Raw genomic sequence first — 125941 nt, forward strand, 5'->3', positions numbered from 1 at the left:
CAGTGTTCTTCTGTAAAAATTCACATATACCGTATTTTCCACACTATAAGGCACACTTAAAATCCTTTAATTTTCTCAAATTAACCATGGACCCGATGGTTTTTGACAAATGCAATCGCGTGGAAAGATGCTGTAAACGGACCGAACTTCAGTCAGGAGAAAAACTGCAATAATCCATCCACAATACGAGGTTAGTCATTAATATAAGATAACCTTTATTAGTCCCATACGTGGGAAATTTGTTTTGTTACAGCAGAAAGCGGACAGTGCAAAGTTACATATCAAAAATTATAAGGTGTTTAATGCGCCTTATAATCCGGTGCGCCTTTTGGTCCGAAAAACACGGTATGTGTTAGCTGTTGTACCATTTCTAATGTGCATTTAGCTGCTGCATACATACAAATATCTACGGTGGCTGGGAAGTGCAAAGCGCAACAAATTAAAATCTGCAACAAATTAAAAATCCTTGACGGAAAGGGATTGTCTGAAATACCGGAAGTGACACAACGATTAGCCTAATAGGGCTTTTGGAGAGTGATGTCACGAGAGGGGGCGTGGCCAGGATTTTTGGTTGAGGCGCCATGTTTCTGGGCCGAATAAAGCGCTAGCGAAAGAGGAGCGAAAGTACATGCATAATGTAGCCACTAAGACTGGTGGACCTAAATCTTCACCTCCAAGTCCGTTTACATACAAGAGGAAGGGGAGTGAGTGGGTCAGCGCGGAGGGCACAGAAACTAAGCTGGCTTTGAACACACACCATTTATTTTCCTTAAAAAACACAGCCAGAATCACAAATACAAGTTAAAATCCCCCGAATACAATAAAAAGAGTGTTCACAACCCGCTAAAAACCCTGCCGGCAGAAATAACTATACACTAAAAAAAAAAACCAAACTAAATGAATGTTTTTTTCATATGCTAAAAACCTCCCCCCATAGTCCTATATTCCCACAGTCCAGCCACACGCGGGCAAATGTTGTTTAGCTAAAAGCGGAGAGGAATTTCTCTTCTGGGATGGAAACCACGCCAGCCAGAAGAACAAGGAGGGGGCTCCTGTCGCAGACCTGTCTCCTCCTGACAGTGCGTCGCTGCACAGTCCCGCCCCACTCCACACCTGAACACGGCCTCCCTCGCAGCACCGTCAGATGCAGGCAGAGGGGCACCCCTGCCCTGCTGTGAATTGCGGCCATCGCCACCCACTGCTGCTGTTGCTGTTCCTGGCGTTGGGACTGGATTGCAGAACGACTCATGGCACCCCACAGTCAGGCAGCAGTTCCTCCAACACCTGAGCGGGCTTACACGCGTTCTTTTTTCCTCTCACCTTTCCTATCCCCTTTAACAGGTCAGCCTGGAGGCTGATAGGCCACCTCGGGGTACGCCCACACCTCACAGGTGCCTACAATTTTCTGATTAGTCCACAGTGGATTAGAAGAATATTGTGCAACAACACCAAAATACACAAAATATGAGGACAAAACCATGAAATATAAATATCAATAAACAAACATGCAATATAAATATCACAATAGAATCATGCAAATAAAATCAACACAATGTACCGATACACATATTGATAAAACATGAAAACACAAATTTCCACTGTGTGACAATAACACCAGCTATGGTTCTTACTTGCTGTGCGGTCGGTTGTAAAGTTAGATCGCACGACCGGTAAGGGAATAAGGTTGAAAATCGTTTATCTTTTCATTCTTTCCCCACTTGGAAGCAACATGAGGCAGCTCATGTATCGGATGTTACCAAAAGAAGGCGTCTAGTCTGGATAGCAGCTGTGAGACGAGCTGCTATCCAGTTCTCTTCCATCTCCAAATATCTGTTGGTGTGCTCCAGACATTTTCATTCCGGTAAGTTATAGATATGTTCATATCACTCTTTATCCGGTCTTTAAGTCTGACATCACTAGCCGTGTCTGGGCTCAAACTCCGCTGCAGTTCCATAAATCACACGATCACTGTGGCATCACTGAGAGTTGAAAAACTATCTAAAGTCTTTCATCTGTAATAAAATTATCAGCGTTCTGCTCTACCATGTGTAACAATTGAGTTTATCATCCAGGCATCCATGAAAACCAAATTGGCAGGAAGTTAGCTCGGTAGATTCCATCTAAATACAATATAGCATGTCCTAACTGAGGGATTTTGGAAACAAATTCAAACGTACAGCTCTGCTATCACTTCCAACATAAATGTAGACGGAAAACTAAACAGCAGTGACGTTTGTAGGGTACTGTGAGTAAAATGCGTTTGATTTTCCCCCGAACATTCAAATTAGTGCAATCATAAATTCATTCATGAGGGACAAATTACAGTGATAACATGTGGAGGCTCTGGCTACGTTCACACTGCACGCGAAAGCGCATCAAATCGGACTTTTTTGACCGTATGCGACCCGTATCCAATCATGGTATGACAGTGTAAAAACAGCACAAATCCGATATTTTCAAATCCGATTTGGGTCACTTTCGTATGTGGTACTAAATCCGATACATATCTGATGTTTTAGAAAGCAACTGCTGTTTGAATGGTCATGTCGCATTAAATCCGTCTTTTATGTCACTGACACAAAACATGTGCCTATTATCAGCGCTGGAGAAGCGTCGGAGAAGACATTGAGAACACATGAGCGCTTCGTGTCCATCCCGTGTAGATGTTAGTGAAACTGTCTGGAAGACAACGTGAACATTTTATTTATACTGTATAATCTGCAGATTCTGACAGACATCTGCAACTATCCTTTGAAGCACCGCTCCTCTCTAAAACGGCAATAAAGATAATTATTAGGCCATATGTAAATAACAAAATAACTTAAAGCAAAGTCTGAAACAAGTCTTTATATTAAGGGCCATCAGTCAAACAATACTGTTTGGTCTGGGTCTGAACAGAGCGTGTTGTGTGTGACGTCTGCTTTTGCGTATGCGGGCCACTTTGAGGGTTCACAAAGGAGCGCGTTTGCTGTCACATTTTATTTGTAGTGTGAACAAGCAGACAAAAAATCAGATTTAAATTTAAAAAAATCGGAATTGAGCATTAAGACCTGCAGTGTGAACGTAGCCATAGTGAGTTCAGTGCATTGATGTGACATTGTCCTGAAGGATTTAGTTATTCTCAGTGGTTAAAGAAATTGCAATTATTTATTCATATTTATTAGAAATAATCCTAATTACATATCTTGCTTCCATGTCTGTGTCCTGTCACAAAAAATACATTTTTTACTCTAATACATTGATTAATGACCTGCAGAATCTCCTTATCATATTAGGTGTCCATAATTGTCACCCAAAGTCAAACTTTATGCTTTCTCCATCTTGAAAGGATTACATACTTTAGTTTCATTTTCTGAAGGCAGGTTTCTGAAAGAGAACAGGCAGATTTGGAATATAACATGCAGCGTTCTATAGATGGATACATAAAAAAATGGAAAATTACATGTATGTGCTAACTTTCTAAACACTTTGTTACATTTATGATAAATGGATTTGAAAGTAGGTAAAACACATTTATGTTGGCCTTGGCTCATTAGAGTCCTTGTCTTTAAATTAACTTTGTATGTTTCAGGTACTGCACTCTCAAAGACTGAATGAACCAGCATTGCAGCCATGGGTCATTGTGAGCATCACAGGGAAGGTTGAAGCTGCCCACTGCACCTGTATGGCCGGAGTCGTGGAGACCTGCAGCCATGTCGCTGCTCTTCTTTTTAAAGTAGAAGCAACAGTGCGGATCTGTGTCACAAGGGCTGTTACAGATGAACCTGCATACTGGGTTTTGCTTGGTAATATGACCAAGATACAGCCAGAGGTTGGCCATAAGATAGACTTCTCCTCTTCAGCTGCCCAAAAATGGCTCTGGATCAAAACATAAACAGACCATCCATATAGAAAGGTAAAAGGAGCCGTCCTCAAAAAAGAAAAATCTCACCTGCTACTGTGGAGGAGTTGTCACTGCTATTGGATACTTTGCTGGAGCACAGTAAAGCTGTGGGTTGTGGGAATGACCCATAATGTTTTATATAGGGGTCTAGATTTATTCCTGAAGTGCACTGCCATGTAAATAATTTGCATTTACTGAATATGTACTGACTGAGTACTGTTCAAAAGTTCAATAAAGAAAAAAACAAATTTTTGCCTCTTTTTTTATTAAAACCACTTTATAGAACATCACATCAGTTACAATGTAGAATCAATGTCATTTATAGTTTATAAAAGACAAAATGTTTACACAAAATCATGACAGCATTTACACGATATCACCCACTACTAACACTACTTAATTTACTATCAATTACTTCAATTTATCTTCTGAAAAATTACTGCTATTTATACAGCACAAGACTTAAGAATATTTAACAGGAGCAAGTTTCATTTTTCCCTGGTTTTACTACCACACTGTTCACCAAAACGGCAGCAAACCTTCACTGTCTTATCCAGAAGGGTCACCTCTTCACCCTCACATGGAAGAAGTAATCTGATTGGCATGGTGGTATGTTGGAAGTGATAGCAGAGCCGTACGTTTGAAGCAGGTCCCTTGTGTAGCGCTGGAACCCAGTCACGGTGTTTCATCCATTTCATTGGCTGGTTTGCCTGCAATAATGCCAAATAATTAGCAAGTCTATAAATAGAACATAGTTCTGCAAAATCACTCATTAGGATGTTTTTTTTTTCTAATTTGCTATGACCTTAGAGTGTCTGTGAAGGTTCTCAGTCATCCAGGTCATCGTAGTCAAAGGAGTTTGCAAAGAAAAGCGTCTGGACTTCTTTGAGTTGCTTGAAGACGTTTCACCTCTCATCCGAGAAGCTTCTTCAGTTCTAAGGTCAAATGGCCGAGAGTCCCAGATTTAAACCCAGTGGGAGTATCCCCCCAAGGAGGGACAAAGGACCCCCTGGTGATCCTCTAATCACATGCGCCAAGGTGTGAAAGCGGGTGAGGGACCTAATCAGCCAGGGTTTCGGGTGAGCTCATTGTGAAACCTGGCCCCACCCTATCATGTGATTTCCTGAGGTCAGATGGCCCAGGATGTGAGTGGGCGTTAAGGCGTCTGGGGAGGGAACTCAAAACTGGATTATAGATGGCAGACAGTTGGTGTCGTAAACCACCGCCTCTGTTCAAAGATGGTCGCTCACAGTGGACATAGATGGCCTCTTTCACTCCTCTTTCAAACCATCTGTCCTCTCTGTCCAATATGTGAACATTGGCATCCTCGAAAGAGTGACCTTTATCCTTAAGATGCAGGTGGACTGCTGAGTCTTGTCCTGTGGAGGTGGCTCTTCTATGTTGTGCCATGCGCTTGTGAAGTGGCTGTGTTTGGTCTCTCCAATGTAGAGGTCTGGGCATTCCTCACTGCACTGTACAGCATATACCACGTTGTTCAGTCTGTGTTTTGGAGTTTTGTCTTTCGGTGAACCAGTTTGTGTCTGAGTGTGTTGCTGGGTCTGAAGTACACTGGGATGTCGTGCTTGGAGAAAACTCTCCTGAGTTTCTCTGATACACCGCTACATAGGGGATGACAATGTTGTTGCGTCTGTCTTTCTTATCCTCCCTCGCTGGTGTCTGATCTTCTTTTCTGTGCCTCTTTGCTGACTTTATGAACGCCCAGTTAGGATAACCACATGTTTTCAGTGCTCCCTTTACATGTGTGTGTTCCTTCTTTTCCTTCAGGCTTAGAGGAACAAGTTCTGCCTGGTGGTGTAGGGTCCTAATACCCCAAGTTTGTGTTCCAGAGGGTGATGGGAGTCAAAGAGGAGGTACTGGTCCGTGTGTGTGGGCTTCCGTAAACTTCAATGTTGAGGTTGCCATTCTCTTCAATGTGCACAGCGCAGTCCAGGAAAGGCAAACAGTTATCCTTTGTGTCTTCCCTGGTGAACTTGATGTTTTTATCCACAGCATTAATGTGCGTAGTGAAGGATTCCACTTCTTGTGTCTTGATTTTGACCCAGGTGTCGCTCTACATATCTGTACCAGTGGCTGGGTACTCTCCCTTTAAAAGAGCCAAGAGCCTTTCTTTCCACTTCCTCCATGTAAAGGTTGGCTACAATAGGTGACACAGGGGAGCCCATGGCACAGCCATGTTTTTGTCTGTAGAAGCCTTCGTTGTATTTGAAGTATGTTGTGGTAAGGCAGAGGTCTAACAGTGTGCAGATCTGATCGGGTGTGAAGTTGGTCCTGTCTTCCAAGGAGCTGTCTTCTTGTAGTCGTTTTCTGACAGTCTCCACTGCTTGCGTGGTGGGTATGCAAGTGAAGAGAGAGACTACATCAAAGGACACCATGGTTTCATCTGGATCCAGGGTAAGTTTCTGGACCTTGTCGGTGAAGTCGGTGGAGTTCTTGATGTGGTGTGTTCCCCACGAGAGGTGCCAGGATGGTAGCAAGGTGTTTCGCAATGTTATAAGTGGCTGAGTTTATGCTACTGACTATGGGTCTGAGTGGGACCCCTTCCTTGTGGATCTTAGGAAGTCCATAAATGCAGGGTATGGCATCCCCTGGATAAAGGCGGTGATATTTGAGGCGGTCAATGATTTTGTCCTTTTCAAGGTCTTGAAGGCAAGCTATAACTTTCTTTTGTAGCTGCTTGTGGGGTCTCGCTTTTAAAGCTTCAGTAGGTGTTGTTGTCACTGAGGAGAGTAGTGATCTTTGTGTGGTAATCTGTTGTGTTTAGGACCACGGTGCACCTTCCCTTATCCGCTGGTAATATAGTGATGTTGTGGTCTTTGCTCAGGGAAGCGACGGCTTTCACACCTTGGCGCATGTGATTAGAGGATCACCAGGGGGTCCTTTGTCCCTCCTTGGGGGGATACTCCCACTGGGTTTAAATCTGGGACTCTCGGCCATTTGACCTTAGAACTGAAGAAGCTTCTCGGATGAGAGGTGAAACATCTTCAAGCAACTCAAAGAAGTCCAGACGCTTTTCTTTGCAAACTCCTTTGACTATGACCTTAGAGTGCATCGAAAAGAAAACTAATAGGCTATCTGGTCTTTAAGTGATGGCGTGACAAATCCTGCTTCCGGGCATAAAGTAGTTTGCGTTTAATATGGGTTTTGTGTTGTTAACATGTTTAATGTTTTGTATTGTCTTCTATTTAATCTCAAAAAGCTCCTAAAAACAGTCATTGATCACTGTTGGCCTCCCTCGGCTTTTATCACCACTAATCATTTGAAAGCTCAGTTTTTAAAACCTTACGATGTAGCTACAGCCCAGCCCATGCAGCAGTATATGAATGACTAATCCTATTCATCCTTGTGGATGGATTATCTCAGTTGTTCTCCTGGCTGAAGTTTGGTCCGTTTACAGCATCCTGCCATGAGATTACATTTGTTCCTGACCGACGAGAATCCGCATGATAACTTTTATCAAGTGGAAAAAGTTAAGAGTGTTTATATTATGCTCACATAGCTGTGTCGCTAGCGGTCACGTAGCACATCGTTATACACCAGCTAGCCAAACTTCAGTAACCCTACAAACGTCACTGCTGTTTAGTTTTCTGTCTTCATTTATGTTGGAAGTGATAGCAGAGCTGTACGTTTGAATTTGTTTCCAAAATCCCTCAGTCAGGACATGCTATATTGTATTTAGATGGAATCTAGCGAGCTAACTTCCTGCCAATTTGGTTTTCATGGATGCCTGGATGATAAACTCAATTGTTACACCTATAGAGCAGAACGCTGATAATTTTATTACAGATGAAAGACTTTAGATAGTTTTTCAACTCTCAGTGATGCCACAGTGATCGTGTGATTTATGGAACTGCAGTGGAGTTTGAGCCCAGACACGGCTAATGATGTCAGACTTAAAGACCGGATAAAGAGTGATATGAACATACCGGAATGAAAATGTCTGGAGCACACCAACAGATATTTGGAGATGGAAGAGAACTGGATAGCAGCTCGTCTCACAGCTGCTATCCAGACTAGACGCCTTCTTTTGGTAACATCCGATACACGAGCTGCCTCATGTTGCTTCCAAGTGGGGAAAGAATGAAAAGATAAACGATTTTCAACCTTTTTCCCTTGCCGGTCGTGCGATCTAACTTTACAACTGAACACACCTCACGTACGAACCATAGCTGGTGTTATCCGTGTACTTTTGCTCCTCTTTCGCTAGCGTTTTGTTCGGCCCAGAAACATGGCGCCTCAACCAAAAATTTCTGGTCACGCCCCCTCTCGTGACATCACTCTCCAAAAGCCCTATTAGGCTAATCGTTGTGTCACTTCCGGTATTTCAGACAATCCCTTTCCGTCAAGGATTTTTAATTTGTTGTGGATTTTTAATTTGTTGCGGTTTTTTAATTTGTTGCGGTTTTTTAATTTGTTGCGCTTTGCACTTCCCAGCCACCGTAAATATCAAAGTTGAGATTTTGTCAAAGTACAGGCACCATGAAAAATGTTAGTTGATTTTTTAAACATATCCTAAAAAAAACATACACATTTACATATAAACATATATACAGTCAAAGCGCTCTGGAATGATTCTGTTTAATTAAAAAAAAATCATATTCAGTAAATATCCCATGAATCCATCTTCAGTCTCATTTCCACTTTCTGCTTTGAGCTCTGTGCGAATCTGTCTGTACAGTCACATGATCAAGAGTGTGTCAGCAGGAGCACCGCAGGTTTCAGTGTGAGTGCAGTGATATGATGATCCAGACGTTTGATTTCTGACAACATCCAGCTACATCACAACAGCACATGTTTATGTCTGTAGCTCAGGGGGTCTACTAATTGGAAGGTTGGTGGTTTGATGCCCGCCTGCTGCAGTGTGCATGCCTAAGAGTATGTGGGTAAGATACTGAACCCCAAGCTGCTCTGTGGGGCATGAATGTTAGATAGAAAACGTTTAGAAGAAAAAGTGGTTGTGTGAATGAGGCATATTGTATAAGCAATCAGTGTTTAGGTAGAAAAGCACTATGTAAGGACCAGTCCATTTACCATTTAGTCTTATTCTAGGGGAGAAGACCATTTGTTGGCTGTTCTCCTTCATGATGGTCCACACTGAGGAGAGAAGCACATTAGATTAAAGCTAAAGGCTCTGACACATCTGTAGAGACATCAGTGAAGCTCACTCGCTCAGCAAGTCCCTGTCTTACCTTTCATTCTGATAACGTGCTGCTTGTCCTGTTTTTCCTCCTACAGAAAGAAGACAGCATTAGTTTTTAGATAAAGCAGTGTTATAATCATCTGATACAGTGAAAACTGACAAAGAGACACAAACATGGATCCTGTGTTTTTCTCTGTGATTAAACAAAATCAGTAAAATAAAATTGGTGTCACAAAATATGATGTTGCAGTGAATAAAAAAAAACATTTCATCATCCTCACCTCTCCTTTTTTAAGTACCAAAATAATAATCCTCCTCCAATAATTAAAATTATAACAGCTACAGCTCCACCAACAGCTGTTCCCACATTAACACTGCCTTCTCCACACTGAGCATCAGCTGCAGATGTTCCTGCTGTTATCAGCTGAAGGTTGAGTGAGTAACATCTGGAAGGACAGAGGGACACTGTTAGGGGACATGTACAGATGTTGCACATGTGTCTCTGAAGCTTCACTTACCGTGTGTGTGGCTGACAGGAGTGAAATGTTCCATCTGAAAATGTTCCACTGCTGCAGTCAGAGCACTCAGTGTCTGTGGATGCTGTTCCTGATGACAACATGACAACAACAACATGTGTGAATCAGTGTGGACTGACACTCTGACACCTTAAACTTAATCTGCCCTCACTAATGCTGAACACCACCTCTCTGCCAGTATCCATCTGTCTGCACTCTCACTGAACCTCCAACATTAAAAGTCTGGGTTTCTGGTCGATTGATAAGCTACAGTGAAGGATTGCTACAACTCCTCTTCTTCAGCCTGTGCTTTGAGGATTCTGACAGTAGCGACTCGGGGGAGTTGACTCATTTAAACTAACATAATCATCCTGTTGTAATCAGGTTTCTGTAATCAAGTCTGTTTAATCCAAACTTCTGGCTCATAACTACAACTTCACTGCGTATAAAATGCTTTAACAGTGGACATAGCGTTTTTCACCTGCATGTATATGTGTCCGCTCGAATCCCCAGCCTCTAAAACATCACCAAACTTACTCCAGAATACCTCTCTCTCTTCTCACTGACCTCCGACATGTGGGCTGTACACAGAGACAACATTCAACATCCCTCCTTTGAGTTTCAGGTTCAGACTCATGATCCTGTCTGAGCCTCCCTCCACCTCCACAACACTGTTTACATACTATTATTTTAATGTTACCCCTACTCCATTCCCCTTTCTATCTACACCATGGTGCAGTTTGAATCCCCCTCCAGTGACCCTGGCCTTGCCTCCCTTCCACCTGCTCTCTTGTACACACACTATTATCTACGTTCCTTCTCTCCATCATAAAAGCAGCTCTCTTTCTTTACCATCACAGTCCCTACTCTCCCTTTCCTTTACTTCTCTCTCACTGCCTCCTAACATACCTTCCTCTGTTGGCCAACAGCTCCAACCTCCAAACCTCATTCTCGATGAGTCAGAATATTGATTTGGCAAAGATTTTATGCCAGATGCCCTTCCTGTACCATCCACCCAGCTTTTTTTTTTTTTTTTTTTTTTTTTTTATATAGACAAGACTAGCAAACTTAAATGTACACAAACCAACCATTGTGACTGATGTACTGTCCTGGTTTACAGTGTTTGTGTTCCTGTGCTCTCTCACAGCTGTGTCCTGTAGGCTGGACACAGTAGAATCCCTCCAGTGGTTCACAGAGTGTATCTGATGTTACTGTACACGGTGTCTTTATTCTGAGACCAGAACCTGCCAACAGAAAAAGAACATACTCAACATGTTTCATCATGTATCTGTGAAAAAAATCTTCAGCTCCGTGTTCATGATATCTGACTGAAAGACACTGATGTACATCTTTCCTGATGTTACATCAAGAAAGATGTACATCATCTTGATGAATATTTGGATTCATGGACAAAGATATCCCTTAATGTCTTGATTTGATGTAAAATTAACAATGCATAACTGTGTTGAGATCTGATTCAGTGTCAGGGAATGAAGATGTGAACGTAAATGTACCCGAGTCACAGTTTGTACAGTGATGACATCGTTCCAGTCCATTAGGTTTATCAGTGTAGGTTCCAGTCATGCAGGGCAGACAGGATGTGCTTGAATCCACAGTGCAGTGAGTTTTCACTCGACGTCCTGATGAAAAGAAAAGCAAGAAATCAAAGCTAGCCTTTTTTCACTGTGTATCCAACTTGTGTGCATAGAAAACACATGCATTCATCATTCAGTTGGTTTTTACCTGCAAGACACTTCGGACAGCATTCATTTCCTATCTGATACTCTCCTTGATGGCACGAGAGGCCGAGACCACTGAAGACTGTCATCAGAATTATCTGAGGAAAAACAAAAGGTTTTAAGTTTTTGACCATCCACTGCTTACAAACTAACAATAAGCTTAAGTAAAACAAAGAGCACACCAGAAATGCTGCGGCATTCACAGGTTTCCTTCTTGAAGACATCTGATCTGACACGCTGAAAGTTTCCTTGGTCCAAAAGAAGAAGAAGAAACATGTCTTTGAGATTTTAGATGATGGAGTTCTAACCAGAAGAACAGCTGGACAATACCTTGAAACACAAAGAAATTACAAGTTAGAGATTAGCCAGCAGCAGGCCTTAAAGAGTTCCAGTGGATGATGAACCAATGAAGCTAGATCAGGATTACTGACACATAATGAAGCTGATGCTGTTTACACAAGACTTCACACACAGGTGAGAGTGAAACAGCATCAGGGGAGGCAGGGGAAAGATTTTAGCAGCCACATTTGTGTTGGGAGGAAATTATTTAACCTGTCAGCACAGCCTCCATGGTCACAGTATGAGCTTACGTGATAGAGACGCAGTCTAATGGTCAACTAAACATGAAACCGCTGGATTGTACCAGGTAAACTTGTAACATGAAGTGAACTATTAAACCATCAATTATTAACCACAATTATTATTCTAACATTTTAATGCATTTAAAAGCTATTTTAATTCAGTGATTCATATTCATTTATATAACCACAGAGATAGACAGCAGCCTCAATAAGGCCACACTGTTCACAAAATAATTAAAGGAGCACAGAAAACAGATCCAATTTGTAACTCTGACAGGGCTCTTCCTGTTCCTTCTTGGATAAAGGTGCAGATACTGGCCCTGCTGATGGATTAAGGCCTTCTATAACCCTGTCCAGCTCTCTTCCATCTTCTTCAGACTGTACTGGGACACTCCACAAACCTTCTGATAATGCCACAGGCTGAGGTTGGCCCCTCAAGTACACCTGTTGTTAATTTCCTGCACACCAAAGCAGCTGAAACTGAGTAACAAAGCCCTCTGTTACTCAACTGAGCAGATAAATCCCTTTAGTTTGACTTAATGTTATACTCTGATTAAAAAGTGTTCCTGTAATTTTGAGCAGTTGAATATAATTATAATTAGCCAGGAGTGTATATTACAGTTACATTAGGACTTACACAAGCACTTACAAGAGCTAGCCCGGTAAAATGACAGAGCACAGTAGACACATGTGCAAGCAAATGAAGTTGTTGATGATGGTAGCATATTCTTCCCCAAAAAACAATTAGAGAGGGATTTAAGTGTTAAAATTCAGGAAGGAGAATGAGGGGGTGGCAATTTCAGTTTTCTGCAAAAAAACAAAACAAGTTTGGAGAAGTGCAACTAGCCCACACTCTCAGAAACAGATAACTGCCAATAGCTCTTAAAACATAAGAGCAGAAAAATAAAGTGTTAAACATTGAGCATGTCTGTAAGAAATCTGTGCGACAGAAAGAGATATTAGGAGACTAAATTATTCCATTGGTTGAAGATCTGGTGAAAACTGAAAACCTGTAGTGAGGTCAGTGGGATAAAAAAAAAGAAAATAAGTGTTAAATCTGTTCTTCCAGATTGAATTGACATAGGATAGGCTTCCCATGGTGGTGATGGGAAGACGGGAATTTAACTGATTCATCAAAGATCTCAGAAAGAAACAAGAAGACATTAACAACAAGATTTTCCTAAACCTTCTTGTGAAGAAAATAAAATATAAATAAAGAGCTGTGAGTCTTGATCTGGATCAGGCCAACACCAAAAGGTGCAATTACCAACAATACTGCCATGGATACTTCCTGATATAGCTGTATTTCAAGTAGCTCATAAAGTACAGTGATCACTATTATAATACCATAATTAAAGAAAAAGCTCAAATGAAAATGAACTGGACCATAATTTATTTGAAAAGGAGTCAAGAAGTTAAAGTTATCAGCCCATATTCCATTTTAAATTCCGAATGCGCTTTATGTCACACAAGTCCAGTCAGAGGCTTCTTTATGGTTTGAATTTATAGCAAACATTTGAACTTTGCATATTTTGCATTTCGTATCCAAAGATAAATTTGGACATGAAAGGTGATATGTCAAATACTGACATGTATTTGCATGAACTGGAGGTAGAAACCTCCAAAGGTTGATTCTGTTCATCTGGACGTAGCGTTTTGTGGGGGAACGTTTCGTCACTCATCCAACTAACTTCTTCAGTCTCAGCTGACTGCAGGTTTCCCCAATCTTATAACCAGTACATTGCATAATGACTGAAACCAGCCCACTGAAGGAACAATGGACTGGGAGTTCAGTTCCTTAATCTTAATATAAAGCTTTTCACAGTGGGTACATTCATATAACAGCAGTCAGCACTGTCACGTGGATATATTTGTCCAGCACCTGCATGTTACAGTCCGTAATAACTGAATAAGTATGTCAATACAGCTGTTTACCAGCTCATCACAAAATAAATTATTCAGTACATAAGTCCAGGCTGTACTGCAGTCTTATCAGATGACTTCACATTGAGAGAATGTCAGCTATGAACGGAACATTAGAGTACGTAAAGGTCGCTATGAATAATAGGACAGCGTTTTCTCCTGTATCTTCTCCAGTCACCTCTCCGTCCTTAAACCCGATCACGTTTCAATCCAGGCCAAGGAAAGGAGGGTAGTAAAAGGAGGTAGGAAGAACACTTGAACGCTCCCATTTTGTGTTTTAAATAACAAAAATCACGGACACGTAGCTACTTCCGCACGTCTACTTCCTGGAACAGAAAATCTGTCGTACTCGCAGCGGATCAATAAAGCTGATGGTGCTGCTGTATAAGCGCCATCACTAATGCCCGGTCAGTGACGGGCGCTCACGGATTACCTTAGCGGTGTCGTTCTGTCTGAAAGCCAACTCAAAATAGCATTTAGCCGGAAACGAGAAGTTTACCCTCTCCGCCATTACACGAAATCTTTTTTATACGGATGACGTCACCGCGAGGCGACAAACTCACGTCCACGTCCCACGAATCTGCCCGTCCTCCACAGTCCAGGTAGGACAGAGGGGAAGGGGGTGCGACAGGGGGTATATGGCAGTTTCCCCCACCGAGATGCGCTCCCGTGCCTTCACCCACAAGCCTGAGTACTTGTACTGGAAGCGACTGCTGAATGCTGATTGGTTGATTCGTGGGCCGGTGTTGTGCCAAAGTAGTTACCCCCGGCAAAAATTGTTTCCCCATCCACGAGAGCGCGCAAAGTAGGAGGAGCCACTTGCCCAGCTCCGTTCTGTACGCTACTTGTCACTGATCTGCAGTCGACGCAATAAAGAGTAAAAGCTGGAAAACAGCAGACTCGATTAATTTAATATTAGTTTCGTGACATTGTAATGTGCAATATGTGGAAGACAATTTACCTTAAACTGTACACTGAAATAACCTGCTGGGAATACTTTGTCTAGAAAAATACTTTGATAACATAATACTCTAAAACCAGACGCGATCATGGCAACACGTCGCTCTCCGGTGAATTTACACTCGGTTTACACTTTGTGGCGAAGCTATCACTAAGGAGTTTATTTGCAAAATAAGTCACAGTATAACCAATAACTACAGTAACTTTGGAGACGATGTCTTATTCACAGCAAAAGTTATGGAGGGATACAGATTTTATCAGGCTGTGTGGCATCGGCTGCCAAAATGTGTGTCCCCCCATCTGTAATCCATATTGGCTTTGCTATCACAAAGGGTATATTTGCCAAATAAGTCACAGTATAACCAATAAGTACAGTAACTTTGGTGACGATGTCTTATTCACAGCAAAAGTTATGGAGGGATACAGATTTTATCAGGCTGTGTGGCATCGGCTGCCAAAATGTGTGCCCCCCCCCCATCTGTAATCCATATTGGCTTTGCTATCACAAAGGGTATATTTGCCAAATAAGTCACAGTATAACCAATAAGTACAGTAACTTTGGTGACGATTTCTTCTTCACAGCAAAAGTTATGGAGGGATACAGATTTTATCAGGCTGTGTGGCATCGGCTGCCAAAATGTGTGCCCCCCCACCCCCCCAATCTATAATGATGCACATTGGCAGGGTTTTTCTTTGTAAATAAATAAAATTTAAAACAACGTTTAAATATATATATTTATCGTCTTTGTAAGTAACAGGGCTTTTCAAAATTTTGCAAGTTAGTTTTGGCCAACCTTTCGTAGGCCTACTCGACTCCGACATTGTCAAATTTTTCCAAAATCTCAGGTCACGTGGGTTTTCCTCATCAATTATGCAAATTAGCTCACATTGTGCGCACGAACCGAAAACCAGAGTGCCTCTGAGCTAACTAGAAGATTACTTTACAATTTGTTTTCGAAAATAACAAACACCACAAGAGGATGGAACCAGACGAGTACAAGATTTTGGTTGCATATAAACTGAAAGGCGAGTATCCAGCGCTTTTCACGAAGAAAGAGAAGTTTCTTCTCCGAAGAAAAGCTGCTATTTACGACATTGAAGGTAATAACAGCAACTTCGTAACTTTTATAAATGTCATCAATACATATATATTAACACATATACAAAGGCATAATGTGTAGTCTTAATTTGCACTAACCGATTTAATTAGCTTGACCTTTCTTTGACCTAGTTAACCCCGGTTAATAGGCACATGGGCGTTTATTAAAGTAAAAGTTTTAAGGTTTGCTATTAAGAAGACAGCGTTAACTAAGAACTGTTTTTGTCCTTTTATAGCTTAACTACAATATATTACGTCGTAATTACTTTTGGAGTGGTATGTGCCACACCCTTTTACGCAGGTGTACCCACTGTTATGTCTTTATGTCTTTAAATTACATATGTGGAAAATTACGGACAGCAGGAAATTTGGAATTAAACTACTTTGAATTGATATTTGTACAAAAGATAACTCCATGATATCTGAAGGCCATTAGTTATAATGACTTTACACATCCATCACTTTGTTTAGTATCACTAATACAGTCTTGTGAGTGGCATAATCTTTTTGGCTTCTGAAGTAGTCATACTGTCATAAATATAGAGAACCAGTCCAATAGTCACCCCCAAGTTATATCACATACATAATTGATTCATTACATTGAAGATGTATTGTCATGACTTTTACCACATATAGACCTGTCGTGGTTTAAACAACTATAATAAACTTTTCTATTTTCTTGTTTATGTTTAGGGGAGCAGTTGTTTTACTGGCGCTACAAAGGCACAGACAAAACCATAAAGACAACGGTAGTCTGTGGGGCTGATGAGGCAAACACAATTTTTTCAGATTTTCATGCCAGTCCTACTGGGGCCCATTATGGCAAAACAAAAACAAGAGAAGCCATTTCAAAGCGGTTCTACTGGCCAGGGATGTCAGTGGACATCAATAATTGGGTGGGTACTCCAAAACAAACTCTATGTAATTTGACTACAGCTAATTTATTTTAAGAGGAACACAGCAATGTTTCTGTATCTCTCATAATAAGTTATGTAAACCTTGATCATCAACTCTTGTGTTTCTTATTGAATTGCTTTTATTTTTGATTAGGTTTCCCAGTGTGCACTTTGCCAGGCAAGTGCTGCAACAATTAAAAAACCAGCGGAATACATTCCGATAAAGGTTAGTCATCGACCATAGCAAATAATCACATTTAATCACACAATGTTTTCATTGCTTAGAAACCTACTGATTATATACTTGAAAAAATTATAACAGTAGACTAGCATTCTGTGTAATTTCAGTATTATTAACTTAACTATGATTTTCTTTTTAAGGTCTCTCAGCCATTTGAACTGGTTGGGATGGACCTTATTGGAAAACTTACTGAAACCAACAATGGACATCAATACATGTGTTTTTATTGATTATTTTACAAAATGGCCACAAGCATACCCTTTAAAGTCAAAATCAGCCGGGGAAGTGACAAACTGTCTCATAAAATTTGTCCACCAGTTCGAAGCCCCCAAAAGGATTCTTACTGACCAAGGCAAAGAATTTGTCAATTCTGTAAGTACTTTAGTCTTTGGCAAAAATATGTGAACTCATATTTGAATAATTTTTTGAAAATGGTTAATTTTCTGGTCTTTATAAATCTGTTTTTGAGATATTAGTATGACAGCTGTTTATTTAAATTCTTATTGTAATGTGCTTATAGTCAGTGTATGTTAGAGTGAATTGTTAAATGTTTGTCATTTTTATGCTTGCCATCCATTTCTACATTTTTTAACTGTAGGATGAAAGGAATTCCACAGTCCCCTCCCCAGATTCTCGAGGTTCTGGGTGAGGGGCTGTGGTCTTTTGTTGCGGATACATCCTGTCTGGAGGATCTGCTTCTTTTGATGTAGACTTCCTGCGTTTACGACCCTTTGGTCAGCAGGAGGTAACACACACACACACACACACACACACACACACATTCTTACCTACATACAGAAGTTCACACATATACATATAATGCCTTAGAACCATGTGGGCGTTGCTTTGCTGTGTTTTGTGTGAACTGTCTCTCGGTGGAAGGCAGCGAGAGGAGGCCGGATTTGGGGTCATTTTCGTGCTGGACACAGAGGAGGCCTCCCTTGCGCAAGTAATCGATCGCTGACTGTCTTGTTTTCATTCATGATGAATAAGTCTCTAGAATTAGCGGGGTTTGTGGGAACAGACCCAACAGTGTATATAACTTTCTTTTGTAGCTCAACAAAAGGGTTTGCGGATTGTTAAAAATTAAAAGAAGCCTCTGCTCCCCCTATCACCCACAAACAAATGGGCTGGTGGAGAAAATGAATGGCACCATCCAGAGGTAAATTCTTGGAGTACATGTTATACATTTATGGGGGTTCCCTTCAACAAAAACATGAATGAATGACATTAAACTATTAAAAAATGTAAATGATCTTTCATATGAATGTCTTCTATGTGCTTTCATTGTCAGAGCCCTGTGTAAAGTCGTTGGCGACCAACCAGAAATGTGGGATGAGTATCTGGATGTTGTAATGTTTGGACTCAGAACTAAAAAACAAGTGACCACCAAATACTCACCTTATTACCTAATGTTTGGCAGAGAGGCTCGCTATCCTTCCGAAATCCCAGAAGAGTTCATGGTATGTCTTTCTGTCTGTGACAAACTACACGGAAATCCCACACAACGAAACTTTTTTTAGTTTTTGAGGCGCAGGCAGATCAGTTTCAATGGATGCTACGTCACCGCCATAAAAGCACTACACCACTGAATATTTTTATGGATTGTTCAAACCCTCAATAACAGTTTTCTTCATGTCCAATCAATCCCAAGATACACTGAAGCTTTGCCAGAAATACATTGTGTCTTAAAACCTTACCAAAGACACTTAATGTAAATTTTCACTGTATTTCTCAGTTCTTTTATGTATTATCTGTGTATCTTACACAAATTATAGTAATGATAGACATGTCTTTTGATTCAAAGGTTGATGAGAGTGTGGAAGACATTGTGGGGCAGGAGGAGCTGTCGGAAGACATTCAAAAGCATCAAAAGCTGTTGGAACTGGTGAAGGACAATGTGGTCAAAGCTCAGGAAAAAACAAAGGGCAAAATAAAAATGATGAAGAGAGATGTCGTCTTCAAAGTTGGTGACAAAGTTTTAAGAGCTAACATAAGAAGCCAGCAGAGGAAAGGGGGAAACTTGAAGCAAACTTTTAGGCCCTTACATTATTACAGCAATCCAAGGTAAAAGTGCAGATCTTCAGGATTCCAATGGGACAATCATTCCAAAAGTAAATATTGACCAACTAAAGTTAAGCAAAGACAGCATGCCAAGAGTACCACACCGGGGTTCAAAGAAAACAGCAGCCACATTACCAACAGCACAACCAGGTCCAGCAGCACCACAAGCTGCAGCAGCACCAGCATCTGCTCTAGCTTCACAGGCTACAGCAGCACCAGTGGCGGTAGCACCACCACCACCTCCTCCTAGAGCTACACAGCCTACAGCACCAATGGCATCACTTACATCACTATCAGTTCAAACACAACATCCATCTCCAGTTCCACAAGGTATAGCAATAACGGTATCAGATCCAGAGTCAGGAGCAACAGCACAGAAAGAGAACGAACCAGCCACAAGTGCTACAGCACCAGAATATGCTACAGCTGTACAAACCGAATCCCAAACAGCAGCAGACCCAGCCTCAAAGACCATAACAGCAGACCAGGCCTCACAAACCACAACGGCAGACCAGGCCTCACAAACCACAACGGCAGCAGACCCAGCATCACAGACCACAACAGCAGCAGACCCATCCTCACAGACCACAGCTCCAAATGCTACAACCACACAAGCCTCAGCTCCACAGATTACAGCCCAGCAATCTACAGCACAAACCATGGAAGCAACAGTTCCACTTGTGACACCAGCCCCAGCAACAGCCACACAAGCTAGCCCTGCACCACCTCCAGCATCACCATCTCAGAGATACACTGAACCTGTTGCAGAGAAATGTAAATAAATATAATATTTTTTTATTTTTTAAAAAAGGACTTTTGTTCCTATGACAGTGTTTGTTTCAGTACTCTGTAGATCATGGCATAGCAAATTTTATACCTTTAAAAAGATTTTTTTTAGGTATATTTCCTAACAGAATATTTAAATTTAACAATATGTTAATGCTTTAAAAAAAAAAAACCTTCATGGGGCAAAACATTATAGAAAACTTGTAAAAGGATGTAAGCCACATGTGTAAAATTACACAAATGAAAAAGTGAGTCCTTCAAAACTGTGAATCTTTCTTTTGTTGTTGTGGAACCCAGAATGTTCATGATTGATATTGTACATCTGATGTACACTAAGAGTGAAAAGTTTGGACACACCTCCATTTTAATGTTGCTTCTTAATTTCCTTGTCTATTTTGTAGATTCATTGTTGATTAGAACTCGAGGCATCAAAACTATGAATGGACACATATGGAGCACTAACCCTAACACAAATGATGTAGTAAACCAAAAAATATGAACGAACCAAAAATATTTTTTATATCTTATATTCTTCAAGTTAGCCACCCTTTGCTTTGATCACTGCTTTGCACACTCTAGGCCTTCTGTCAGTGAGCTTCATGGGGTAGTCACATAAGATGATTGTCACTGCATGAAAAGCATGAACACACAGAAAAACACTGAATGGGAAGTGTGTCCCTAATTTTGACTAGTAGTGTATGTTCTTCATTTTCTTCTTTTCTGAAATTGCTGTCATATATGCTGTTAGTGACATAGAATGCCCACTACAAGCAGTATATTAATGTTGTGATGATGACTGCCTGCCAGCAATAGTTCGAAAAGATCAAATACTCTTTAAGAAGCTGCTTTTAACAGCCCAGAAATTGACACTCTATTTTAAAGACAATAAAACTAGTTTTGGAGGAGAAAAATAACATTTTTCCAGAAATGGTTATGTAATAGTAAAGGCCACAGGTGCAAGCCTTGAGCCTGAGTATTTTAAAACATATTCATGTAGCTTCAACTAAACATAATTTTTAAAATTGTTTTAATAGGTGTTTCTGCTGGAAAAAAAAAATTTGATAGGGGCAAGAGCATTTCTATTGCTATGTATTTAAATTCCTTTTCTTTTATTAATATGAATTTATTTAAATTTCTTTAGAGGACATTGTAAGTGTAACTTTACCCCCAAATAAAAGCAAATTTAAGTGCTCTTTTTTTTCTACAAAATACAATGTTAAACCATGTGCCCATTTTATCAGCGTCTTAAAAGTATTTACCCTGAAACACGCCTTTTGTCAGACAACTACATAAGAAATTATGCATTTTAAATTTTGATTTACATTTAGTCCTGATGACTTATCTCTTTTTCTCATTACTTTTGTAGATATAATGGATGCCTGGGCTGGAAAGAGTCCTCACGTTCTACTCTCCAAAATTGGTGCTTACAAATTATTCTACTGGGATATCCAACAAATTGGTCCGGACATGGAGTTGGAAAGTGAGGTACAGTGATCTTTACTGACAACAATGCAACTATCAGTGTTTTATTACTTGACAACAGTTAAAAATGTTTACATTTTGTATTCGCAGTCTATTAATGCATATCTTGCGATCATGGTGAGACAATGCAATCGCCATAATTCAGCCAAAGCAGCATTCATTGATTCATTTTCAATGACTGCCATTTAGAAGAGAAAAGCTCCAAGACTCAAGGTAGGTATCTCTAGAAAGAATCTTGTGTGTATTGTTTAAGTACCTCGGATCATATCCACATCCAGATTTAGATTGGATAACAGCTTATGGAGAAAGAACGAATTGAGACTGGGGTTAGTAGATGTGGATAGTTTATTAGACTTGCCAGTTCTCTTTTGTTCTCTGCTTGTCTGGTTTCCTCCTTTTTTGTACACACTCAATCAATGCTTGATTTGAGATTTGCAAACATTTGGGCTAATATCTCTTTTGAAATCATCAACACTGCTTCATCTCTTTAATAGGTACCTTTTTATTCTCAAGTGATTCATACGTCACTGTTAAAGAGGTTTAATAAAGCATTACACATTATTTTGCAGATGGCACAATGATCGCATTGAAAATGAGTGAAAATGAACTCCATGTCCAAAGAAAATCCTTAGAAAGACCTTTATTAGTCTTGGAGGAAGTAATGTGCAAAACCACTTATAAAAATATAAGATAGTCCAGCTTCTTGCACAGTTTAAAGAAATGAGGGTGAATCATGGCTGTCACAGAGTACTTTATAAGTGGATGATATATAATATATCATAAATTGCTTTAATAAAAAGGACTCTAAACAACATGTTATTGCATTTCTTTTTTATGTCTGAAGTTAGTATTTTATTCTTTTGTTTCAATTTAAGATCAAACCCATGGAGCATGAAGTGATTCTGGGAATTGTAAATGAACATCATCACTGGACATTAGTGGTAAAAAAAAATAATTGCATTTACAATATTCATCAAATCAGTTTTATAAGAAAAATGCATGGCATGCAGATAATCTTAAGTCTTGAATTATTACATGTAATTCTCCACATAATTTTACTGTAGGTCATTTACCCACAAGAAAAGAAGTCGCTGTATCTTGATCCACTCGGAGAAACTAAACAAAGTATCCAAAATTGTTTGGAATCAACAAGGTAAGGATAACTGCTCAAATTTATTTTGACCCTTTATTAAACTCTTTGTTGCTGTTGTTATTTTTGTGTTTATTATGACAATTACAAGTATGATGTCAATCAAAAAATAAATGGTACTCAGAATTAAAAAACTAGCAGCAACAGGTTTAAATTTTTGTGTTCGCCTTCTGATATTGTGGTGTTATGGGTTAATTTTGCCTTTAAAGAGAAGTCTCCCCATGTTTCAATGTTTATTTGAGGACCTGATGTCTGTATGAGATGATGTTTTTACATTAGAAAATATAGCACGGGGATATTAATGTTTAGTAGTTGCATAAAGTGTTGCGGAGGTTTAGCACTAAAACATCAGACAAATGTCTAAAATAATTTCACATAGGTTATACATGTGTGAATTCATCTTTGCTTCTCCTCCACATCTCTTCAAAGTGTACTGTGTAAGTGATTGATTTCTATATCATGGGAGGAAACAGGAAAATAAAAACACAAGTAATTGTCCACGAAAATGCGTTGTAGACTTTTAAAAAGTAATGATTTTAACAAAACAGTGTGGTCAGTGTTCTTAACTTGATGTTCAACAGACACTTAAGCTCTCCATACTGTTCACCTTTTTGTGTCACCAAAATTTTAAAACATGTTATTTGTTTTTATTGTACTTGTCTTTCAGGGCATTCATGCGAAAAAAAGGATGCAACGTCTCAAGATGGACTTGTGACACAGTCAAACACCCAAAACAATTGGACGCTACCTCATGTGGAGTCTTTGCATTGAAAGTACGAGTCTTAACCGTAATACATACATACATATATATATACGAGAATATTGGAAATGTTGTGTTGTAATAAATGTTAATGACAGGAAAAGGAATATAAGATAATTACACAATAAAAGAAAGAAATTGATTCACAGCAAACAAATTTCTATAAAATAACATTTACGATATTAGCCTATTTAGTCATCTTAGAATCTCTTTTTCAGTTTGCTGAAAAGATCTTGCGAAAAGAGTCAATAGACTTTCCGTCTACAAAAAAGGCCATAAACACACACAGGCTGCAAATTGCCACCACTCTCCTCCTAGAGACAGGTAACTCATTTTCCACCATTCAGTGTTCTGACATCATGAATATTTTCATCATGATAGCTGTAGAAACAAACCATATAGTTGTTTGAATGAAGTAATAAGTGCAGTAGGTAGTATACTCTATGTGCTATTTTTTCACTTTTTAAAACAGATGACTTGACAAACATCTGTCTTTTCTGCGGAGAAGAAGAGCATGAAACTGACAACAAATGGGTAATGTCATCATGAAAGACGGCTAAATGTTATGATCAATTCCCGTAAATGAAATTTTAACATTGGGAGTTATAATTATTTATTTTTTTTACAGATTCAGTGTGAGATGTGTTTGCGGTGGTTCCACCAGCTCTGCGTGAAAAGCCCACCACCAGAAGACGTGTTTATTTGTTTCGCTTGTACATAGTTGACACTAAAGGTGCACAGCTAGTGTTCTTATGGCACACATTGTTGAGAACACACATATCGACATATATATATGTATATGTTAAATTAAGAAGTCTAAAAAAAGAAAATGGTCTCCAAAGTTACTGTAGTTATTAGTTATACTGTGATTTATTTTGCAAATAAACTCTTTCGTGATAGCAACGCCAATGTGCATTATTGATTGGGGGGGGGGGGGCACACATTTTGGCAGCCGATGCCACACAGCCTGATAAAATCTGTATCCCTCCATAACTTTTGCTGTGAAGAAGAAATCGTCTCCAAAGTTACTGTACTTATTGGTTATAGTGTGACTTATTTGGCAAATATACCCTTTGTGATAGCAAAGCCAATATGGATTACAGATGGGGGGGGGGCACACATTTTGGCAGCCGATGCCACACAGCCTGATAAAATCTGTATCCCTCCATAACTTTTGCTGTGAATAAGACATCGTCTCCAAAGTTACTGTAGTTATTGGTTATAGTGTGACTTATTTTGCAAATAAACTCCTTAGTGATAGCTTCGCCACAAAGTGTAAACCGAGTGTAAATTCACCGGAGAGCGACGTGTTGCCATGATCGCGTCTGGTTTTAGAGTATTATAGTATCAAAGTATTTTTCTAGACAAAGTATTCCCAGCAGGTTATTTCAGTGTACAGTTTAAGGTAAATTGTCTTCCACATATTGCACATTACAATGTCACGAAACTAATATTAAATTAATCGAGTCTACTGTTTTCCAGCTTTTACTCTTTATTGCGTCGACTGCAGATCAGTGACAAGTAGCGTACAGAACGGAGCTGGGCAAGTGGCTCCTCCTACTTTGCGCGCTCTCGTGGATGGGGAAACAATTTTTGCCGGGGGTAACTACTTTGGCACAACACCGGATTGGGAGTTAAGAGGAAACGGATGATAGGGACAGTTTTTAGTGTTGAACACTCCTCTGTCCGGATGGGAATGCTGTGTGTAACACGTGGACAGGTTGGCAGTCTGTCACAGGGATAACATGCACAGACAGGCATTCACACTCACAGCATTACAAACATTAACTCTTCATTGACCTTGTTCAAGCTTGTGCTTCATTCAGTTCTGTGCTGCAGACGGTGGATTGAACACCTTCACTGTGACTGCAGGACGATCCAGACTGTAGGAAGCAGGAAACACAGCTGGATTCATTCCTGTCCACTGTGTCTGTTCCACACTGAGGAGAGAAACACTTGCACAAACTGTGACTGTTCAATAAACCCAAGTATGTAATCCAAATGAATCCTTTCCATCCTGACATGTAAGACTGGACCTTTGTCAGCTCAGACACATCCAAAGCACACGAAGGATGGAAGTGAAGTCAAAGCTAACACTAACCTAACACATAACCAGTTTGTTCATGCAACAAAAGCAAAAACATTGGATTGGTAAGAAAAAACAGAAATCAGTTATTTATAAATCACATCCAGGCTGCTTTTAGTGTTCTACATACATTAATATGTTGATGTATAAAAAATAAATAGGGAGACACAAGAAGGAACAATATAATTAGAGAACTTGTATTGGAGAGGTTGGTCATCATTTCATCATACAATGACAATAATGCTAATGAACACTTTGAGCACTCACAGGTGAATGTGTCAGCTGTGCTGGCATTGACATGACTCTTACTGATAAATGTAAAACATTTGTAAGTGGGACACTGAGGCCTCTGGAAACAATCAGATGGAGGGTGTGACCCGTTGTTTGGCTGGGTTCCATCACATGCTGCTTAAAATTAAAACATTTTAGTAAAGTGGTGAACTGTCCACTGTCAGAGCTGCTGCTGCTGCTGTCAGTGTGAATGTTAAAATCACCTGAAATTATCACACAGTCAAATGTTATCATTTTGGAAAAAAGTTCAGCAATTATTTACAGGAAGCCACATCTCTGGGAGGAGGATTTATAGTGAGGAGTAATACAGGAAGAGATACAGAAATATTTATTAAACCTAAATATTTACAAGTCACAAAGTTGTCAAGTAGCAAAGTTTTACAATTATAAATGTTTTCATATTTCACACAGTCCCCAGCACTCCTGTTGGTACGGGGCTACATTCAACTCTGATCAAGTCTCTGTAATGAAGTCAGGCTTTCAGGTTTAAAAGTGTTTTTTGGTAAAGGTGTCAGTAAGAAGTGCAGGATCTGAACTGCAGGGAATGATGAAGCTATCAGTGGATCCAGTTTTGTGTTTTTCTTCCACATATGATGCAAAGTTTAACCTTTCAGTCAGGTTGGTTTCAGAATGATATAAACAGGTAATTTTCTGCTGGAGATTCCACCGTCTGCAGGATTCTTTAGACTCCGACGATATGAAGAGTTGGTCCCGGTCTAAGAGGATGTAAGCTGGTATAACCCAGCAGGAGAGTATTGCTCTGGTTAGGATGTGAGCTGTGGTTTTTCCTCTCCAGCCTGTACAGCAGTCTACAAAGAATATTAAATCCAGATCTCCACTGACAGTGTAGGTAAAGGGTCCCATGAGGTCTTCTCCCAGGACCTCTGCAGGCCTGCTGACCAAAGTTTGTTGGAACTTTCCAGGTAGTGTCTCCAGTTTGTACAACTGACACACCCTGCAGTATTGTACATAATCCCTCACATCCAGACCAGTACATGAGTTCTGGTAATTATTTATGTGTTTTATATCTTTTAAGATGGCCCCATGAAAGATGATCATGGTATTGGTGGACTGGTGGTGGAGGGAGGATGTGACACAAGTCTGGTACAGTGTGTCATGAGGTAACTGGATCACTTTGCTCTCCACAACAACTGGAGCAGCACAGGAAGAAGCAGATGGGTCACTGAGGGATTCCTTCATTATGGTCTCCATTTGCTCTTTTATCACCTGCACATTTGTGGGAGACACATGAAAAGGCTTCTGTTTAATAAACACACTCTGTTACATCTGTAGAGACATCAGTGCAGCTCAGTCAGTGAACAGCTCACTGTCCTACCTCCTGGTTATGCCATCGGTAAATGTTCCTCATCTCGGCCTTTTTAAATGAAATTTAAAAACAGAAAAACCTCATTACATAAATCAATGTGATCATGTGATGCAGTGAACACTGAGAAAGAGAAACAAACATACCTTCTTCTTTGATTGGTGGTCTGTAACCAAAGCAGTGAAAATTATGTCAGTGTCAGAAAATATGATGATGCAGTAAATTAAACATTTCCATTGTTTTATCATCCTCACCTGTTAGACGGAGCCCTCTTTTTTAAGTGCCAATATAATAATCCTCCTCCTCCAATAATTACAATTAAAATTATAACAGCTGCACCAACAGCTGCTGGGACATTAACACTGCCTTCTCCACACTGAGCATCAGCTGCAGATGTTCCTGCTGTTATCTGCTGAAGGTTGAGTGAGTAACATCTGGAAGGACAGAGGGACACTGTTATAGGACAGCGTACAGATGTTGCACATGTGTCTCTGAAGCTTCACTTACTGTGTGTGTGGCTGACAGGAGTGAAATGTTCCATCTGAAAATGTTCCACTGCTGCAGTCAGAGCACTCGGTGTCTGTGGAGGCTGTTCCTGATGATGACAACAACAACAACAACAACAACATGTGTGGATCAGTGTGGACTTCTGTCCTCAAACACACCAAGAAGCTTTGCTGTGCAAACTAACAGCAACACAAAGACTCGATCAAGAAATTCTGGATTTGCTGGTATTTTCATGTTTTATCTGAACTTCACTCTCTGTGATATCTCTCACACTGAGTCCAAACGTGGCTCTGTCGTACCACAGGTCCTCGTCCAGCAGACCTCTGGGCTGCTCAGTGTATTAAATGTCATAATTCATATACAATAAACAGACTGATGAAATACTTGCAAAGAAAAGCGTCTGGACTTTTTTTAAGTTGCTTCAAGACATTTCATCTCTTATCCAAGAAGCTTCTTCAGTTCTAAGGCCAAATGGTGGAGAGTCCCAGATTTAAACCTAGTGGGAGTATCCCCCCAAAGAGGGACAAAAGGACCCCCTGATGATCGTCTAATCGCCTGAGGCAAGGTGTGAAAATGGGTGTGGGTCCCAATAAGCCAGGGTTTCGGGTGAGCTCATTGTGAAACCTGGACCCACCTTATCATGCGAATTCCTGAGGTCAGATGGCCCAGCGTGTGAGTGGGCGTTAAGGCGTCTGGGGAGGGAACTCAAAACTGGATTATAGATGGCAGACAGTTGGTGTCGTAAACCACCGCCTCTGTTCAAAGATGGTCGCTCACAGTGGACATAGATGCCTTCTTTCACTCATCTTTCAAACCATAGCAAAGACCACAACATCACTGTTTTACCAGCTGATAAGGGAAGATGCACTGTGGTCCTAAACACTAAAGATTACAACACAAAGATCACTACTCTCCTCAGTGACAACAATACCTACCAAGCCTTAAAGCGAGACCCCACAAGCAGCTACAAAAAGAAAGTTATAGCTTGCCTTCAGGACCTTGAAAAGGACAAAATCATTGACCGCCTTACATATCACCGCCTTTATCCAGGGGATGCCATACCCTGCATTTACGGACTTCCTAAAATCCACAAGGAAGATGTCCCACTCAGACCTATAATCAGTAGCATAAACTCAGCCACTTATAACTAGAGATGGCACGATACCACTTTTTTATGTCCGATACCGATATCATAAATTTGGATATCTGCCGATACAGATATTAATCCGATATAGTGTTTTTTAATCAATGAAACTGTTTTTTTTAATATCTTGCTGCATTTTGTATAAGTTCATACTCAAGTTTAAATAAACAACAACACTAAAGCTGTTCTGTTACACCTGTATGTTAAAAAATACACTGCACCCAAAAATATTTCATAGTTCAGCAATACTGATACTTTGCAAACTCCCAGGAAAAAAAAAATAGGGAACCACCCCCCACCCTCCACCTCATGATGCTTAATCGACGTAATCAACTTTAATTTGATGCAGTGTGAAATAAAATGCACAGAAATAAATTATTTTTCAAGAATAATTAAATAGATTCAACATCTTTCTTCTACAGAACTGCAGACTGCACAGACGGTACCTTCCCAAAGGAAAAAGTAGTATAGCTTACTAGGGTATATTAGAATTAAAAGTTACTATATACAGTAATGGACTTCTATATATTTTACATCAGATTAAAACTTTGGGTGTAAGATTCAGATAATTATTTATTAAAAGCTGGACATTTTAAATGAGAATAAGAAAGAAAAGTATATCTTTGTGCCCCCTTTTCCCTGTTAATGCCCTATCAGCCCCCCTGGCTAAACTTTGCTAGATCCGCCCCTGCACAGTTACCAGCCGTCAGCTACGTAGAAAAGGATCCTGGTGTAGAAAGTAATATTAAATAAATTCTAACGACAGCTTATCAAGGTTAAACGTGCTGCTGTTGTTCAGCCGATGGTTTCCTCTTTCTGGTGCAAAGTGGGCCAAAAACAAAGAAGAGAGACAGACTGGCGACAGAAAAGCCGATCAGCTGATCATTAAGCAGTTTCATGAAGTAGCGGCAGGAGAGGGAGGGAGAGAGAAGAGGCAGACGCTCCATATATCGGTGGTTAAGCTTAACGTGGGAACGCTTTACAAACATTCAGAGATGAACTTGCACACTTGCTTTACTTCTCTCTGGGATAACTTCCTCGGAGATGAAATGCTGGTTTGCTAGCTAGGCTACAAATACACACAGCCGCTCTATCACGTGATGCACACTGCTCCGACGTGCTACGGTTATGAGCTGAGTTACACCGTGTCGCAAGTTTTGTGAGGTGCTTTTTTGATATTTAATGGATCGGATTACATTTTTTATTTCTCGCCGATATCCGATCCAGTAATTTACATCAGTATCGGACCGATACCGATACATAATATCGGATCGGTCCATCTCTACTTATAACATTGCAGAACACCTTGCTACCATCCTTGCACCTCTCGTGGGGAACACCCCACACCACATCAAGAACTCCACCGACTTCACCAACGAGGTCCAGAAACTTACCCTGGATCCAGATGAAACCATGGTGTCTTTTTATGTAGTCTCCCTCTTCACTTGCATACCCACCACAGAGGCCGTGGAGATTGTCAGAAAACGACTACAAGAAGACAGCTCCTTGGAAGACAGAACCAACTTCACACCCGATCAGATTTGCACACTGTTAGACCTCTGCCTCACCACAACATACTTCAAATACAACGAAGGCTTCTACAGACAAAAACATGGCTGTGCCATGGGCTCCCCCGTGTCACCTATTGTAGCCAACATTTAAATGGAGGAAGTAGAAAGGAAGGCTCTTGGCTGTTTCAAAGGAAGAGTACCCAGCCACTGGTACAGATATGTAGACGACACCTGGGTCAAAATCAAGACACAAGAAGTGGAATCCTTCAGTGCGCACATTAACACTGTGGATAAAAACATCAAGTTCATCAGGGAAGACTCAAAGGATAACTGTTTGCCTTTCCTGGACTGCGCTGTGTACTTTGAAGAGAATGGCAACCTCAACATCGAAGTTTACCGGAAGCCCACACACACGGACCAGTACCTCCTCTTTGACTCCCATCACCCTCTGGAACACAAACTTGGAGTAATTAGGACCCTAAACCACCGGGCAGAAAATGTTCCCTCTAAGTCTAATATGCGGTTATCCTAATTGGGCGTTCATAAAGTCAGCAAAGATGCACAGAAAAGAAAATCAGACACCAGGCAAGGGAGGATAAGAAAGACAGACGCAACAACATTGTCATCCCCTATGTAGCCGGTGTATCAGAGAAACTCAGGAGAGTTTTCTCGAAGCATTACATCCCAGTGTACTTCAGACCCAGCAACACACTCAGACACAAACTGGTTCACCCGAAAGACAAAACTCCAAAACACAAACTTAACAATGGAATGCGAGGAATGCCCAGACCTCTACATTGGAGAGACCAAACAGCCACTTCACAAGCGTATGGCACAACATAGAAGAGCCACCTCCATGGGACAAGACTCAGCAGTTCATCTGCATCTAAAGGACAAAGGTCACTCTTTCGAGGATGCCAATGTTCACATTTTGGACAGAGAGGACAGATGGTTTGAAAGACGAGTGAAAGAAGGCATCTATGTCCACTGTGAGCGACCATCTTTGAACAGAGGCGGTGGTTTACGACACCAACTGTCTGCCATCTATAATCCAGTTTGGAGTTCCCTCCCCAGATGCCTTAACGCCCACTCACACGCTGGGCCATCTGATCTCAGGAATTCGCATGATAAGGTGGGGCCAGGTTTCACAATGAGCTCACCCAAAACCCTGGCTGATTGGGACCTACACCCACTTTCACACCTTGGCTCAGGTGATTAGAGGATCATCAGGGGGTCCTTTTTGGGGGGGATACTCCCACTAGGTTTAATCTGGGATTCTCCACCATTTGACCTTAGAGTTGAAGAAGCTTCTTGGATGAGAGGGGAAACGTCTTCAAGCAACTTAAAAAAGTCCAGACACTTTTCTTTGCAAGCTCCTTTGACTACGATGACCTGGATGACTGAGAACCTTCACAGACACTAATGAAATACCTTAATCTTAATCTGTAAGATTTTTTCATTTTATTTTTTAAGAATCTACAAATTTTAGGGAACCATACAGAAGTAAAACTTGAAAAGTTGAACTTCAATCCAACTGTGATGTGTGTTTAAGGAATCACAGCTGTATATCATTTATAATAAACACATTTATAATAAACACTAAATATATAATCATGTTCTGTCATGTAATTGTCTTATTACCAAAACGATGCAATGTTTTCATTCAAGTATTAAATGTTTTCTTAACTGTTTAATATGTTGAGTCCTGCACTCACCTCCACTCTCCTACCTTTCCTTCTCTCTCACTGCCTCCTAACATGTCTTACCCTTTTTCTTACCTGGGCCCAGCCCCTCTAATAAAATGGATGAACTGAGGTTACAGGCAACAATGGTTGACATTGTCAAGACAGCTGCATGCTCCTCATTACAGAGACTTGGCTGCATTCATCTATTCCAGACTGTGCCATTGAGTTAGCAGGCTACACCACACAGTGACAGAACTAGTGACTCTGGTAAGAGCAGGGGAGGAAGACTGTATTTGTCATTAACAACCACAGGAGTGAACACAGTGGACTAGGGCTACTCGAACATCAAGCTGGGCTATTGGGCTAGACCACTTGGGCCCGTCTGGCCACGTCCCTGTTTACACCATCTGAGGAGAACTGCTCTTATCTCCAGCAGAACCATTAAAAGCTGGTCTGATGGAGCCGCTCGACAGCTGTAGGACTGCTTCAGCAGAACTAACTGGGATACTGTTAGACATGGGGACTTAGGGGCTTTCACTGACACTTTCCTGTATTACATAAAGAAATCAGAAGCCTTAATTGAGCTGGGAGGCTCTGCACCTCCTGAAAGAGAGGACACCATCTTCAGGTCTGGTGATACAGGTCTCCTCAGCATGGTCTGAGTCACCCTGAAGAGAGGTGTCATCTAAGGTGAGCTACAGGAGGAGGATCAATGGTCATCTGGACCGTAACAACAGCAGGCAGGTGTAGGAGGGCATCCAGCATTTCACCAACTACAGTTGAGCTTCTGAGTTGGTGAAGGTGAAAAAATTAGCGGAGGAGTTGAACTTATTTTGGCCCACTTTGATGTGAAATCACCAGAGGCAGCCAAGTTATACTTAGCAACCCAAAGCAGCTTCACCCTGAGAGTGGAGGAGCGTGAGGTGAGGCAGACAAGAATGGGAGGAAAGCTGCAGGACCTAATGGTGTCCCTGGACCTGTGCTGAAGGACTGCGCAGACCAGCTGGCTGGAGTTATCACCAGTATTTTCAACCAGTCGCTATATCCTCTGTCTGAGAAACCAGCCTGTACCAGGCTGACCGATAGCACTTACCCCAGTGGTGATGTTTTTATATGGTGACTGTTTGCACTGTTGACTTTAAACTTATGTTTGCTGTACAAATCCTATGTTACAATGATAATAACAATATTGTATAAAGATGTTCAGCAAATAGTAAATGAGATCAGTTTCCCTGAACTCTGGTATTCTCATTAAAAACACAAACCTACCGTTCTGACTGATGTACTGTCCTGGTTTACAGCGTTTGTGTTCCTGTGCTCTCTCACAGCTGTGTCCAGTATGGTGGACACAGTAGAATCCCTCCAGTGGTTTACAGAGTGTATCTGATGTTGCTATACACTGCTTCTTTACCCTAAGACCAAGAGCTGCCAACATAAATAAAACATACTCAACATGTTTCATGTATTTGTGAAGAGACGCTGAAGCTCACGATTTTTTTTTGCTGAAAATACATTTGGTCATTATGACGTCTTTAGGAAACATCATCGTCTTGAATTAATGAAATCATGGAGAAAAACCTCCCTTAATGTTTTAATTTGTTTTTAAACTATCATAACATGAAACCCAGTTAAGCCCAGTGAAATTAGTCCACCTGAGTGACAGGTGGTACAGGGAGAACATCGTTCTAGTCCATTAGGTTGATCAGTGAAGGTTCCATCCATGCATGGCAGACATGACGTACTTCTATACTCATTACAGTGAGTTTTCACTCGACTCCCTGATGAAAACAAAAGCAACAAATTCATTTCAAGCTTGCTTTTTGTATTGTGTCTAAGTTGTGTGAAAACACATGTATTCATCATTCAGATGGTTATACCTGCAAGACACTTCGGACAGCATTCATTTCCTATCTGATACTCTGCAGGATGACATGTGAGACCACTGGAGACTTTCATCAGAATTATCAGAATTACCTGAAGAGAGAGAAAAGGGGCCAAGCCATGAAATTTTAGTCTTCGCCCCCCCCCCCCGTTTGGAAAAAAAAAATCCCAAAAAACCCCACATCCCATCTCGCCCCTGCAGGCAGGCTATCCTTCAAGCTTGGGTCGTCTACCAGAGGCCTGGGAGCTTGAGGATCCTAGCTGTATTGTAGCTGTTCCTACATACACACAAAAGTGAGTACACCCTTCACATTTTTGTAAATATTTTGTTATCTTTTCATGGGTCAACAATGAAGATATGACACTTTGATACAATGTGAAGCAGGTGGTGTACAGCTTGTATAACAATGTAAATTTGCTGTCCCCTTAAAATAACTCATACAGCCGTTAACATCTAAACTGCTAGCACTCCTACGTCTTCCATTTGAGGATGCCCCACAGATGCTCAATAGGTTTAAAGTCTGGAGACATGCTTGGCCAGTCAAGTACCTTTACCCTCAGTTTATTTAGCAAGGCACTGGTCTTTTTGGAGGTGTGTTTGGGGTTGTTATCATGTTGGAATACTGTCCGGTAGCCCAGTTTCTGAAGGGAGGGGATTATGCTCTGCTTCAGTATGGCAAAGTACATGTTGGCATTGTGGGTTCCCTCAATTAACTCCATCTTACAACGCTGTGACTGAAGCCATTCCCCAACAGCCAGGTGAGCTGTAACTTCATGTAAAGTCAAAGGAGTTTGCAAAGAAAAGCGTCTGGACTTCTTTGAGTTGCTTGAAGACGTTTCACCTCTCATCCGAGAAGCTTCTTCAGTTCTAAGGTCAAATGGCGAGAGTCCCAGATTTAAACCCAGTGGGAGTATCCCCCAGGAGGACAAAGGACCCCCTGGTGATCCTCTAATCACATGCGCCAAGGTGTGAAAGTGGGTGTGGGACCTAATCAGCCAGGGTTTCGGGTGAGCTCATTGTGAAACCTGGCCCCACCCTATCATGTGATTTCCTGAGGTCAGATGGCCCAGGATGTGAGTGGGCGTTAAGGCGTCTGGGGAGGGAACTCCAAACTGGATTATAGATGGCAGACAGTTGGTGTCGTAAACCACCGCCTCTGTTCAAAGATGATGGTCGCTCACAGTGGACATAGATGGCCTCTTTCACTCCTCTTTCAAACCATCTGTCCTCTCTGTCCAATATGTGAACATTGGCATCATCTCGAAAAGAGTGACCTTTATCCTTAAGATGCAGGTGGACTGCTGAGTCTTGTCCTGTGGAGGTGGCTCTTCTATGTTGTGCCATGCGCTTGTGAAGTGGCTGTTTGGTCTCTCCAATGTAGAGGTCCGGGCATTCCTCACTGCACTGTACAGCATACACCACGTTGTTCAGTCTGTGTTTTGGAGTTTTGTCTTTCGGGTGAACCAGTTTGTGTCTGAGTGTGTTGCTGGGTCTGAAGTACACTGGGATGTCATGCTTGGAGAAAACTCTCCTGAGTTTCTCTGATACACCGGCTACATAGGGGATGACAACGTTGTTGCGTCTGTCTTTCTTATCCTCCCTCGCTGGTGTCTGATCTTCTTTTCTGTGCCTTTTGCTGACTTTATGAGCGCCCAGTTAGGATAACCACATGTTTTCAGTGCTTCCTTTACATGTGTGTGTTCCTTCTTTTCCCTTCAGGCTTAGAGGAACATGTTCTGCCCGGTGGTGTAGGGGTCCTAATTACTCCAAGTTTGTGTTCCAGAGGGTGATGGGAGTCAAGAGGAGATACTGGTCCGTGTGTGTGGGCTTCGGTAAACTTCAATGTTGAGGTTGCCATTCTCTTCAATGTGACACTAAGGACAACTGTTTGCCTTTCCTGGACTGCGCTGTGCACATTGAAGAGAATGGCAACCTCAACATTGAAGTTTACCGGAAGCCCACACACACGGACCAGTATCTCCTCTTTGACTCCCATCACCCTCTGGAACATAAACTTGGAGTAACTAGGACCCTACACCACCGGGCAGAACATGTTCCCTCTAAGCCTGAAGGGAAAAAGAAGGAACACACACACACATGTAAAGGAAGCACTGAAAACATGTGGTTATCCTAACTGGGCGTTCATAAAGTCAGCAAAAAGGCACAGAAAAGAAGATCAGACACCAGCGAGGGAGGATAAGAAAGACAGACGCAACAACGTTGTCATCCCCTATGTAGCCGGTGTGTCAGAGAAACTCAGGAGAGTTTTCTCCAAGCATGACATCCCAGTGTACTTCAGACCCAGCAACACACTCAGACACAAACTGGTTCACCCGAAAGACAAAACTCAAAACACAGACTGAACAACGTGGTGTATGCTGTACAGTGCAGTGAGGAATGCCCGGACCTCTACATTGGAGAGACCAAACAGCCACTTCACAAGCGCATGGCACAACATAGAAGAGCCACCTCCACAGGACAAGACTCAGCAGTCCACCTGCATCTTAAGGATAAAGGTCACTCTTTCGAGGATGCCAATGTTCACATATTGGACAGAGAGGACAGATGGTTTGAAAGAGGAGTGAAAGAGGCCATCTATGTCCACTGTGAGCGACCATCTTTGAACAGAGGCGGTGGTTTACGACACCAACTGTCTGCCATCTATAATCCAGTTTGGAGTTCCCTCCCCAGACGCCTTAACGCCCACTCACATCCTGGGCCATCTGACCTCAGGAAATCACATGATAGGGTGGGGCCAGGTTTCACAATGAGCTCACCCGAAACCCTGGCTGATTAGGTCCCACATCCACTTTCACACCTTGGCGCATGTGATTAGAGGATCACCAGGGGGTCCTTAGTCCCTCCTTGGGGGGATACTCCCACTGGGTTTAAATCTGGGACTCTCGGCCATTTGACCTTAGAACTGAAGAAGCTTCTCGGATGAGAGGTGAAACGTCTTCAAGCAACTCAAAGAAGTCCAGACGCTTTTCTTTGCAAACTCCTTTGACTACGATGACCTGGATGACTGAGAACCTTCACAGACAACTTCATGTAAATATTTTACCAGAAATGTTGCAGGATTCACAGGTTTTCCGAAACGTGTCCCTGAGATTTGAGACGATGGAGTGGAGTGAACAGCTGGACTACACCTGGAAACACAAAGATTTCTTTTTTGATTTTTTTGGCAGTCTTTCGTCATCCATCCTCACATGCAGACTCAATAATATCAACACAACAGACAAAAGAAATGCTTAGTACAAAATAATGAAAGCAAAATAATAATAGTCTTAATTTGGAGCATCATGTAACTCAAAAGTGACACAGCTATGACTTGTTCATCTGAGTGAATAAATCTGTTTTGAATCCTTGATGTTCTGTACTCTGGAAACAGAAACCAAGGAGAATGAACTGAAAGTCAGTGTGCACAGGGATCCTGGTTCGGCATGGATTTACTTTTCCCACATCCCTCTGATCGATGTTAAAGAGATCAATGTGAAACGTAAAACTTCCACGACGCTTTGAAAATCCTGGTGACAAAATAAAGAGTCATGGTGAAGTTGATGAAATTATCTCATGGAACTGTTTGTTTGGATGAGTGGATTCATTTAACAGAAGAAGTCGGACGCATCAAGCTAAGGTTTCATTCATCAGGATTTCCATCTCGGGTTTGACAGCTTGCTCTGCATTGGTTGCTCCAAAGTCCAAAAGTGTCTTTGGAGTATTTAACCTACATGTGAGGCCAAAGCATCTCAATCTGAATGAGTCTGAATCTGAAGTCTCGATTTTAATTAGGTCGCACCAAAACCTTCATTTTATTTTTTTATGTCATTCAGAAGCAGAATTGCTGCTCTGTTTTGTATCATTGTGCTGCTGCCTGAGTGCTCTTGAGCTTCAGCACATAATCTGATGTGTGGACATTCTCCTTCAGGATTTTCTGGTAAAGAGCAGAATTTATGGTTTCATCAGTTATAACAGAGCAGCCCAGACCATCCACACTACCACCACCATGTCCCCGACTGCTGCTGCGATGTTTGCTTTATGAAATGTCCTTATTTTGATGCCAAATGTAACGGGACTGAAACTTTCCAGAAAGTTCAGCTTTTGTCTCATCAGTCCACAGAATATTTCTGAGAAGCCCCAGGAAAATCCAAATGTTTCTTGGCAGATGTGACACAAACCTTTCCTCCTTGAACTCTCCATTTTTGCCCAGTCTCTGTCTTATTGTTGAATCATGACCTCTGACCTTAACCCTATTCTAGGGTCTACCTTACAATATAAAGCCCCTTGAGGCAACTGTTGTTCTGACCTACTGTTGTATAAATAAAATGGAATTGAATTAAATTAACTGAGCAAAGTGACGTCTGCAGGTCTACAGATGCAGTTATGGAGTCTTCTTTGACCTCCTGGATGAGTCGTTGATGGTTCCTTGGAATAGTTTTGATAGGCTGGTCTCTCAAGAAAGGATCAGCACTGTTCCATGTTTTCTCCATGTGTGGATGTGGCAGGGCGTGGTTGCAGTGCAGCTGCAGGGGAGGCAGATGCACCTGAGTGGCATCTGCAAACACACCTCGCCAGCTTAAAGGCTGAACTAGGTTGTTGTTGTTAGTGTGTGTGACTCTGAGCTGAAAAGTTGCAGCCAATTGTCTGAACAACAACCGTTAATAAAAGTGTTTCAAAATGCTGAAAATCACTGAATTGTGGGCGGTTCTGTCATTCTTCTGTCACAGTGGATAATGACCCTTACCATGTTCTAAGGCAGTGGTTCTCCAATTGTGGAGAGTTTTCCTATATTTAAAATTTAGATTCATCCTCTACAACAGTGGTTCTCAAACTTTTCACATTGAGTACCACTCCATAAAACATATGTTTTTACCATCAGCGTGACCACACCAGGCCCACGGAAATGAGCCCGCCAGCTGGTTGACTCCAGCTCCCAGAAGAGCCTCGGGAACTCCCGTGTCATCTTTGCATACCTCCACAATGGTATATTATTTCATCTTAAAAAAAAAAAAAAAAAAAATGGAGATTTCCCACATACCACCAGAGAGAGCCGAAGTACCACTGGCTGTACGTGTACCACAGTTTGATAAAGACTGGTCTAAAAGTGGTCAGGTTTAAGGACTGGACTGAAAATGAGTGAAAAAGCAGCCCAACAAAAAACTTTGAAAGACTTTCAGTGATTCAGTGCAGAATTATTTTTTAAAAACACAAATACAGAAGGTCTGTCTCCTTGGAAACAAAATATAAAGAAATATGGTGTGGCTCAGGACTTTCCCACAGTGATGTATTTTCTTCAATAAGAGCAAAATGACTCTGCAGTCAGCTCATTGACAGGAAACAGAAGAGAACCAATCAGAGTGAGCTACAGTCCAAACAACAGCTGAGCTTCACATATGAACACATAAGTGTGTGAAAAAGAATTTATTCACAAACACTGAGTCAGGAACAACATTTAGACAAACATTACCTCTCTGTGATAGCAGCACCTGGTCCTCTGTGAAAATGGTCAATTCTTTCCATTGACTTGGTGCGCTTTAAGGATCCCATTTTCAGTTACAGGAAACACACTAACAGAAAAAAAGAAAAACACTTTGATTCATGTTTTTGAAAAAAAAAAAAATCGTTTTAAAATGTAAATATTTTAATACAACTGAAGGACTAAAGGGGGGGGGGGGGGCAAATAAAGAAGTCATCCACACAGTGGACTGCATTACATCTGAAATAACAAGTGATCCACAACTACTACTTCACTGAAAACAATTATCCTCTGTAGAGAATACAGGTATCACCTCTGAACATGGTCAGGTTTGCCATTATTTCATTCAGTTACAATATCTGTGTGACCTTCGTCGGGTACAGAGAAACTTTGTAATGGTAAAAAATAATGATAAATATACAGAGGTTATACTCTTATTCTGCAAAAAGATTTCTTTCCCTCTATGCACCTGTAGATGATTCATGTGTGGAGAGTTTTCCTATATTTGAAATTTAGATTTATCCTCTACAACAGTGGTTCTCAAACTTTTCACAATGAGTACCACCTTATAAAATACAGTGGTATGCAAGTTTGGATGAGGAATTTCTTTTAAATATATCATGTAGCAGATCAACAAAATGATATTTGAGAAGTGAAATGAAGTTTATAGAATTTACAGAAAGTGGGCAACAGTTACTTAAACTAAATTAGGCAGGTGCATAAATTTGGGCACCCTTGTCGTTTTATTGATTTGAATACCCCCCCCCCCCCCGGCCAAAAAAAAGAAGAAAGGAATGCATATTTCGCATCACCTCAGTAAGACCATGTGAAAATTAAAACAAATCATCCTAGGTCAGACCTTCCCAAAGTGTGGGGCCCGCCCCCTAGGGGGGGCGCAGAGCCATGGCAGGGGGGGCGCGGTATGAAAAGGAAAAAAACAAAACGCTTGGACACTGCTAGCATGGGGCGCCCACACAAACGCAAAACAGGAGATGAAGCATCGCTGAATATGTTTCCAAACCAACTTCATTCTAAGCCAAAGACTAGAAAATATGGTGAAGCATATCTTCCCTTTGGTTTCACCTGCACAAGTGCTGAGGTAGGTCTCCCTGCAGAATTAGTTTTCCCTGCATCGGGAGCACGGGCTGGGCTCTTCAAATCATGGACAAACAGTATCCCACATTCTTGATTTTAAGTTCACAAACACTTGTTGTAATGACTAACTACTCCTGACATTTTGGAGATGTTAGCTATTTATACAGTAAGGTTACAGCGGGATAAAAATAATATCAGGCTGATCCTGCCACGATTTGTTCCCCCTGTCTAAATCACGGACAAACTGTATCCCACAGTTGTTTATGTTTTTAAACCCATTTTGCACAGAGAGGCATTTTTTTGAAAAATGCATTGATAGCAATGTTAAATTATTGTATTATTACACAGAAAAAAAACCCAACTACACGTAAAATAATCACATCGTGACGCGTCTGCCTTTCTAAATGGAGGGACAGTAACTGCATGTAAAACCTGAAGATAGAGACAAAATACTGTTGATCTGACTATCTGCCATTCTGCAATTCATCTCACGTAAACAATAACTGTAATGGTCCTGGGTCGGTGACCCAGCGCTTTGAGTTTGTTATTATCAGTTTTCTAGTTTATTCTGATTCTGTACTCGTTCTTAGGGTCTGAGTTGTGTGTTTCTGTCATACCTACCTGTGCCTGTCCTCGGTGCTCTGTTCATGTCCCTGTGTGTTGTAAATCAGCCTGTGGGTTCCCTGTTTTACTTTGAAGGTTCGTGTTCTAGGTTTCCTGTCTTATTCTGAAGGTCGGTGTCTGTTGTCATCGTGTTCAGCTTGTCTCCTCAGGTCGTCTTGTGTATTAGAATCAGCTGTGCTCCCACCTGTATGTCATTACCTGGTCTCCTTGTTTGTGTGTGTATATATAGTGGGTGTCAGTCTGTGCCTGTGGTCGGCTCGTCTGTGTAGTCTGCGTATCTCTGTGTTAATCTGCGTTCTTCTGTGTATCTCTGCGTTAATCTGCGTCTCTCCGCATTAATCTGCGTCTCTCTGCATTCTCCGTTTCATATGACTTCAGGTTTGCCCTTTAGTTTTCCCAGTTTAGGTTTCTTTAGTCATTTGTCATTCCTCACTGCCTGTTCTGCCACTGCCACCTGTAAATAAACCCTCACTCATATCACCAGTCGGCTGCTTGCATTTTGGGTCCTCATTCATCCTCAACACGACTGCTGCCCCAGCCGTGACAATAACGTGGTGCACAGCGTGACGTGAAAAAAGGCACATACCTTTGATGTTGCGTGACGAACTCTGTATTCCTCGTCCACACATAAACGGGAAAAAGGAGTTTTAAAAAATCTCAGTTTTCGCTGATTCGAAACGCCGTTTACGTGTGGACGAAACAGCTGCGTTTTCAAAAATACCCGTGTAGGTGTGGACGTAGCGTAAAAGAGTAGTTTATTTTCTTACTGCCTGTAATTTATTGCAGATTACTTGTATTTGCTTAATTGTTTACTAAATGTTTGAGGTGTGAAATAAACCGCAATGGAGCAAAATATGGGTGTGTGTGGTTGGAGGATGTGGTTTTTTTTTTTTACATTTTTCGTGTAAAACAAAGGGGGGCCCAGCAAAAAGAGTTTGGGAACCACTGTCCTAGGTGAACTTAAACATCTTTGTTCCCCTTTTGTTAAGACACAGAAAAATGCACCACACAAAAATACTGCAAAAGGAAACGGTTGCCTTATATGCATATAGTCTATAAACCCAAAATGCACATTTCACTTAAAAATTAAGATGTGAAAATGTGAACAAATCAACTTGTTAGAGATATTCATCTCCTGTTGAAAAAACAAAAACAAAAAAAGAAATAAATAAGTCTTCTCATCAGATATTGATGCTTCTTTCCTGTGTGACACAAAAAATAGAAGGCAGATGTTTGTTTGTTTGTTTTTTTTAAGTTAATTCCCAATAAAACTAACTGTTTTATTGCTAACTACATTATTGCTGAAGTCCTAAATGATCACCTTTACAGTGTTTGTGCTAATAACATCATGAGCAGTCAGACAGGCATGGACAACAGCACTGACTGAGAGGCTTTGAACAGATCACATAGTTCAATTCAACATATAAGACTTTAAGAATGCACAAGCATCTACTTATAATCTATTGAATTTATCATCTGTAATATTATTATGTACAATTCTAATGTATTTTGTTCATCTCCCTTAAATAAACAGGCAGCCTTAAAGTATGAAATATTCATATACAAACACACATATAAATGTGTCTACTGTCTCAGTGGCCGATAGTGTCTCACAGGCTTCAGTGTGAGCTTGAAGCCATTTATAATATTTAAGTAGTTTAATGTGTAGGTGCTGACGATAAACACAGTTTGAATGAAAGCCGGGGAACTTTGGTAGCACAGAAACAAGTGGCTATTCTTTGTGACCATATGGATCGGTCCCTCATATTACCATTATTTCACCCAAAGGCACCAAGTTAATACTCAAAAAAGCTGCAGCAATACACACAAATATAAACAGTACTTGGTGACAACTTTGCTTTAAGCCTTTAATCCTCTGGGGTCCAGGGTATAATTGGCCGTTTAGGACTACTTTTGATTTGGCTTCTATATTTCACCTTTAAAAACTGTTTATCTTGCCAATCTGTTATTTTCTCATTTTGACATACTGTATCAGCACAATTTATCTAAATTCAGACAAAATTTAAATTCGAGTAGAAAAAAAGTGATATTTTTGACTTTAAAAACCACAAGCATGTTTAACGAATCATTTTCATAACTTGAAATGCAAATAGAAATTGTACATTTTTAAAAACTATGCACAACTTTTGCAAACAACAAAGTTATATGGTACTATTTACTTAAAATGCAGCCAAGGCCCAGACGTTTTTATATAACCATTTAAAACTATTTACAGAACAATCAGGTGTTCTGCATCAAATAAGAAGGCACACAAATTATTTATGGAACTCCAAAAAAATAGTTTGTGTCCACTATAACACAGAGGAGAACAGCACAGGGATAAACCTGCAGGTCTGACAGCAGGTGTGTCACTTCTGGGGACAGCGTTTACACTGCAATCAGCCTTTGGTGGCTTTTTTGCAGCAACTGTGACATTCACTAGTAGAAGTGACACACAAAACAAAACAACGACTACACTACACACTAACTACACTAGACAACACACTAACCTGAGACTCCAAACACGGTAAACGTCACAAATCTCTCACGTATCAAAACTCTCTCTCTCTCTGTTACTTTCATTCACTCGCTCTCTCTCACCCATCACTCATAAAACTTCCCTCTCTTCCCAAACAACCAAATGGCACATGTTGCCATATCATTTTTTGGTTGGTCGACATGGTACATTTTTCCACCAATAGGGAAGGAGTGTTTTTTCTTTTTCTTTTTTCACTCACAAGCAGAGAGTGTTTGCTAGCGCTCTCCTTAAAAACACTGTTTTAACTGCTTCTTCCCGGAGTAAATGCCACTGTTTTATTCAGACAAAAAAACATTGCGTGTACTTTTTTTATCGTAACTCTGGTTTTACGTGGCCTATCAACAGAATTTAAAAAATGGTATATAGTTTGAAGTCCGCATGTTTGACCCAAGTTGAAATGGAGACTGTGGGTCCGTCGACCCCAGAGAGTTAATCAGAAAGCCTCAAGTTGGCTAGTTATGTATCGGGCTAATGTTTAAACCTTTCACTTGAGTAAATTAAGTAATATTACTGCTAAGTAATGTTAGCTAAGTTCACAGCATATTCCATAAGTCTCCATGCCATAACTAACTACTATAATAGCGCTGCCATACTGCATCACACTCAGTGCATTTCAATCATTTCTCCAGCGAGTTTGATAGCAAAATAATAATCCTAATTTTAAAAAATAGCATGTGCAACGTACACGTACTGGAAAATTATTTACTAGGACTCACCTATCATGCGACTGGGGAGCAAACTCCGCCATTGTCGTTTTCCATCAAACACTCATTAAAACAGCAATCTATCTGATAAGATAACTATTCAATCAGATAGTTATTTGTGGTGAATGAAATATAGTTACACTTTCAAGCACCACATCTGAAATTCAAGCACTTTTCAAACCTTGAAAAGGCAATATTAAAATTCAAGCATTTTCAAGGATTTCAAGCGCCCATACAAACCCTGAAAATATAAAGAAATATGGTGTGGCTCAGGACTTTCCCACAGTGATGTATTTTCTTCAATAAGAGCAGAATGACTCTGCAATCAGCTCATTAATGGGAAACTGGAGAGAACCAATCATCAGAGTGAGCTACAGTCCAAACAACAACTGAACTGACATATGAACACATAAGTGTGTGAAAAAGAATTTATTCACAAACACTGAGTCAGGAACAACATTTAGACACACAATACCTCTTTGTGTTAGCAGGACCTGGCCCTCTGTGAAAATCGGGAGGATTTTTTTTCATTGACTCGGTGCGCTTTAAAAATCCCATTTTCAGTTACAGGAAACACCCTAACAGAAAAAAAGAAAAACATTTCAACATTTCAAAAAATCATTTTAAAATTTAAATATTTTTTAAAAAACTGAAGGAATAATGAAAACAATTTATCCTCTGTAGAGAATACAAGTATAACCTCTGAACACTGTCAGGTTTGCTACTATTTCATCCAGTTACAATATCAGTGTGACCTTCGTCAGGTACAGAGAAACCTTATAAAATACAGTGGTATGCAACTTTGGATCAGCAATTTCTTTTAAATATATCATGTAACAGATCAATACAATGATATTTGAGAAGTGAAATAAAGTTCATAGATTTTACAGAAAGTGGGCAATAGTTACTTTAAACTAAATTAGGCAGGTGCATACATTTGGGCACCCTTGTCGTTTTATTGATTTGAATACCTTCAGCACTTATTTTTGGAACATAAAATTTGTTTGGTAAGCTCATTGACCCTTGACCCACATACACAGGTGAATCCAGTCATGAGAAAGTGTATTTAAGGTGGCCAATTGCAAGTTTTTCTCCTCGTTGCATCTTCTCTGAAGTGTGGCAACATGGGAGCCTCAAAACAACTCTCAAATGACCTGAAAACAAAGATTGTTCAACATCATGGTTTAGGGGGAGGATACAAAAAGCTATTTCAGAGATTTCAGTTGTCAGTTTCCACTGTGTGGAACATATTGAGGAAATGGAAGATTATAGGCACAGTTCTAGTTGAGGTCGGAAGTGACAGGTCAAGGAAAATCTTAGATAAGCAGAGGCAAAGGATGGTGAGAAGAACAGTCAGAGTCAACCTACAGACCAGCTCCAAAGACCTGCAACATCATCTTGCTATAGATGGTGTCACTGTTCATCGTTCAATTTGCACAAGGAGATGCTGTACGGGAGAGTAATGCAGAAGAAGCCTTTTCTGTGCACATGCAACAAACAGAGTCATTTGAGGTATGCTAAAGCACATTTGGATAAGAAAGCTTAATTTTGGAATAAAGTGCTGTGGACTGATGAAACTAAAATTGAGTTATTTGGGCATAACAAGGGGCATTATGCATGGAGGAAACAGAACACAGCACTCCAAGAGAAACACTTTCTACCCATAGGAAAATGTGGTGGCGGTTCCATCATGCTGTGGGGCTGTGTGGCCAGTGCAGGGACTGGGAATCTTGTTAAAGTTGAGGGTGGCATGGATTCCAGTCAGTATCAGCAGATTCTTGAGAACAATGTTCAAGAATCAGTCACAAAGTTGAAGTTGTGCCAGGGCTGGATATTTCAACAAGACAATGACCCTAAACACTGCTCAAAATCCACTAAGGCATTCATGCAGAGGAACAAGTACAATGTTCTGGAATGGCCATCTCAGTCCCCAGACCTGAATATTATTGAAAATCTATGGTGTAACTTATAGCGGGCTGTCCATGCTCGTAAACCATCAAACCTGACTGAACTGGAGAGGTTTTGTAAAGACGAAAGGTCCAAAATACCTTCAACCAGAATCCAGACTCTCATTGGAAGCTATGGGAAGTGTTTGGAGGCTATTATTTCTGCAAAATAAGGATCTACTGAATGTCGATGTAATTTTTCTGTTGGGGTGCCCAAATTTATGCACCTGCCTAATTTAGTTTAAGTAACTATTGCACACTTTCTGTAAATCCTATAAACTTCATTTCACTTCTCAAATATCATTGTGTTCATGTGCTATATGATATACTTAAATGAAATTGCTGATCTAAACAGCCAAAGAAAATCATGAAAATGATCAAGGGTACCCAAACTTTTGCATTCCACTGTATATGGCTCTTGAAATACCACCCTTATGACCAACTTTAAAGTACAGTAGTATAGACCTATTTACAACCAAATACAGTTTACACAGATAATTTTATTTCTTATATGAATGTTATTTATTTTAACTGTCATAAACAGGATGTGACATGTGATAATAATAACAACTGCACTGCATTAAAACATTCACAGCAGGTGGGATTTCCAATCTTTAAGTGATGACGTCATGAAACCTGTTTCCGGGTCCAAACTATTCTCTGTTTATCAGGGTTGTTGTGTTTTTAACATGTTTTAATGCTTTTGTATTTTGTTCTCTTTACTCTGAACAAGCCCCTAAAAAACTCAGTGATCACTGTCGGACCTCTCTTGGCTTTTATCATCACTATTCATTTTAAAGCTCAGTTTTTAAAACCTTACAATGTAACTACAGCTCAGCCTATGCACTAGTTGATTAATGACTAACCTTATATTGCAGTTGTTCTCTTCACTGAAGTTTGGTCCATTTACAGCATCCTGCCATCTAATTGCATTTGTCCCTAACCTTCGGGAACCCTCACGTTAACTTTTATCAAATGGAAAAAAAGTTAGCGTTTGTCCTCAAGCTTAACTGTTTATATTATGCTAACTATAGCTGTGTAGCTAGCCACCATGCAGCACATCATTATATAACAGCTAGCCAAACTTCAGTAACCCTACACACACCACTGCTGTTTAGTTTTCAGTCTTCATTTATAGGAAGTGATAGCAGAACTGTGCATTTTCATTTTTGCTGTGGCTGTTAAGCTGCCAGATTTTTGATTTCACGACCCTCCTTCGTGGTTCGTGCACATCGAAGCTTAATTTGCTCTTTGTGTTTACCATCACAAAGCTCAATATTTTGCCATCATGTGGTGGCTTCACATGGGATCCCTCCACCCAAGGTGAAATACACCGCTCTCAAGATGCTGCTGCTGCAGTGTTACTCCCTCTCTGGCGCAGAGAGGGCCGAGAAACTCCTCTCTCTTTCTTGGGCCTGGGTGATGGTACCGCTCTCGAGCTCATGGAAAGCACGCTGCTAGGAACGGATGACGGCGGATTCCTCTTCACTCACGTCTTCCTCCGACAGTTGCTGGCACCAGTGCGAGCTGGCCTCGCCAACTCCCCGCTGTTTGCCTCAAAGGATTACCGCTCACTCGCAGAAGAAGCGGATTGCATTCTCCTGGCTACCAGGAGCTTCGGCATCCAAGCGATAGTTCCTGACTCACCATCAGCGTGACAGCGCCGTGCCGCCTTTGCAGTTTCAAGGCCCAGGGAAACGAGCCTGCCAGTGGGCTGTAGCGGCTGCAACCGAGGGCAACAAGGAAAGGCTGCTCTTCATAGAGCACTCACTCTCAGGGAGATGTTTTCTGGTTGACTCCAGCTCCCAGAAGAGCCTCGGGAACTCTCGTGTCATCTTTGCATACCTCCACAATGGTATATTATTTCATCTTAAAAAAGTGACGATTTCCTGCGTTACACCTGAGAGAGTCCAAGTACCACTAGTGTTACATGTACCACAGTTTGAAAAAACTGGTCTAAGGAGCTTCTGTATGGTTCCCTAAAATTTGTAGATTCTTAAAAAATAAAATGAAAAAATCTTACAGATTAAGATTAAGGTATTTCATTAGTGTCTGTGAAGGTTCTCAGTCATCCAGGTCATCGTAGTCAAAGGAGTTTGCAAAGAAAAGCGTCTGGACTTTTTTAAGTTGCTTGAAGACGTTTCACCTCTCATCTGAGAAGCTTCTTCAGTTCTAAGGTCAAATAGTGGAGAGTCCCAGAGTTAAGTCCTAGGGGAGTGTTCCCCAAGAGGGACATGGATGGGCCCCCTGTCCTCTACCTAATCACACAAGCCAAGGTGTGAAAACGGGTGTAGGTAACAATCAGCCAAGATTTCGGGGGTGAAAACGCTGTGGAACCTAGCCCCACCCTATCATGTGATTTCTTGAGGTCAAATGGCCCAGGATGTGAGTGGGCGTTAAGGCGTCTGGGAAAGGATCTCAAAACTGGATTATAGATGGCAGACAGTTGGTGTCATAAGCCATCACCTCTGTTCAAAGACTGTCGTTCACAGTGGAATAGATGGCTTCTTTCGCTCCTCTTTCAAACCATCTGTCCTCTCTGTCCAAAATGTGACAAAATCATTGACTGCCCTACCTACGTCTTTACCCAGGGGATGCTATATCCTGTATTTACGGACTTTAAAAGATCTACAAGGAAGGGGTCCCACTCAGACTCATTGTTAGCAGCATAAACTCATATCTCTGTAACCCTTTCAGACTGGGTTATGAGACTTTTGAGATTACTTCACTCTGTCAGAAAGATTTATTTTAAGGGATTTCTGTCTGAGGTCTGAGATTAGGCCTGAGTGTGGCTAGAGAAATTGAACTCAACTTTCCAACATCATAGTTTATTCATGATTTAACAACTTTTTCCACACAGGTTTGGATGGGTTACCTGGCTCCTAAGTGAAAGTTTCCATGGTCCAAAAGAAGAGATTGTCCCTGAGATTTGGGATGATGGAGTTTTTAACAGGAAGAACAGCCAGACAACATCTAGAAACACAAAGAAAACCAATGATTTTAGATCAGAATTACTAACACCTGATGAAGCTGACTGTTTCTGTCTCACCTGATACAGTCAGGTTTTGAGCATCACGTAACCCACAAAGCAACAAAGCTATTTTGATTGATCTAAATGATGCAAAGCTTTTTAAAATTTTGTTGTTCTTCATTCTGGGAACATAAACCTTTGTCCAGAGGGAAGTGTGAAGGAGGAACAAACTGCAAAAGTATGTTGAGTCATCAAGAAACATTGAAGCAGTAAACTGCTGTGTCTGCTGTAATGTGGTGATGGTTCAGCACTGATTCACCAATCAGCTGTTTGATCGCTTCATTTCCTGACAAATGTCCAAGACACCAAGGAAAATCATAGAAGAGATTCAACATAAGCTCGATAATATGAAACCATCATGATGTTATCAATGTGGAAACAAGAAAGATGTCTCAAACATGAAAGGCACTGGTTCCCTTTGAAGCACACAACTTTGGCTTTGAATCAAAAACTGTTCCCACATATTTAAACTCAATACTCATTTCTTTTGTATTAGATATGTTTTAGCCAGTCCTGTCAGGCAGCCTCTGCAACCTGAATTATGATCAGAATGCACCGTTGTGCCAAACAGATTTGTTTTTCTAAGACGAGTTCTAGACAGGCTCATACTGTTTGTTTATTTTTTAATGTAATGTATTAATTTCTATTGTTTCTCACAGTATATGTATAATATAACAATGTCAAAGCTGACAGACAGAAAAGAGAAAGAAAAACAAAAGAGAATATAAAAACGGATAGAGCACAAATACAAAAGCACAACTGCACCTGTAACTCAAATTATTTTTGATTTCCAAATCTTCAGCACAGTTAGTTCATGGCTGCTCTCATGATCCTGGAGCAGAATGACACTAACACAGTCATCTGCAGACCATAGAAGCACGTCTCTGACATTTTCAGACACATATGTGTAGACAGGATCAATTGTAGAGATGAGTTAACGTATCCATGTGGGAGTGAGTCGGGGAGCAGACCTGGTTAGACAGGATCCCATTTATCCCGGTTCTTTGTACCCTGTAAGTCCAGAATCCAGTCCAAATGATACTTACTCATGTTGAACTGTTCTAGAAACCTTCTCATTACAAATTTGAGGCTGAAGAATAATCAACAAACCATAAATGAGCATAAGAAGCTTTTCTTCTCTCCAGGTGTTTAAAAATCAGGTTCAGTGAGGTCACTGAAGACAAGCTCTGTTCCTCTGTAATCAAACTGGAATGACTCAGGCACTACTCTGTGTCTGGTGATGATAGTAATGATGAATGAAAACCAACTCCTCCTTTGGACGTCAGCCTGTATATTGTATGTAGGTGCACTTGTGAAAAGAGAAGCGATACATGAAGATGAATGAATGAGAGGCTTGAACAAGTCATTGATAAAACCAAACATCTATTGGCATTAATTAAGATTCTAGAAGAACACAAAACAACAGAAGCTGCTATAAAGGCTTGAAAGAAAATACAATCACTGCTGCTCTGGCTGGGTCAGAAGCAGAAATGAAAGTTTTAGTGGAGCTGTGTACAGAACACTCTTGTAGACATCAGCAGATATTAGTGGTGCTGATAAAAGGAATTTTGAACCATGTGAAAATGCTGTCCTTCAACTATTACAGCGGTGATGCTAAATTAAAACACATACTTGACAAGTTTTTCTTTGATGACTATAGGATTGCAGAAGCTTTATAAAGTGTTGGGACTATCAAATAATTAAGCCAGAGATGTTGGCATGTTACAGTCTTTTGCATTGTTCCTGACAGGATGTTTAAATGTGATGTTTGGTATTAGCTTTATGGATGACTTGGATAATGCCACAACTACAAAGGCACTTGTTAACAAGCTCCACTGTGAGCTTCAAGAAATATGGAGAAAGGCTGCAAGTGGTCTGCAGGAGAAATCAAAGATAAGCATGAAGACAATTTTGACAACAAGCAAGCTAAGTATATGCTTCACCCAATTTATGGTAACTGAGGGGAAACATCTACCAGCATCAGAGACTGAACACAGCAGAAATTATAATCAAGAGGTGCAGAAACCCTGAAACCAGCACAAGTATTTACTACATGGCTTTCCCTTCCAAAACTGAGTTTGGAAATGATAAAGAAGTCACAACAAAAACGCCAGCAGCTTTTGTGGATCCTACCAACAGGCCTTTAGTTTACTGTAGAAGTGAACAACACAGCCTTTTAGTCTGTAAAAGATTCCAAAATAACCCACATAAAGAAAAGACTGACTGTTTGAGAAGCAAACGTCAGCAAAGGTCAGACTTCCTCATGTTTGAAGTGTGGTCACATGACTAGCAGCTGCAAAGATTAATGTCAAGAATGTTTTCAACTGCATCCGATGCTACAGCACATGAACACTAAAAAAAAAAAAAAACCCACTTTCAAGTGTTTTTAGAAAATCAGCTGAAATGTCTGGTCTCACTGTTTTTCCAAAGTGGTAACAACAGTTGTGGAAGTTTTCATTTAATAAAGCCTGCAGACCAGTAAGTGAGAACCCACTGAACTGTGCAAATCTATGTTACACAGAAATATAAAAGAAACAAACTAGAAACTTAAAAAAGAAAATCAAAAGCATCGATATAGGAGACATAAAACGTCCAAACTAGGATGCCACACTCTGACTGCAGGTGTTGCACCAAAAACTGATTGCCTGGTAAAAAAACGATTTCTGGTATTTGCCAAAAACTGACTGCCACATTTTAACCATGGTAAATGACATGTTGGCACATAATCTGTGACCAGCTAAAGTCTCATTGACATTAAACATATCTTCTTCAAGAGAGATCAGGCCAAGAGGACAGCAGACAATCCAACAAATATAAGATAATGGTTCTATGAAGATCATTTAGGTGGACAACAAGGAGTGGACTGACTGTAATGCAGGTGCACTAACAGAGTCATACAGATACTTGGAGCCAGGTAATTTCTTTCTTTAATATATAACCACGTCATAAATCCTGCTGACTACAGCCTATTAAACAACACACACAGAAATCATGTTTTAGCACAACACTGTGTGCACATGGACCCGAAGATATCAGGTGTAACAGTCCGATCTTAGCTGAGAGGAGACATAACACCAGCTCTCTGCTACTTTAATCTCTTCAAATCTGAGCAGACTTATTAATCTCTGTTTAGACCTGACACTTACAGACAGGTCTGACTAGTTGTGCAGTTGATACTGTCTACAGGTTTATACAGGCTCTGTTATCACAGCAAGAGGAGTCCAGAGTTCAAAGTCACACAGTTGAGTGTACGAGTTAAACTATAACATTAATCCATCGATCATTGATCCCAGAATATGCCGATAACAATTTGAATGCACTGATTCATATAGAGTGTATATCCAAAGAGCACAGACCACACACAGCCGCTTGCATAAGGACTCACTGACACGACCTTAGTAATAAATGCACACAGTATGATTACGGCTGCACCACCCACACAGCTACATTCGATGTTGTTCACACGCAATAACATTACTGTAATATATTTGTACTTTGGAATCTGTCCTCTAACGTGTGCCTTTCTGTTTCTTATACATCCCTCTTGCCTGTTATTTATTCCTATCCATCCATCCATCCATCCATCCATCTTCATCCGCTTTATCCGAGGCCGGGTCGCGGGGGCAGCAGCCTAAGCAGAGAAGCCCAGACCTCCCTCTCCCCAGCCACCTCCTCCAGCTTATCCGGGGAATACCAAAGGCGTTCCCAGGCCAGCCGAGAGATATAATCTCTCCAGCGTGTCCTGGGTCTGCCCGGGGCCTCCTCCCGGTGGGACATGCCCGAACACCTCACCCAGGAGGCGCCCAGGAGGCATCCTTGTCAGATGCCCGAACCACCTCAACTGGCTCCTTTCGATGTGGAGGAGCAGCGGCTCTACTCTGAACCCCTCCCGGATGGCCGAACTTCTCACCCTATCTCTAAGGGAGAAGCCAGCCACCCTTCGGAGGAAGCTCATTTCTGCCGCTTGTATCCGCGATCTCGTTCTTTCGGTCACTACCCACAGCTCGTGGCCATAGGTGAGGTAGGGGCGTGGATCGACCGATAAATTGAGAGCTTAAGCTTTTACACTCAGCTCCCTCTTCACCACGACGGACGGTGCAGCGTCCGCATCACTGCAGCCGCAGCACCAATCCGTCTGTCGATCTCCGGCTCCTTCTCCCATCACTCGCGAACAAGACCCGAGATACTTGAACTCCTCCACTTGGGGCAGGAACTCATCCCGACCCGGAGTGGGCACTCCACCCTTTTCCGGCTGAGAACCATGGCCTCAGATTTGGAGGTGCTGATCCTCATTCCCGCTGCTTCACACTCGGCTGCGAACCGCTCCAGTGCGAGCTGGAGGCCTTCACCCGATGAAGCCAACAGAACCACATCATCCGCAAAAAGCAGAGATGACATTCTGAGGCCACCGAAGTGAAAGCCCTCCGCCACTTGGCTGCGCCTAGAAATCCCGTCCATAAAAATTATGAACAGAACCGGTGACAAAGGGCAGCCCTGGCGGAGGAAAGCAGCACAGGTCCACCTTAGGTCCATCAAGTCTTTGAGTTCAGCTATTGGTGGTTTTGTGTTTAGGGAGCATAAAAGCTGTGCTATCTTATTGTTGGTGTTCAGCAGAAATGATGTCACAAATAGAGCTGGCTGTGTTCGTTTTAAATAGATAAACAATAAATAGATAAATAAAATCAGCATCTCTGAATTGCAAATGTGTGAATCTTGAAGTTATTTATTCCTAGTGTTCTACTATTTTATATTTTACTGTGGATCACCCACGTGTAATATATATATATATATATATATATATATATAATATAACAACACCAAATACAGGGCTAATTCTACCGTCTGTCTCCAGGATAGTGTAACAAAGCTCAGCAATTGAGACTGTAGCGTAAACAACAGCCGTTCACGTCACACCCACATCAGGGAGCGGCTCCTCAAAGAGTGAAACCAGCCGCTCTTTAATGTCTCACTTTGTCCTTCGTTGCCGATTCCACAGAATAACAGAAACAAGCTGTAATATATATTTATCATGGTACATATAAAGCACTGTGACATATACTGAGACTGAGCTGCTCTGACTCTTTGAACACTAACACCACAAAAACAGCGGTAGCATTGGCCGCCATGTTCTGTCAAGGAAAGAGTGACGCAGCTGTGAATGAAGCTCATTCTGCTGCTGTGTGAACCAAATCACCGCTGTGGATCCGAGAGGAGACATTCGCAGCCTTCCTCACACTCTGAAAATCATCTCCACAAAGCGTTTACACTCAATCAGGACACTTACCATCTCCGCCAACTCTTACACGGATCCTCGGACTTAGGACGTTAGGCCCAAGATTACGTGAAACTCACAGAGCGCGTCCTTCACACTATCGGTTTCAATCGTTAAACGCTTACGTTCCCGTTCTGCGCATGCGTGAAACGTAAAACCTAGGCCGCATCCTTTAGAGGCCGCGTTTGAAGGCCGATTACGTCACAGTCAGGCCACGAAGGCTCTTTTTTTAATTAATTAAACAAATGTAACAAGTACAACAAATATGGCAACATTTGCAAAGCCTTTTCCAACACGAGATAATACCTGAACAGGCTGTATTTCAATATATAAAAGAAAAATAATGAAAATAATATAAACATAAGTAAAGAAATAAATAAAAGAAATAAATTAATACAATTAAAAGACATAAAATAAAATTATAACCTAGGGGTTTTCTAAAAGCTTCAGTTCATTAACCATAAGATGCAGATCCACAGCTTGTTTTTTGTCCATAAACTTTACAGATGAGAAAAAGAGGCAGTGTTCTTTGTGAAAAGGGAAAAAGGACGGCTTTGTTTTCAGAAATCGACATTTATGAATGAAGAATTTACCCATAATAATTATTAAATTTAAGACATTTTCAAGTTTCTTTCCTTTTCTTAGAGATCCGAAAATAATATCACTTTTAGAAAATTTAAGCAAGTTTAGAATCTTTGGGAAAAGCCAGTAGTGCACATCGTCCCAGAGGACTTTACAGTATATACATTCGTAAAATAAATGTTCTGTCGATTTAATATTCCCATCACAGAAAGAACAAGAGTTATTATCAATAGCAAAACGATGTCTGGGAAATTCTTTGTAAGGGTAAACACCTGAGAGGATTTTGTAATAGACCTCCTTAGCTTTTGGAGGAATGGGAAGTTTTAGCTAATTTGTTCGGATTTCTTTCTTTTGATTGCAGGAGAACAGTTGTGAAACTGAATTTGGGCTGGATCTATATCTGTAAAGAGCATTAGTGAATAATCTTAATTGTTTTAGACTGTTACTGTAATGTTCTGCCCATTTACTTAAGTGCAGGGAGGTCAGGGGTTTGAAAGAGATTGTGTGCTGTACAAAGAATGTTTTGAGGGATAGCCTAATAATTTTTTGAAACTCTTTGTTGTTTATTTGCAAGTTATGATTGGCACAAAAATCTTCGAATTAAATATTACCTCTATCATTTAATAAATGCATTACTGACCAGATGCCTTTTTCGTACCATTTTTGCACAAAGATCGATTTGTTCCTTACTTTTACTCCACAGGGGAGTATTGTGTGGGCTATAATTATGTTTGTATATTAATTTCCAGTATAATAAAACTTGCTGGTGAAAGGAAGAAAGCTTTATGGGGAGTTTTCTTTTATGTCAAAATCGCATCTAAGTAAAAGATTAATACCGCCTAGATCTGAAAATATTTTGTTTGGAACATGAAACCATAGGCTATTTTGATTTCTTAAAAATGATCTGAGCCAATTTATTTTTAGGGTGCCATTTAAACTGTCAAATAGCTTGCAATCCTCCATCTTTAAATTGTTTGACTAAATTACTTAATATAGTGGGTTTTTCGCTTCCATATAAAATCAAAGTTTAGCTAGTTAATAGATTTGATTGCTGATTTGGGTACACCTAATGTGTATGCAGGGTATATTAGCCTGGAAATACTTTCCATCTTGGTGAGAAATATTCGAATGGATAAGTCTCTCTGTGCCCACTTATTTAAATGGGTTCTACAATTTTGGATTTTCTCCCAAATATTAAGATTTTTAGTTATATACATACCCAAATATTTGACATTGGATTTTACAGGGATATTAAAAGCTTTAGATATGGTACAGTCTTTTAAAAGTAAGATCTCACGTTTGTTTAAGTTCAGTTTTAGCCCTGAAGCTTTTGAGAAATTTTTAATGATTTGTATAATTTTGGGGATTTCATTCAAGTTATTTAAGAAAATGGTTGTGTCATAGGCTAATTGGCTGATAGAGAGCTCTTTATCTAGAACAGATAACTTAACAAATTCTCAGCTAGAGCAGGTCATGTACTCATTGGAAGGTTGGTGGTTTGATCCCTGACTCCCCCTAGTCTATATGTCAAATATCCTTGAGCAAGATATTAAAGAATATCTGTGAATGTTAGTTAATAAGCACTTATAATCATAGAAGGAGTGGGTGAATGTGGCATGTTGCATTAAGCGCTTTGAGTACTCTGGGAGACTAGAAAAGTGCTATATAAGAGTCAGTCTATTTACCATACTGGAAGGTATTGCGTGGCGCTGCGGAATGCTGTGGTAGCCGTTCTGGTTCAGTGTGCCTCTCACTCTATACAAATCAGCGATCCTACTCCACCAAAACGGAGCCAGACCATCACACTTGCTCGTCCATGTGTGCCAGTTGATGCCACACACTGTGGAATTCAATTCAATTCAATTCAATTCAATTCAATTTTATTTATATAGCGCCAAATCACAACAACTGTCGCCTCAAGGTGCTTTATATTACACAGTAGATCGTACAATAATAGATACAGAGAAAAACCCAACAATCATATACCCCCAAAGAGCAAGGACTTTGGCAAGAGTGGGAAGGAAAAACTCCCTTTTAACAGGAAGAAACCTCCGGCAGAACCAGGCTCAGGGAGGGGCGGGGCCATCTGCTGCGACCGGTTGGGGTGTGAGAAGGCAAACAGGATAAAGACATGCTGTGGAAGAGAGACAGAGATTAATAACAGATATGATTCAATGCAGAGAGGTCTATTAACACATAGTGAGTGAAAAAGGTGACTGGAAAGGAAAAACTCAATGCATCGTGGGAATCCCCCGGCAGCCTATGTCTATTGCAGCGTAACTAAGGGAGGATTCAGGGTCACCTGGTCCAGCCCTAACTATATGCTTTAGCAAAAAGGAAAGTTTTAAGCCTAATCTGAAGCTGGCTCCACAGAAGAGGGGCCTGAAAACTGAAGGCGCTCACTCCCATTCTACTTTTAAATACTCTAGGAACAACAAGTAAGCCTGCAGTGCAAGAGCGAAGTGATCTAATAGGATGATATGGTACTACAAGGTCATTAAGATAAGATGGGGCCTGATTATTTAAGAGGGGGGAACCATCCTTTCGCCTACTCAACAGCGTACAAAGATCCTGCGTGATGAACCGAAGGTTTCAAATTTTGATTCATTAGTCCATATTACCTTCTTCCAGTGTTCAGCAGTCTAATGGTGGTATTTCATGGCCCAGGCAAGCCTCTTTGTCTTATTCTGACGTCTTAGCAATAGCTTTCTTGCTGCAACTCATCCTGTCAAACCTGCAGCTCAAAGTCTTCTCCTCACAGTTCAGACTGAGACTTGCTTGCTACGACCACAACCACTTTTTTTATTTGCAACAAACTACTTTCTGCAGTACAATACTGTTCAACTGGTGCTCACGAGGGTATGGTACCACAGCATGTACCAACACTGGTTTTATGCAGACAGAGGGGGTTATAAGTAAAGAAAAGTTGAAAGGAATTAGTAACACAAGCTTTAAAGGCTTGATCAACCTCCATTGTCTCAGAACAACTTTACATTGTTAACCCACGTTGTATTCCCTGAAAAATGCCTTTTTGTATAATTCTGAAATGTACATATTTTTTCAGTTTTTGGTAACCTTACCTTTTTTTAACCTCTTGCAGTTCACCACTTACCTTTGTACCATTTCAAGCTATTCATAGCAAACTATTCAATAGCAAAAAAATAACTGGAAAAACTGGGGTGTTCTAAAAGTTTTCACGGGTCGTGTACATTAAGAAAAAAACCTTAAATCTGAACAAAGTATGCTCTTTGCTTTTTTCCATATGCTTTATTCACTTTTTGGTTTTGTTTTCTTTTTGTAAATGGGGCGACTTAAATGAATGCAGTGACAGTCTATGAGTTCTTTTCCTACAGATTGGTCACTTAATAATTGATTAACAAATCGATTTACTCTGACTTACAGAAACCTGGTTACAGCAGGATTATTATGTTAGAGTAAATGAATCAACACCCCCGAGTTATTCTAACTACCAGAAACCTCAAAGCACAGGCCGAGGGGGCGGTGTGGCAGCAATTTTTCACACCAGCCTATCAATAAACCATAAACCCAGACAGACTTTTAATTCATTTGAAAGCCTGATACTTAGCCTTGTCCACCCTAGCTATAAAACTCAAAAACCAGTCTTATTCGTTATCATCTATCGTCCACCTGGGCATTACACAGAGTTTCTGTCTGATTTCTCAGACTTTTTATCTGATTTAGTGCTCAGCTCAGATAAAATAATAATCGCGGGTGATTTTAACATCCATGTAGATGCATAAAATGACAGCCTCAACATCGCATTTAATCTGTTATTAGACTCAATTGGCTTCTCTCAAAATGTAAAAAAAACCCCATCCACCACTTTAATCACACTCTAGATCTTGTTTTAACATGTGGCATAGAAACTGAAACTTGGCAGTGTTCCCTGAAAACCCTCTCTTGTCTGATCCTTTCCTGATAACATTTAAATTTACAATAATAGATTACACAGCAGTTTTATATAATCCCCAGTTTTATGTTAAAATCTCAAAGGACAACATTTTTGATATTAACAGTAACTTTAGGCCTCTGTGGAGTGTGCAGCTGATCTCGTCATTGTCTAAAAATGGATAACAACAACTGAGGAGTGCTGAATCATTCAAAAATACAGACTATTAGAGTAACAGGTATGTAGCATTGCTAACTAGCTAGCAAGAAGCCTCTAACACAGGGCGCATGCTAGCGGCTAATCTAGCAAACGAGTTAACAACAGAGTGATTTTAGATGTTGTAGAACTATAAGATGTTAAGCTGTGTGTCTTTTTCGTAATAGTGACATGGTTGTATTTACCTTAATTGAACGAGTCGTCAGCTGCAGTAAACCCATCAGCAGATAAACTGGAGCAGCCGGACTACGTAAAAAGTGTAGGGGGGCGAGTTCACGGTCACGTCCAGCGGGTTTGTGGGCGGGAGTGTGAAGCAGACACTTCACCTCAAGTCACTAGACTCTGGCTCCAAAAGTGCAACATGGCAGCTCCCACAGCTCCCGCTTCATTTTTGGTAGAACAGGTCATCTACGAACCTTCTGATTGATGTTTTATTTATAGCAAAAATATAGCAGGTTTATAGCAGGTGAGTCTGACTCACACTATGACACAGGCAGCACTGCTCTTTCCTTTTGTTTAAAACAAAGTGTCAGCAGACTCGATTGTTGTGTTCAATTCAATTCAGTTTTATTTATACAGCACCAACTCATAAAAACAGTTGACTCTAAGCACTTTTTATTGTAAAATAAACACACTACAATAATGAAACAATAAAAGCATACACTACATTTCTCTGTTTGTGTCTGGGGACCCGAGCCTTGGGGCGCAGAGTGTTTTGGGGTTCAAAAGCCGCAGAGATGTGGTGTTTAGAGAAAATGCGTCTATTCCAATACTCCTGAAACATAAGGGATCGCTAACGCGATAGACGCGACCAAAAAAGCGCCAGACACCCCTAGCTGGTTGCGTGCACATTCGCACCTCAACACGCAACCAACGCAAATTGGTTGCGCTTCAAAATATGCAATTTTCACACGCGTGAAGCGGAAATGTGGGAGGAAGTAGTGCCAGATGGTATGTTTGCGAAATGGCAGCTGTCGATCTAGCGTTTGAAGAGAGAGTCTCCCTTTTTTCTATTTACTGTAGAGAGCAGAGCAGCAGCGTAAAGGACGTCCTCGCCGTACCTGGGTCCATCAGTTCCTCCAGAAGCGTGAGCAGTTTGGTGAGTTTCACCATTTGCTCCAGGAGCTGCGTCTGGATGCCGGCCACTTTCAGCGGTACCACCGTCTTTCCCTTGCCCAGTTTGAGGAGCTGCTGTCCCGTGTCGGTCCAAGCATCGCCCACCTAGACACCAACTACAGGCGCTCAATCCCACCTGCAGAGCGCCTGTTCATCTGCCTGCGGTTATTAAAAGTGTTTAATACGGTAGTCCTTTATTGATACCTGTGCTAATATATGCTAATTTGAAGTCCCAGTGACTTCCCCACAACGACTCTTTTAAGAGTGTCCCACAAACCTCTGCCTTTTTTTCTTTTTTTCTTTTTTTTTACATTTTCTTAATAAATGGAGCTTGCCTCCAAAATAAACTAACCTCTATTTATTCTCTCAAATAATTGGTCTTTACTATGTTCCTATATAATAGTATATTTTTTCATTAGTATAATATGAAATAAATTCTACATGTGTCAAGTTATGTGCCAATATTTGCTGTGTAGTAGAACTGAGACAGTTATTACAAAAAATTATTTGAAAATAATATTAAAATTCTTGATAGAGAAAGCAACTGGCGTCGTACAGCTCCGGGTGGTTTGCTACGGCGTTGATTAGCCTTTCCTCCATATTGAATGAAGAATGAATGGCTTTGGCTGGACCTGCCCCTTTGAACTAGGTCAGAGCATCACGTCACCAGGCTCCTGATTGGTTGTCGCGGCACGACTTGACGCTGGAGTTCAGATTTTTCCAACTCGAGTGGTAAACGCAATACGCGCAAATGCACAAATTCTGGATTTAACAGGGAGCCAATGAAGGGAAGCCAATACAGGAGAAATATGCTCTCTCTTTCTAGTCCCTGTCAGTACTCTTGCAGCAGCATTTTGGATTAACTGAAGGCTTTTCAGAGAGTTTTTAGGACATCCTGATAATAATGAATTACAGTAGTCCAGCCTGGAAGTAATAAATGCATGAACTGGTGGTGTGTTATCTGGCTTCATGGATAGATAGAGCTGGGTGTCATCTGCATAGCAGTGAAAATGTATACTAAACCTTCTGATGATACTGCCTAAGGGAAGTATGTATAATGAAAACAGAATTGGTCCTAGCACAGAACATCATGTAGAAGTTGTGTTTGTTTGTTTTTTAATTAAATTGGCTATGCAGATACACAAAAACACCACTGTGTGTTGGAAAAGGAACAGGAAGTGATACTCTGCCACAGAGAGAGCGAACACCAAGCGAGAACTCCACCCAAAGGATCCCGTATGTCTTTATATTATAATGGGATGCTGTTCCACCCTCCATGGTTCACAAAAAAACCCAGGACCACAACCCTTTGGTCTAAATGTGAGAGTGTCATGGTCTACACCGACAGACCATGTGGAGCAGAGAATAAAGGATCCAAACACAGACTAAATGAAGCATGGAAACTAATCTTGATTTTAACAAAATGCAAGTCATTTATTGTGGCTGGCGAAAAGATACAAAACAAAGGGAAAAGGTGAAACTAAACAAAAGCCTAGACTGAGTAATCTAAAATTAAACAGGAAAGCACCCTGAACATGAATGTGACTGTGAAATCTGGACTTGAGATGCATGAACTCCTGGAACATAAGACATGGAAAACAGACAATCTGGCAATGAACAAAGAGAGACAGAGGACTTAGGCTACGTTCACACTGCAGGTCTTAATGCTCAATTCCGATTTTTTGATCAAATCCGAATTTTTGTCTGCTTGTTCACACTACAAACATAATGTGACAGTAAACGTGCTCTAGTGTGAACCCTCAAAGCGGCCCGCATGCGCAAAAGAAGATGTCACACATAGCGCGCTCTGTTTAGATCCAGACCAAACAGTATTGTTTGACTGACGGCCCTTAATGTAAAGACTTGCTTCGGACTTTATGTTTCCCAATTTTGCTTTAAGTTATAAAGTTGCTTTGTTATTTACATATGGCCTAATAATTATCCTTATTGCTGTTTTAGAGAGGAGCGGTGCTTCAAAGGATAGTTGCAGATTTCTGTCAGAATCTGCAGATTATACAGTACAAATAAAATGTTCACGTTTCTCCAACGCTGTCTTCCAAACAGTTTCACTGGATGGCCGGGAACCGTTCACGATGTCTTCTCGGGCGCTGATAATTGGCGTTTGTCTTGTGTCAGTGACGTAAAAGGCAGATTTAATGCGACATGACTATTCAAACAGCAGTCGCTTTCTGAAACATCAGATATGTATCGTATCGGATTCAGTACCACATACGAAAGTGACCCAAGTCGGATTTGAAAATATCGGATTTGTGCTGTTCACACTGTCAAACCATGATTGGATATGAGTTGCATAGGGTCAAAAAAGCCGGATTTGATGCACGTTCACCTGCAGTGTGAATAGATACACAGAAGGATGATGAGGGGAGTGGAAACACATGGTGAACACAGCTGATAGAAATGACCCTGACGCCACAGGGGAAGCAACACTAAACACAACGAGCATTGAACGTGAGCCTGTCAAAATAAAACAGGAAACATAGTGAGACGTAGACTGTAACAACATGAGTTTGACACAGGGGTCGAGGAGACACGAAAGAGAGGGAGAGACTTGACGGGCTGGGGAAACATAAATGGATACACATGACAGACAAGAAGGAGAAAATGAGAACAGGACAAGGAGATAAGAAACAAAGACATAACTGGGACACACAAAAGTGAGAGAGACCTAAACACAGAGGACACAAGAGACTCACACTCTAACGACACAATATTATAAACAACATAATGGGGAGACACAGACATTGGGAGGAACCAAAATAGAAAAAAACTAAATTGGGAAACACAAACATAGAACTAACTGAAGGTTAAACAATATAAACTAGAAGTAGAACCATATAATACAAGAGCACAAAACTCAGAATACCTGGTCAAAATACCCAGCCTACCTACAGACAGAGAGGTCTCACATACCATATAAAATATACATCTAGTTTCCTCTACTGTAAGCAATACTGTGCTGACTTTAGTATTTTACAGGGATCCATTTTCATTACTTATTACTTTTGGTGGGGACTTTAAGGTTAAAGTAAGCCCCTGTTTGTGACTGGTGACCTTCTTCACCAGTCAAAAACACCAGTGCATGTTTCCTGTTTCATTTTGTTTCTATGGTCAACAGTGTTGGTCAAGTTACTTGAAAAAAGTAATCAGATACTAATTACCTATTACTTCCCCCAAAAAGTAATCCCGTTACTTTACTGATTACTTATTTTCAAAAGTAATTAATTACTTAGTTACTTAGTTACTTTTTAACCCTTTAAGACCTACCATAGAACCAAGTCCGCCAGAGCTTATATTATATTTTTACATGTTGTGGAGCCATTTTTGGGAGCATTTCAAGTTGATATGCATCAATACAACCATTATAGCCCAAATTTTAATAATATGTATGACCTAGGACATGTGACCTAGGACAAGCTGATGGCATAACATGTAAGTACAACTCCTCCGGTTTCATATGCAAAAAAAAATTATTGTGCTAGCTTATGTGGTTGCAGAGCTACCGGGATTTAAAAATAGTTACGCAAAATGGAGCGTGTCCGCTCCGACCGGCTTTAAAGGGTTAAAAAACATGATTTACAACCTGAATAGATGATACTTTTTATGGAATCAAACTCAAAGTAAGGTCAGTACTTCCACGCTTTAAACGTTGCACGCTCATACTCTCTCCCGCACTCGATATATTATCCATTGTTGATCTGCACACAGCTGTTGTCACCAACGTCGCACTCGCTTACGTCAATGTCATCAGACATTCTCGCAAAAAAAATCACGGTTTTAGTAACGCAGCGTTCCTACGGGAAAGTAACGGTAATCTAATTACCGTTTTTGCAATGTAATCCCTTACTTTACTCGTTAATTGAAAAAAGTAATCGGATTAATATTACAGTTACTGCCCATCTCTGATGGTCAATGTGTTTAGTGATGTCGTGTGATGTCATTATGTTCATTTGTGTCAGCTGTTTCCCCATGTGTTTCCACTTTCCTTGATAACCTCCTGTGTGTATTTAGTCTGTGTGTTTTCAGTCAGTTCTCGTCAGGTCGTCTGTGATGTTCCAGCCATGTTTCCAAGGTTTCACACTGTCCATGTATTCTTGCCAGGTTTCCATGTTTAGGGTTTTTCATGTTTACCTTTTGTTTTCTACTCTTTAATCAGCTGCAAGAAACATCTCGCTTTCTGTTAAAAAATCAAGTTTTAGTTTTGCGTGTCTGCATTTGGGTCCTCCTCACTCCACACAGTCAGCTTCGCAACCAGACTGTGACAATATTACTGTCAAAACTGACTGATCACCAAACTATCCACATGCTTATTTCCCACTTCCCGTCAACTTCTTTCTGTTCTCTTAAAATACTGGGGGGCGATCGTGGCTCAAGAGTTTGGAGTCTGCCTTGTAATCGGAAGGTTGCCAGTCAGTCTCGGTCGTTGTGTCCTTGGGCAAGACACTTCACCTACCGCCTACTGGTGTTGGCCAGAAGGGCCGATGGCGCGATATGGCAGCCTCGCTTCTGTCAGTCTGCCCCAGGGCAGCTGTGGCTACAACTGTAGCTTGCCTCCACCAGTGTGTGAATGTGTGTGTGAATGGGTGGATGACTGGGTATGTAAAGCGCTTTGGGGTCCTTAGGCGGGCCTAGTAAAAGCGCTATACAAATACAGGCCATTTACCATTTTACTTTTTGGAAATTGAGCAGCAGCAGGGTTATACACTCTGAGTTCTGTGTTTGAATACTGACAGTATGACCCGACATTACTAGAACGAAGCTATAACTGAAAACATGTTTGGTCTTAATCCAGAGCTGTTAAAATACAGAAATTCCATTTAGGGGGCAAGTAACTAAAATGAGAAAAGCGGAGGGATCTGACATAATAACAGCACATGTTAGATGAGATATACTAACGTAGAGCTGAAGGAGTGTTTGTCAGATTGTGTAGACGGTGGTTGGAAGAATCATCTACAAGATAAGAACTCTAAAAGTGCCTTTAACTTTATTTATCATTATCTTTATCATTATTGATAAAACCCTAAATGTTCCTAACCACTGTTTGCAATAAGAAATTCGTCTCTGAGGGCAGAACTCTGCTGCTCAGCAAGTCTGAGGGTCTCCCTCATCTGACCTGTGTGATCAGTCTTTGTGTGGAAAACAAAACTTATTAGATCCACTAATCTCTACTTCTCAACAAATCTAATATTGATTACATTTGATTGTGGTTTTCTTGGTAAAACTTACAAGAATACTGTTGTTTTATTATTGTAGGGTCTACCTTACAATATGAGGTGACTGCTGTTGTGATTTGGCATAAATAAAATTGTATTAAACTGAATCAAAAAACATTCAAAAGTTTTACCTCTGTCAGGAATTTTTTCTCCCATCACATGTCCTCTCAGTTAGGCATCCTGGAGTTTATCCTCTCTGTTGGTGCAGAATTTAAATTCTCCAGCTTCCATCAGCGAGCTGATGAACACAACAAAAAACATTATTACCTTAATGACATGGTCAATTGTAAATTGACCTCACAGGCCATTGCTCATCAGTGGGCTGGTTTCAGTCATTGTGCAAATGTATTGTTTATAAGGTTGGGGAAACCAGCATGCACCTGAGACTGAAGAAGTCACTTGGATGAGTGACAAAACGTTTCTCCCTTTGAAAACGTCCAGATCAACAGAATCGACCTTTTGGGGAATACTATCTTAATTTCTAACATAAGTTTGTACTTTTTTGGAAAAAGGACTCATCTTATGCTATTTAGATTTTACTCTTTGGCAAACTCCCCATCCAGAAATGTTTTTAAATAAGTCACACTTCCTAATTTATATGAAGGACAGAAGAAAAAGTTTACTCTTCTATAACAACAACCTTTAAAACCATTACTTTAAACCATCAGTATTTACAGTGTTTTTAATGTCTGTATTTGAAGTCACTCTTCCTCTAACACTCCTTCCTGGTTTGCTGAATTTCCACCCTGTCTTTCATGTATTCTGTCTATTGTATGTCTTCTTCTTCTCTGAGGTTGTCATGTTACATTAATCTGGTTTCCCAGTCGGTATTCAGTGTTATGGAAGAACTCTATGCTTAGCAGAAATCCTGCACTATTACAAATATATCAACAGTAAGTGTGTCCCCCTGCTGTGTCCTCACACATCATCACTGAAGCTCTCCGTCCTCACACTCCACATGCCCACTCGTCCCTCAGTCCTTCTGCATAATCCACTTTCTTTGTCACAGTTTGATATAAATATCTGTGTTTCCTTTATTGACAGATCTGTTCATAAAAGTAATAAAGTAAAGCTCCAGTCAGCCTCTGTACAGCAGGAATACAGTTAATACTACCTCTGCTCACCACAGGTACACAACACAACTTCAAAACCGCCTTAAACACACAAAGGAACAAACAAACAGAGGTTCAGAAACCATCCATTAACCAGCCCACAGAGTCAACATGTACATGAAGTATAAATATCACAGTGTGAAAACAGAAGCATGTTAATCATGATAGAGTCAGACTTACATTCATGTGATCAGTCACAGCCTAAATTACAGCAGACAACTCAGCTGATAAGCACATGACTGTACAAGGGCTGCTGGGTAATATAGTTCCATAATAAGAGGAACTTCTTATGAGTCCCAGCTTAACCCTTTCATACATGAGTTATGACAACCTCAATCGGGATTTTCTTCTTAAGTATTTTAATTTATATCTAGGCATGAAAAAAAGATTTTTGAACTTCATTTTTTAAACATGTACTTTTCAAAGAGTTTTTTTTTTTAACATGTCCACTTAAGGTGGACAACAGACATTTTGACTTACAAGTTGGGTATGGAGTGTCCAATGTAGTGGTTTATGTGCAAGTATACTATCAACTCTACACAAATACAAGAAAACAGCCTTTGGATAGCTTTCCACTGTAGTGACCACTGTGCGTGGAAGGGTTAAAGACATTTTTGTCAGTGACTGTTTGGTTGACTTAATGCAAAGATCACTGGGTTGGGTTCAAACATGTGATTTTAAATTAGAGCTCAGTCACACAGCACGTTAGAGATGGAGGAGAATATCCTTCATGTGTCTGATTAGGCTGATGTTTCTTATATAAACATATGTGTCTGATGATCTGAGGCTATTAGAGACTCAATCAACTTCCTCTTCTTCAAGGCTAACCAATCACAGCACAGACAGGAGCAGCCCACAGACCAAACTGATCACATGATCTGCTCACTGTGGTCACTGTTTTTAAGGTATTACTAAGTTAAAAAAAAACAGCACACCACAAATATTATTTACAAATGTAGCACACAAGCTGGATCTGTTTTATATATTTACTAGATCACAATCACACACCAGTGTCACTCACACATTTAAATGAGTTAATATTCTCTTGCTCTATTTGATGCACAAAAAGAAAATCATTAAAAATACTATAAAATATGTAATATTTTAATGATATTATGTGTGATAATAAGTGTGACAGTGTGAACAACACAATCCTGTTACTGACCACTATAACCACTGAGGTACATCATGGGCAGTACATTAAAAAAGTATGTTCATGAAGTTATGGCGCCATCTCACTGTCTCGTAACCACAGATACTTAAAGATCAGGGATTAAGGAAACAAAGGCTCAAAAGTTTTACATTTTACTGGAAGTGTTGACAGAAAGTAATTTAAATATCAGTCTGAAGAAAAACATGCGAGAGGTTTTCAGGAAAGAGAAACTATACTGATATAAAACTAATCAGTCAATCATGCGGCAGTAACTCAGTTTGTTCATGCATGTAGACAGAACAAACAGCCCACTGAGAATCAAACCGACGGTAAGAACGGGGAAGATGTTGTGATGTGAATACGATGACAAATCTTTGAGGAGTGTTTCCTTCTTGAATCTACAAAGAATTTTTTTTTAAAAAGAAGAAAAAAAAAAGGGTCCAGTCTACTACTAGCAAGTTGTATGTAATGAAGTGGCCAGTAAGTGCAGTAGTGATGGCTGGTTTGTAAAAGCCAAACATAAAACAGATGATTTCATCTTTGTGCAGTCTGAATATTTTGGGTCTGCAGATGATAAAGATGATGGTGATTATCTAAGACTGCTTAGTTCATAGTCATGAGGGTGGATTTAACACCAGCTGTCACAGGACAAAATAACTCACCTTGATTTCAACTCTAAAGGAAAGAAAAGTGAATTACAGAGTGCTGAAAACTAATCTGTGGTTGTAGTCTGTACAGGTGGATGTCGCTGAAGAAGCAGAACAAAGTACTGTTCTACGAGTTTACTCAGATGAAGTGACTCCATAACACATCCCGGGAATTATAGGCTACGGTAAGACAGGGAAATACTAGATGTTTTTCCTGAAATCACCATGAAAATGCCAGTACTTAAAACAACTTACAGTATAATAATTTCATTGTTTCCTGTACAAACCTGACTTGTTACTTCCTTATTCTAGTACAAGTTATATACTATTGGACTATTCTTGCAGATGTAGCCGGATCTTTTCACATTTGCACACCTCAGTTCAGGTGTGTGCACATAACAGTGTTACCTTCAGTTTAACAGTAAACAGGTGAGAAAGCTGCTTTCATATTACACTCTTAGAATTCATATAAACCATTCAAATTCAACCCTTTACACCCGTGTGTCATCATCGATCTCTGCTGCCTGCGTAAACATAGTTTTACTGCCATACTTTTAGTTAATGCATTTGTTTTGCACTACGCACATTTTATATGTCATTATGTCATTTATTGTGGAAATTCTCATGTAGGAACTACTGTACTGCATGTTGGTTCCACTGGTGCAACTGTGTGAGATGCACACCCATGTTGAAGTATGAGGTCGTGTCCAAATTCATGGGCTGCATCCTCCTGAGGCCGCATTTGTAGGCCGATTACGTCACAGCGACGCAACGAAGGCTGTCCAAATTCGTAGACTCCTCCAAATGCAGCCGACAAATGCGTCCTCCTTTTCCCCAAATTTGAAGGATGGGTCGAGTGTGTCCTTCGTGGCCCACCATATCCCAGAATTCAAAGCGCGGCCCAGCCAATTCCAGTTTTCAACAATGGCAGCCGCTACTAAGTTTTTAATATTACTCTTATTAATCTTTCTGGGTCACAAAATAAACTTTTAACGTATTTTCAGGCGAGAATGTGGGTGTGTTAACTTCAAATATCTGCTCGGTTTATCAAGATATCACATATTTGCAAAAGTGCTCCGACGTCTGTTATCCACCAGCTCGATAGCTAGCTGGGAGCTCAAGGGTCACTGAAGCCGCCGAGAACAGCACAACTCCCGGCGCATCATTTTCAGATCACCACGGACTTTCGCTACTCAGGTTAAACGTAATATATTAGTCACTTAGACAACCTAGAAATGTTATTGTTTGGCTTTTTCAGTGTTTTATTGGTTTGTGAGTAAATTGGTTTGGCTGAGATTAAAGATATTAGATTAGATCAAATAAAACATTATTAATCTCCTGGATGGTTTTCACACAGCTGAATAATCATCAAACAGAAAACTGATTAAACAGAAGTGTGAGATGGTCAAGAATTTACACCAGTGTCCTGTTATAATTTAGATAGCAAGGAGCAGACGACAGAGTTTATTAAACTCCACCAAGACAGCAGTGACGAAATCGCAAGGCTAGACCGTCCAATATCACAGCTGTTTACTTCAAGCTTACCCGACCTTCTGAGGACCCGGGGTGTTCTGGGAATCCATCCTACCTGGCAAATCATCCTACCCAGCAAACCATCCTACCCGTTGTTTCTGCGCACAACACGAAATTCAGTGGCAAACCGTCCTACCTTTGTGAATATTAGCTAGAAAAATACTCTGACTGGTAAAATTAACTGCCAAACCATCCTACCTTTGTGAATGTCACCTACAAGCATACTTAAACTGCTAAAATTTAGTGGCAAATCGTCCTACTTTTGTTAATCTGAGCTAGAAGCATACTTTAACAGCTAAAATTCAGTGGCAAATCATCCTACCTTTGTTAATAACAGCTACACACATACTCTGACGGGTAAAATTAAGTGCCAAACCATCCTGGCTGTATGCATACGAGCTACAAGTATACTCTGATGGGCAAAGTTAAGTGGCAAACCGTCATACCTACTTAAATTGGTGCTGGAATTACTCTGTGACAGCAGAAATGTGCATAAACATACGGTAGGACGTTTTGCCAAAGTAGGATGGTTTGTCAGAATAGGCCCACGTAGACCGCGAAGGCCGGGTCCTCAAGAGGATGCAGCCCATGAATTTGGACACGACATGAGGCTGTGTCCCAATCCAGCAACCGCACGCTTCGGAGTACGCGCAGTTGGCGTACTACGTACGGCGCGTATTAGGAAGTACAAGAAGTGCGGAAGTGAGAGGCTTGTTAAATGGGAAGGGCCTTTCTCAATATGCGTACTTGCGTTCTCATGTACTCGTGATACGTCATCAGTCGGAGACCAAGTACTGTTCCAATTCGAAGTATGCATCAAGCCGAGAACGCGAAAAAGTCCCGGATGTGTTCTCGCTCCGCCCGTTTTATCGAGCATGCATCAGTGGTGACTTGTGTGGACTTGATACAGCTAAATATCCCAGAATGCATTTCGTCCAAAACTCAAACGCGGCAATGGCGGACGAGCGGGGCTAAAAACTTTTAAATATTACTCTTTCTGGGTCACAAAATAAACTTTTAAGTTATTTTCAAGCTAGAATGTAGCTGTGTAAACTTCAAATATCTGCTCAATTTATCAAGATATCATATATTTCCAAACGCGCTCCGACATTTTCGGAGACGTCTGTGACCTGCCAGCTCCATAGCAGACAGCGAGGTCGAGGATTATTAGAGCCGGCGAGAACAGCGGACTCCCGGAACATCGTTTTCAACGATTTAAGTCATACAGAATAGATATCAGAGCCTTAAACAGGCTGACTTCTGCTAAATGGGTCAAACTGGGCAGAAAGTATACAAACACATAACATCCTTATGGAATATGATGTAACACTATAGATCAACTTACCTCAAAATACATAAAGCATATAAACAATTACAGCAATACGATACAACAAACACAGCAGTGCTACTAATCCAAAATACTCAAAGCTTCATAGAACTGAAACAAACATTTATTTTTAGCTCCGTTCTGCTGCTGATACATACTTTAGGTTTCTGAATATTAAACTTGTTGCTGCCTTTCATAGTGTGTAACTTGAAGGGCCTGAGTACTGAAAACACTGGAATGATAAAATTATTTGAACATTTCCTAATAAGACTGATTCAGGACAGACAATTAGTGATGTTAAACTTTTCTAGCAGTCCTTCACAAACAGGGAACAGTCTGTCTATTCTCTCCATCTGTCAGCTGCTGCTGGCTCTTCCTCCTCCTCTTCCTCACACACTGCTGAGTTTGTCCTGGTGGATCATCAGGGGTGCAAAGCCTCACAGATGATGTGCAGCAGTGGGTCCCTCAGTCTGTCCTCACTCTGGACACTTGCAGTTGTCACACATGGAACTCAAATGTGTGATAAGCTGCAGGATTCAAACACAAGTGTAACTTATAAATACATGTTCATACTTTTATTCCACAATCAGAGAGAAAGAAACAGAGAGAGTGCAGGACAGACAGACAGGTGACAGTCTCAGGTGTATACACTGCTACAAAACAGCACAAGAGAAGGAGGATTTAGTGTTTGTGTTATTACGAGTGCTAAACAAGAAGAGTTCCCAGATGGTACAGTGGACACATGAGTGACTCCTGTGATTAAAGCATCTTTCTTTCAGCTTAACGAGTGAACCGTCAGCTCGTTCAAACACACGTTAAAGTCCGTTTGGCTCGACACCACCGAACAGAGGCAGCAATATAACATAGCTAACATTAACAGTGCAGTGAATCCTGCTTGTGCCGTCATATTCAGGACTGCAAACCGAGCAGCATCACCGACTTTCAGCTTGTTGTGTTTGTGGATATATGACTGACTTTAATTATCCATAAAATCATCACATTCTCTGTAAGATTAAGGTCAATTATTGAACAGCGTATATCTGAAAGTAAAGGCTTTAAAACCAAGTTAACGCTGAAAGTACAAACATCGCTAATGTCACATAACTTTGACGACATGTGGCCAACAGTAATGTTTTAATGTTCTTCATTATCAAACATTCGCACATAAATAAGTGGCATATTATTCAGTACTTACTTTTGAAAGTTTACTCTTTGGCCGCCCGCTTCAGTCATCCGCCGTTTTTTTTCTGAAAAAAAAAATATCCACACCCAGCCTTCAAATTTGGGCAAATGAAGGGCCGCATTTGGAATTGGGACATCCTTTGTCGCTTTGCTGTGACATAATCGGTCTACAAATGCGCACTATGAAGCATGCTGGATTAGGACACAGCTTGAGCCTGACAAGTTGAAGCAGGAGATGCCAATTTAAGTCAGAGGAAGTTCAAATGTTCTTAAATCTGTAAAGTGCTCATTTCTTCCTCTCAACATTGGTCAGGTATGTTTTAAATGTTGTATAGATCATTTTATGTCTCTAGTTTACCCATCTTACTATCTCATTGAATTTTATGCTGTTTTAGTTCAGCGGTGGCTTAGTTTGTAATGAAGGTGATGCTGTAACAATATCAACCCCAAGATTTTACAATTCACCTTAAAGCAAGCTTCATGCCATCAGTAAAAGAACTCTTTAACTTTAAGAAGAAGTGGAAGTGACAGAGAGGGCAGACCGTCACTGTTAAACTGTCTCTGATAACCTGGTGGGTTTCTGGGAGAAAGCTCTTTGACAGTGGATCTGTTGTTGGACAGTGTGTTAGGATGAGGGTATTCGGACCTGTACCTGCATTATCTGAAGAGCTTTGCCTCTACATCTTGTTGCACTGTTTTCCTTTAAATAAACTTGAATTTCTGTGAATTTTTGTGTCCACCCACACCATCATCTGTGACTCAGAGTCTGAAAGAAGCCATGCAAACCCACCCTGCTGCTGTTCTGTGGATCCAAACCACAGAACCGAGCTTGTTTCCAGATGTTTTCCTCTCTGAGGCTCAATTACATTTCTGTTTTCAGCTCCTTGGCAGCAGAGTGCAGGTTCATTTCTGTGTGCTGGACCTCAGATTTAGTTACCATGGTTTGTGTGGAATTGTCTGGGTTATTAATCATGTCTCTATAAACACAGTAAGAACAGATGACCTCAGTGAGCAGGTCCAAAACTCAGTCCGGCTCTGCAGTCCTTTGTTTCTGTCTCTCTGTGTGATGAGTGGGCAGTATGTGCACACAGCTGTGATCTGCAGAGTTACACCCACCCTTTCCTGATGCAGGACAGTGTGTAGCAGCACAGGAGACCCCGAATGAGATTAATGAGCCTTTCAGGGGTGATGAACATAATTCAGATCGTAAAGAGTGAACCAGGTCACTCAGGTGAAGGTGGTTTCTCTTTCAGCTTTCTTTAAAGATTACAGCAGCACCACCCACTCACATAGCTACACCACACTGACACTACTGTAACTCTCCCAGAGTACAGATTACAGTTACATTCAATGAAAGCTGAGCAGCACTGAGGAACATCGACTTTAACAACAACATTTTACAGGGAGAGATTAAGCTCTACAATAACCTGCAGTGTCCTACCAGGAAGTCTTTTATTTTGAAAGTATTTCACAAACAACCAGAGGGAATGCAAGGGACTTTCCAAGCTCACAAATACTTTCACTTTCACTCTTGACTGTGTCCTCACATAAGTTTTTGTTTAATTCTGGGTATTGTATATGGAAAGGTAGAACTAATTGAAGCTTCTTCTGCAACATGTTTGCAAATGTGTCACACAACAAACAGCCCTCACATCTGTACAACAGCATTTTACAGCTGCAGCTGTGGCACAAATGTGTGACAGCTGCAGCTTGCATTAGTCCAGCCTGTACACATGCGATACCAGCTGTGCATAACAAGGTCACAGAAACTCAATATCCTATTCACACATAAAGGTGAAGTTGATTGCTACACCAGTCATATCAAAAGTGAACAACACATCCAATCCACACATGCAAAAAACAAAACAAAAACAAACCATTCATGTCCATGACGGTGAGACAGTGGACACCTAAATAGTGGAGGAGGTACAAACTGTGGGGAACATTTGGTTGCTAATAAACAAGATAGACGGGCTAACAGCGCGAGCACGGCGTCAGAGTGAATATCAGGATCAGCTGTCAGTGAATATCAGCTGGCAGCTGTGGCTACAATGTAGCTTGCCATCACCAGTGTATGAATGTGTGTGTGAATGGGTGAATGACTGAATGTAGTGTAAAGCGCTTTGGGGTCCTTAGGGACTAAGTAAAGCGCTATACAAATACAGGCCATTTACCATTTACCATCAGGAGTGTAGCTTGATGTGCCTCTTTGAGGCAGAGTTTGCTTTTCCTGTTAACAACAGGTGGTGTAACCCTGCTCACGTAACAATCAAAGAGCAGATTGTTTGCCCGGACATTGAAATGTGCGTTGTTGGACTCGGGCCATTTTATTTGCCCAGGGAATTTACCCATGTGATGTTGGTGGCTGTTTACATTCTGCTAACCCCACAGCTGTATGTTACACTATCCACTCTGTCATAGCCCTGTGACAGACTCCATATCTAGCACCCATATGACTTCATTGCCATCTCGGGTGACTTCAACCTTGTCACTTTGGACAATAGACATACCGACATTCACACAGTATGTGGGGGGGGAGAATTTTAGATCCTCCAGCTTCACTGTGCTAATATTTTGCTAACCATACTTCTGTAGCTAGACACCACTATAAACATCATTAAATACAAGCTAGTCCAACTAAACTAATCCCACATTTGTGGTGTTAGTTTACTTACCTCTGCCTTACATTGATTTATTTCTGATTGCTCTGAAGATGTTAAATACTCTGTGATGAGTGGCAGATTAAATCATAACACTAATGATAAATATACATGTATATAAACAAAATGTATAACTTCTATCATGCACACGAACAGGCCTACCATAAAATTTTTTAAGACTGATAATCTGAGGGGGCAGGACATACTTTTACTTTCTGTTTCAAATTGACTGTTTGTTTTAACAGCAGGTCCGAGGTCAGATTCTGGTTATAAAATCATTGAAGGATTGAATTGAATCCAAACATTTACAAATCTGTTTTATTTATACAATCACCAACAGGCTTCAGGACACAAACAGGCTCCACCACCAACCATGAGGCCAGGACCAGGCTCTAATAACTGAGGCTTCTTTATTAGACTCCAGGTGGAAGAACAGACTGAAACGTCAGTAGTACATACCGTACTGTACATACCACATTTCCACATACCATGCTGGCACATACCAAGAGCTGAGGTGTAAACTTCTGTGTGAGTGTACAGTGGCAAGTCTGCTCTCCGTGTGCGTTTGTTTTTTTCAGTTTTGTTTTATTTTCACTCTAAAGTATTTAACCTTCCATTTAGCGTTTCACCACTGTCTTTGATGCGACTCTGGAAAACGGGATAGCTCGCTGCCCATGCTACATTCACTGGGCCTGCCACCGTAATCTTCATGTGTCCAATAATTTAGTGGGAAACTGAGTTTTTCTGCAAATTCTATCTATCTGGACAGTCTCTTGTTGTCTCTCAACTAGACTCTCAACTAGACAGAAAAACGACAGGTGTCAATGCAACAATTTTTCAGCATCTGGAATTTATCCCATTCACTATTTTATCTGGCCATGCCCACACACAGAGTTTTCAATTCTCCGCCACTAAAAACAGCGTTAATCAATGCAAGGCCTGTGATGAGTAAGACTTTCATATTCCATGACCTCTTTGTCTCCTATAATTTGGACTTTCTTTTTATGACTGAAACTTGACTAACCACCAGTGACTTAGCTGCTTTTGTTAAACTGACTTGTGAAAACTGCCTTACCACACCTAGGACCTGCATTAGTGAAGGCAGTTTGGTAACAATCTTTAGAGATCACTTTAAATGCAGAATGATAGCCTGAAGGGACTCCACTAGTTTTGAACTACAGCTGTTTATGCTGGATCTGTTCTCTCCTGTACTCTCTGCTCTAGAGTATAAACCTCTTAACTATAACAAAGATTTCATTCAGGAATTTTCTGACCTTCTGTCTGTCACTTTGCAGACCACTGACAAGCTGCTGATCCTTTGTGACTTTAATATCCACATGTATTGTCCCTCTAAATCTTTGGTTGCAAAAATTTCACAACTTTTGGAGTCATTGAACTTAACCCAATCTGTCAATGGCCCCACAAACAAGCAGGGACAGACTCTAGACCACATCTTGTCATTTAGGCTTTCAGTGATCAGTTGTGAGGTGCTGTGTGTTAATCTGATCATAAACTCATTTTGTTTAATATCCCCATTCTCACTCGCCTCGTAAACAAACCCCGACCCCCCCCTTTTTTTTTTACTCTAGCCCCTATAAAATTTGAGAGCAGCTTGACATGTTAAGCCGCTTTTGCTACATCTCCTTTAGCCACCTTTAATGAAAGTTCTCCTCACCCTGATTAGCTACTTGCATGCTTTAGTTCAGCTTGCACCAAAATTATGGACTTAATTCTCAAATGCAGATGGGATAAATTAAAACCTCAGCCTTACTTAAATAATATCACCCATGCCATCAGGCAGGAATGCTGGAAAGCAGAGCGAAAATGGAAGAAAGATAAGCTCCTTGTCTCTCACCAAGTGTTTAAAGATTGTTTGAATCAGTGCACCATCAAGGCAGAAAGACCAAATTATTTCTCTAAGATTATTGCAAATAATTCTGGCAACCCTAAAGTCCTGTTCAACACAATGAATTCTGTCCAGCATCCCACCACTACAGCCATATCTGAGACTGCCTCACTCACGTCATTACAGAAAAAAATGATACTATCAGAACACATATTCTGCTCCCATCGTAAGACTCTTCTGGACCACGAACATCTTCATCTTTTTTCACCCATTTCAAACCATCTCGTTTGATCCTACTGATATAATCACACAGACGAAACAGAGTTTTTGCTGTCTGTATGTGTTCCCTACGCCATTTCTCAGAAATGGGCTGAAGAAAGTCTGCCCTAACATCCTCGCTATTGTTAATAGCAGCATCTGAAATAGAATTGTTGCTCATTTTCTTAAAAAAAGCTGCTGTCCAGTCACTTCTCAAAAACCAAACAAAAAAAAAAATAACAAAAAAATAAAGTTTTTGGATCCGTCAGTTCATATCAAATTTAGACCAGTCTTGAAGCTGCCATTTTTGTCTAAGGCTCTGGACAAAGTTGTCTTCCACCAATTGTTCCCATTCTTAGCTACAGATAGTATTCTGGATCAATATCAGTCTGGTTTGAGAGCCTTCTAGAGCACAGAGTGTGCTCTACTGAAGGTGTCCAATAATGTGCTTTTAGCTGCTGACTCTGGCAAAAGTACAGTTTTCATTATTTTGACCTGAGTGCAGCATTTGACACTGTTGACACAATCCTATTCATATATATTCATTGCAAAAGTATTTCATAACACAACTAATGATCTAATGATCTGGAAATCCCCAAGAATACTCAAAGTCAGGAATGAGAGACTGATACTTTCTGTTTGTACTGATGCTCACTAACCTGGTCACGCCGTGTTGGTCATGTATAAAGGATCAGAAAGTAGAACTAAGAACAGCTCTTTTCACAGTGTGATTCTGTGAAGAAGCAGTCACACTGATGTGATTGATTCCAGGAGAGGAGGTCCAGGTACTCCAGGTAGTCTGAGGGCACACAGTCAGAAAGCATCACGTGGTTTCAAGAAAATGGAGGTCTGCACAGAAACTGATCAATCCAACCAAAGACTGAGAAAATACAACCAGACTGACCTAACTGGCTGATACGACAAGCTGGTGATGACTGACTGAGGACAGAGGAGCAATCAGCTGATTTTTGACAGGAAGGTGGAGCAACCTGGAGGACGAAAGCAGTCCTGGAGGACAAGAGAGAAAACTGACACACACAAACAAACACAATTAAGAGGTGTAAACTGAGTAAAAGATCCTAAATGTTGTCACAGCTTCAGGTTGTTTGTTCCTTCTACACTTTAATAACCTTCTTTTTCTCATTAACATGTTTTGTGTGTTATTCTGACTCTCTGCATGCTCATTAATAAAAGAATGATAATAATATTAATAATGCTGATGTTTTCCAGCAACTAAAAAAGAACAAACAAAACCTAAACTGGGAAAACTAACCTGAAACTAGAAAACCTGAGACACGGAGGGAATGACACACAGGAGAAAAGTCAAAGTAACGCAAACGACCTGACAAGGAGTAAAGCAAAGCACACGCTATAAATGCACAACCAGGAAACAAGGAAATGGCAGACAAACAGGGAACACAGCTGACACTAATTAAACGAGAGAAGGAGGAAGCAAAACAGAATACATTGACATAAAACACGGACCTTCAAAGCAAGGGCGGTTATTGAATTGTCCCCACCAGTAATTTGATCTCTTCGAGTAAAGAAAAACAAACCCGATAGAAAGAAAAAAACAATCTGTCAACGTCTCAGTCACCCAGCGGTGCAGAAAGGGTTAAATTACGTTCGCTACTGGAATCCTACGTCATGTGACAAATATGTCCAATGTCATTGACTGAGCCTTTCAGGGAGCTCTGTTTAGTTTTAACAGCGGCAATCCTGCGCTGCGAGGACCTGCAAGGAGGAGAGGAGGACGGCAGCAAAAAGGAAGAACCTGGATATAAGAAAGTATTTTTCAAAGAAACCTGTATGTCACTCAAAGTCAAATTCACTCATAAAATGTGTCCGTCTTAGTAACGTTACAAGCTATGATACATGCGAACCCCCGATTTTTCTGGGAGAATCCCGAATTTCAGTGCCCCTCCCGAAAATCTCCCGGAGCCAGTCAAGTTTTACCTGTATTAGAAAAAATATGCAGTAAGACTGTTGGATAACATGAGACAGAGCCTGTGTGCTGAGCTTGTCCAGTCAATGTCCAACCCTTTGTGTTGTGAATTTTAAAAGCAGACAGAGTGCTTGATACTAAGCCAAATGCTTTAATTTGTTGCTTATGATGTGATAAAGAAGTGGCATTCCTCCTCCAACCACAAATAGGAAGCTGCAGTATCACTGTTTGTACAACACTCTCGAGGAGACCTCTGAGCAGGATGGCTGCAGTCACACTGCTCTGCTTCTCCCTGCTGTTCACTCTCATCAGAAAAATGCAGACGAAGTTATCGTCATAAGAGAGGATAGAGATTCTTGGGAATTTGATTTCCCAGGTAAGGACCACTTCTGCACAACCTCCAAATTTGTTGGTGTAGATACTCTTGTCCTGTGGAACATCTCTGACCCCTGGGACACGAATGTCTCGATACATGAAGATCTGACAAGACAACTATAGTTCTTGAGACATTTTATGATTCTCCTTCATTTGCTCTCAACAACCTGACTGACTCGGACTCTGGACTGTACCAAGATACCTGCTGGATTCAGTCCAGCATGACAGGTGAGAGAAACATCAGCCTGACTGTGTGTATGACAGTAAGTAAGACAACAATGGATATTCGATAAGCAAATAACCACCATTGAAACTTGCTGAAGTATGTGAAAAAAAACTATATAAAGAAATTATATCTGCTCAAACATTAAAGTGACACACTAATGAACAAATATTTAGGATCAGATCAGATTGTTGGCATGATGAGGATCAACCTCTTTGTTAATATTTTTATATCTCTCCTGTTGTATTGACTGTAGAAAAATAAACAGAAAAAATGAAATCAAATTAGAGAAATAAACATTTCTGATTGTTTTACTTTTTGGAAAATAAAAAAAAAAACTAAGGAAAAATTAAGAGTTAAATAATCCACATCAGTGCTGTTTTCAGTCACTTAATGGAAAAGGAGAATGAGGAGATTGTGCCATCTACTGGTAAGAGTGAGTTAGCAGCTGAAGATAAGGAAAATAAATAAGGAAATAAACAGCAAATTCATACAGAAACTTATAAACACCTGTTTGTATGTTGTGAAAAGTAAAAAGCAAGCACCTTTAATTTGGTTTCTAAGCGCAGGAGACTTTGAGGTGCTCTCTGAAGGAGTGCAGCATTGATTTGGAAACTGATGAGGACAAAAGTATTGTTCAGATCTTCCTTTATAATTTAAGATCATTTTCATCCAAATGGGACAAAGTAACCATTCCCTGGGTCACTCTGAGGAACCACTGTTCATTTCTCTGGTGCATTAATGACAGAGCCCTCTTCTGTCACAGCATGACACTTCCTCCTCCATGTTTGACAGCTGATGTCACACACTGTGGAACCATCCTTTCGCCTACTTGACGGCCCACAAAGATCCTGCGTGATGAACTGAAAATTTCAAATTTTGATTTCTAAGTCCATAATACCTTATTCCAGTCGTCCAATGGTGGCAACCCTCTTTGTCTTAGCAATGGCTTTCTTGCTGCCACTTGTCCTGTCAAACCTACAGCTCGAAATCTTCTCTTCACAGTTGAGACTTGCTAATTACGACCAATATTAAACTGTGCTTGAAGCTGTTGTTCTGTCAGCCATCTTTAATGCAAGCTGTTAACTTTCGGCAATTGTCGTCTGATTCAGTTGTGGCTTTGGGTCTGTCAGACCTCTTCCTGTCAGAGTTTGTCCCAGTTTCCAGGCCTTCTGATGGTGAGGGAAACTGTACTCACTGACACCTTTTTCAATTTCTCTGTAGGTGTTACTTTTAAGTGTTATGATGGTCTGTCTGTCTTTGATAGTTAATTGCTACTCAGTCGAAATACTAATACAGTCTAATACTGTTCAGCTGTTGCTCAGGAGGGTATGGTACCACAGTGTGTTCCAACACTGCTTTTATACAGACAGAGGAGGTTGTATATAATGCAGAAAAGTTGGAACACCTGTAGGAATTAGTAGCACTAGCTTCCAAGGCTTGATCAACCTCCTGTGCTGTAGAACAGCTTTAAATGGTTAACCTATCCCATATGGTAAAAAAATATATTTTAAAATATATATTGAAATATATTTCAAAATATACAAAAAATGGCCAAAAAATATATGTGCTAAAATACATTTCAAAATATATAAATATATTTTGATATATGTGCTAAAATACATTATAAAATGTATTTATATTTTGAAATGTATTTTAGCGCATATATCAAAATATATTTATATATTTTGAAATGTATTTTAGCACATATATTTTTTGGCCATTTTTTGTATATTTTGAAATATATTTCAATATATATTATAATATATTTTGAAATATGTTTTAACTATAGCTGTCGAAATTAACGCGTTAATTGCGATAATTAAATTTTGGAATTAATTACGTTAGAATATTTAACTATTTAGCGCAACACGCAGAAAAGTCGCTCCCATAATTCCACTTGATTTGTTTACCGCGCCACTGAAAATGGAGAAGCAGGAACAGGATGGCTTTCTGGATGGGGAATTTAAATACAAGAAGAACATAGATGGGACAATAAACAAACGCGTTGTAATTTGCACTCACTGTAGTAAAGAGTTTCAATTTCACCGTTCAAATTCGACCTTAAAATACCACCTTAATGCCAAACACGCGTTTGTCGGGGCAGCAGCTTCACCCGGCCTGCGTCAGACCACTCTTAGTGAACGCAGGCCACTCGGTAAGTCTTCTTTGGACAAACTGACCGACAATATAGCCAAATGGATAGCAAAGGACTGTAGACCGCTAAGCATTGTGGAGGACAAGGGCTTTGCGGATGTTTTAAAGGTTGCATCTCAGGACGCATCCTACAAGCCCCCAGCGAGAAGCACAATAACAATTCGAATCCACGAACTGTATGAAACGGAGAAAAAGAAAAAGAAGAGGCTTTAGTTCACACAGAATGCGTGGCTCTGACAGGAGACCACTGGACATCATTGAGTAATGACAATTAACTGGGAGTTACTGCGCATTTAATCACTGAAGCCTGGGGTCTGACATCCTTTGCGCTGACTATAATGAAAACGGAAGAGCGGCACTTTGCGGAGGCTTGTGCAGAGCAGTTCCAGACTGTTGCTCGCAGGTGGAGAATTGAGGAGAAGGTGACAACAGTAGGCACGGACAGTGCGCGCAATATGATCGCCGCGGCTCGCATCATGCCATTCAATCACATGCCGTGTACCGCGCACATTCTACAGAGATGCATCACAGTGAGTCTCGCAGACAGTGGCTTTGTCACTGCGCTGGCCAAATGCCGCAAAATTGTTGGCCATTTTAAGCACAGCCCAGCAAACACAGCAGAGCTGAACGCAGAGCAGGTGTCACTGGGCGCAAGCAGGAGCCGTTGGCCCAGGACGTGCCTACGCGCTGGAACTCCACGCTGGAGATGGTGAAGCTTGATCCGCAACCAAACTGCAGTAACCGCGACTCTGGATAAACAAAAGCATAAACTTGTCCTCCTGACGCCCTCCAGAGTGGGACAAACTCCAGAGACTGGAGACACTTCTAGAGCCCTGCAGGTGAGCCTGTCATTGTGACCATAATTGTAGGTTTAGATTAAATGTATCAAACATACATCTTAAATCAGTTTTGTTATTATGAAAATGTCTTATTTAAAAATAAATGAAATCAAATATTTTATTAATATTACCTAGTATTAAAAAGCTTTTTTAATTTGCTGTCTTATCTGTGTGTGTGTGTGTGTGTGTGTGTATTCCACTGCAGATATGTGACTGAACTGCTGGGAGGAGAGGCCTCACGCTCCTGCTCTGTAGTTCTACCAGCCTTCTGCCACCTGCGCCCGTGTCATGGAAGTAACTGATGAGGACCCTGCATATGTGGTGAGGTTTAAAGAGAAGTTTAAGGAAGACCTTGCTTCCCGCCAGGAACATACCAACTATGCATGGCTCCAGATCGCAACTGCACTGGACCCACGTTTTAAAGACCTCACGCAGTGTGCCCAAGACTGACAGAGAAGCAGTGTGGACCACACTGGCAGGCATGCTGCATGAAGACTCTCCTAGAAGATCACACACTGCAGAAGAAGGTCCAGCCAAGAAGAGGCTGAGCCTGCTGCAGATGGACTCTGACTCTGAGTCAGAGGAGGAGGTACAGCAGGACAGAGCCATACAGCGCTACAGAGCAGAGCCCTGCACTGCCTTAGAGGACTGTCCCTTACAGTGGTGGGCAGCTCATGCAGGAGCCCACAGCCAGCTGGCCCGCCTTGCTCGCAGATACCTGGCCACTCCTGCCTCCACAGTGCCCTGTGAGAGGCTGTTCTCTGTAGCAGGGCACATTGTGAACAAGAAGAGGTCTGCTCTGCACTCAGAGAACGTGGACAAGTTGGTTTGTCTCAGCAACTGGCTGAAGGATGAGTAGACCAGAGGACCGTGTGTTTAGAGCTTGTTCTATGGTTGAATGTGATTTAAACAATACTTTTCACTGTTGTTCATATTTTTTGCACTAATCTACCTTACCCAAAAGGATGATTGGAGATTTTTCTATTTTGCCTGTTGAATTAGGCCTATGTTCTGTGAACTTGAAGATGTATATGGATAAAACAATGTGCTAGATTTAAACGGGTGGAAAACATTCAGTAAAAATCCCTCACAATTATTTGAAGCCCTGTTCTGCTTGTACTGCTTGTACTCACAATTAATAATAAATAAAACAAACAAGTGTGTTAAAAACCACTATCTGTCCCGATTTTTACACATATATACACATATACACATATATTTCGAGTTGCGATTAATCAATTTTTAGGCTGTGATTAATTCGCTTCCAGCACAACACCCAGCCTACGTCAGACCACGCTGAGTGGCCTGCAGCGTGGTCTTAGCATTAAATAACACTAACAAGTGTGTAAAAATCCGCTATCTGTCCGTATGTTTGCACACATTTTGGTCATATTTCGAGTTGCGATTAATCATGATTAATTAATTTTTAGGCTGTGATTAATCTGATTAAAAATTTTAATCATTTGACAGCCCTAGTTTTAACGCATATATTTTTTGGCAACTTTTATATTTTGAAATATATTTTGAAATATATTTCAAAAAATGTATTTAAAATCATTCAAAAATGTATAAATTTAACCCTTCATATATTTCTAAGAAAACACATTCACATTCACATTTCTAATTAATTAAATAAAAACGTATTTTAAATAAAGTAAACAGTATGACTGTGTCAGAGCTGAACTGTGATCAGTGTGTTCAAACTAGCAGCTACAACATGGATGTCTGCATACGTCAGCATGTGAACTGTACTCTGCCTCAGACAGACTGATCATTATATATCAAAACATGAATACACACACACACACACACACACACACACACACACACACACACACACACAGTCCCTTTCACTGGTCCTGCTTCAGCATTCAAAGCGGTTTATACAACTTGCCTCATTCAACCATTCACTTTTTCTACATAAGTGCTCTAGCTAACAGTAGCATACACTCATACTCTGATGGATGAATCAGAGAGCAACTACAGGTTCTTATCTTGCCCAAGGATATTTGGCTGATAACAAGGAGAATTTAGTTCTACATTGATGCAGGCACTGAGTGAATAGATAATGTAAGTGTCTGTTCAGTTAAATATTTCTCTGGCTACAGATGATAATTAAGGAATCAAAGTGTCACAGTTTGAAAAGCTCCTGGACTGGTTCGGCCGTGGTCGCTTTTACACAACACTGGATTGAACCAAGGGTTACTGGCAAATTCTCTTATCTGCGGAGTTCAAGGAAAAAACAGCCTTCTCCACTCCGTACAGTTTGTACCGATTTGTCACACTTTCATTTGGCTTGCTGAGAGCCCCTGACACTTTTCAGTGCCTAATGGAATGGGTGCTGCCTATGCTGCCACCTACTTAAATGACGTCATCATCCACAGTGACACCTATGCAGAGCATATGCAACTGGTGGTTGCAGTCCTGGAATCCCTGAGGCAGGCGGGGCTCACAGCCAACCTGAAGAAGTATGCAGTTCAATGGACGGAGATACAGTATTTGGGTTGCTGCATTGGGGGGGTGTGGCAGGGTGTGATTTATGGCTCAGATGCAGGGGAGGGGTGGAGCAGTGAGTTGGTAGGTTGCTAACATGTCTGTATACTACATTAAAGATAGAATCCTCCACCTTAATACACCTTTACACTTTGCTACATCTTTGATCCTAGTGCATATCAATGTGCATCATTCACCTGTCAATATATCCATCATACGTTAATCAAAAACCGTGTTTCTTCCCTGTTGGCTGCTGCTGGCACCATCCCATGAAAGAGGTGGCCATTTTCAACAAAAATGCAAATTTTTTAGTCTCTGCCCCGCCCCTTGCTTTGAGGCATGCCCACAAAAAAATCAGTGGGAAAAGTCTAAAAATCAAAAATTAGATTTGCAACAAAAAAAGAAAGAATATAAAATAAAAACAAATATTAAAGAAAGTAATACATGAAAATAATTTTTTCCTACTTATGATGTCACAGCAAGGCAACAGGTCAGATAGATGGGGGTAGAGATTCCCCCAATGAGACTCGGTCCTGTGCAGTCACCTTAAAGCCTTATCAGAAGTGACTGCTGAGTGGTTGATATGTGGGGAGGAACTGGGACTTCAGCGGAAAGGGAAGAACCACGAAAAACGTTCAAGCTTATAAAACAGAGCAGGAAGAGCACAAGGAGGGGTGTGGTTTTCACTGTTATACACTCTTCCGTAGGGATGGGAACGCTGTGTCGAGCTTCCACATTGTTCCAGAGCAGTTCTAATATGAGGTTTATGCTAATTCACATAAATTGAACTTTAGTGGGCAGAGCCAATGTAAAAAATAAACAAAAAACTATACAGACAGTGATAAATAAGCATCAGTAACCAGCTGAACTATCACTTAATAACACACGGAGGGCATGGGGAGGTCCTGATCAGCAGGAAAACTGTGAAAAGTTTTAAAATATAGTTAAAAATAAAGCTCAGAGTCCCTCCCCTTCTTCATATTTCAGACCTCACCAGGAGTACACAGTAAACACACATCATTTTGATCACGACAAGATGAAAAACAAACTAACCCATCCAATCTGCTCTGCTCACCAGAGTTACTCTGTGGAGTAACACATGGACAGGTTGGCAGTCTGTTACAGGGTTAACTCACACAGACAAGCATTCACACCCACAGCATTATAAACACAAACTCTTCATTGAATTTCTTCAAGCTTGTGCTTCATTCAGTTCTGTGCTGCAGACGGTGGATTAAACACCTTCACTGACTGCAGGACGATCCAGACTGGAGGAAGCAGGAAACTCAGCTGGATTCATTCCTGTCCACTGTGTCTGCTCCACACTGAGGAGAGAAACACTTGCACAAACTGTGACTGTTCAATAAACCCAAGTATGTAATCCAAATGAATCCTTTCTGTCCTGACATATAAGATTGGACCTTCGTCAGCTCAGACACATCCAAAGCAAACGCAGGATGGAAGTGAAGTCAAAGCTAACACTAACCTGGCACTTTTTTGAACTGCAGGTCCTTGAAGGGTAATACAGTTTGAAGCTGGAGGATCTCTATATAAATATCCGATAGCAGCTAGGTCCCCTAACTTTCAGCAGCTGTTGAAAGGATAAAGTTGTGGTATGTCAGTGGTTAGAAATACCATTTTTACTTTAGGATTAGTTTAACACAAAGTCAGGGCTGACCCGGGACCTTTGCTGTGAGTCACAGTGCGCAGCATAAAAGTCCTTTCACATCGGACGCAGGATGTGCTGCTAATGCTAACTAAAGGCAAAGGATCCAGAATTTGTTGCGCTGGCTGCTGGGCTCTGTGGGTTTTTGCAGGAGCTCTACCTGTACTAGATGCACCTGCTCCTTGTCGTTTCTATGTCTGACTTTATATCCTCTACAAGAGTTTCTGTTTTTTTTGCTAGTTCTTCAAATTTTCAATAAAAACATGTATGCCAATTCATAACGAAGAAAGCTTTGTAATGAAGACTGTCATTTCCAAAACTTGATCTGCAGTTCAAAAAAAGCGCCCCTCCAACAGCCAAACCCATCTGTTCTCTGATTGGATTATTACATTTGTGATTGACATGACATTGACCAATCAGATGAAAGGAAGAAAAATAGGGTCAAAATTCGTACTTGTAACTTGCAGGGTTTTTTTTTGGCTGAGTCCACACACAAATCTTTTTTACACATACAAAACTGATTTACAAGTACAAAATATTTATGACCACATTTTGAGTCCGTAGTGCTGGCATTGACATGAGTCTTACTGATAAATCTATTTCTTTTGACAGAAGAAGAAAACATTTCTGAAAATACACAATAATGATGCAAGACATGTAAAACATTTGTAAGTGGGACACTGAGGCCTCTGGAAACAATCAGATGGAGGGTGTGACCCGTTGTTTGCCTGGGTTCTGTCACATGTAGGGATGGGTATCGAAAACCGGTTCTTGTTGAGAACCGGTTCCCACTGTTTCATTTCCTTGGAATCGTTTGCCATTTTTGCAAACGATTCCCTTATCGATTCCAGTCGCCCCGCATGACGTCACCACGTTGCGGAGCGTCGGAGCGTACCTGGCAGGAAACACGGCGCCTAAGCAGCTCAAACGCTTAAAAGTTTGTTTATACTTTACGAGAACGAATGACAACAGGGCAACTTGCAATACTTGCAAAGTAGATATTTCATTAAGGGAGGAAACACTACGAATATGCAAAAGCATTCGCTCACAAAACCGCTCCGGACTCGTGAATCTCAACCCAGCAGCAGCAGCGGTAACGTTTGCACGTCCTCTCCCGTTAATGCGGCAGGTAAATAATCAACTAACAGTGCATATTATGTTAGCGCGATCTGCTTTATTACAAAACCTGCCATTACTGTGCATTTAGGTGACCGTGATGAGACAGACAGACAGAGTCTGGCTGGCGTTCGCTGGCAGTTGTCGCTGCAGTCTACCGGTAGCGTCTCTTTTCAGGCCCGAATGTCACCGAGCAGTGACTAGTTTGTGGTCAAAACCTTGCAGCCATTTGCCACAGCAGATGGTAAGTGAATGTGTTTAATTGTAGGCAGGGACATTACTGGATATTCTTGTGTAATTGCTACAGAATAATTTATGTTATACTTTGTTATTGCTACAGAAGAATATTTATTTTATTATTTTACATTAACAATTTTTTTTCCTGGGGACGGTGTCACAGGGAATGGCTGTGGATCTCTTAAGATCTCACTGTTGGGTTTATAAGGCCATGTTACTCCTAAATTTCTATCTTGTTGAAAGAGAAGATATAAAACAGTTCTAAGCTAATCGACCTTAGTGTTCTCCTTTTTAAAAACAAGAATCGATAAGAGAATCGATAAAGAATCGAATCGTTAAACAGAATCGAAAATGGAATCGGAATCGTTAAAATCTTATCAATACCCATCCCTAGTCACATGCTGCTTAAAATTAAAACATTTTAATAAAGTGGTCAACTGTCCGCTGTCAGAGCTGCTGCTGCTGTCAGTTATAAATGTTAAAATAACCTGAAATTATCACACAGTCAAATGTTATCATTTTGGAAAAAAGTTCAGCAATTATTTACAGGAAGCCACATCTCTGGGAGGAGGATTTATAGTGAGGAGTAATACAGGAAGAGATACAGAAATATTTATTAAACCTAAATATTTACAAGTCACAAAGTTGTCAAGTAGCAAAGTTTTACAATTATAAATGTTTTCATATTTCACACAGTCCCCAGCACTCCTGTTGGTACGGGGCTACATTCAACTCTGATCAAGTCTCTGTAATGAAGTCAGGCTTTCAGGTTTAAAAGTGTTTTTTGGTAAAGGTGTCAGTAAGAAGTGCAGGATCTGAACTGCAGGGAATGATGAAGCTATCAGTGGATCCAGTTTTGTGTTTTTCTTCCACATATGATACGAAGTTTAACCTTTCAGTCAGGTTGGTTTCAGAATGATATAAAGAGGTAATTTTCTGCTGGAGATTCCACCGTCTGCAGGATTCTTTAGACTCCGACGATATGAAGAGTTGGTCCCAGTCTAAGAGGATGTAAGCTGGTATAACCCAGCAGGAGAGTATTGCTCTGGTTAGGATGTGAGCTGTGGTTTCTGCTGAGGCTTTATAAATGGTAAATGGCCTGTATTTGTATAGCGCTTTACTAGTCCCTAAGGACCCCAAAGCGCTTTACACATCCAGTCATCCACCCATTCACGCACACATTCACACACTGGTGATGGCAAGCTACGTTGTAGCCACAGCCACCCTGGGGCGCACTGACAGAGGCGAGGCTGCCAGACACTGGCGCCACCGGGCCCTCTGACCACCACCAGTAGGCAACGGGTGAAGTGTCTTGCCCAAGGACACAACGACCGAGACTGTCCAAGCCGGGGCTCGAACCGGCAATCTACCGATTGCAATTTATAAAGAGAGAACAGTCCTCTCCAGCCTGTACAGCAGTCTACAAAGAATATTAAATCCAGATCTCCACTGACAGTGTAGGTAAAGGGTCCCATGAGGTCTTCTCCCAGGACCTCTGCAGGCCTGCTGACCAAAGTTTGTTGGAACTTTCCAGGTAGTGTCTCCAATTTGTACAACTGATGCACTCTGCAGTGTTGTACATGATCCCTCACATCCAGACCAGTACATGAGTTCTGGTAATTATTTATGTGTTTTATATCTTTTAAGATGGCCCCATGAAAGATGATCATGGTATTGGTGGACTGGTGGTGGAGGGAGGATGTGACACAAGTCTGGTACAGTGTGTCATGAGGTAACTGGATCACTTTGCTCTCCACAACAACTGGAGCAGCACAGGAAGAAGCAGATGGGTCACTGAGGGATTCCTTCATTATGGTCTCCATTTGCTCTTTTATCACCTGCACATTTGTGGGAGACACATGAAAAGGCTTCTGTTTAATAAACACACTCTGTTACATCTGTAGAGACATCAGTGCAGCTCAGTCAGTGAACAGCTCACTGTCCTACCTCCTGGTTATGCCATCGGTAAATGTTCCTCATCTCGGCCTTTTTAAATGAAATTTAAAAACAGAAAAACCTCATTACATAAATCAATGTGATCATGTGATGCAGTGAACACTGAGAAAGAGAAACAAACATACCTTCTTCTTTGATTGGTGGTCTGTAACCAAAGCAGTGAAAATTATGTCAGTGTCAGAAAATATGATGATGCAGTAAATTAAACATTTCCATTGTTTTATCATCCTCACCTGTTAGACGGAGCCCTCTTTTTTAAGTGCCAATATAATAATCCTCCTCCTCCAATAATTACAATTAAAACAGCCACAGCTGCACCAACAGCTGCTGGGACATTAACACTGCCTTCTCCACACTGAGCATCAGCTGCAGATGTTCCTGCTGTTATCAGCTGAAGGTTGAGTGAGTAACATCTGGAAGGACAGAGGGACACTGTTAAAGGACAGTGTACAGATGTTGCACATGTGTCTCTGAAGCTTCACTTACTGTGTGTGTGGCTGACAGGAGTGAAATGTTCCATCTGAAAATGTTCCACTGCTGCAGGCAGAGCATTCAGTGTCTGTGGAGGCTGTTCCTGATGACAACAACAACAACAACACGTGTGGATCAGTGTGGACTTCTGCCGTCACACACACCAAGAAGCTTTGCTGTGCAAACTAACAGCAACACAAAGACTTGATCAAGAACTTCGGGACTCATCTTCTTATTCTATAAGATTTTTTTGTTTTATTTTTTAAGAATCATTTAAGAATTTAAGAATCCACATCCAACATGTGTGGATCAGTGTGGACTGACACTCCGACACCTTCAACTTAATCTGCCCTCACTGATGCTGAACACCACCTCTCTGCCAGTATCCATCTGTCTTCACTCTCATTGAACCTCCAACATTAAAGGTTCATGTTATAGATCAACAATAAACTGATCAATGAAATCTTTTTTTTCCATGTTAGTCTTTACGTGTTTTTTTATTTAATCTGGAGATTTTAGGAAGCCGTGTTTTTATTGTCTTTCTACATGAGTCTCATTAGTTTCCTAGTTTAATATGAGTTAATGATCAGTCAGTTTGATCCATGCTCCTGGCTCTGAACTACACTCAGATGTTTCAGCATCTTTGGTTTCCTTTACTGTGGATAAAATAATTCACCCGATCAAAATTAGCCTGTATGCTCAAATCAGACAGTTCTACATGATGTAGCTAAACACTGATGTTTATCAATGTTCATGTTGACCTCTGTGAATACCACAAATATGATCTGTAAATGTTTAATAAGCTCAGTCTCCCTGAACTATCCATATTTAAAAACGCAGACCTACCATATTTGCTGATGTACTGTCCTGGTTTACAGTGTTTGTGTTCCTGTGCTCTCTCACAACTTTGTCCTGTAGTGTGGACACAGTAGAATCCCTGCAGTGGTCCACAGACTGTATCTGATGTTTCTGTACACGGTCTCTTTACCTTCAGACCAAAACCTGCCAAAATAAAAATAAAAAATTAAAAATGTTTCATGTGTTTGCGAAGACACTTCGCAGCTCTGAGTTCATCATGTCTAAAGTGACTTGATACCAGTTGAGCCACCTCGAGTCTGAAGGAGGAAGCATTGCTTTGCTGACTCGTTCATTAAACATCTATGTCACATACGTGCCAACCCTAACCCTGGAACAGACATGCAACACCATACACACACTACCTTATCACCACAAAGTCTAACTGGCTCCAACAATGTCAGCCTCGCATGCAGCTCACTGTGAGCTTAGCTGGGAAAAAACATCATCTTGAATTTCTGGATAAATGCATAAAGACGTGCCTCAATGTATTTATCTGATATAAAATTAGCAGAAAATGATCTCATTCTGTTGTGACTGGATAAAATACGAGCCTTTAGCATAACTGTACCTGAGTAACAGCTTGTACAGGGAGTACATCGATCCAGTCTATTGGGTTCTGCAGTGTAGGTTCCATCCACACAGGGCAGACAGGAAGTATCCCTGTCCACAGTGCAGTGATTTTGCACCCTACTTCCTGATGAAAACAAAATCAACATGTCCATTCAAAGCTTACATTTTTATATTGTGCCTTTATGTTTTGTGCACTCATTACTCGGGATGGAAATTGATAAGGATCAAGCAATGCCAATTCCATTATTGATCCTCAGTGACTGCTCTTTGAGAGTCACCAATATCACTAAGCAGGATATCAAAGACATCATTGCATGCTGTGCGCATGCTGGAGGGTTTCCCTTTTTCTCTGTGGTGTGATCAGTGTTGCGACTCAAGAAAGTAATCTATTACATGTTATTCCTTACTTTTGTTAGATGTAATGCAGTACCCTAAATACTTGCCAGAGAAAGTAATCACATTTGTCGTTTCTCTTTAAAATGAACTGAAACAGTCTCATAACCACAATTTAACAATATAAACATTAGGCTACAGCCACACACACATTTCTGTCCTAATAAGAACACAAAGAATCACTCTTATAGTACGTAGTATGAATACAAAGTTGACAGTGCAAAGCTGTCACCATGGTGATTCTACTGTAGAAACAAGAACAGGTAGAAAAAGAGGCTGCAGCCTGTCTGATCATCAGTCTGTTACCCTTTGAAGTTCAGGCTCTGGCTGCTGGGCTGACAAACTGAAATCAGCTGATTGTCTAGAGAGTGCAAGAACCCCTAAGTGGAATCGATATGCAGGCAGACTAACAATTCCAAGAAACTTGAAGACTGGGAACAGGTTCTCGATTCCCATCTCTATTCATCATTCAGGTGGCTCTTACCTGAACGACACTTTAGACAGCAAAGATTTCCTAAGTCATATTCTCCTGGATGACACGAGAGGCTAAGACCACTGAAGACTTTCATCAGAAGTATCTGAGGACAAAAAAAAGGTTCTAAATTTTAATGTGACCATCCACTGCTTACAGACTAACAAACAGCATTAGGAGAAGAAGACATGGAGTATTAACATGAAGAGGAACCAGCAGAGGGCACTCTGCTGGTAAATATCTTACCAGAAATGCTGCAGCATTCACAGGTTTCCTTCTTGAAGACATCTGATCTGACAGGCTGAAGGTTTCCTTGGTCCAAAAGAAGAAACTGGAGATTTGTAATGGAGTTCTAACAGGAAGAACAGCTGGACAACATCTGGAAACACAGAGAAATGACAGGTTACAGATGAGCCAGCACCAGGCCTTAAAGGGTTCCAGAGGATGATGAACCAGTGACTTTAGATCAGGATTACTGAGACATGACGAAGCTGATACTGTTTACCCAAGGCTTCTCACACACACACACACAGGTGACACGGGTGAGAGGGAGAAAGTGAGACAGGTGAGCGTAAACCAGACAGAGGCAGGATTTTGGCAGGTACTAACTGCTCTCGTTTTGATTTTTATGGGGTCACTTAGCTCAGGAGATAGAGCAGGTCACCTGCTGATCCCTGGCTACTCCAGTCTACATGCCAACTATCCTTGGACAAGATACTAAATGATACTAACTGTAGACAGAAGCACTTAGATACAAAAAAGCATAGAAAAGAGTGTTTGTGTGAATGGATGAATGAGTTGTGTAAAGTGATCAGAGTAGAAAAGTGCTATATATGAACCATTCCATTTACCATAATAAACTGTTTAACCTTTAACACTTTATAAATCTTCATTTTATTTTAACCTCTTCAAGTCTAAATATATTGACAGCACTGACACACAGATAGGTCTGACACACAAAGACGGGTGTCACTGGAGATCACACTGAGCTCTGAGCATAACCTTCCGAAGTCCACACTGCATACAGGTTTATACAGGCTCTGTTATCACAATGTGAGAAGTCTAGAGTTCAACGTTCAAACAGGTGAAGTGTACGAGTTAAACCTTCAACACAAATCCATCGATGATTAATCCCAAATCATGATGTAATGATTTTAATGCATCTATTCATGTTGAGTATATAACCACTGAGATGAACAGCAGCTTCTGCAAGACTGTAATGATCAGTATGAGTGTATTATGATCAGGATTATGATACTTTATGAAACTCAAAAACGTTAACTTTATTTCCACAGACACCGGTCTCTGTTCACTTTACCACTACAACCAACACTTAGCGTCCTGAAGCCCCAGCAGGGGTGGTAAAGAAGTCGAGTTGGTAATTAGACGAATCTAATATAAACCTGTATGTGTGTCACATGAAAGAAACGTCCTCTCAGAGAGAGAAGTATAACCGCTCGAGCCGCACCTAGTTAGCACAATCTGCTAACGGCGCTAGCTGCATTCTTGTGGCTGCAGTGGTGTAGTTAGATAGCTGCTACCTTGACTCTTACATAGGAATGTGCTCGCTGCTGTGCTAGCTCACCTGTTCGAGAACAGTTCCCTGTCCGTGGATGATAGACGGTTTTATCCACGCAATCCTCTCAGCGTCCCCGTTAGCACCAGTTAAGTTAAGCCACTTAATCTATTTTTTTTTTTTGTTCTTTTTTTCCCCGTGCTTCTGCTTCTTCCGCTTATCGTCTTTCCTCTTCTTCTTTATATTTTTTTATTGGCGGTTGCCAAACAGCAAAATTGTGCATTACTGCCACCAACTGGTGTGGACCGAAATGTCAAAAAAATCAAACGAACATTCAAATCCTCCCAAACAAATTAGTCTGCCTTAAAAAAACAAAATATGGCCTGATAAATTTTACCTCTCAGTTTCTTACGAAATAAAACAACCAACTCCAGTTTCACTTTCATATCACCAAGCTTTTAGATCAATTGTCTTTTTTCAGCATCATATTTCTGACAATGCGTTAAACGTGTTCTATTGTTTCCTGTGTTTTCTGTTGCAGTCACACTCCCCTGTACGGTGTTCCCCTATTAAAAAATGTGCTATTCAAACCGGTGTGTCCGAATCTAAGTCGAGATATAACTGTCCTCTCTCCTATTCCTTCTCATTTCTTCCATTTTTCTTTGGATTTTGTAAAACCATCGCCCTTTCCTCTCTTACTCCCATTGCTTTTGCCATGTTTCTTTCATTTTCTCCCGTATTCTACTCTTAATCTCTGTCCTATTAACACTGATATCCATATACACCAATGGTCTCTTTGTAGCTTCCTTTGCTGTTCTCTCAGCCATTTCATTTCCCTTAACTCCATGATGCGCTGGTACCCATAAGAAGGTAACCATAAGCCCCAGCATAGTCATTCTGTATAATGTTTGCTGGATCTCTATCAGAATGTCAGGTCTGCAATCTGAGTGACTGTCTTGCAAACTAGCCAATGATGAAATCGAGTCTGAGCATATCACAGATCTTAGTGTTCTTGCATCTTCAATCCACTGCACCTAACAGTATTGAAACAACTTCTCCTATGTATACGGATAATCTGTCAATGATCAATTTCCTTACTTTGATTTTAAATTCAGGAACAATAAATGCAATTCTGTTTTGTTTGGCTGTATTCTTTGATGCATCTGTGTTTGAAATAACTGTAATACTGATCAATATATACCTTAGGCATCACATATTTGCAACAGTGCTCCGATGTTTTCGGAGACGTCAGTTACCCACCAGCTCGATAGCTAAACAGCACACTACTGCCACATCGTTTTCACCCGTTTACGCCAATAATTAAAGTCAGTCATATATCCACAAACACAACAAGCTGAAAGTCAGTGATGCTGCTCGGTTTGCAGTCCTGAATATCACGGCACAAGCAGGATTCACTGCACTGTTAATGTTAGCTATGTTATATTGCTGCCTCTGTTCGGTGGTGTCGAGCCAAACGGACTTTAACGTTTGTTTGAACGAGCTGACGGTTCACTCGTTAAGCTGAAAGAAAGATGCTTTAATCACAGGAGTCACACATGTGTCCACTGTACCATCTGGGAACTCTTCTTGTTTAGCACTCGTAATAACACAAACACTAAATCCTCCTTCTCTTGTGCTGTTTTGTAGCAGTGTGTACACCTGAGACTGTCACCTGTCTGTCTGTCCTGCACTCTCTCTCTGTTTCTTTCTCTCTGATTGTGGAATAAAAGTATGAACATGTATTTATAAGTTACACTTGTGTTTGAATCCTGCAGCTTATCACACATTTGATTTCCATGTGTGACAACTGCAAGTGTCCAGAGTGAGGGACCCACTGCTGCACATCATCTGTGAGGCTTTGCACCCCTGATGATCCACCAGGACAAACTCAGCAGTGTGTGAGGAAGAGGAGGAGGAAGAGCCAGCAGCAGCTGACAGATGGAGAGAATAGACAGACTGTTCCCTGTTTGTGAAGGACTGCTAGAAAAGTTTAAAATAACTAATTGTCTGTCCTGAATCAGTCTTATTAGGTAATATTCAAATAAGCTGCAGAGTGAAGAAGTTTATGGGAAGAAGCTGAGCAAGTGCAACTTTGACTAATTCCAGTCTATGAGGTTTCCTGTTCATCATAGAGCAGCTGCTCTTTGTTTGTTAGCCTGTTTCTGTGGAGAACACACAAAGACTCGTTTCATCTCTGACGTCTGGTGTTGTATAAAGACTCCAAAGCAACAAACAAAGTCTCCAACATCCAGCTCAGACCCTTTCAAACAGAATGTGCAGGTAGAGATTTGTTTTCCTCACATCACATCAGACTAACAGTCTGTGTGGGCATCTTCATCAGACTGTGCTGCAGGTCGGTACCAACATCATGAAACGTTCCTCACACATCTGCCACTGTTTAATCCTCTTTAACAGAGGAAGTGTGACTGTGCTGTGATGTTTAGTCACACTCAGTGTTCATGTGGATTCTGAACCGGCTCACAGTCAAACTAGAAGCACACTGAAGATGGAAGTGTGGAAATCCACCACGATGAATCAGTGTTTGGCCTCCTACAACTGAAGAAGAAAAGAGTGGATGTGTTTAAAGATCAACCAGAGTTATTTTACTTTTAAAGTTAAAGTTGGTCTGATGTGTTCAGACTAGATCAGGGCCTCAGTTCAAGAAGTTTCCTCAGACTAAGTGACAGCATTTAGAGTGGTGACATTTTCCAAGAATTCTCCTCAACATTAAGACTAAATCCTGCAAACATCAAAGTTCTTCACAAACCATCTTCATCTTTAGAAGAGGAAACTGAGGATGTGAAGGCGAATTTAAGAAGCTGAAGAGTTTATTCTTCAGAGGACAAACTAACGTTCACATCTCCTCCACAGCTGTAGCTGTAATAAACATTTGTCCTCCATCTACAGGAGCAGTCAGCTGACTGTGACTCAGTTTGTAAGTGATGATGTTTGATATTCAGGCTGATGAAAGTGCTTGAATTTAAAATGGCTGTAATGTTGGAGCTGTGAGCTGCAATTAATCCAGTCTGCTGTGTGGGAAACAATCAGCTGCAGTTTGTTCATCAGCTCATTTTCTGGAGTCGTGTCAGATAACATCAGTCCATCTCATCCTTCTACAGCTCAGAATACATCAAAGTCCTCCTGGAACACATGCTCTTATTGTGAAAATCTGCTCCTTCTCCATCAGAGGTAGAGCCCTGACTTCTTCCAGGTAGGGAAAACAGTTTGAATTTAAGTGCCACTACAATAGAAACATAGTGTTAAGGCTGTGACAGGACAGAAAGCCTCCAAAAAACATTTCTGCGTGTTTCTAAAGTTCAGACTCCATTTCTGCTTTTACTTAATCCCAACTTCCTCATTGACGCCTCTCTGGGAGTTTCCTACTTGATCAAAGAGGAACACTTTACTTTCTTAAACTCTGTGTCACATGATCGTCTCCAGCATAAACAGCACAAATTTTCTGTTCACTTTAATAGACTCACAGCTGGACGAATGAGTGTTTCTTTTCCATCATTTTTGTGAGCAAAATCTGAGAATCAGCAGCAGCAGGTTTGAATGTATGTTTTCTCTCAGACAGCAGTTTGTTCTTTAAAAGTTTGACCTGCTTCTGTAACCATAGCTGGACTGGCCATCGGGCATACCGGGCATTTGCCCGGTGGGCCGATGGTGATTCTTTGTTTTTATGGGCCGATGGGTTTTGTTTTGTTTTGTTTTGTTTTGTAACGGTATAAACAATGAAAGGTGGTGGATTGGCCAGATGCTGGCCAGTGTGTAAAAATAACTCAGTTGTTTGGTGGTGGCAATGGCGGAGCTTCCACAGAGGCCAGCAGGTGGATGAGGGAAAGGAGAGGCAGGAGGAGGAGAGACTCGAGGTGGCCGCCAGTCCGAGTGTCAGGTGAACTGAACTTCAGGTAAGAAGTTATGACCTGCAGTCTATCTGGGTCAGATATAAACCAAGTTTAGGTGGAGTTTATCTTCGTTGTGCTGACTTTTTACAGTCAGTTACAATAACTCGTACTGTGTACTAGCTAGCATGACTGGGCGGGTGCTACGATGTTACTAATAGTGAACTTTATTTTGTTCATAAGGTTAATTATTATAGTTGCCAACCGTCCTGTAAAAAACGGAATTGTCCCATATTCAGAGAAAATATTACGCGTTTCGTATTGAGCTGACTTGTCCCGTACTTCAGCTAGAATGGAAAAGACACAAAGCTGGAGTTATTCTGTCTTTACGCTGCACAGCTGCCTCCTCTTCTCTCATTCTCTCCCCCTCCCTCTCCTGTTGCTACTTCAATCATGAAACTGATCAATGATCAGCTGATCGGCTTTTCTCTCTTGTTTGTTTATCTCCCACTTTGCGCCAGAAAGAGGAAACCAGCGGATGTTGTGCTAAACAACAGCAGCACGTTTAAGCTTGATCAGCTGTTGTTAGAATTTATTTGATACTAATTTCTAGTATCAGTTGATGTTTGCTGGAGCCACAGCTGTAAAGCTGCTGGTCATGATATCGGTTTGGATATGTGGTGAGAGGGAAACATGAAGATGAAACCAGGAGATGTTCTTACTGAATCATCAGAGCTGAACAGGTGATGGAGAAACAGGTTTACCTTTTAGGTGAATGACTTAAAGGGAAGTTATGAACTGTTTCTGAGACACAAATAACACCAGGATCCTTTGCTATGTAGCTGACAGCTGGTAACTGTGCAGGGGCGGGTCTAGCAAAGTTTTACCAGGGGGCCAGGTAGGGCATTAACAGGGAAAGGGGGGCACAAAGAAATACTTTTCTTTCTTATTCTCATTTAAAATTTCTAGATTTTAATAAATAATTATCTGAATCTTACAACCAAAGTTTTCATCTGATGTAAAATGTATAGAAATCATACATATACCAACAAGACAGTGTACATCACTGTCACAACAGCGTTTGTTTTCATTGAAAGGCTTTATGGCTTTTCCTATAATACCTGGTGGGCCGGTCTCTAGTCAAAATGCCCGGGCCGATTTTTTGTCCCAGTCCAGCCCTGTCTGTAACTTAAAGAGACTGAAAGTTCCTCCAGGACTTTTCTTCTTCTGCTCTCTTTAAATTATTCAGCTTTATTTGAATATTTTCGCTGCTGCACTCACTTAAACCAAGAGGTCGTCTCACACTTTCTCCTTATCGTCTTTTTGATGAACAGGGTGGTTAAAATTCCCTCATGATGTCATTTTATCTCCATTTGAACTCATATTTTCAATGATAGCTGTTTAGCAGCTTTATTGTGGCAGGGCATGGTTTGCGGCGCAGCTGCGGGGGAGGCTGACACACCAGAGCTCCATCAGTTCATCATGTCTCCCCGGCATTAGACGTGCCGGGACCTGAGGTTGTTGTGTGTGTGTGTGGCTGGCTGTTGCGAACGATGTGGTCGGGTCAGTCATTCGTGTACAACAGTTATCATTTGAAAATAATTGATATATTGTACAAACAGAGTGAGCATTTGTGAGGCCTCGGAGAGAAAAGAGGAGCACAAACACTGACTGTGAGCTCACCAGCACACACATTTACACTTGGTTTGTCTTCAAAGAGGAAAAACACACTTCCTGCTACTAATGTTTCACAATAAAAGCCTTGATGTGAAATTATGTGGTCATGAGAATTTTAATCTGAAACACATGAAACGAAGAGTTTCTATAAACAGTGTAATGCAGTAAATTTAACAGAGCAGATCAAAAGCACAAAACAGGCTAATGGATTATTCTTGCATTGATCGTGAAACCGAAGGAAGAAGAAACAGGTGTGTTCAGCAGGTAAATAAAGGTCAGAGGTCTCCTCAAATTAAGCATTTCATGTAAATTAGCTACTCCTGATTAACTTTACACATTAAAGAGGAAAATTCAAACACCGGCTACCTGCATCTTTAAGGTGGACGGTTTCCCTCCATGTTACTCAGTGAACACTTTAAGTATCAGTGTGACAGTTCCGACAATCATTGTGTCTTTATTGAATCTGTGACCTTTGAATTTTAACTAGTTTAGACTAAATGGTCACTGTAATTGGACAGTCAGGCAAGAACAGCATGCCCAAGGTCTTCCATGGTACTGAATCATGACTGCAGGCATCATTCATTAGATAGGTTTGACATATCTCTCACTGACTATGACCCAACAATTAAAAAAAAAAGTTAAAATATAGGAAGAACAGATGAAGTGATGTCACTGTGGAGAAATATGTCATAAAGAGCTCAGAAAGTCAGTGTATAAAATACAGTGATAAATTACATTTTAAATACCGGATCTTCTCAACAACAATCAGAGATTTGGAGTTTGATTTACTGAAGAGTTCTTCATGGCAGTGATGTTGAATCAGTCTAAGGGAGAAGGAGCTCTGCTGCCTCAGCATTGTGGAGTGCATTGGGTGTGATGGTTGTCCATAATGGAGAGCAGTTTGTTCAGTGACCTCTGACCCTTACTGACTCCCTTACCAACGCCTCTAAATTCTGACCAATGATTCTTCCACCATGTGGATTGTTTGTTGATCCTGGAGGCATCTCTGGCGCTGATGCCCGCTCATCCCACGCACACCAACATAGCAGTGTCAAAAACAGCTGTCAACATGGCCACCTGGGTCAGCGGCATCACCTTCCTCACATTAGTGGTGAATAGCTTGTTATACTTGGAGCATTTTTCTGCATTCCATCTGCTGTTATGCTTGACTTATTGGCCCATTAAGACTCACTAGTGTCAAATCAAATCAAATCAAATCAAATCACCTTTATTGTCACGTCACATGTGCAGGTACACTGGTACAGTACATGCGAGTGAAATTCTTGTGTCTTGAGCTTCACAAGCAACAGAGTTGTGCAAAATACAATAACGTGCAACAAGCAAAATATAAAAATGGTTAATCTAAAAAGTAATAAATATATGTACCATATATGAAGGTATATACATTACTGAATGTGTGTACTAAATATGTTTTTCTACGTGTGTGTGTGTGTGTGTGTGTGTGTGAGTGTGTGTGTGAGTGTGTATATACATGTTTTACAAATGAAATAGAGTAAACAATAAAATAAGATATATAAAATATAAAATATACAGAGGTAGGTATGTGCAAAACAGTGGCATTAATGTACAGTATGGAGTGCATAATGTTGAAGTTCCAGTAGTGAGGGTGAGGTGTCTATGACGTGTTCAGCAGTCTGATGGCCTGGTGGAAAAAGCTGTCTCTCAGTCTGCTGGTTCGGGACCGGATGCTGCAGAACCTCCTTCCTGATGGAAGTAGTCTGAACAGTTTATGGCTGGGGTGACTGGAGTCCTTGATGATCCTCCCGCTTTCCTCAGGCACCGCTTCCTGTAGATGTCTTGGAGGAGGGAAGCTCACCTCAATTATCCGTTCAGCACACCGCACTACTCTCTGGAGAGCTTTGCGGTTGTAAGCGGTGCTGTTGCCATACCAGGTGGTGATGCATCCAGTGAGGATGCTCTCAATGGCACAGCGATAGAAGGTCCTGAGGATGCGGGGCTCATGCCGAATCTTTTCAGTCTCCTGAGAAAGAAGAGGCGCTGCTGCGCCTTCTTCACTGTCTTGTTTATGTGTACTGACCACGTAAGATCCTCAGCCAGATCTACACCAAGGAAGCGGAAGCTGCTCACTCTCTCCACAGCGGCGCCGTTGATGGTGATGGGGTGTGTACTCCTCTGCACCTCCGGAAGTCCACTATCAGCTCCTTTGTCTTTGCGACGTTGAGGGTGAGATGGTTGTCTTGACACCAGTGGGTCAGGGCGCTGACCTCCTCCCTGTAGGCTGTCTCATCACCGTTGGTGATAAGACCCACCACTGTAGTGTCGTCCGCAAACTTCACAATGATGTTGGAGTTGTTAGTGGCCGTGCAGTCGTGGTGTAGAGTGAGTACAGGAGAGGGCTCAGTACACACCCCTGTGGAGCACCAGTGTTCAGTGTGATGGGGGATGAGGTGGTGCTGCCCAGTCTGACCACTTGGCGTCTGTCAGACAGGAAGTTAAGGATCCAGCTGCAGAGGGAGCTGCTCAGTCCTAGATCCTGCAGTTTCCTGTCCAGCTTTGAGGGAACGATGGTATTGAATGCTGAGCTGTAATCTACAAACAGCATTCTCACATACGTGTCTCTCTTCTCCAGGTGTGACAGGGCAGCATGGAGTGTCAGGGCTATGGCATCATCAGTGGACCTGTTGTGGCGGTATGCGAACTGTAGAGGGTCAGTGAGTCGGGTAGTGCGGAGCAGATGAAGTCCCTGACCAGCTTCTCGAAGCATTTGCTCACGATAGGGGTCAGGGCTACAGGTCGCCAGTCGTTCAATGAGGAGATGGTGGAGGATTTGGGTACAGGGACGATGGTGGCCATTTTGAAGCAGGCTGGGACTACAGACAGAGAGAGGAAAGGTTGAAGATGTGTGTAAACACCCAGCCAGCTGAGCCGCGCGCATGACTTGAGGACGCGGCCGGGAATCCCGTCCGGACCAGTAGCTTTGCGTGGGTTCACTCTCCTGAAGTACTTCCGCACATCCTCCTCAGACACAGTGTGCGCACTGACGTCATCCGCGGTGCGCACACTGTCCGGTCTCATGGTGTTCGCTGTGTCGAATCTAGCGTAGAATACGTTTAGATCCTCATACAGAGAGGCCGTGGTCTGCGGTGTGCTGGTTTTCCCTCTAAAGTCTGTGATTGTGTTTAGTCCCTGCCACATACTCCGAGGGTTGTCAAACTGTTGCTCCACCCTGTCCCTGTACTCACGTTTGGCTGCTTTGATCGTCTTCCGGAGTTGGTAATGTGCGTGTTTGTAGTCTGATGTGTTCGCGGAGGCAAAAGCGGTGCTCCGTGCCGCTAGTGCCGTGCGAACATCTCCGTTAATCCAGGGTTTTTGATTTGGGAAGGATTTAACTGTTCTGGATGGGACGACATCTTCCACGCATTTTCTGATAAATCCACAGACTGAGTCTGTTAACTTTAACCAAGTGTTAACTTTATTCTGATGGCAAGATGGTGTACACAGTTTGTAATTGTAGAGAAATAATCAATTAATTTTGAGCATACAATCTTCAAGCAGAAACTTCAGAAAGCCTTTTGGGTTAAAAAGGTTAAGGGTCTTCAAGAGTGCCATATACTATATATTCAGAAAAGCTTTCACCTACGACAACTCCACAAACTACAACACAACATGTGTGCATGATGGATAACTTGACAGCCTCACAAATATAAAGCCTAAAATATTGCATTGCTGCAGTACATGTAATGTGAGTCTGTTAACAATAACAAAGACTAAGGGATATTTGGAATTTGGAAGGGAAATGAGTGCAATCAAATAACAAAATATCACCTACAATATTATATTAAGTTTATTTTATGAGAACATCTGGCCCTCAAAGTATCTGCTGAGAAAGATTCTGGCCCTTGTTCAAATGTGATCACATTTGAACAAGGTTTTGGGTGTATGTGGTCCATGCACTAAACGTTTCATATAAATGAAATCATATGATGTGAGACATGACTGTGTTCACTGTTTCTTCTGGTAAAATCATCTTCTCATGTTTTTATAGAAATATGATGAAAGAACCACCAATCAAAGCAGCTTCTTTAGCAGGTAGGAGATCAGTGGTTTTTCTGATGAGATCTATTGATTAATAGACACAAGGTAGATCCCTTTTCTTATTTTTTTGTTATTTTTTTTATGGTCATCATTACATCTCATCCACATGTGTTGCAACCTGGCTCAACCCTTCTTTGGCACATGCTTAAATATTTGAGTGATAGACATGTTTACGTCTCTTTCTTCTTCCCATAGAGGAGGAGCTTGCCAGGGTGCGGTCAGCCTTTGTTTGGAGGGTGTCAACAGAAATCCTTAAACAGCTCCTGGAGGCCCTTGTAAGTGATGGTGTTTTAAATGAATTGGAGAAAGAGTCAATACTGGAGAAGAACCCAGTCAGAGCAGATAAGGCACGCTGCTTCATCGACACAGTGAGGAAGAAAGGGGACAAAGCCAGCAGGATAATGATCAGATATCTTCAGACTATAGATCTTTCTCTTTTCTCTCAGCTGCGTTTATACTCTGATTCATCTGCTCAACAAGGTGAGGTCACTTTTTTTCTGCAAGAATGGTCTCTTTACATGGTTTATTGAGTTGTGAGAGAGTTAACTCTCAGAATACAATGTAAGAAAAAGGAGAGGGCAAGAACATCATTCTTTGTCATACATTTGTATTTGTTAAAGTGTTGTTCACAAAGAAAACATGTTTGAAATGCTGTGGAGTAATTTTGAAGGCCGTCATAAATCTATGGCCAGTCTGACTACAAACTTGCTTAGCAACATGTTGAAACTGACGAACTGAAAAATAATACGGCGGAATAGGATAAATGTTGTACTTGTCAAGGATGTTTTGTGTGTTTTGTGTACTTAAAGAGATAAACAAAATTATTATACTTTAGAATTATTATATTATACTAGAATATTTAACAAACTTATTTTATATATCTGTTTAGCTTAATATAGACTACTCAGAATCACTCTTTTAAATACATACTGCGACCACTGTCTGAAAACTTTAGTTATATTTAAGGGCAGTCATATTTAATTGTTAAAACCATGCTAATTGATTCTTAAAAACATCCAAGTGTCATTCATGTGACTTGAGTGTTTCAGAAATCCTTTAAGAAAAATTATTCAATTTTAAAAGTAACAATTGACAGATCCTTATTCCCATTTAAAGTAGGAATTTAAAGTGAATTGCTGAGCATTCCTTAAGATGCTTCTTTTAAACAGCTGAGTTAGCAGTAGGAGGACATTATGACACTTTATGTGATAAATTTTGGGAGTAAAATTTGAAGAAGTGGCCCAGAGAACTGAAAACTTGTTTAGCCTGGACATGTGGGCATTGCTTACCTATGAAAAGCCACAAAGCCCAATTTAATTTTATAAACTTAAAGATTCCTAAAAGTTTTGTGATTATCTGTTGCACTCCAGACTGAGCATCACTTTACTGAATGAAGCCAAATGTGTTTCTCATGACCTTAGGGTAGAACAAGTGTACAGAATATAACAAACCAAACAAGGAAAGGATGTGAAGAGACAGGAACCTCTTCATTTAGCAACCAACATTTTCAGTCCCATTGAAAACGCTACATTCAGATGAACAGTACTAAATTTGGGGGATTAACTTACCCGGATGATTGCGCATGCATGAAGCATTAAGAGTTCCTTTCACTGGAACTAAGGGGCTGAGCCCAACTCCTGAAGAACAACTTGCAGCTGCTTGGTCATGGAAACTCATTACACGAAGCTCTCTATGCACTGTTTTTCAGCTAATCTAAAAGTCGCTTGAAATTTGGAGCGAACTAGCTATCCAAAAAGTTGGGCACCTCTACACACTATATGCCTGACCATCGGCAGATGCCACTCTGTGATTTTACCTGGACTAGCACTTTGTGGCTGAAGTGTTATCATTCCCAATCACTTCCACTTTTTTTAATATATGGCAGTAAGGAAATTTCATAACAGGACTTATTCCACATATGGGACATATGCTATTGTGGTAGCATGTTGGACCTATTCTTTCACAAGTGTTTGTAGAAGCAGTCCAGGTGCTTAGTTTTATACACACGGACATGGAAGTGATTGGAGTGATTAGAGTGAGTGGATACTTTTGGCAATGTAATGCACTAGATGCTGTCACTTCTGTTGGATAATGCCTCTAAATACCAAAACCTATAAGAAATAAGAGTACAAATTATACAAATGCACACAATGTCCAATACCCAATCTTTTCATATTAGTGAAATTGTGACTGAATACATTTTTGTAAGCTTAACAGTAGGATTGCGCAGTTATCATTTCTAACATTTCTTCTTTGGTAATCAAATTTGAGGAAAAAAAGTTGCCCTTGCTACTTTCTTTGATGTTGTTTGGACTACTTTAGAACTGACTTTAATCTGCTGTTAATTATATTTATTTTTTACTTCAGAGGCTCTTCAAAATTGTCAGCCAAGACTTAAATCTAAACTGAAGAAGAAGTTCCAGTGTGTGTTTGAGGGGATTGCTAAAGCAGGAAACCCAACCCTTCTGAATAAGATCTACACAGAGCTCTACATCATAGAGGGAGGAACTGCAGAGGTCAATGATGAACATGAGGTCAGACAGATTGAAACCGCATCCAGGGAGCCAGATAGACCAGAAACAACAATCAGACAAGAAGACATGTTTAAAGATTCACCTGGAAGAGATGAACCAATCAGAACAGTGCTGACAAAGGGAGTGGCTGGCATTGGGAAAACAGTTTTAACTCAGAAATACACCCTCGACTGGGCTGAAGACAAAGCCAACCAGGACATCCAGTTCATATTTCCATTCACTTTCAGAGAGCTGAATGTGTTGAAAGAGGAAAAGTTCAGCTTGGTGGAACTTGTTCATCACTTCTTTACTGAAACCAAAGAAGCAGGAATCTGCAGCTTTGAAGACTTCCAAGTTGTGTTCATCTTTGATGGTCTGGATGAGTGTCAGCTTCCTCTGGACTTCCACAAAACTACAATCCTAACTGACACTAGAAAGTCCACCTCAGTGGATGTGCTGCTGATAAACCTTATCAGGGGGTACCTGCTTCCCTCTGCTCACCTCTGGATAACCACACGACCTGCAGCAGGTAATCAAATCCCTCCTGACTGTGTTGACATGGTGACAGAGGTCAGAGGGTTCACTGACCCACAGAAGGAGGAGTACTTCAGAAAGAGATACAGAGAAAAAAAGCAGGCTAGCATGATCATCTCCCACATCAAGACATCAAGAAGCCTCTACATAATGTGCCACATCCCAGTCTTCTGCTGGATCACTGCTACAGTTCTGGAGAATATTCTGAAAAGCAGAGAGGGAGGACAGCTTCCCAAGACCCTGACTGAGATGTATATCCACTTCCTGGTGGTTCTGGCCAAAGTGAAGAAGGTCAAGTATGATGGAGGAGCTGAGACAGATCCACACTGGAGTCCAGAGAGCAGGAAGATGATTGAGTCTCTGGGAAAACTGGCTTTTCATCAGCTGCAGAAAGGAAACCTGATCTTCTATGAATCAGACCTGACAGAGTGTGGCATCGATATCGAAGCAGCCTCAGTGTACTCAGGAGTGTTCACACAGATCTTTAAAGAGGAGAGTGGACTCTACCAGGACAAGATGTACTGTTTCATCCATCTGAGTGTTCAGGAGTTTCTGGCTGCTCTTCATGTCCATCTGACCTTAATCAACTCTGCAGTCAATCTGCTGGAAGAACAACAAATTACCTCCTTGACGTCGAAATTATTTGGAAAAAAACAAGCATCAAAAACGGAAGTAGAATCGGCATACATCTACCAGAGTGCTGTGGACAAGGCCTTACAGAGTCCAAATGGACACCTGGACTTGTTCCTCCGCTTCTTCCTGGGATTTTCACTGCAGACCAATCAGACTCTCCTACGAGGTCTGCTGACACAGACAGGAAGTAGCTCACAGACTAATCAGGAAACAGTCCAGTACATCAAGAAGAAGCTCAGTCAAAATCTGTCTGCAGAGAAAAGCATCAATCTGTTCCACTGTCTGAATGAACTGAATGATCGTTCTCTAGTGGAGGAGATCCAAAAATCCCTCAGATCAGGATGCCTCCCGATAGATAAACTTTCTCCTGCTCAGTGGTCAGCTCTGGTCTTCATCTTACTGTCATCAGAAAAAGATCTGGATGTGTTTGACCTGAAGAAATACTCCGCTTCAGAGGAGGCCCTTCTGAGGCTGCTGCCAGTGGTCAAAGCCTCCAACAAAGCTCTGTAAGTAAATATTTACTAATCCCTGTATTTGTAACATGAACAGTGTAAATGGTGTTGCCCCCCCCCCTCCCCCCTTTTAAAAAAGGATCTAACTTAATGATCATCAGAACAAAATCAAGAACTTCATTTGTAGTTGATAACAGAAATTGCTACTAGAGTGGCATGTTTTCGGGTCTTTAACCCACAGTGGTCCTGGGTCTTCAATCTAGAGTTCTGAGTTTTCATTGCTTGGCTCAGCAGCCTCAGCTTTTAGTATCAGCCAGAAGCACTGCTGAGCAACCCTAGCCTCTGGAGTCTCCATAGAATCCTGTGTTGCCTTTGAACTCGACGCTGCCGCCTGTGGTCACCATGCCACTGCCTGAACTGGAACCCAAACATGAGGTTCTTGTGTCAGTTGAACCTTGGCCTGAGCTAAAGCCTAAGGCTCCCATATCACCTGAACATGAACCAGAGCCAGAGGGTCCCAACTAGCCTGCACTTGAGCCTGAGCTCACTAAATCTACCAGTAACTCACTAATTCCAATCTAGATATATCAATATAATTGTGTTTCTACCAAGAACATTTCAGTTTTTTATTTATTTTTTTTGAGTTACAGTTAAGTTTTTCACCTGACCATGAATTGTAATATATGTAGACATTATTAGATTAGAATGTATAACCTTTTTTGTTTACGTCAAAGTTGTTATATTTGGGTGTTTGTTTGATTTTTCAGACTGAACAGCTGTAACCTCTCAGAGAGGGTGTGTGAAGATCTGTTTTCAGTTCTCAGTTCCCAGTCCTGTAGTCTGAAAGAGCTGGACCTGAGTACCAACAGCCTCAGGGATTATGGAGTGAAGAAGCTTTTAGCTGTGGTGCAGAGTCCACACTGCAAACTGAATATTCTCACGTCAGATAATATTACGTTCTGTTTTTTTTAATCAATTGACAAAATTAACCAATTAAAAAAAACATGCAACAAAAGTCAACATTATCCATCTGTTATTGTTTCTGAGCATTTTTAATGTAAGTTAGAGTAAAAAAAAAAAAATCACGTCTAACCTGTACAGCACAAGACAATAAGGATTCTTTAAAATGCAAGGACTAATTATTACTATTGATCCTGGTTGCATTATAACAATGTAGTCTTTTGTATTGTTCATGTCTTCATTTTCAGATTGAGCATCTGTAACCTCTCAGAGAGCAGCTGTGAATCTCTGTCTTCATTTCTCAGCTACAAGTGTTCTAGTCTGAGAGAGGTGAACCTGAGTATAAGCAACCTGCATGCTCCAGGACTGAAACTTCTTTCTTCTGGTCTGCAGAGTCGGAACTCTAACTTGAGTAATTTGAGGTCAGATCAAATAACATTTTGTTTGTCAGAATTAATCAATTAAATATTTCGACCAAGGTCATCGACATGCTATTGTATCTTAGCTTGGTGTTAAGGTTTTCTAAAGCAGTGTTTCCAAACCACTGTGCCATGGCACAAAGGTGTGCCGTGGAAGATTATTTTGTTCCACCTGATTAGGACTCTAAGCAACTGGCATGAGTAACAGGCAGAACAATTGCATTTTCTTCCACTAGAGGGTAGTACCACTGCCTGCTCTAATTAAATGGGTTGCTAGTAAAACAGAAGAAGACAAAGAAGAAATTACACAATATTCACGCTGTCAGTGAGACAATGCAGCGTGTCATAGCAATAGATAAATATTTGAAAAGAAAAAGTAGTCAGTCTGACCTGGGTCCTGAAGAAAATTCCAACCCAGATAAAGGCCCTAGCATAGTGGTCAGAAAAAAAACAAAAAAGGTATACTTGGGACAAACTGAGCCCATTCCGCTATGCGTGGTGCATGGGGAAAAATTATAAATATGCTTTTTGTGACTTTTTTTTTTTTTGGGTAGTGTGTTGTGTTATGTTTTTAATGTGAAATATATGCCATGGCTCCAAAAGGTTGGTAAACACTGTTCTAAAGAAAGAGGATTAAATATTGCTAAACTTCACACTGTACCATATTTGTTTTATTGTTTGTCTTTTATTTTTCAGACTGAGTCACTCTAACTTGTCACAGAGAAGCTGTGGAGCACTGTCCTCAATTCTCGGTTCCCAGCTCTCAAGTCTGAGAGAGCTGAACCTGAGTAACAATGACCTGCAAGATTCAGGAGTGGGGCTTCTGTCTCATGGACTGGAGAGTCCATATTGCACACTGGAAACTCTCAGGTCAGCATTCTAACTTTTCCACTGATCATTTAAAATATAAAATATATTCCTGCAAAAAGAGCAGTTTTAGAATACATTTTTCTACAATCTGATTTCTTGAAATTAGATTTTGATCTGATCTGAGTCTCACTTCAGCACCACTTCCATCCACTTCCATATATAAGAATTCTTTTTAGAATTTTTTTCCTGGCATTGTTGTCACATTTATCTGTCTTTAAAAAGAAACTAGATTTCTTTTTTTCTCTTGTTTCATCCAAATGATCAAATTTCTGCTCTCAAAAATTGAATTTTTCAAATATTTAGAGAAACAATGCCCTATTCAACTTATGCTAAAAATAGCTTTAAATATTTTATCTGTACCTGAGTGAATTTGCTCCAGGGGCTCCAGGGAATGATTATTCTAAATTGGCCACATGCTTCATTTAAACACTGACAACTGTGAATAAAGCTTGAAGCAGCTACCAATATCTGCAAGCACCACTAATGCACCAGTGGGCGGGGGGACCAGCCACTGGCAGGGCTTGTGTTTTCCCTTTGCTCTGGGATGGAGACAAATAGACTGCCCCTGGTCCCACAGCAGCTGGGAGGCCCAGCATCCCAGACCCCGACCAGCATCCCAGACCCTGACCAGCTCCTTCTCCCGGCTCCTCGCACCAGATGGCGACCAGAGAACAGGGGTGTGAGAAGACCCCATGCCTCACTCTGCCTTCTCATATACGTAGTGTTGATGCCTGTTGTTCCAAAGTGTATTTAAACATGGGAGGGGTATGGTGCCCATGACCCTTTGCAAGATAACTGCCAATGTCAGCACAGCCCCTCCCGAGAACCCTCAAGGTCTACATATATTTAAAATTGAGAGGTCGGCACTGGTACCAGAGGTTACCGTCTAACACAAAGTAATGCAGCTATAAGGCTGTTGGTCAACTTCCCATTCCGTCTCCGCTCCCCTCTTTCCACTCCAGATGCTTTTTTATGCCACTACTTCATGTCCTTTACTTTTGTCTTCTCTTGCTTATCTTACAATGATAAACAACTTCAGATGAATGTTGTTTGCTGTTGGTAGTATCTCACAAACAGAATTGTTCATAATTTTGTTTTGTGTGTCTGCAGTCTATCAGGCTGTCTGATCACTGAAGAAGGCTGCACTTCTCTGGCCTCAGCTCTGAGCTCCAACCCCTCCCATCTGAGAGAGCTGGACCTGAGCTATAATCATCCAGGAGACTCAGGATTGAAGCTGCTGTCAGCTGGACTGAAGGATCCACACTGGAGACTGGACACTCTCAGGTATGGCAAAATGGCCTGTATTTGTATAGCGCTTTTACTAGTCCCTAAGGACCCCAAAGTGCTTTATACATTCAGTCATCCACCCATTGGCAAGTTACATTGTAGCCACAGCCACCCTGGCGTGCACTGACAGAGGCGAGGCTGCCGAACACTGGCGCCACCGGGCCCTCTGACCACCACTTCACCAACAGGTGACGTGTCTTGCCCAAGGACACAACGACCAAGACTGTCCAAGCCGGGGCTCGAACCGGCAACCTTCCGATTACAAGGTGAACTCCCAAATCTTGAGCCACGATCGCCCCGTTAGCCACGATCGCCCCATTGCCGAGTTGGCGAGAATGTCTGATAGAGAAGGAAGAGCTGGAAACATATTCTGTAATCTGCACTCACTTCCTCTTTGTTTCAGGAAGATGTGACATAAACAATCACATATTCAGGAACATTTTTCCTTTGCTCACAAGAAAAACACACTTGAAAATGATCAGTGAGGGATCCTAATGTCGGCGGTTTCCAAGGACAATATCTTCAGGGTTAAGTTGTAGAAACAAGTAATATATATCTCAGTACATTTAAGAGTGCTGTACTTAAATACATCTATCCCTCTGACCCTGATTAAGATTAGATTAATTTCAGTATAGAGTGACCTAGGGGATCATATTCAAAGTTTACTACAAACAGGAGATTATGCTGTCCTACCTTGATCACAAAAAAACCAAAGACTAATGTTTTATAGTGAGAGGTGTGTAGAAGCTGACAACTACTCTGAGATGTTTTCTGTAGATTCAAAGGCAAACAACACTGCAGTAATACATTTATGTATTTCTACTGCTTTTTAGAGACAAAGGTCACAATGTATGTTGAAAAGCCAATACAAACTATAAACAATGCAATACATAAATAAAAATAGAGATGACCCAGGTGGAAGAGACAGAGGCAGAAAGGAAATGACAAAATTGAGCCCAAATGCAAAACTCAAAATGAGGAATCACAAAGTCCATAAAACAGAAATCCAAAGCAGGTACAGGAAACACTGGGAGCTACTTGCAAACAAGAGACAGGTGAGAGCACACTACGAAAATGGACACTATAGATATTATTCTGAGCTGATGATAAATCCACCATGTCTAGTTGTCGCTGTCTTAGTAATTAAAACTAACAACTTTTAAAGAATCAAAGTTGAAAACACTTCTAAATCCATTCCAAAGAAACCTCCTGTTTCCACCGACTATTTTCCCTTCTGATGAACAGTACACTCCCTTGCAGTGTTGCACGTGAATTATACTTTGGCATCAGATTTCCATAATACCTTAAGCAATAACCTATTTTTAATCCCAAGCCCCAACCTTTTTTTAACCTGATGTGGACCTTCTCAAAAATGTAACTACAAATCTAGTAAATATATACCACAGTGACTTGAATGATGTGGAAGGTTGCGGTGAGGGGCTAAAAAGACTTTCTGGTTACAACACAAGTTAGGATGTACATACGCCTCAGAAGTGTTAATCAAGCTGAATTCAGAATCAAGTCAGTCAGTCTGATTTTTGATTTCTAGATGAAATCATTGGTTGATAAGCAGTGTGAGTTACAGAAATGAATTTTGTTTCATCACTTTGTGACTGTTGTTGTTTAACTAAAAGGCTTGTTAAATACTATGAAATGTTGGACTGTTCCTTTATCAGTGTCTAACAGTATGTGTGTGAGTGTGATGTAATGTCCATGTGTGCATGCTGAAAGAGACTGTTCTGGTCTGACCCCCCTCCTCCTTTCAGGGTGGAGCCTGCTGGAGTCCAGTGGTTGACACCAGGTCTGAGGAAGTGTAAGTGTGTTTTTAATGTGATTCATGAAAACAAAGCAGCACACGTTCAACCATCTTCAAACTGTCACATCACTTCACATCTCTGATGTCAGGAGTCATCATCAAAGTGTCAATCAATGAACATGTGATGGATCAATAACTGCAGCTGGATTGTGTTTGTTCTCTCCATCAGATTCCTGTCAACTCACAATCGACACAAACACACTACACACAAACCTCAAACTGTCTGACAACAACAGGACGGTGACACATGTGGAGGAGGTTCAGTCATATCCTGATCATCCAGACAGATTTGATGTATGGTCCCAGTTGCTGTGTACAAATAATCTAACTGGTCGCTGTTACTGGGAGGTCGAGTGGAGAGGAAACTTTTATATATCAGTGAGTTACAGAAGAATCAGAAGGAAAGGACGTAGTTATGACTGTGGGTTTGGAAACAATGATCAGTCCTGGAGTCTGAGCTGTTGTGATGATGGTCCTCTTCGTGTCTGGCACAATAACAAACAAACACCCATCTCCTCCTCCTCCTTCTCCTCTTTTTACTCTAACAGAGTTATCTCTAACAGAGTAGCAGTGTATGTGGACTGTCCTGCTGGCACTCTGTCCTTCTACAGAGTCTCCTCTGACACTCTGATCCACCTCCACACCTTCAACACCACATTCATTGAACCTCTTTATCCTGGTTTTGGGGTCTTGTTTCCTGGTTCCTCAGTGTTGCTGTTTTAAACTATTCTAAATTATTTCTTATAAACTTCTTCCTCTTTAGTCCTTTAACACTTGAAACACCAGAAGAGGTCAAAATGACCCCTCCCACAGAAGCAGGAAAACAATGTCCAGGGGTATCCACTGTGACCATGGCTCACAAGTAATCAATAAGAGTCTAAGAAGCTCAGAAGAAATTATTTTCTACTGTCTGGAGAAAACCGCTCACCATCTGGCTATCAGAATATCTACAGTGAAACATGGTGATGGCATTTTGAGGTAGTGATATTTTTGAGCAACAGGACTGGGAGACTAGTCAGCGTCAAGGAAAATATAAATCAGCAATGTGTAGAAACATCCTTGATGATAACCTTTCCCAGAGCACCCTGGACCTTGGACTGAGGCAAAGGTTCATCTTCAAACAAAACAATAAACCTAAGCACACAGCAATAAACACAAAGTTGCTTCAGGACCACTGTGTGAATGTCTTTCAGTGGCCCAGTCAGAGCCCAGACTTAAACCCCAGTGAAATCAGAAAATGGCTGTGCACTGACACATTCAACCCATTCAACCTGACCGAGCTTGAAAGGGTCTGCAAATGAGAACGGGAGAAACTGCCCAAAAACAGGTGTGCAGCACTTGTAGCATCATACTCTAAAAGACTTGAGGCTGTAATTTGTAATAAAATTGCAAGATTCTCAAGCAAACTTTGTTTTCATTTTGTTATTATATTTTGTGTAGAATTTTGAGGTGAAGAAGGACTTTAACCTCCTAAGACCCGAACTTTTCCACGGCATGCATTTTTAATTTCTCCTTGATATTTGGGCTGATTGGGACCTGATTAATGTAAAAACAAAGAATTACCAGATTTTTTTTTAACCTGATTTTTGTTTCTAAGAAAAATAAGAGCCACATATGAGGACATTGGTTTAAAATTTCAATAGATCAGTGGCAGTATAATGTCCTCATAAGTGGATATCAGGCCCTTGTAGAGCAAAATTGAGTATTTTGGTCTAAATAACCCAAAATGTGATGTCCACATATGTGGACACCAGGTCCTAGGAGGTTAATTAATTTTTGTTTGTTAGATTTGTATTGTTGATTGTCATTTATGCTTAGAAATATCTACTCATATATGCTTAGAGTTTTATAAACAATGTCATGTTGGTAGAGGTTTGATCCTTAGTAGCCTGTGGACACAACTTAAGGTCAGGAGAGAGGTTTTATCTGCTCTTACTGATTTATGGTATAGGAGGACACCTACTCTGTATCTGGTTAAGTATAAGAGCCTTTTGTTTAGATGGACCGCTAGACTCCTGGCACCAGCTTTGGGGAGTCTTCACAGGTTCACACTCTGACCACACACACACACACACACACACACACACACACACACACACATACTTACACAACGCACAGGCAAGGTACTCTTTGTGTGTATGTAGACGTCATATGTTAATGACCCTATGCATATTCATGTAACCACAATAAAAGGAGTGCTATGGGGAACCTGGCTGAGAGTCCGACGGAGGTCAAGTGGGCAGAACGACGGAGGTCAAGTGGGCAGAACTTTGCCTACTTGGTGTTCAGTGCTTTTTGCTGTGTAGTTAAACTGTCTCGTTCCAGCGGTGGGCCTGTGCTAGACAGACCCAACATTGTTAATTAAAGAATTTCTGTTTTTTGTTCACATGTTCTAAAGATGGCAGTAGTATCATTAATGTGCATTCTTCTGGTCACAAAAATGGTACTGTAAAAGCTTGACATTGTGACAGCTCTTATCTAAACATATTGTTGGCCACAAAATTTGCAATTTATTGTTTTGTCTGACCATGGCCTATAGGATGGATTCAGATTCCCAGCCTGTATTATTAATTTATTCTGCCACTGCACATTTAAGTGACATTTTTATTGTGATGCCCATACAGAGAGACAATAGCAAGTCAAAAAAAAAAAAGTTCCTTCAGCTGTGTTGTGATGGATTATTATGTTATGATGAATGCTGACTGGCCTCAGTTCAAATCACCAGGCTACCTGTTGGACATTCTCAGTGAGGGATGCATGGTAGTTTCTTTGGTCTGCGGTATAGTCTTGTTAGAAGAATAGTTGAAGTGTCCACGCCATGTTTATAGCACACCTCAGAATCAGTTTATTAGAATCAGTTTAGAAACATTTCCACATAGTCTAAATTATGATCAAAGTAACTGGACCTTCCTTATTTTTTTATTTATGTGTTAACTACAGATATTTAAAATCTTTGTGTGTATCTGGAATGAGTACTCTCCGTGTTTTAAGAGGGTATAGGTAAGAGCATTTCTTATTTTTTGTGAAAAAGCGATCATTTTTAAATTAAATAATTAGCATATAGTATATTGATGTAGTGGTGATGGGTGGTGACAAATAAATACCTAGAAAATAAACATAAAAGCACAAAAATAGGGAAAGAAACAGAGAGACATACAGGTAATTTTGCGTCCTCATGCATTACTGCACAGTAAACATTAGTCAAAATATTGCGTGGTATTGAGATTGGCAAAAAAAAGAAAAGTAAATAACCAAAGGAAGGCCTCTCAAAGCTTGGGCCGGCAACCCTCTGAGTTTAAGAATATTTATCATCTAGAAGAAGACCTCAGCTGACAGACAAGAAGTTTAATTGGGCTCATCAGACGCAATTAGCATGCTCTCTTTACGCCTGAAGAAACAGTGGAAATCACAACTGACCCTGTTTATCACAAGCCATTATGTAAAGAGAAGCTTTACATTTACTATGAAACTTCATCATGGTGATCATAGTGGATCATGGTGATTCACATCATTATTTTTTTACCAGTGTTCTGAAATTGTTTTATTAGATATGCAAATTAGACCTCAAATGTCTAAATATGTGTTATTTTGGATACAGGAACAGAAATATGAAAGCTGCATAAAGCTTGTTTCTAAATATGTTTTCCATTTTGCTGGCTGACTAGAGTCAAACTTTTGTTCTTATCAGTTCATAAATCTGAAAATGCAGTAAAAAATTTACTACAAATAAAATGATCTGATTTTGGGGATATTTCTGGGTAAAAAATATATATAGATGTCACAATAATTCGTACCATGACAGTAGTCCATTAATTCCAGTTACTTTTTGACATAAGTTTTCAAAAATGTGGTATTGTGGTAACAAAAAACTAAATATGTATTTTCACATTCCCTTTCGACTAATGTGAAATAAGACCTGCTGTGCAAAAGTAGATTAGAAGTTCAAAACTGACAAGTACATATAGAAAACATGTGTTCCCTATGGTCTCCTCTATAGAAACCTCCAGAAAGATACAGGGAGAGAAAGCACAGAGAATACACAAAAATAATTGCTTGAAATAGTGATAACTAAATGCCCGGGGAAAGACAGCAGGGTAAAGAGTTGCTAAGTGCATCATGGGAGACTGTTAGCAACCGGGGCCTATAGCAGCTACCTAACTAAGGGATGATTCAGACTCATGTAATCCAGTCTTATCTATCAATTTTATAAGAAATGAAAGATTAAGTCTGCTTCCTGAACTCAAACTGGGAGCTGAAGGCTGTGTCTCCCATTGTACATTTTTTCATTTTTTTTACAACAGGCTCAGGATTATATCTGCAGAATTAGGTATGGGCATCCGGAATACCTCATTAACACTAATAGTTATTCTACTGGAAATAATCAATTTGATTTTGGTGAGTGTGGTGCCTGGGCAGACTGGGCTGGACACGGTATCCACTTGCTGAATATGAATTAATCAGACAGTTACCTGTGCTCCTCTGACAACAGTGCAAACTGACTCAAGTGGGCATCACAAAGATGTGGTATGGAACCCAGGCAGGTTAAGATCACTTTAGTGTCTAATCTGACACACAAAAAAATGTTCTCACAGATAGGTTAATGTTGAAAGGAGTGCAGCACATGTCTGAAAATGGCTCTGGAAACTCTAGGAAACACAAAAAACATAGGTAAGTGCTTAACAGAAAAGAGACAATTAAAGAAAAAAGTAAACACATTAGAACTCTGACACAGCAGGGAAGAGTTAGTTTGGTAGACCTTGATTCAGGAATTCAGGTGCTCCGAATCCAAACTCAAACAGACTGAGCTGCCGCCATGCCAAAAGTCATTTGGAAAAAGAAAAGATACGTAATCCAGGCCTGGGAATCCAGTTATGCTGACTCTGATTACTACCTTAATGCATATAAGATAACCAGGTGTTTACATGAGTTGCAGTAATCACAGTATTGCTTGCTGTGTCTGTAATCATATTATTAAAGTGCACAGTGTCTGATTGAGACTGATAAGCCTGGAGACGCAAGAGGCTGAAGAACAGGCTTCAGATTCATGAACACAGTACTGTGCATGACATATGGCTCTAGTAGCATACTGCTGAGGCCAGCACTTACACAATGAAGGGAATACACGGATTAGCTAGATGCAGTGGGTTGATATATTGTTCTTTAATGCAAATGCAACCTTGTCCTGTCTGACATGATGGACGCAGGTTGGGTGGACTGCAGTCACATGTAAATTAATATCTCTGTGAAGGTTCTCAGTCATCCAGGTCATCGTAGTCAAAGGAGTTTGCAAAGAAAAGCGTCTGGACTTCTTTGAGTTGCTTGAAGAGGTTTCACCTCTCATCCGAGAAGCTTCTTCAGTTCTAAGGTCAAATGGCTGAGAGTCCCAGATTTAAACCCAGTGGGAGTATCCCCCCAAAGAGGGACAAAGGACCCCCTGGTGATCCTCTAATCACATGCGCCAAGGTGTGAAAGCGGGTGTGGTACCTAATCAGCCAGGGTTTCGGGTGAGCTCATTGTGAAACCTGGCCGCACCTTGTCATGTGAATTCCTGAGGTCAGATGGCCCAGGATGTGAGTGGGGGTTAAGGCGTCTGGGGAGGGAACTCAAAACTGGATTATAGATGGCAGACAGTTGGTGTCGTAAACCGCCACCTCTGTTCAAAGATGGTCGCTCACAGTGGACATAGATGGCCTCTTTCACTCCTCTTTCAAACCATCTGTCCTCTCTGTCCAAAATGTGAACATTGGCATCCTCGAAAGAGTGACCTTTATCCTTAAGATGCAGGTGGACTGCTGAGTCTTGTCCTGTGGAGGTGGCTCTTCTATGTTGTGCCATGCGCTTGTGAAGTGGCTGTTTGGTCTCTCCAATGTAGAGGTCTGGGCATTCCTCGCTGCACTGTACAGCATACACCACGTTGTTAAGTCTGTGTTTTGGAGTTTTGTCTTTCGGGTGAACCAGTTTCTGTCTGAGTGTGTTGCCGGGTCTGAAGTACACTGGGATGTCGTGCTTGGAGAAAACTCTCCTGAGTTTCTCTGATACACCGGCTACATAGGGGATGACAATGTTGTTGCGTCTGTCTTTCTTATCCTCCCTCGCTGGTGTCTGATCTTCTTTTCTGTGCCTCTTTGCTGACTTTATGAACGCCCAGTTAGGATAACCACATGTTTTGAGTGCTTCCTTTACGTGTGTGTTCCTTCTTTTTTCCCTCAGGCTTAGAGGGAACAAGTTCTGCCCGGTGGTGTAGGGTCCTAATTACTCCAAGTTTGTGTTCCAGAGGGTGATGGGAGTCAAAGAGGAGGTACTGGTCCGTGTGTGTGGGCTTCCGGTAAACTTCGATGTTGAGGTTGCCATTCTTTTCAATGTGCACGGCGCAGTCCAGGAAAGGCAAACAGTTATCCTTTGTGTCTTCCCTGGTGAACTTGATGTTTTTATCCACGGCGTTAATGTGCGCAGTGAAGGATTCCACTTCTTGTGTCTTGATTTTGGCCCAGGTGTCATCTACATATCTGTACCAGTGGCTGGGTACTCTTCCTTTGAAAGAACCAAGAGCCTTTCTTTCCACTTCCTCCATGTAAAGGTTGGCTACAATAGGTGACACGGGGGAGCCCATGGCACAGCCATGTTTTTGTCTGTAGAAACCCTCGTTGTATTTGAAATATGTAGTGGTGAGGCAGAGGTCTAACAGTGTGCAGATCTGATCGGGTGTGAAGTTGGTCCTGTCTTCCAAGGAGCTGTCTTCTTGTAGTCGTTTTCTGACAGTCTCCACTGCTTCCGTGGTGGGTATGCAAGTGAAGAGAGAGACTACATCAAAGGACACCATGGTTTCATCTGGATCCAGGGTAAGTTTCTGGACCTTGTCAGTGAAGTCGGTGGAGTTCTTGATGTGGTGTGGGGTGTTCCCCACGAGAGGTGCAAGGATGGTAGCAAGGTGTTTCGCAATGTTGTAAGTAGCTGAGTTTATGCTACTGACTATGGGTCTGAGTGGGACCCCTTCCTTGTGGATTTTAGGAAGTCCATAAATGCAGGGTATGGCATCCCCTGGATAAAGGCGGTGATATGTAATGCGGTCAATGGTTTTGTCCTTTTCAAGGTTTTGAAGGCAAGCTATAACTTTCTTCTTGTAGCTGCTTGTGGGGTCTCGCTTTAAAGCTTCGTAGGTGTTGTTGTCACTGAGGAGAGTAGTGATCTTTCTGTGGTAATCTGTTGTGTTTAGGACCACGGTGCACCTTCCCTTATCCGCTGGTAATATAGTGATGTTGTGGTCTTTGCTCAGGGAAGCGACGGCCTTCTTTTCTTGTAATGTAAGGTTAGACGGAGGGACTTTGGCACTGGAGAGGGTGGCTGAGACTTTCATCCTGATTTGCTCTGCTTCTGCCTGCTTAATATCATTTTAGGCCTTACAACAATATTATTATGTAGCCCTGTAATGGGCTGATGACTGTCAGCACAGATAGGATAGATCATGTACTGGATAAGTTAGGGGGCGGAGCAATCTCCAGAGGCCCTTCTGATAAAGTTAATTTTAAATAGATTATACATGCCATCCAGTATCAAAAAAGTTATCATTATTAAGTGTTATGTAAGGAAAAGCACAAAACTAAAAACAAAAATGTTACATTAAAATTGTTACAAGTAAAGTATTTAAAGTCAAAGTCCTCACTGCAGGAAATGGCCCAAATAAGAGTATGACCTGTACACTTTACTATACACATCCCTACAAGTACTCCACTGGATTGAGATCGACTGTGATTGTAGAGGCCCTTTGAGTACAGTGGACTAATCTGCAGGTTCAAGAAACCAGTTAGAGATGACTGGAGCTTTTGTGACATCATTCTGGAAGCATCCATTGTACTGTAAGATCGCTACACTGTGGTCATTAAGGGATAGATACAGTAGCAGCAATGCTCAGATAGGCTGTGGTATTTAAACCATGCTCAGCTTGTATTAAGGAACACAAAGTGTGTCATTAAAATATCCCCCACACCACCAGCCTCAACTCTTAATGCAACGCAGGATGGAGCCATGCTTTCCTTACATCAAATTCTGACTACATCATCAGAATGTCACAACAGATATCAGGACTCATCAGATCAGACAATGTTTATCAATTTTCTAATGTTCAACTTTGGTGAGGCCATCTAAATTTAGCCTGAGTTTCTTGTTCTGAGCTGACAGGAGTGGTACCTGGCTCGACATGCTGTGTGTTCAGAGATGCTCTTCGACATACCTCAACTGTAATGAATAGTTATTTGAGTTACTTTGCCTTCTTATGAACTTAAAGCAGTATGACCTCTGACCTCTGGGATCAACATGCTCACTTGATATTTTCTCTTTTTCACACCAATTTTTGTAAAGCCTAGTGGATTAGAACCACTTAAAAACATAAGAGCCAGATAAAAGTAATTCCTAAAAACACGGTAAAAAAGCAGCATGATGAAGGAAAACTTGTTTTCCTCTTTTATTACACAAGAAAGAGACACTTGAACAAAATAGAAACAACACTGTTAAAGAAAAAAGAAATACAGTTTTGAGTTTTTCAGAGTCAGACCAGCCTGTCTGAATACCATCTGGCATCAACAATCATGCTACGTTCAAAGTCATTTAAATTTTTTTTTCCCCCTATTCTGGTGCTCACTTTGAACTTCAGGGGATCTTCTTGATATGTCAGTCTGCCTAAATGCATTGAGTTGCTGCCATGTGCAGGTGTACTTATTAAAGTGGGTGGGGAGTCTTACTATAGAGACAACATCAACTTTCTGTCTAGCTCTTCTTCTACTGTCATAAAATATTGACTTAAAGCAGCCACTGGGTGGGGCATTTTACTAATATTTAAAACATAAAATTAACCAAGCAGTAACATAATAGAAATTATAGAAAAGAATTTGAAAATGTGAAATTAATGAAATTAATTTGGCTTGCTTTATGACTATTCTGGCAGTGGGAATAAACTTCTACTCTGGATAAATGAATAAATGAATGAAGGTATAATGAACTATGTAGCAAAGGAAAAAATGATAAATAACTCTCAATATGTCTTATATTTTAGAATCCTATAAGTAGCCACCCTTTGCTTTGTTGACAGCTCGGCAAACGCTTGGCCTTCTCTCAACGAGCTTCATGATGTAGTCACCTGAAATGGTTTTCACTTCACAGGTGTGCCTTGTCAGGGTTCATTTGTGGAATTTCTTGCCTTCCTAATGGGGTTGGGACCATCAGTTGTGTTGTGCAGAAGTCGGGTTGGTACACAGCTGACAGCCCTGTTTGACAATGGTTAGAATTCATATGATGGCAAGAACCAATCACCTAATAAAGGGAATTGACAGTCCATCATTACTTTAAGAACTGAAGGTCAGTTAGCCTGGAAAATTAAAAACTTTGAATGTGTCCTCCAGTGCAGTCACAAAAACCATCAAGAGCTACAACGAAACTGGCTCACATGAGGACCGCCCAAGGAAAGTAAGACCAAGAGTCACCTCTGCTGCTGAGGATAAATTCATCTGAGTCACCAGCCTCAGAAATCGCAAGTTAACAGCACCTCAGATTAGAGCCCAGATAAATGCCACACAGAGTTCCAGCAGCAGACACATCTCTACAAAAGAACAGAAGAACTTTGTTTGGACCAAGAAACACAAGGGATGTACAGTGACCAGTGGAAATCTGTGCTTTGGTCTGATGAGTAACCCGTGAAGCATGGAGGAGGAGCTGTGATGGTGTGAGGGTGCTTTGCTGGTGACACTGTTGGGGATTTATTCAAAATTGAAGGCACACTGAACCAGCATGGCTACCACAACATTCTGCAGCAACATGCCATCCCATCTGGTTTGCGTTCAGTTGGACCATCATTTATTTTTTAACAGGACAATGACCCTAAACACACCTCCAGACTGTGTGAGGGCTGTTTGACCAAGAAGGAGCGTGATGGAGTGCAGCGCCAGATGGCCTGGCCTCCACAGTCACCTGACCTAAACCCAGTCGAGATGGTTTGGGATGAGATGGACTGCAGAGTGAAGGCAAAAGGGCCACTGTCGCAAAACCATTTCAGGTGACTAACTCACAACGCTCATCAAGAGAATGCCAACAGTGTGTAAAGCAGTAATGAAAGCAAAAGGGTGGCTATTTGGAAGAATCTAAAATATAAAGTATCTTTTGACTTATTTCACACATTTTGTTTACTACATAATTTCATTTGTGTTCATTCATAGTTTTGATGCCTTCAGTGAGAATCTACAATGTAAATAGTCACAAAAATAAAGCATTAAATCAGGTGTGTCCAAACTTTTGACTGGTAGTCTGTGTGATTTGGAGCCTTCACTGTGGCCATAAGGTGGCATTACATGAGCTAGTTTAAATTTATATAGTGATCACTTGTTGACAGATATTTCAGGATAATAACTGAAGTTAAGGTTTGGTGTACCGTATCTCCTTATCTATATTTTAAAAATCACAATCTGGTAAAAGGTTTAGGAGGGAGCACAAATATAAGTGAACCTGCATTTACGGCTCTATTTACAGAAGGAGACACACTGACACCACAACCAGAAAGATTTCCATTTTAGCGCACCATAGCCACACCTCATAATAAACCAGCACCGCCCTCTGTGGTGTTATGTGCTCCCGTTGTTGCTGAGCAAGCTCCCAACAAGGACCTGAGATGTACAAAAAACAACCCCCCCAGCAAGCATAGATGCAGCTCTGAAGGACTCTAGTGGCATCTTGTGGCTGGAAGTATGAACTGCACGTGCTGAAAACACAGAACATGAGATGGGGATGAGTTAAACAAAACAGCTGATTTTTGTTTTGTTTAACTCATGTGAGTGGCTGTAAAATACAGCAAACTTGGTGAGCAAGATAAACCATACAGACACATTTAATGTGTTTAGTGCAAACAGGCTGAAGCACAAACTTACTGGCTGCTCCATATGGAGGACCACAAGAGCCACGCGCATCGAAATAAAAATTTCTGTGCTTTAATAATGAATTGTAGAATAAATTCTGCAATTGTAAATTCATTTTTGAATTCCAATTTAATAAACTGCATTTCAAAATCCTTTTTCCAATTGCATTTCAAAATCCTTTTTCCAATTGCACTTTAATAAACTGCATTTTAAAATCCTTTTTTCAGTTGCACTTTAATAAACTGCAGTTCAAAATCCTTTTTCCACTTGCAATTTAATAAACTGCAGTTCAAAATCCCTTTTCCACCTGCAATTTAATAAACTGCAGTTCAAAATCCTTTTTCCACTTGCAATTTAATAAACTGCAGTTCAAAATCCTTTTTCCACCTGCAATTTAATAAACTGCAGTTCAAAATCCTTTTTCCACTTGCAATTTAATAAACTGCAGTTCAAAATCCTTTTTCCACCTGCAATTTAATAAACTGCAGTTCAAAATCCCCTTTCCACTTGCAATTTAATAAACTGCAGTTCAAAATCCATTTCCCTTTCCTGTTCGCTCCTGGATTAGCTGCTGGATTAGCTCTTCGATTAACAATTTGCTGGAGGCTATTCAAATTAGCCACACCGTGGGATGTAAGGAGCTCTCTGATTGGTTGGTCGGACACAGGCTGTCTGCCAGCCTGGATTTTTCTAGCTCATAGCTTCTCCCTGCTAGGAAGCGTGTGTGCTTGTACAAAGGCCGTTCAGCGTCGGGATTTACACTCGGCTCGACACGGATAAGTGAAGAATGAAGGGACCCTGCAGCGAAACGGAGAGCCAACCTCTGACTGAATGCCTGTCTACACATTCTGACCACCTGTTGAAGGTAAGGTGCTAACGTGGCTAACGCTAGCATCACCGCACGTAGCCCCGTTATTTTAAGATCATCTTAGCTAATGAAAGTTTTACGTCGCAGCTGTACGAGCTCGCTACGTGTTTTGTAAGCTGCTGTGCTCTTCACAAATAAAGCTGGAAGCAGCTCAGACTGTTAGAACCAGCACTGAGCCCTGTTACATTTATACGGTGTTAGAGCAATGGCTGCAACCTACAGCCTTTAAACTAGCGATTACAATGCTGACAGTAAACTCGTCAGTCCAGATGTTACCACATTACTCTATGGTACTTAGAGTTAAAACAACTGAGACAGGCTGATTAAAATAACAGCTGTCAGTTCTCTCATTCAACATATAAAGACTGGAGATCACACTACTGATTTCAGTTCATTTAATATGTGAGTGCACAGATTCATTCTCAACTGGACATAAATGATGATCAAAGGTTGTTTAAATGATGAATTCATCAAATCCCAGCCTCTAACACAGTGCGCTGAATCTTAGCTTTGAATGTCCAGTATATTCTAATCAGTGCAATGTAAGCATTCACCGAACCTATAGTATCTACACCTGTGTGGCAAATGTGTGGTAAAGATACAGATAATGAAATTTAATTATTAATACAATATACATCATGAAAAATGAAAGCTGAAATTGATTCAGTTTAGTACTTTTCT

General features: G+C 40.9%; 5 protein-coding genes across 16 annotated transcripts; 2 read left to right on the forward strand and 3 right to left on the reverse strand.

Annotated features, from left to right (window-relative positions):
- Nucleotides 1-4529: 4529 nt before the first annotated feature.
- On the reverse strand, nucleotides 4530-14925 carry LOC116309328 (tumor necrosis factor receptor superfamily member 14-like). Of its 4 annotated transcripts, none has more exons than XM_039607446.1 (10): nucleotides 14363-14925; nucleotides 11478-11543; nucleotides 11300-11393; nucleotides 11071-11196; nucleotides 10645-10800; nucleotides 9560-9647; nucleotides 9323-9487; nucleotides 9091-9130; nucleotides 8933-8995; nucleotides 4530-4593 (listed from the first exon to the last, which is right to left on the reverse strand). In XM_039607446.1, exons 1-8 carry the CDS (start codon nucleotides 14585-14587, stop codon nucleotides 9094-9096), a joined length of 957 nt encoding a protein of 318 aa, XP_039463380.1. In that variant the 5' UTR covers nucleotides 14588-14925; the 3' UTR covers nucleotides 4530-4593; nucleotides 8933-8995; nucleotides 9091-9093. The 4 variants fall into 4 exon arrangements, with proteins under 4 accessions (XP_039463380.1, XP_039463382.1, XP_039463383.1 ...); XM_039607448.1 differs by having other exon boundaries at nucleotides 11478-11625; nucleotides 14363-14491; XM_039607449.1 differs by lacking the exon at nucleotides 14363-14925 and adding an exon at nucleotides 14233-14362 and having other exon boundaries at nucleotides 11478-11625.
- Nucleotides 14926-19037: 4112 nt separating this feature from the next.
- On the forward strand, nucleotides 19038-24238 carry LOC120436027 (predicted GPI-anchored protein 58). Of its 4 annotated transcripts, XM_039606292.1 has the most exons (9): nucleotides 19038-19833; nucleotides 21212-21330; nucleotides 21418-21540; nucleotides 22203-22268; nucleotides 22392-22480; nucleotides 23145-23250; nucleotides 23456-23561; nucleotides 23710-23771; nucleotides 23866-24238. In XM_039606292.1, exons 1-3 carry the CDS (start codon nucleotides 19146-19148, stop codon nucleotides 21514-21516), a joined length of 906 nt encoding a protein of 301 aa, XP_039462226.1. In that variant the 5' UTR covers nucleotides 19038-19145; the 3' UTR covers nucleotides 21517-21540; nucleotides 22203-22268; nucleotides 22392-22480; nucleotides 23145-23250; nucleotides 23456-23561; nucleotides 23710-23771; nucleotides 23866-24238. The 4 variants fall into 4 exon arrangements, with proteins under 4 accessions (XP_039462226.1, XP_039462225.1, XP_039462224.1 ...); XM_039606291.1 differs by having other exon boundaries at nucleotides 22392-23250; XM_039606290.1 differs by having other exon boundaries at nucleotides 23145-23561.
- A 1261-nt stretch (nucleotides 24239-25499) lies between these two features.
- On the reverse strand, nucleotides 25500-78685 carry LOC116309327 (tumor necrosis factor receptor superfamily member 14-like). 6 transcript variants are annotated; one of them, XM_031725897.2, is made up of 16 exons: nucleotides 78613-78685; nucleotides 78032-78155; nucleotides 77787-77926; nucleotides 65541-65647; nucleotides 48927-49024; nucleotides 44581-44683; nucleotides 39135-39234; nucleotides 36732-36816; nucleotides 33663-33759; nucleotides 33438-33563; nucleotides 33055-33210; nucleotides 27446-27533; nucleotides 27193-27372; nucleotides 27085-27104; nucleotides 26951-26989; nucleotides 25500-26841 (listed from the first exon to the last, which is right to left on the reverse strand). In XM_031725897.2, the coding sequence occupies exons 7-15, from the start codon at nucleotides 39212-39214 to the stop codon at nucleotides 26958-26960; spliced, it is 864 nt and encodes a 287-aa protein (XP_031581757.1). In that variant the 5' UTR covers nucleotides 39215-39234; nucleotides 44581-44683; nucleotides 48927-49024; nucleotides 65541-65647; nucleotides 77787-77926; nucleotides 78032-78155; nucleotides 78613-78685; the 3' UTR covers nucleotides 25500-26841; nucleotides 26951-26957. The 6 variants fall into 6 exon arrangements, with proteins under 6 accessions (XP_031581757.1, XP_039463162.1, XP_039463161.1 ...); XM_039607228.1 differs by having other exon boundaries at nucleotides 78648-78666; XM_039607227.1 differs by lacking the exon at nucleotides 78613-78685 and adding an exon at nucleotides 78401-78527.
- A 10890-nt stretch (nucleotides 78686-89575) lies between these two features.
- LOC116309331 (tumor necrosis factor receptor superfamily member 14-like) lies at nucleotides 89576-94641 on the reverse strand. Its single transcript, XM_031725902.2, has 10 exons — nucleotides 94484-94641; nucleotides 93145-93277; nucleotides 92911-93004; nucleotides 92032-92157; nucleotides 91452-91607; nucleotides 90621-90708; nucleotides 90368-90547; nucleotides 90260-90279; nucleotides 90126-90164; nucleotides 89576-90016 (listed from the first exon to the last, which is right to left on the reverse strand). The coding sequence occupies exons 2-9, from the start codon at nucleotides 93184-93186 to the stop codon at nucleotides 90133-90135; spliced, it is 738 nt and encodes a 245-aa protein (XP_031581762.2). The 5' UTR covers nucleotides 93187-93277; nucleotides 94484-94641; the 3' UTR covers nucleotides 89576-90016; nucleotides 90126-90132.
- Nucleotides 94642-98298: 3657 nt separating this feature from the next.
- LOC120436302 (NACHT, LRR and PYD domains-containing protein 12-like) lies at nucleotides 98299-111077 on the forward strand. Its single transcript, XM_039607071.1, has 7 exons — nucleotides 98299-98325; nucleotides 103964-104007; nucleotides 104209-104493; nucleotides 106381-106837; nucleotides 108913-109086; nucleotides 110221-110394; nucleotides 110945-111077. Exons 2-7 carry the CDS (start codon nucleotides 103968-103970, stop codon nucleotides 111075-111077), a joined length of 1263 nt encoding a protein of 420 aa, XP_039463005.1. The 5' UTR covers nucleotides 98299-98325; nucleotides 103964-103967.
- The last annotated feature ends 14864 nt before the right edge of the window (nucleotides 111078-125941 follow it).

The sequence above is a fragment of the Oreochromis aureus genome, linkage group 23 (assembly GCF_013358895.1).
Source record: "Oreochromis aureus strain Israel breed Guangdong linkage group 23, ZZ_aureus, whole genome shotgun sequence".
NCBI classification, from domain to species: Eukaryota; Metazoa; Chordata; class Actinopteri; order Cichliformes; family Cichlidae; genus Oreochromis; species Oreochromis aureus.

What these genes read in the sequence shown, in the direction of transcription:
- LOC116309328 (XM_039607446.1), bottom strand. Translation starts at nt 14,587, where the DNA reads ATGGGGAAACAATTTTTGCCGGGGGTAACTACTTTGGCACAACACCGG. An exon ending in CAGATTCGTGGGACGTGGAC is followed by an intron (nt 11,544 to 14,362) that starts GTGAGTTTGTCG and finishes TTTTGGACCAAG; the next exon opens with GAAACTTTCAGCGTGTCAGA. An exon ending in TCCTGTCAGCCACACACACG is followed by an intron (nt 9,488 to 9,559) that starts GTAAGTGAAGCT and finishes CTGTCCTTCCAG; the next exon opens with ATGTTACTCACTCAACCTTC.
- LOC120436027 (XM_039606289.1), top strand. Translation starts at nt 19,146, where the DNA reads ATGCCAAGAGTACCACACCGGGGTTCAAAGAAAACAGCAGCCACATTA. An exon ending in TGAACCTGTTGCAGAGAAAT is followed by an intron (nt 19,834 to 21,211) that starts GTAAATAAATAT and finishes TTACTTTTGTAG; the next exon opens with ATATAATGGATGCCTGGGCT. An exon ending in ACATGGAGTTGGAAAGTGAG is followed by an intron (nt 21,331 to 21,417) that starts GTACAGTGATCT and finishes TTGTATTCGCAG; the next exon opens with TCTATTAATGCATATCTTGC.
- LOC116309327 (XM_031725897.2), bottom strand. Translation starts at nt 39,214, where the DNA reads ATGGGATCCTTAAAGCGCACCAAGTCAATGGAAAGAATTGACCATTTT. An exon ending in GGTGCTGCTATCACAGAGAG is followed by an intron (nt 36,817 to 39,134) that starts GTAATGTTTGTC and finishes TTGTGTTTCCAG; the next exon opens with GTGTAGTCCAGCTGTTCACT. An exon ending in CTGTCCGAAGTGTCTTGCAG is followed by an intron (nt 33,564 to 33,662) that starts GTATAACCATCT and finishes TGTTTTCATCAG; the next exon opens with GGAGTCGAGTGAAAACTCAC.
- LOC116309331 (XM_031725902.2), bottom strand. Translation starts at nt 93,186, where the DNA reads ATGTCTTCAAGAAGGAAACCTGTGAATGCTGCAGCATTTCTG. An exon ending in AAGAGGGCTCCGTCTAACAG is followed by an intron (nt 90,280 to 90,367) that starts GTGAGGATGATA and finishes CTTTGGTTACAG; the next exon opens with ACCACCAATCAAAGAAGAAG. An exon ending in ACCACCAATCAAAGAAGAAG is followed by an intron (nt 90,165 to 90,259) that starts GTATGTTTGTTT and finishes TCATTTAAAAAG; the next exon opens with GCCGAGATGAGGAACATTTA.
- LOC120436302 (XM_039607071.1), top strand. Translation starts at nt 103,968, where the DNA reads ATGATGAAAGAACCACCAATCAAAGCAGCTTCTTTAGCAG. An exon ending in TGATTCATCTGCTCAACAAG is followed by an intron (nt 104,494 to 106,380) that starts GTGAGGTCACTT and finishes TTTTTACTTCAG; the next exon opens with AGGCTCTTCAAAATTGTCAG. An exon ending in TGCACACTGGAAACTCTCAG is followed by an intron (nt 110,395 to 110,944) that starts GTCAGCATTCTA and finishes TCTGGGATGGAG; the next exon opens with ACAAATAGACTGCCCCTGGT.